Consider the following 141,739-nt stretch of genomic DNA (forward strand, 5'->3'; position numbering starts at 1 on the left):
TACAAGTAAAGAGGAATATCACTAGATTGTAGTATTAAGTGGCTGTTGGATTTTTTTTAATTTTGTCAATAGTTAGGTCGGGTTCCAAAAGCTCAAAACCGTAATTAAACTAAATATTTAGGGCTTGTTTAAAAGTGATTTGAAAATGACTTAAAGCGCCTGTAGAGAAAATGTTTTTGAGTTCCAAAAGCACTTGAAGTGCTTCTTAGAAGAATCACCAGCTATGTGCTTCTTCCAAGAAGCACTTCAAATGCTTTTTCAAGATTTACTAAATATTTTTTCTAAAAATATTTTCACCAAAAGCGTTTTCAATTATTTTCAAATTCAAACGAACCCTTGGTAATTAGCATTCTTTATGGTGTTCCTGCTTCTCTGTTATTGGGCTCGATGTCCATTGGGCTTCTTTGGGCGTTGAACGACGTTAGGGTCGGTTTGGTTATTCGGTTATGTGAATCACGTGCGACTAGTGGTAGGGCAACTTGTGAGTTCCACAACCACAATGTGTAAAAAGTTACTTTGGTTGGTTAGGATTTAATGCGGACACGACAATTTGCTGGAGTTACATCTCGGCCGTTGGGGTCATGATTACATAGTGGTTGATGCCCCCTCAAATTGAATCTTGACGGACGGGAATGCATGTGATGAGTTTCGTTTGATAATTTTTTCGTTTTTATTTTTTATAATTTTTTAATAAAATTGATTGGAAATTGAGGAGGAAAGAAGGGACGAAGAAGAACGAACAAAATGCAGTTTTTAAATTTTAGCTTTTGTTTTATGGAAGCCATCGAATTTTTTAGGGTTGATCGTCCACATTTCGAGAGTATTCATCCAAAAACTCCTTATCTCATACTAACAACATAAATTTTGTTTGTTTTAACTTTAGCACATAGATAACGACTTCTCTCAACGTTAACTTTTTATCTTTTTTTTTTAAATAATAAAATTGAAAACATTCTTCTTGTAATTAGAGTTTTTCTTTTCAATTTATGCATTGTGCATTTAAATTTTTTTTTTTAAAGACATAACGATTTTCCGATTATTTGTCGGTATGGTAAACAACACAACGACAACTAAATATTGAGGTTTGAGGTAATTGGACGAGACAGCGCGATCACTATATCGTCCAAGTCCTTTTCAGTTGTCAATTTGAAGGCAATTAATCTTGTGGTCCTTCCCAAGAGATTAGATTTTGGAAAATATTTACCCACATTAATTGGGACAAGGATTGTCTGCCTTTCACTTCCGGTGCCCTCCCGTGCCCTCCTGATTGTGTAGTCACGGTTAAACCACGTCAACATTTTATATTACTATTCATTTTTGTCTTATTATATATATAAAAAAACAATATAAAATGTTAACGTGGCTTAACCGTGACCACACAAAACAAGAGGGCACGGAAAGGGCACCAAAAGTGGAGGGCACCAAAAGTGGAGGGCAGACAATCCTTGTCCCATTACTTGACCCCAACACAGAATCCCATGAACCGTCTTTTCTTCTCGTGACTTGCACATTTTCTCTCTTTTTTTTGTTAAAGGCATTCGCATAGCTTCGAGCCGAAAGAGTTTATAGGGGCACCTAATTATCAGTCGTCACAAATATGAATTTACGTATGACAGATTGTGCATCAACGAAGACTGCTAACAACGAGATTTGAATCTTGGTGGGTTGAGACAAAAAGCAAAGACCTTACAATTTAAGTCAATTTTAGCGTCGATATTATAAAACATTGCGTTAAAATATAAGATGACAAATAATCTATAAATAGTCTCACTTTTAACAAAACCTTTATAACATTTCTCGTAATCTAATATCATTTGTAATAAAAACACGATAGTCGAAGTTTCACCTAAACCGGTAACGAAGTGGGACTTGGCTCAAAATGATATAGTAACTCATCATTCGACCAAATCCAATTTGTAGCAAACCAAAAAAAATTTAGGCAAAAACCAAATAAATAAAACATCATTAAACATAACTTCAAATGGCAAGAAATTAAAGATAAACCAACAGAACATAGTCTAAACATTTGTGCAATAATGTGACAACTCAAATCAAGCACAATCCACCAATGCTTAGAATAATTAAAAGAAAAAAAAATTAAAATCCCAACAACTAAATTATATTATCGTTAATTAATCTTATTTGAAATTAAGCAGCCCTTGCAAGAACTTGAAGCCTCTCTGGCACATCAGTTGGCTCAATGAAGAAAGCCCTCCTCAAAGATCTCGGCACGGTGACCGTCAACACTCCGGCTTCGTATCTGGCTGAAATCCGTTCGATATCGGCCTGACCCGGAATCCGGAACTTCCTCATGAAGGTCCTGCTAGGCTGCTCTGTGGACTCCTCCTCCTCAATCGTCTGTGTTCGAATTATAAGGTATGCTGAGTCCTCCACTTGTACTTTTATCTCCTCTTTCCTCACACCTGCTCATATGTCACATGTAACAACCCTTATTTTATAAAAAAAAGAGTGCACGAAAATCACTTTCCGAAAAGAGAGACAAAACAAAAAACCAACAGAAAGAAAAATTGGGTGGAATAATAAATTGGTAAGTTGTCAAAGTATGAACAACTTCCCTTCATACAAAGTGGATGCCACTGTTGTGATATCTCAAGCGAATCTCAAACTGTCACGTTAGACGGTTAAAACAACGTGACAGTATGTGATTCGCTTGGGATGTGGCCACAATCCGGCATGCATGTAGGTAAGTTTCTCTCATAAACTAAGAGGGAGAGTTAAAATTACCGGGGAGGTCAACGGAGAAAATGTGAGAAACAGGGGTCTCAGTCCAGTGCAAATAGTTTTCTGGTGCCAAATGATATGGGTAGATGAGGTGAGAAGGGAAGAAATATTGGTAATGGTGGAAGGCTGGGATCTCCATTGCTGCTTTAATTTACAAAAGCCAACAGAAGGAAGTTCTTTTGAGCCAACGAGAGGAAGTGCTTTTGCAGAAAGTTAAAAGTCTGCAATCCTAAAATGGGATGAATGAGGTCGGAGGAGGTGGCTTAATAGGGAGGGAAAGGTAGGTGGTTTGTTGGCTCTTATGAGAAGAGATCCTCTCTGGATCTATTCCACCAAGGTCATCGGATCAAATGATCCGGATTTTTGAAATTTTATTCAACGGTCTACCTGTTTTAACCTCTTAAAAGCTATAATAATTTTTGACCGTTGAATAAAATTTCAAAGGTCCAAATCACTTGATCTAGTAGCCTTGGTAGAAGAGATCCAGCTTTTATATAGGACCTAGTGGCCAAGTTGGGGTTATGGGCATACTTGGACTAGGGGTAGGTTTACTTTTAGTTGTCAATTTTGATATTGTTTCATAAATACGACTTGGTATATCAAGTGTCATAATACAAATAGATTTTTTTTTAGTACAACGATATGTCTTACACTAAAGGGAGGGGAAGTTCGGCTAAGTCACACAATGAGCAATTTAATTTTGGTATCGAATTCGACATCCACGAGATTTGAACTTAAGACCTCTCATTTACAAGTAAAGAATAATACCACTAGACCGTAGTAGTGAGTGGCCATAATACAAGTAGTTGGATGCTTGATTTTTTTTTAACTACTTATATTAAGACACTTGGTGTACTGAATCGTATTTAGACTTAAAAACTTTTCTATCTTTGGTAAGTTGCTCAAAGTTTTTATCTTGTGGTGTATATGGTGCTATTTAAAAGTGCTTATTATCTAGTTTTATAAAGTACTTACCTTTAAAATGCCTAATGTCAAATGGATGGCAAAATAGCTACTTGAAAGGCAAGCCTCGCATTTTTGAGGAGGATTTATGTTGACTGCCATGTAGATTGAAGTTGGAATAATGGACAACGTGATCTACATGTCATGAATTTTAAATATAGTCGAAGATCACAAATATAAAATACACCGAATATGTTAATTCACGTGTTGTAATAAGGATAAACAATGTTACTGATATGTTAAAAACTTTGGATATAATCGTAATGAATAGATACATGTTTATCACACGAGTGGATTTGTAATACCAAGTCGAGATATGCAATAAGGTTGCGATTACAATTCAAGTGGACAAAAAATGTAATGCCAAAAATACAACCATTCATGACAGGAGAATTCAGATTGAATCTTGAAATTTCATGGTTACCAACTCATGTATTTACTCCGAACACAAAACCATTGCTGTAAGAAGGAAGATTGCTAGAAGGCACGTGATGTTTCACCGGCGAGCGGAAAGGATTTGGCGTCACAGGATGTGTGATATGGAGTCCAGCACTTCGTAGAACCTGTTTCCCGTTTGCGCACGAGAGTTCAGATTGATCGGTGAAGAATGCTGGGACGCCCATGGACTTGATTGAATTAAGAGCTCCACCCCAATTTGCATAGCTATCCAACCCACAGTTCAGTGCAACAATGACATGGGGAGGAGGGAGGTAGGAGGCTTCCTCCTGGTAAACACCCCTGACAAGATTCACCCTCACTCTGCTACCGATCCCTGAAGTTGTCCCCGACAAATTTGTTGGAACTTCAGAACCTACCATAATGATTTGCACGTTCCCCAATCCATTGAGCAAATGACCAACCTCTGCAAATGCCGGCATCCAATCCAACTCTCCCTCTGGCCCTAGGTAGTGAACAATCACCTCCTTGCCCTTCTGCAGTAAGTTCTTCGAGCTGATGTTGAGAGTTGTCAATATGTAGTAAACCGTCAAAGGGTGGGAGAGGATGTCAGCAACCGGGCTTGACAAAGGCAGTGACCGAAGGTTGTAGTATTCTGACCAACCAGAGAGGAGGATTGGACTTGACATATCAGCTCTTACATGATGTTGAAAAGATGAGTCGCGTGGAAACTCTTCATCGTCTAGCCCTCCCCAAGAATCCCAGAGTCCACCTTTAACAGGAAGAAGACCGAAAGGGCAGTGAGAATAGCAACTGCACTTTCTCCTCCACATGCCTTTCTGATGGATGCCCAGTGATTCGAGCCATTTACAAGGTTGGTCAGCATCACATGCAAATACAAAAATGTTCATCGCAAGCTCTTCTTCCCTTTCCATCATAGCCTTGTAAAGACCGCATATGCTCTTATGCGTTTCTTTCGTATGCTGTTTCTGGCAGACAGAACTGCAGTAAACCACTGCCTTACATTGTCCACAAGAGAGAGCCTGTTCACAGTGGACTTCCTTCTCACATGCTGCACACTGCTTCAAGCTGCCATTTGGGTAGACTCTTACTTCAACAAAAGTCTCCTCTTTTGATAGTTCTGCATATTTCGTTGGGGTAGAACTAGCTGTTGAACTAGCCTTTTCTTCGTATGCCTGGCCAGGTGGGTGTGAGATAGTAACTGCAACAAGATCATAACCCTTGGCCATTTCTTGTGGCCATTGAACATCAACGGTCTCAATAAATGGTTCAAAGTACATTAACCTCGACCACTTTGGACAGCCTTCTTTGTCTTCCTGCAGCAATGGGTGCACCAGAGCTATGGCTTTCATGAATGCATACACAAACCTAAGCTCTTCAGAACTCGGATGCCTAAACGTAAGACTCCCCGATGACGTGCATCTGGCAACATCAATGACAGGGAAGCGATCACTCCCTGACACTTCCAGCGACAAAGATTTGATCATTTTCCTATTCGAGGGAAACATCAATGCCTCGCGTTCATATGTGACCCGTAAAAGCTCAACATTGGGCACCTGAACTGTCTCCCTCGAGCCTGTCATCTTCTTGGCATCACTTTGAGATCGAAACATGTGAAACCCTATATCGCCGCCATCCCCTCCAACGAATTGAACACAAGGAAAAGGCTGTTTCTTGCCAGACCAATCTGCATCTCTCCCAACCCGGACACCAAAAATATGCCCGGGACACAATCTTTTCCAGGGATCAGTCCTGTACAAAGCTGCTGAAGCTTTAAAAATGGACTTAATAAAATTTGGAGCAATGCTTTCTACCTTCATAAGACATGTCCCTGATCCGGGACCAAGGCCCGGACCGGACCCAAATTGCTCCTGGAATCTATCAAACAAGTTCTTCAAATGCAAATCCATTTCGAATTTCGATTTCACCAACCCAGTGCAAAGATCTAACCAACTCCTTGATCACACCAGTAAAAATCCAATCAAAAAAATGACTACCCTTTTCTTTGCTTCATGTAAAAATCGATCATATCCAATGAAATCCAAAATTTCCCGAAGGCTTCCGTTCGTTCATATATATTGCTAACAACACAGAAAGCCCAGAAACTCTACAGAATCCAATGTAGGGGAGGTGTGATAATTCACTTCAACGACTACTAAATTACACGAAAATCCCAATTAAATTTAAACAAATGGGGATCAAACGAATTTATAGAACTTGATGAATGAAAATATTAGTGATCCGTACCAGTAAAAAGTTGGAGACTTTAGTTCTCTCTTTTGGGTGCTCAGATCCAGAGCACTGCAGGAGATTGAGGAATTTGAAGCTTTTGTGTTGGCAAACACTCGCAACTCGCGAAGCTGAAATCCATCGACTCCGAAAATTAATAAAAAATTTACTGTTGGGGCCATCTGTGTTGTCGTTTCATGGTTTTCATTCGTCAAACCAGTATTCACCATTGTCGGGCTCATATGAAAATAGGCTTAATTACTGTATTACTGTATTGGCGCAAGTATTTGGTTCCGGATCTCTTTCTTCTAATCCATCAAGTTCGGATATTCGGATTATTGAAATTTGATTCAACGGTTAAAGTTATTATGATTTTTAAAGTGAGCCTCTATTTATAGCCGTTGAATCAAATTTTAATAACCTGGATTTCCAAACTTGATAGATTATGATGAAGGGATCCGGAGGATCCCTTTTCATTTGCTGAAATTTCACATTACTACATGAAAGTCACAATTACTCACTTTTTGCCCTTTGATTGATGAGATAAAAGCTTCACTAGGGCAGTCAAGTCACTCCACCAATGTGTGTGACCGTGTGTATCGAGAGTTGTACTGACACATGATTCGTTGATATTAAATCGAATGCAGTGGTTTTTGCATCTGTTATGACAATGCTTGACTATCTAACTCATTATGCTGTGTTAAATTTAGATTTTTCTCTTGATTGATTTTTGTTGTCTCATTTTGTGGACTATTAGTGGTGTGTTGGATATATATGACCAATGACGGAGTTAGTATTATAATGGGATCATGATTTTGACAAGAAAAAAAAAAACCTTCATTAGACCATTTCATCAAGCACTAAATAGAAACTTATCAATTGTTGCCAACATATGTCAATGGCCACATGCTGGCTCTGCCACTGATGATGACTTTTGAAGGTAATTCTTCTAAATAAATTGTTTGTCATGGTTTTTCATACGCTGGGCCTGCTGCTATACTCTGTCTTCAGAATTGGTACAAGCATCATACGTTGCAATTGTAAATAGTTACCAACAATATCCGAAAGGTACAAATTAAAATAAACTGATACTAAAAATCATCCTCAGATGTCAACTACTAAAGGAAAAAAAACTCTTAACACTATTAACTGTTTCGTTCTCATACGAAAAACTTAAATCATTGACGTTGCCACATGGATCTACGATTGCGCAGATGGAATGACATCTTCGACGTCACACTCCACGCTGCTAATGCCATCAGAAGGGATTTGAGGTTCAGCAGTTCCTAGAGGAATAGATCCTTCTGCAGCAATCTTTGATACGGATGGCATAGTAACAGGTGCAGCAAAAGGAGTTTGGTTGAGTTCTACGTCCAGGCTCTTGACCGCATCATGAAGCAATGAACTATTTTCAGGACCGAAATCTGGAGGTTGGATTTGAGAATCCTTACATAGGGTTTCAATGCCTGTTATGACGGCGACAGAGGCAGGTTCGGCAAATATAGGAGTTTGGTTGAGCTCGAGATTTGGGCTCTTTGCACCATCATGACCCAATGCGCTCTTTTCATTTTCAGAATCCACAGCCTGAGCTTGAATTTGATGATCCTTAACTTCAGTTTCAACGACTGGCATGACAGAAATTGCTCCGGGTTCAGCAGATGCAGGTGTTTGGTTGAGTTCACCAACTGGCATGACAGTCATTGCTGAGGGTTCAGCAAATACAGGCCTTTGGTTGAGTTCAAGTCCAAAGCTCTCAGCAAATGATGTACTCTTTTCAGAACCCACAGCCTGAGTTTGAATTTCAGGAGCCTTCCACACAGGTTCAACGCCTGGTATGTCAGCAATTGGTTCAGCTGTTGTTTCTGTTTTTGATGCTTTATTGGCCTCAACACCATTTGGCCCTTCCATTACTGTGGCAGCTTCAACTTCCTCCAACACTTTCTCCTGTTCAGCAACATTATTATGCTCTGGCTTTGGCATCGCAGGGGCAGATTGGCTATCAGTTCCAGGTTCCGGAAATTGTTGTGACAGGACTTTTCTTCCCAAGGGCAGGCCTGCATCATTCTTTGGCAAATTAACTGGAGGAATCACAAAAAGGAAAGATTTGTTTTCAATTGACTCCGGGATTCCAGACCGAGGGACAGAGGATTGAGTTTGGTTAGGAACTGTAGGTATTTGGGGTTTCACATCAACAGGTTGCCTATTACTTTGTTCTGATGGGCGGGCAGACTCATGACGCTGAGATTGTGGGTTGAGAGGCGGTAGGGGAATTTCTCTTCTTTTGCACATCCTAATATGCGGAGCAATGTCATTTGCTGGTGTAATGGGAGTGATTTTCTCCTGTAGGAATACAACACCCCTCAGCTGAGTGTCAGTGTCTCCGACCCTAACATTCAGAAGATATCCAGCATCAAATGCCCCTTCAATCACGCCAGTGACTACCTGGCCTACCATTTCATTCTCAACATCATCACTTGCACTTGCACTCTGTTTGGTTTTCTTCAAACTGTCAGCTCCTGGCATCACAGTTGGACTCTCTGCCGGAGCCAAGTTCTCATCCTTACGTGGACGTCCACGTTTTCGCTTCATAGGGGGGTCTGGTGAAGATAAAGAGCCCGTTCCTTGACTCTGTTGATTCATGCTGACAGATTTCACGTTTTAAAGTTTTCCCCTGCAACGAAAAACGTAATTTCAGAATCTTTCCTAACACATGGTAACTTGAAACCTTATAAAACGTGAGTATGACTAATATAATATTGTAAAAGACCACAGATAGATCTCTCGATCTTAAGATCGACACCTATACTGCTATATACCTTAAACAATTTACAAATATATCAAAAGTTTAAGGTTCATGCAATTGTTTTAGCTCAATCAACTTAGAAGCAGAAGTTTAAATTTAAAAACAATAACAAACAAATATCTCGCTCAAATCCAATTCATTTAAATCTGAAATCACACTCAGGAAAATGCTAAAAGAGTCTAATCTGCAAAAGATCACATACAAATCTCTCAGGAGGTTCAGATCTCCACCTACACTGTTACACCTCAATCAAATTACAAATATATCAAGTACAAAGGTCATGCAATTAACAATTAGTCTAATAAAAAAATCACAATGAAAGATCAGTGCTGAGGAGGTCTAACTTGAAAGAAATAAAACTCAGATAGAAATCTTTGAATCATTAGTTCTCCACTGATTATGTACAAAGAAAATAAAGGTCGTACCCAGTGCACAAGACTCCCGCTTTACGCAGGGTCTGGGAGAGGTGAATGTCGGCTAGCCTTACCCCCATTTATGGAGAGGCTACTCCCAAGTCTCGAACCCGAGACCTACCGCTCATGGGCGAAGGCACTTGCCATCGCACCAAGTGCGACCTCTTGATTATGTACAAAGAAAAACAACAACAACAACAACAACAACAAAGCCTTTTCCCACTAAGTGGGGTCGGCTATATGAATCCTAGAACGCCATTGCGCTCGGTTTTGTGTCATGTCCTCCGTTAGATCCAAGTACTCTAAGTCTTTTCTTAGAGTCTCTTCCAAAGTTGTCCTAGGTCTTCCTCTACCCCTTCGGCCCTGAACCTCTGTCCCGTAGTCACATCTTCGAACCGGAGCGTCAGTCGGCCTTCTTTGCACATGTTCAAAATCACCGGAGCCGATTTTCTCTCATATTTCCTACAATTTCGGCTACTCCTACTTTACCTCGGATATCCTCATTCCCAATCTTATCATTTCTCGTGTGCCCACACATCCCACGAAGCACCCTCATCTCCGCTACACCCATTTTGTGTACGTGTTGATGCTTCACCACCCAACATTCTGTGCCATACAACATCGCTAGCCTTATTGCCGTCCTATAAAATTTTCCCTTGAGCTTCAGTGGCCTACGACGGTCACACAACACGCCGGATGCACTCTTTCCATCCAGCTCGTATTCTATGGTTGAGATCTCCATCTAATTCTCCGTTCTCTTGCAAGATAGATCCTAGGTAGCGAAAACGATCGTTTTTTGTGATCTTCGCTAGATTGCTCCGGTCATTAGTGTGGATAAGTATATAAATGGATAGAGATAGGAAAGCAAACACAAGATGTACGTGGTTCACCCAGATTGGCTACGTCCACGGAATAGAAGAGTTCTCTGACCGGAATGAAGGATTGAGTAGTAGGTCTAGACTCTTTCACGCTTGTGCTAAATTAGAATCTTTAATGGATAGATAAAGAAGAGAGAGTGGGGAGCAGTGGTGGAGAAAAAGAGAAAAACGTTATGTCAAGCCAGTAACAATTTTACCTAAACAGAAAAATAACCATCTATAAATTTGGGCCGGGAGCTAGGGAAAAACGCTATGTCAGGCCTGTAAAGTAGTCCAAATTTTGGTTACTCCAAACTCATCGTAGCCCAATCCATTGAAACCTTAGGAGCAGGAATGTCCTCCTAAACGCACAGTCCAAACACCCCTCACCCCCACTCCCTATCATGTTAACCTTTGGAATTTCCAAGTAGAGTTATTTCCTAGTTCATACCCGTGGGAATTTCAATAAAGAGTAAGTCCAACTTTCCTTTCTGGACACCCTAAACTTCAGGCTCAACACAGAAGCAATGGAAGCTCCACTTATAGCTCTACTTAAGTATACGAATTAAAGATAAGATATGGTTTCATGCATGTATAGAACCATCCTAGTTTTATACAATAATTGATGATATTGAGTTCTGAGGGAGGTATTGAAAGTTTAGAATCTTCTGAACAAATGTTTAGACACAAAGAAAGACCAAGAAAGGAGAGAGACAGAAAGAGTAACTTGGCCACTTCAATCATAACCATGTCCTTCATTTCTTTATTTGGTCATAAGAATCTGCCAAGATGATAATGCTAAGATTTAAGAGTTTGCACAATCGCTTCCCCAAAGACGCTGAAGCATTAAAGAGGTTTAAGAGACTATTATAGGATCTCATAGTTCGATACTTTATGTTGTAAGATAGATTCAATAAAAACACTAACCTAGCATACAAGCAGCATTCAAGATATTAAAAAAAAGACAAAAACCAACTAAAATTACCAAAGAATTTGACCAATCAAAAGCCAACTCAACAAATGACCCCAATTCCATCAATGAATGACCTAAAGCAGCAAAAGCTTTTGTGTTCCTCCGAAACATATGCACCACATAACACAGATTACAACCTTATCAGATTTCCCCACAAAGCTATGCCACTGTTATAAAAGAAAGTTGTGATCATGTCCTGACATAATCTAATTAAACTACCAAATTATAACATACAACTCCATAACTCCTAGGCTAAATGAGAATGTAATAATAGATGATAAACCGACTTCCCTGCAACCTTCCACTTGTAACACTTACTAACCAACACTTTCCTCTTATGAAGAAACTATCGATAAATAGTTTCCCATGAATGGAATTAAATTCTTACATTGTTGCAAAAACAAGAGTTGAACAAAATACAGTAAATGATACTATCATGGCTTGATTTTGTGCACTGCAATAAAGTAAGCTAATAAGATGTCAGAATTTCCTTATCTCTCAATGTTTTCTTCGTTCTCACCGCTACGTTCTTGTTTCTCCATTTATGTATCATACATTCTCATTCATAAAACGTTTAAACTCTAATATTGTATGCAGAGTGTCCCATGTTACAGAAACCTTGATGTAGTAATAATAAACCCAAAAGCAGAACAAATATGAACCCAAAAAAGCATTAGCTGATATGGGTTAGGCCAGTTGGTCTGAGCAGAGTGTGCCCGCCCCCTTGCACCTAAGTTCGAATCACCCCGCAGATTAGAGTTTATTAAAAAAAGATTCAATCTTTGAAAAAATAAAATAAATACAAAACATTTTTTTATGGAAACAAACAGTCATTATTGTCCACTCCAAAACTCATCTCACTCGAACCAAATTAAAAAAATTATTAAAATAATGTAATTTCACAAATATATGAAAAATTCTCTCTGGTTCATCAGATCAAAACCCTAATGCTACCTCCATCAAATTATAGTAATATTTTTCAGTGACGAATTTAAAGAAATTAAAACAACGATGCAACGCCGGCAGAATTGTAATCACCGCAATGTCGACAGAGGAGGAAGAGGCACTTACATGCGGCGGCCGGCGACGGCGAGGAAACGAGAGGCGGTGTCAAATCAAGGAAATCCAAATCCGCGGCAAAGGTGGGAAAATCAATTTCTCTGTCGGTTTATTTTATTTCTCTCTCTTATTATTGGGCCGCTTTAATTTTGGGCCCGAGTTAAAGTTTTGTTTGGGTGTCAGATTCGGTAGACCCGGGTGTTGGCTTTAAACTCAAACACCCGGAATACTCGCGCACCATGCACGAGTTATTAGTTTGTTAATTCTTTGTTAATGGGCCAAATTTCTCTAATTATTCTTGTGTTTTAAAAGGCTTAAATGTCAAAATCATCCATATGTTTTATCCTATCAGTCAATTTGGTACCCGTATTTTCAATTTGGCTAAGTTAATCTCTGTGTTTACCTTCGTTAGCCAATCCTAAACAATTCGTTAAAGGACTGTTAAAAATTGGAGGGTGTCTTGCACGTGAGAGGACATAAATGTCACTTCACTGTATACTCATTAAACCCACGCAAGATCATGATCGACAATGACCATCTCACGTGCAATGCACATGTCAATTTTAACGGTCATTTGATGGATTTTCGAGGATTAGCTAACCAAGGTAAACACAGAAACTAATTTGGCCAAATTAAAATTACGGAGACCAAATTGACCGGTAGGATAAAATATAGGGACCGTTTTAACATTTAAACCTTTTATTTAGACACTCGATATTATCTATACTAAATGGTAAAGGAGAGTGAGCAACATTTTTTTAGTACGAAAATGACCTTGAAAAGTGGAAGAATGTTATTTTTTCGGGAATTTTCAATGCAACCCTAATAAAATGAAGATTTTGTTACTATCTTTTTATAATGAACTATCTATAATTATTTAATTCGAATTTACTTTTGACGAGAATCAAATTGAGCTGATTCAAATTTTTGTACCACAAAAACAATGTTTCACCATCGCAGTAGCGAAGAGCCGACCGAAAGGGTAAAAGAGGTACGTGTGTTGCACACGACACGGCTATGAAGTCTATGGCCACGAATTGAATGCCACAACCACAGTTTTTTTACTTCCATCTCTCCAATTGACTTTCTCTGAAGCTCCTGAGCCACAGAAACCATGGCGTCTCTGCTAGCCAACGGAATCTCCAGCTTCTCTCCCCAAGCTGCTTCAGAACCGCCCAAGTTCCCGAAAGGGTTTCACCCGAAGCTCGATTCCTTGAAGTTTTCGGGTCAGAAAACCTCTCCGAAAAGGGTCTTCCGGGTCCGCGCAGATGTCGGGTACGAGCCGAAAACGGTTGAATCCGATCCGAGCACTTCAGGTAAGCTTTCGATTGAGGAATTTCTTCGCAATCGCGAGTACGATAAGAAATTCGGGTTTAATATAGATATAGATTCGTTTTCGATTCCGAAAGGGCTTTCTAGGGAGACGATTGAGTTGATTTCGTCGCTGAAAGGCGAGCCTGATTGGATGCTTGAATTTAGGTTGAATGCTTTTGAGAAGTTTTTGACTATGAAGGAGCCCCAATGGTCTGATAATCGATACCCTGCAATTAATTTTCAAGATATGTGTTATTTCTCGGCCCCTAAGAAGAAGCCCGCATTGAATAGCCTCGATGAGGCGGACCCGGAACTTCTTAAGTACTTTGATAGGTTGGGAGTGCCGTTGAATGAGCAGAATCGATTGGCTAATGTTGCGGTGGACGCAGTTCTTGATAGTGTGTCGATAGCCACCACACATAGGAAGGCCTTGGAGGAGAAAGGTGTGATCTTTTGTTCGATATCGGAGGCAATTAGGGAGTACCCTGATTTAGTTAAGAAGTTTTTGGGTAGAGTGGTGCCTACTGGGGATAACTATTATGCTGCTTTGAACTCTGCGGTGTTTAGTGATGGATCCTTTTGTTATATACCAAAGGACACTAAGTGCCCGATGCAAATTTCAACTTATTTTCGGATAAATGCATTGGAGACGGGGCAGTTTGAGAGGACTTTGATAGTGGCTGATGATAGGAGTTTTGTGGAGTATTTGGAGGGGTGTACTGCACCGTCTTATGATACAAACCAGCTTCATGCTGCAGTGGTAGAGTTGTATTGTGGTGAAGGGGCTGAAATTAAGTACTCCACGGTGCAGAATTGGTATGCCGGAGATGAGCAAGGGAAGGGCGGGATTTATAATTTCGTTACCAAGCGAGGGCTTTGTGCTGGGGCTCGCTCGAAAATATCTTGGACCCAGGTGGAGACAGGGTCTGCCATTACTTGGAAATATCCGAGTGTTGTTTTGGAGGGCGATGATTCTGTGGGCGAGTTCTACTCAGTAGCTTTGACTAATAATTATCAGCAGGCAGACACAGGTACAAAGATGATACACAAGGGCAAAAATACAAGAAGTAGAATTATTTCAAAGGGCATATCAACTGGGAATTCAAGGAACTGTTATCGGGGCCTTGTTCAGGTTCAATCCAAGGCAGAGAATGCTAAAAATTCCTCACAGTGTGATTCAATGCTTATTGGAGATACGGCGGCTGCCAACACCTACCCATACATCCAGGTAACTTCATGTGATCTTATCTATTTTTGTTTTTGGCATAAGATCACGTACATTGGTTTTTAATTTTATAACACAGACTGGCCTTAGCGTGGTGGTTATTAAGAGTGATGATTTGTTTTAATTGATCCTTCATTGGATTGCTTTCATGCATTACTTTGTGTTACTCTGCCCTTCTGCTTAACCGTGTCCCTCCATTCTTGTGCCAAATGCATTTTGTTTGGATGGTCTGTACTTCATATGATGCATCCTTCGACTCCTTAAAGAAGCCACTGTAGTTATATCAATTTGAAAAGGGAACACCCGTGGGAGGCATCAAGAGCCTGATGTTCATATATAGGTTACTTTCTAGTTTGTTACCGAGGTTATGGATTAGACACACTGATATGCAACTGTCATCATGCATGACTAACAAATATGAGCTACTTAGGCATGACTTTATTGCAGTAGGCGTTCGAACTATTTTCAGTACATTCAAGACTTTCTTTATCTGGTGAAAATCTAATCTGTTCTAGGTAGGTTTGAGAATTCTGAAGTTTTTCGGTCCTTGTCTTGCTCCAATTTATACTTTTGGGCTGATAATGGCATTCAATGGCCATAATTTCGGTGTTCAATGGCATTAACACGTATAATTCTTGTGTTTGTCAATTGGAGGATTTGAATCTTGATTTGGCTGTTTTGCATTGATTTCAACTTCAATTCCGTCCCAATACGCTGTTTGGCTTTTGTCCAGTTAGCGCCCGCAGAATGTGGAACTATAATGGAGTACTCATTTATTGCTTCACAATCGTGTGTTTAACAGGTAAAGAATCCCACAGCTCGAATTGAACACGAAGCCAGTACCTCGAAAATTGGTGAAGACCAGCTATTCTACTTTCAGCAAAGGGGAATAGAGTATGAGAAAGCCATGGCCGCTATGATATCCGGGTTCTGCCGGGATGTATTCAACGAGCTCCCTGACGAGTTTGGGTCTGAGGTGAACCAATTGATTGGCTTGAAGCTTGAAAATTCAGTGGGTTAGATAACAGCACTGGTTTGGGCAAATAAGCCGAGACGATGAAATTCGATCTTTTTGTCAACGGGTTTAAAATCCGAGTAGTTTGCAAGAACCGTTTTAACTTAATAGCTATGTTGTGAAATGGCTAGAATATGGAAAGTATATGTACATAGATATTTGTTGTAAATGTTCATCCTCTGCTGTCGAAATACACAATGTAACATATTGAGATAGAACACGATGCTGCACTTAACATTTGTTGTTATGAATTCATGTTAACAAAGGTGCCGTACTTGCATTGAGGCAACGAAACTTACACGAATGATGAAAATCAATCCGCTTTTACATTCTTCTCCTCCGCCGCCGCGGTTTTTGGTGCGGAACTTTTGCTTAACAAAAGTGTCATCTGATCGACAAAGAGCATGCTTTTCATTTGCTCCAGTTGTTCCCACTCTTTCTCCATCTGCAAATCTAACGCCTCGAAACGGATAATCTTCTTTCGGATCTCTCTCATCTGTACCTCCGTAATCCCGGAGATTGCTCTTCCCACATCCAGCCCTTCCTTCTCAAGCTGTGAATTCGCATCTACAAAAGCTGCCCCCAGTGCATCCGGGTCAGTTTTATCGTCTCCGTTTAATTCAGCATCAGTTTCATGCTGTCTTGCATTCGAAGCCAGAGATGTAACACTCATTTTACTTGTTTCATAATCCGCCTCACACAGCGCTGTTACAGCAGCGGAAGCAGCAGCCTCTGCAACCTGCACGCCCGCTAGAGCTGACAGAAAGGCCGCCTGAGCCATAATTGGGTTGCTTGCATCCGCAAGAGGCGTGAGACGCATTCTTTTACTTAGAGACGGTGTTGTACCATCACCATCACCCTCCAAACCACATTCAGCATCACCTGCATTGTCAGAAAATTCGCCAGAAAATTCCTCACCGAAAGGAATCTTGAGGAAATGAGCAACACATTCCTTCTCGCTTCTACCGACATGTTGCGCAACCTTCCTCCAGTCGTCGCCATAATGCATAAGGGCCTCTAGAAGATGCAGAGTATCTTTATCAGCCCAGCCACTCCCCATCTCTTCATTGATCTCAACCCGCCTGAAATCGGAAGAACTTATGCCGATCTGATAGTTTCCGCGAACATAGCACCTTGCACATAGAGTCATGTCATTCTGTTCCCAACAACAAATTGAAAACCTTAGTTGCAGCAAACCGTAGTATCAGCTAAAACACTTCATGGGATTGCAAAGCAAAATCGAAGCTAATCAATTCGAACAAGATCAAATGTTCCTTAAATTAATCAATTCGAACACGACCAAACGAAACCTATGAATTTCAAACCGTGGACAATTACATCAAAGTATTTAAATTCAATTCCAAATGAAGTAAGGGTAGCAAGAGAATGACAAGAACAGACCTTTTCGGAAACAAAGGAGGCAATGCTGCAAACAGACTTGCAGCCATTGCAGGTCCTCTTCTTGGGGCTCTCCTTGGCACCGCCGGCGGGGGATTCAGCGCCTCCATTAGAGGAAGCACCGGCGGCCTTGCTGCTGTCCTTGTCCTCCCACTTGAGGGGCTTGTTGAGCGCGGAAGGAGTGTAATTGATCAAACCCCACGCCTCGAGGAAATCGAAAACCCTCCGAACGGAGCCGACGTCGCCGACGAGAGACTTGCGGGCCTCCGTGAAGGTGAGCTTCCGAGAAGGGTTGACGGCTCTGGATTGGGCGACGATGGTGTTGCGGTAGTACTTATAGAGGCTAGGGTTTTTAGAAGGGGACCGAGAATCGAAGAACTCGGGGAGGAATCGGACCTCGCAGTGGTGGATGTGGTCCGGCGAGAACCAGCTGGAATAGCTGGGGACGTGGATGACGTCGGCGTCGGAGGTGGGACGCGGTTGAGGATGGCGGGGAGCGGCGGTGGTCGGAGTCTCGGGATTGGCGGGGATCGGAAGAGGAGTGGGTGGGGGTTTGGATGGGGTGTCGGAGGAGGAGAGGTCTTGGGCCGCTGATTTGGTAGCCATGGGATTTAGCGGATCTGAGGTTTCAGCCAATTAGGCTTTTTCTGTTTTCTATTAAATTTTAGGTTTAACTGATTTTACACCTCCCAAAGTTTGAGATGTTTTTAAAAAGGAAAATTAATAAAAAAAAACTTAAAAACTTTGAGTTTTAACGAAAATAATAAAAAAGTTGTAAGCGAATAATACCATAATTGATTTTTTATAGTAAAAATGTGGTTTTTTGTTAAAGTGAACAGAACCGAGAGTTTTTCATTAAAGTTTCATTTTTAAAATGGATCGCAAAGTTTAATTTTTTCATATTGAACTTTAAAGTATCGAAATTTTATCAATATGTGTTTTTTGTATGATTACTTGTATAATAATTTATTAAATTGATGATATGATAAGCTTGAAAATCTTTTATGAGCTAACGTATATGTACAATTTGCACTACATTGACAAAGAAAACTCATCAATTTAACGAACGAATAGAAATTTAAAGAGACAAGAGATGTATATTTGTACAATTTCAAAATTTTAAAGTGGAATGTGAGAAAATTGAAATCTTGTGATCTATTTGAAAATCAACATAAACTAGGAAGTGTTTAAAATACAATAAGCCCTAAATTTTAAGTGCTTTTGGTAGGCCTGTAAACAGAGTCGAGACCCGACTGGCCTGCCGGAGCTTAGCCTTATTTTTTATGTTATGGGCTGGTCCGGCCATTTAATTACTAGAGCCCAAAAATTTAGAATCGACTAGGGTTTAAGCCTTGACTTCTTAAGCTCAGCCCAACCCGACCCAATCTATAGGTTTAGCTTTTGGAAATTTAAAAAAAAAAAAGAAGTTATTTACTTTTGGATGGAGAGAAGAATTCTAATTGCTTACTTTTTTTACTTCTCAGACACCCTTTTTAATTTTCGGCCGTATGAACAAATGAGTTGAAGAAAATCAAATAACATAAGTTAACAAAAGGTGTGTGGTGGTCAAAATATGTGTGTGGATAGCACCACTCTTTCCCCCCTTATTAGAATTGACAGTTATTTCCAAACCGGAAATACAATAATACAAAAATGAAAAATCTACATTCAATTATTGTCTAATTTAAACCACATAACAAGTGATATAAAGACTCCAAAATTTTTTATATCGAATTTCATGTAAAGTCAGGACTCTATAGAAACTTTTACCATACGTTATAACTCAATAGTTTCAAACTGACTCGACCGGCTCCTCTTATTCCTCTAACATCTTATCCATACATTCATCTTCTAGTAAATATTCCACCTTCGTTCTCTTCTCATCGTTTCCTTCCGTCTATCCTCATTCCTATCCAGCTTTTAGTTCGACTCAACCTCATCATTAGTGGCGTCGACACCAGGATTGTTCTCGTCGTGTTTTTTGGTTGTCCTCGTCTTTTGCAATAGTGGCATTTTCTGAATTAATTCACAAGCTTCTGCATATGATAAAAAGAGCAAGACACAATTTTGTCATGTAGATTGATTTCTTCCATCATCCAAAAGTATATTTTAATTTCCTCCAACACCATACTTATATAAAGTCGACAACTGTGACAAGTATTACTATCTAAAATGGTAGAACTTGTTGTGTATTTATAGTTGGTTGTCACACTGATTGAAGTGAAATTACAGTTCTAGCTAGAGGAAACAAAAAGTGTGCTCATAAGGTAACACACTTCCAACGTGAAGAACAAAGGGGAGAGTTTAGTCTTAGTAAACCTTGTCAATGGGCATCTCTCGGATCCAGATAGTCTGTGCCTCGCCCTCCTTGAAGAGTACTGCAACTGGCCACCAAGGCGTGGAGTGACTTGGCCTACGAAGAGTTGGGGGTTTCACTTGAAATAAAGTTAGAACTTAAATAAATTGTTACAGTAGTGTACTCGTTTTTTTGTACTTAATTTCGAATTCTCTTTAGGTTATTGAGTAGCTTGGATTGTAAAAATATATGAAAGTACTCAATTTGATTAAATTCTTTTCAAACACAAAGTTAAACAATTACATTAGTATGTTATTTAAACACTTGTTGTGAATATCACATTTAAGAATGAGAAAAACAGAACAAACTCAGAAAATTGAAAACAAAAATAACCAGTTTTTTTTTTTTTTTTGGAAAATAATTATAAATATTTTTATATGAAATAATTGAATGCTTAGTCCACACGGAACTGAAAATATTGATTTGATCTGTTGTTTCGTGCTAATCCATTTGAAGAATGAGAAATTAATTGGGGAGGAGTGACATATTAAACTGAACCAAATAATTTGAACACGAATCTTAGTTAGATGTCTGTGTGATGTCAATTACCAAATGCAAGCATGGTCTCTTACTATTCTCTCAATTAATTGATGAAAACGTCTTCATCTTCTCGTCACATGTGTATATATTTACAGCTTTGATTCATTTTACAAGACAATAATTTAATCTATTCTAATTTATGCAGAGAGAGATTCGGACGTAGGGATAAGAGGCTGGAACACGACTCTTTGATATAATTTTTTTATGCATCACTTTATTAAGAAGGAGGTTTGATCTAAATCATACAATAACTCAACCGTAATAATTAAAAATCAAAATTACTATTTTCATGAGTCGAATCAAAACTTCTTGAACATATATATATATATATATAAATACGTAATAGGATCCTATATGGATCTTCTTTGTGAGGATCCTAGGTATCACTTCATCATGTTCATTCATCTGTCATCCTACGATTAGAAATCATTCTGAATTTTTTTATTTAAAATTGAATACAAACAGTACCTGGCGAAAACTGATCATATGATGTACAATGAATAGACCGATTTCTGATGAAACGATCCTCAAGATCTTCACAAAGAGAATCTAAAAAGGATCCTCATCCATAAAAATACGACTAAACTATAATACTGCATAGCTTCGAGTTTAAAAATCATGGGAAGAGATCCTCTCTAGATCGCTCCCACCAAAGCCAATTCATTAATTTTGACCCTTGAAATTTGATCAAATAACTAAAATTATTATAACTTTTAAAATGCCTCATCTCCTGTTTGTAACCGTTGAATCAAATTTCAAGAATCCGGATTAATAGATTAGGTGGATTCGGTGGGAGAGATCCGATGAGGAACTCTTCCCAAAAATCACAACTATCACTCTTGTATTTGTCAGGCTGAAGCCGGTGGAGGTTGACTTGAAAGCCAACATGTCTGTATGTCCTCCTCACTCTGCTTTGACTAAACTTTTTTTTTTTTTTTTTTTGCATATTTTAATTGCAATTATTATGTATATTAAATTTTGAAAGATCCTTCACGGCCGGTGGAGGTTTTTGTCTGTTTGAAACATGGCAAGCCTCATGTTGACTTGAGAGATCTCACCTCCCAATGATCCCATGACGGCCAGCCTGCATCACTCTTTCATTTCTTAATTTGGCGGTGTGCTTGCTTATGTTTGCAGAGACGGTCTACCATGAATTATTATACAGTCATGTTTGGATTTTATTATTCAAAATTAAGACAAATGTAATAGTAGATTAAATATTATGCGAGTCTTGGCCTGGTCCTCTTGCTATCTTTTTTCGTTTACTTTCATTATTACCAACAAATTTGGTGAAAGAGGGATCGCCGGAGGCACCTACCCTCCTTTGAATGGTAGGTGTCTCGCACGTAATTATTGTCAAATAAATAATCTCACTTAATCTTTTTTCATTTGGATTAGAAAAAATATACGAGATTGATCACCTAGAGATTTGAAACTTGAGTGGGCAAGAACAATTACCGATAAGTAGTAATGGAGACAAGGTCAGGTTAATGAGTTCAAATGACTTGAATCAATATGTTTTTAATTTCTCTTCATCTCAACTAATAATAATCACAGACTTTTGATTAATTAGATGTCATTCTGACTATACTAGAGACTTATGCATCAATTGATTAAGAACAACTATTGATGGACATGTTTGATGAAAATGCCTCATCGACATTTCAAAATACTAAACAAAGCTAAAGTTATGTCTTATGAGAGTTTTTTTATTTTTTTTTATTTTATTTTTATTTTTAATAATCTCAACCGGACCGTAAAAGAGTCAATGACTCTGCTATTGCTGATGCACTAAGGTTTGTGGCCGATTTCCTCTTCGACACTTAACCTAATACTTGACATTATTAACTACATTAAAATATTTGAGAATGCATGGTAGAAAAACTGAACAAGAATGAGTAACAGAAAGAAATATGAACTAGAGAGTTTAGAGAGAGAAATATGAGACATGTATTCATTCAGAATGATTATACAACTATGTTTTTATAACAAAAATCCTAACAACTCTAACTAAATACTAACAAACTTACTAACTAATTGTTAATTTGTACAATCATTTTAACTAATCATCTAAGGCGTGGAACCCTTAATAGACATGTCTCCTCCACATTCATGTACCTACGCTCCTTGGTCTTTGTTGAAAGTGTAAACTACGCAAGTTTCAATAAATTATATGCCTGATTAAATAAGTAAATGCATGAACTAATTCTTAATTTCTGACATGAGTTCCCCCAAGTTTACGTTCACAGTGACAGTACTCCCTTTATTTATTTTTAATTAAACTTTCACATCCATTGGCATCTGATCCAAAACCAAAGGCCCGGATCCTTGGATTCCACAGTGATCTAGGATTTACTTTACAATTAAATATTAAATCATAGAGGCACGCTCGATCGCATGCAATGAAATTACGTAACATTTTCCCTTTTTAAATCATATGATCATATTAAACAGAAAAAAAATAGTTTAACTGGTTTTTTAATTAACTCGCACAAATAAGATGATGATGAAAGGCCAGCTCAGTGCCTGCAATTTTTCTCTGCATTATTTTTGCAACAAACATTGGTAGTGCACATGCTTGCTTCATCAGCAAACCAACTCTTCAATGCTCTCTATAAATTAAAACGTCACTTAATAATAACCCATCTGAGCTCACATAAGCATAACCACCTCTCTCTCTCTCTCTCTCTCAAATCAAAGTGAGTGATTGTCTTCTATTTTTCTTGGAGAAAATGGCTATGACGATCAGAAAGTCGTACGGCGCCTACTCGAAGATGGACAAGGAAGATCCCGAAGAGGTAAATCATCGACGGGCGCAGTTCTTGATCTACAAAGTGATGCAGCATGTAGAAATGCGGCGGAGGCCTTCGAATTTGAGGATTCGGGTACGTAAACTGAAGCTGAAGATTGGGAGGAGATTGAAGAAATTGAGGAAGAGCATGCTTCTAAGCATATCTGCTGCCAGGGTTTGTGTTTATAAGCAAGTTTTTAATCAATTAAAAACTTGCAAGACCTTGTTTGGCCGCGGAGATCAGGGAAATATAAACGCCACTCTTCCAGCTTTGTTCACCTGATTGAAATACTTTTAGTTATATCTCTTAGTTTTCTTCCCATTGATCTTTTTCATATATAAATACCAGCTTGTAATTTCGTTTGGTAAAGTTTGCTTGTTTTCTTATATAGAACAACTTGAGAATGTCATATATATGATACGTGACCCAATCTGGTTTTGGTTTAAAGCGATCTCATGGATTTATTTCATTCAATCATTTGTGTTCATACGATCACCAAAACACACATTAAACGGGCATGTAAAAGTTAAAAGAGCGGTATGGTTAAAATTTTATCAATACAAAAATAGTTGAATATTAGAGTGAGCAACGAACGAGACTAACAAAATAATAGAAATATTATTAAACAAACGAGAATGCCGAAAGGGCTACAAAACCCTAAGGGTGCGTTTGTTGCACCGGACTATCTCGGACTGGACTAGCTGCAGGGACTAAGCTGGACTGGCTTAGACTAGACTAAGCTGGACTAGTTTAGTGAGGCGTTTGGTGCAGTGTCGGACTAAAAAACAGAATAATAAAAATAATAAAAATTAATTCACTTTTTATTTTTTATTTTTTTCGTTTTCTAGAATCTCCCTATTTTGGTCAAACTATTTCCTTCTTTTTCTCCCCTGTCTCTTCCCTTTTCCTTATCCTGTCCGACTCTCTCTCCCTTTTTCTCCCTTGTCTCTTCCCTTTTCCTTATCCTATCCGACTCTCTCTCCCTCCCTCCCTCCCTCCTCACTTCCTCTCACAACTTCATAATCTACTGCAAACCTTCAAAATCAAACCACATAGCAAGAAATAAAGTGAAAATTTAGGAGTTGGGGTTGGGGTGCATGTGTGATTGCCTTGAAGGTGGGAGATGGAGAAGGTTTGCAATCAGGGAGTTTCATGTTTTCTGGGTTTGGTTTTCCTTCAGTCAATCCCATCGTTGATTTAAGCTTATACCCACTGCAGATTTTGTGTGTGTGTGTGTTTTATAGGTTTCTGGGTTCTATTTTGCAGGTTGGATATGGATTTGAAAAATGGAACGACTGCATATTTTTTTTTTTTTGAATTTTGCGGGATATGGGTTTGAAAATAGTTGTGGAAGCGAGGAAGAAGCAGATGGGAGGGGCGAAGTGAGGAGAGGCGAACCGGACAGAGGTGGTCTTAGCAGTCCGCCCGATTTTGGGGGGCCTCGCGAAGCCCCTCTAGCGAATCGTTTAGTCGAGGTTAGTGTAGGCGAGTCTCATTAACGCTAGTCCGTGTGTGCAACAAACACAGGATTACAATGATAGTTAGTCCAGTCTAAGCTAGCGAAAGCTAGCGAGCTCAAACAAACACGCCCTAAGAGACTACATTATGACTGACTTTTTATCTCTGAATAACAAAGCTCTCTATTTATAATAAACTAACTCTAGTCCCTAATAAGCAAAGAAACGAAAACCTAATTCTAATGGGCAAGAAACTCTAATATCCTTGGCCCACAAGAAAACCATAAACAATAATAAAATAATAACTAATTTTCCACCACCCCCGTCAAACTCATGGCGGTACACGTAATGAGTTTGCCAACAAGCAGATGTAGATGCAAGTTCCGTTAGGCGGACAAGACAAGACAAGCTCAGTTAGGTGGACACGACAAGGCAAGCTCTGTTAGGTGAACACGACAAGGCAAATTGGCAATCAAGCGAGCAAATGAACAATCCAAGCGAACAAGTGAGCTAGTGGATTCCGGCAAACGATCCAATTACTAACCAAGTACACAACGTTACTCGAGTGGTTATCAACCCAAGCACTCGAGCAATCGTTGTGATGATGGGCAACAGACTCCATTCTCAAATCACTTGTGTGGGGCTCCAACATGTCAATTAAAAAAAACGTCTTTTGCTTTTCTTCTCTCTATTTTATTTTTCCTTTTTTCTCTTTCTTTTTTCGGCTTCTGTTTCCTTATTCCTTTCTTCTATCTGGGCAGTGTTCTCCAGAGAAAACAAATCCGAATGCAGGTATGGGATCTCAATTATGGGATTCTTGACGCGATGGGATAGCAGCGACGGCGGTAAAGTGCGGATCAAAGGGCGACGATGCGGAGGTGCAGAAGGATGACAAACTCATCAGCAATATAATTTGTATATCAGAAGGTCCTTAATTTATCTTCCGTTGTACGCTTCAAAATGACATGCAAAGCACAAAGTCAGGCATCTCCAATGGGAGATGGAAAATGCTTTAAAAATGGGCATTTTACATTTTTTTTTGCTGGAAAATTCTCCAGTACTGAATGCAAAATTATCTATCTTCGCCAAAAAGATGTAAAGATAACTCTAAATTTACATTCTCTTTACATCTTTTAGTAGGGGTGGTTCGGTATGGGATTCCATACCAAAATCCTTGTCCCGATTCCCAAACTAAATTTTTCGGGAATCCCAATTTGAATACCGACCCCAAACCAAAGTTTCGGGAATCCCAATTTTCAGGAATCTCGAAATAGTTTCGGGATTTCGGGACAAATAGGGAATCCCGAAATGGTTTTGGGCTTTTGGGCTTTTAGACTAAAATTTGACATATTATGCTTATGTAACTCATTGAATGAATTGTTAGATTGTGCAAACATATCAAGCAAGTCTCATTCACATTCTTGGAAGTGATAGATTGTGCAGGCTGGTTAGTCTAAGACTGAGAATCTATTGCATCTCTTGCTAGTTTAAATGCAAATATAATCTCATATCGGGGCAGAAGCATTGGATTGCAAACTGTAAACTTTGCTTGAAGGCTTTTAACCTGACTGACAAGCATTGCTACCTTGCGCTGCTTTGCTATCCATTTACCAGCAATCTGCATATGTAAAATACATATTTACAATGCCAACAAGCTCCATTTATTGGTGTAAACAGTAAAGAGACTCAAGCATAGTAACTAGCTGATCCAACATTCTTGGTTTCGACATAAATAAAACAACATTGCTTACGTCATATTATAATTTATAGCATATTACATTCTCTGTAATAAGTTCAAACCGTAAAGTCCATAATCAATTATAAAAGAATAATATATATGTATAAATAAAAATAATAATTAATAATATATATTTTCGGTTCGGTATGGGATTCCCGAAATATCGAGAAGCCAATCCCGAATCCCGTACCAAAATTTTAGGATCGGTTTAGGATAGAATCTCAAAAATTTCGGAAATTTCGGTTTGGGATCGGGATTTTTTCGGTTTGATTCGGGATTTTTTGGGAATTTTTTCCACCCCTATCTTTTAGTGATGTGTGCCACTAAACAAAAATAAATAAAAAATTAAATGAGATTTCAAATTTACATCTCATCCATTAAAGTAGAACTTTCATTTACATTTACCAAAAATATAAAATAAGATGTAAATATAGTTGTTGCATCTCAAAATTGCATGTTTTCATTGAAGATGCCCTTAAGTAGTGAAGCATCAAACCCATCGATCAAGAAATATATTCATAGTTTGTGTAAAGAAGTCAACTTCCCATCAAGACACTCCTCGCATTAGTACTACCGTCCTAATTAACTGTCACTTTTTGTACCGTTATTTAATATAATTTTGGAGAAGTGGCCAGAGGGAAAATATAGTTGGTCCACGTAGAGCAACCCATAAATCCAATTAGTCTAATTAATTAGTGTCTGAAAAAATGTCCACAAATAAGTCAACTATGGGTTTCTAGAAATTAATGTATATATTTACAAGTGGTGGATTGTTCGTGCAGGCTAGGATCCTTCGCTTCAAATCATTGCGTTTCGATTAAAAATAAGGGGTGTGATATTCATACATCATTTTTTACTTCTCACATATTTTTTTAATTTTTAGTCGTCAAATCAGATGAATTGAAGAAGATCAATGAACAGAAATCAACAATAGGTGTGTAAGAAGTAAAAACGGGTGTGTGGATAGCACACCCCTAAAAACAATCATTCATTCTCTTCGCATATATATTTAAGGTTGTAATTATTAACTACACTTGGAACTCTAGCCCTATGTTATGATTAACATGACATATATATATATATATATTTATTTATATATTTGCCAGGTATACATTTGCATGAAACTTAAACTTTTGTTGTATGACTATGAGGTGCTCCTGATTTTATTCAGACCTATTAGGGCTGGTTTGGTATTGCTGTGCTTTGAAAAAAAATTATTGTGAAAATAAGCGGCTGTGAAAAAAATCAGCAGAGTGTTTGGTAAACTTTTTTGTAAAAGTGCTTTTGAAAAAAAAAAGCAGTCTGATAGTGGGTTTTTTCATTAAAGGAGCACTGTAGCTCCGTGTGCTTTGAAAAAAAGCCAATTTTCCAAAGCTACAAATAGCAGCTTCAGCTTTTTCCTTTGATTTCAGCTTATTCTCACAGCAGCTTCCAAAATAAGCTCTCTTTTTTTCAGTTTACAAAACACCTAAAACCCTCACAACTTTTTTTCATGGATGTTTTTTTTTTAAGCACATCACTCCCAAACCACCCCTTAATAGTTAGGATTAGTTGTTATGACGGGACTGTTATATTATATTTCTTTTTAGTTATTAGAATAGTCGACAGGATTGTGCTTGGCACGCTTTATCTCATAAATAGCTTTGTATATATTATGCTTTGCTTCCCCAGCAACTACTCCCTCCATTATTAGTTGATAAAAAATCACTCGTTTCATTAAGCATGCATCACGCATGGCACGCCTTTTTCTGATTGATTGATGGAACTGAATGTTTCTTTTTAAGATCATCCTGTAATCCCATTTTTAACTTCTGAATTGTAATGCCCTTTTTCACTTTTCAACACATAACTTTAGCCTAACATGAAAACCTAAGGCATTCCACACGGAAAAGGTTCCGGCGAGGATCCTTTTTTTAGAGATCCTAAGAATCCTGTAATTTCACATATTTTTCGTAAATCGTGCGATTAGAAATTATTTTAAATTTTTAAAATTAAATATGAATAGTATCTAATAAAAAATGATCGCACAATATATAATGAACGGATAAAATCACAAGGTCCCTAGAATCCCTAAAAAAAGTTTCATTCCACACTTCGAAGAATATGACTAATCTTTATTGGGAGTCGAAAAGTTTATAGGCATTTTAGCTCACATTTGGTGCAGTCAAATACACATTCTCTCAAAGTTTTCTATCAAAAAATCATCTATGTTTTTGCTAACTTTGTGTCTCAAACTCATAATCAGAGAACATACTTGACTTGGAATTCTACTGCATTAATTGCTACTAGACTACTTACCATGGTTATATATATATATGAATAAATTGAAAACGTTGATCGACTTAAATCCAATTTGTAAAATGCTTTTTGACTTGTAATGATAAAAAACCTTTAAACTTTTACTCTTTAAAAAAAAAATACTTATAATATATATACGCACACATATAACCAACTTACTTGACCTAAACTCACAATTATAAATAAAAAGATGATTGATTTGTAATAGGAGAGAAAAACTTCTTTGGGGCTTAACGTGTCATTAGACAATGCTTAAGATAGAAAATTAATGTTAGATTATTTGTAATCTACCCTTATCTTTGATTGGTGATTATGATTCAATGGGATGAAAAACATGGAAGCAAAAACCTTATCCGATCCTCGCTGAATCTCTCTCTAATTCTCTCCTTCAAAAAATGTGATAAGAGTAATATTTTTTATTTTATTAATGGGTATAATTTAGATTACATTGGCAATTATATATAGAGTTCGCCAGCCTGCAATGCATGCATGGCGTGCCGAGCCAGCAACTGTGGCCTATTTAAAACTCGTGGCTTTATGATCTCAGCCAGCCATTGTGCCATCAACCTTTTAGTAGAGGCTGCTTCTTGTCATCCCATTTCTCCACGCGATTTTTAGCCTTGTCCACCTGAGTTATTCAGTCCCCCAAAAATACCAAAGTTTTTAGCAACGAAACAAAAATGTTGAATTAATAATATTTAATCATATATAAAGCTGCCAGTAAAAACAAAGAAAGATAACTTGAAAGGATATACTAAGTGAGCATATTGATTACTGAAATTACCTCTTTATTCCAGTCTGTACGAAATGTTACCCACAGTAAAATTAAGGTCTGGATCAGTGTTCCTCCAATCATCCCCACCCATATTCCCTGTATATTATACTTATGTACATGTATCAATTTCTTATAATTTACTAATCATTCAGCTACATTTAGCTTCTACATTGTGTAAAATTTTATATTTGCCTCATTTTTTAAAAAGAAAATTAGGGAGATAATTGAGTTGGTAACTGTACCTCAGCGCCAAGGTCGAATCTAAACCCAAGAACACAGCCGAATGGAATTCCAACCACGTAATAGCATCCCACATTCACGTATGCCACAAATGCTTGCCACCCACATCCAACAGCCACCCCTACAATGATCCCCATATATCTATATTCATAATTAAGTTAAATTATCATGAACAATGATCTAAACACACGTTTAATGATTCACTTAGACACAAGAACTAGTGTTCAAGAGTTAGGGTTATAATTTGTCTTCTAAATAATCGGGTTTTAATATCTTACGCGAACATAAGGTGTCATATGCTAATAATTTTTTGTGCACTGCTCCTGTACTTTGATCCAACACCCACACACTCCAATCCTCAATCTCTTACATTCGATTCCTGTATAAAGGGTCTGACACAAAAATCTCCGTATACACCACATCCAATGTAATATCGAAAAATACATAATTCAAACCTTAAGCTTTTATCCCTGGTGAATTAACTAATTTGGTTAAACTAAACCAGATATACATATGATAGCACGTACCGGATAGGACTGGTTGAATCCCATTGAGGATGAGAGTGACGGCCAAATATGGAGTGAGGTGCGAGACTGCCTTGGCCACAGTTTCACCGCTAGTGAAGGCATAACTGATTACGTCACGGAGGGAGAGCACAATCACAGCTTCCACAACAGCAAAAGTTAAGGATACCAAAGTTACCACTAGAACCGAGAATGCTGCTGACTTTGGATTCCCAGCACCTAGCTCATTGCTCACCCTCACACTGCATGCATGCAATTCATTAATTCCCATCAATTAATTTGTAATTACATATCTGCTTATTCATCAATTAATTTTTTAATTAATTATGACTTAACATATTTCAAGGGCTTATCCGGTTGAGTTACTCCTATATTGCTAGAATTATCAGAGAGACAAGCCGAAGGTCCACTTCCAACAACACCGATATTGTCTTCAATTTGGTAATTTCCACTTGCACAATTTGTCAAGTGTAAGGTTTTATCACAAAATGCCTCAATGTTAGTTAGAGTGAGATTATGATATTTAAACTTTTCTTTTCCCAAAGATACGGCCGATGTGGGATGTTTCAACACGCCCCCTTATGTGATACTTAATTAGTGGATAACATGTGAGAGATCCACATATCAACAACCACGTGGAGTCAAGAGGACTCACCCTACACGTGAGGCCAAGGAACCATCATCATGTGGGGACAAAAGCATCTACCCATCACGTGACAGTACGAGCTCACTTCCTTACTCTGATACCATGTTAACTGGATCGTCGGATTGCTCTTGGGAAGCAATCAAGTTTAAAAGAGATAGTTGTGGGCCAAGATTGACTGGGTCCGGGTCCTTGCCGAGTCTGCTGTCAGCATCATGATTTCCTTTATGTTTAGCGGTTTGGGGTACATGCATGCCTGCTTGCTGCCCAATTGAATTGTGGGCGGCAGACACAGCAGGCGCAGACTCTTGCATACTGGAGGTAAGTGACGCAAGCCCAGTTCCTGCTTCAGCATTTTTTTTCTTGCACAACGTCTGCAATTCTCCCTGGGTTTCGCTGTTCAGCCATCTGAAACACAGTGACTTAGTGGTTGTATTGTATAGGTTTTTAAGGATTTAGGTCACTCTCTTGTCTCGAGATCACACCTTGATCCTTTGCTTTTGTTTTTCTTTTGCAAATTGATTTTGAAGCTAACAAGAATCTCTAACGTCGGCACCAAGATAAAATTATGATTATGAGTTTCAATCTTTGTCTTCTTCTTGTCTCTTGCTTCGAGACGCAGAGGTTTAGACTTCTAGGTTTTTTTATTTTTTCCTCTTTCTTTCAGTGGGGTGAGCAGTGCCTTTGAGTTTGAGGTTTTGGTGATTTAGGTTTACAGGGTTTTTTTTTCCAGTAGGTGGTTCTCTTGCATTGAGACCACGCTGGAATTTTTTCTGGGTTTCCAGAGATTAGCAGCTAGAGTAAAGGAGAAAAAGACAGGCCAAAACTTACTCTGATGCCAAGATAAAATTAGTTTTAGGATTTCAAATATGATGTTCATATTTCTCTTCTCCCGTTGGGAGGCAACATATATGTAAGGATATAGATAGTGGCTAGAATTATGCCATTTGTCCAAAGGTTGTGAAACTTAGTTAGATAGTTAGTTAGACAGTTAGTCTTTCATATAAGTATATCGTTGTAATTACTTTGACACTAAGAAAGATCAATATTACTGCTTCTCTCTCTAAAATCTTTCTTTCTCTCTCTCTCTCTCTCTCTCTCTCTCTCTCTCTCTCTCTCTATTTCTTGAACTCTGATCTTCTCCTTTGATCTTCCTCTTTCTACATTAACATGGTATCAATCGCCGTTGTTGCTTGTGCTGTGTTCGTCGATCATTCGACTGCTTCCGCTCATCTTCTTGATTTGTGATTTGTTTTCTTTTGTTGATCGTGTATTGCTGTATTCTTGGTCGATTTCTGGTATTCTCTTACTCTGTATTTTATCGGGCTTCTACACTTTCCGACTGCTTTCGTTCTGTGTCTATCAATTTGTGCACACTAGGTGTTTGTGATATTGCTTTTCTCACATTTCTATCTCCATTCTGCAAATATGGTTACTGCATCTCAATTACAAATTCTCCAATCGCCTATTACTGATCTTATTTCTACAATTTCTACATCTGTGAATGTGAAGCTTGATGAGTCTAATGACTTGAATTGGCATTTCCAAATGCAAATGCTACTTGAGGGACACGTGATCATGAGGTTTGTTGATGGTTCTACTCTCTGTCCATCTCGATATGTTATGTGTTCTGGTGTTGATGCTTCAAATTCGTCTACTCCCTCTGAGAATGAAGACTACATTGTTTGGAAGATGCATGATCGGGCTTTTATGCAGTTGATTACTGCAACTCTGTCACCGGTTGCGATTTCCTGTGCTACTGGAAATACAAGTGCTTGTGATCTTTGGACCCGGTTAAAGGAACAATTCTCTGTTGTATCTCGGACTAGTGTTTTTCAACTCAAGTCGAATCTTCAAACAATCAAGAAAGGGTCTGATTCTGTATCTCAATATCTGCAACGGATTAAGGAAGCTCGAGACTACTTGTCCGCAGCTGGAGTTGCTTTTGCAGATGAGGATATTGTTATCCTTGCTCTCAATGGATTACCTCTCGAGTATAATACGTTTCGTAGTGTTATAAGGGTTCGTGAGAATGTAATCTCTCTCCAAGAATTTAGGGTGCAGCTTCTTGCTGAAGAACTGATTATGGACAGTAATGTTAATTCTCAGTTTTTGTCTACCATGGTGGCTAATCTGGCCCTAAATCCCATCAATCTGTTGGTGATCATCCGGGATTTTCAGGTCCTCATCCTGGTCCTGCTGGTAGGTATCGATCTTTTCATTTCACTAAGAAGGGTAAAGGTAAAACTAATCAGGGATATAGGTATTCTAATCCTAGTCCCAGACAGCAGTTTCCTAATCGAGGTTCTCCTTCAACACCTGTTTTCTCTGGAGTGCTTGGACCTTCTCCATCACAGTCTGTTGGTTCCTCTTTCCAGCAAGTACCTTGTCAACTATGTAATCAGTTTGGTCACACTACTCCATTTTGTCATTCAAAACAGTTAGAACGACAAGGCTACCACATTTGTGGCAAGACAAATCATACTACCTGGTATTGTTTCTTCAATGATAAAGGTCCCAACTTTAGTGGTCCACACTACTCTTCAATGCCTACTAGTGCATATACTCCTTCAACACCAACTTTCTCTCCTCAATCCAATATCCAGGCTTTGCACACAGTATCTTCTCAGTCTTCTTCAGCTCCTACATCACATATTTGGCTTACTGACATGGGGGCTACAAACCATATGACTGCTGATTTCAGTAATTTGTCCATGGAAACTCCTTATCCCTCTAATGAGACAGTGCAAACGGCTAATGGTGAAGGTTTGCAAATTTCACACATTGGTAGTTCCATCATTCATACACCTATGCAACCACTAAAATTGAATTCCATCCTCTATGTGCTTAGGCTATCTCAAAATTTGTTATCAGTTCATCGCATTTGTCATGATAATAATTGTTGGTTAGTCTGTGATGCTTATTGTTTCTGGATTCAGGACAAAGTGACAGGGAGGATCTTGTACAAGGGACAATGCAGTAATGGACTATACCCCATTCCATCATTTTCTAATCATCAATCATTTCCTTCTCCAGGCAATTCTAAAGCTTCTGCATTACTTGGACAGCTTGTTAGCTTCAATCTTTGGCACAGTAGGTTAGGGCATCCTTCAAATACCATTGCTTCTATCATGCTTACTAAGTCTCATGTCTCTTGTACAAATGACATTGTTCCTAGGCTATGTCATAGTTGTTTAGAGGGCAAATTTACTAAATTGCCATTTCAATCTAGTGTGCACAACTCTGTAATTCCTTTCGAAACTATACACAGTGACCTTTGGAGTCCTTCTCCATGTAATTCCATTGATGGTTACAAGTATTATGTAACTCTCATTGATGAGTGCACTAGATATTGTTGGTTGTTTCCTATTGTCAATAAATCAGATTTCTTTGACATCTTTGTTGCCTTCTCCTCTTTTATGCAAACCCAATTTTCTACTTGTATTAAAATTTTACAAACTGATGGTGGTGGTGAATATTGTAACAATAAACTTCAAAATTTTCTTACCAATAAAGGTATCCTTCACCATAAATCTTGTCCCTATACTCCCGAACAAAATGGTTTGGCCGAGCGAAAACATAGACACATTGTTGAAACCACTGTCACATTGTTACAATCTGCCAAATTACCCTCTTCTTTCTGGACCTTTGCTTGTCAAGCTGCTGTATATCTTATAAATCGAATGCCTACACCAGTGTTGAATAATTGTTCACCTTTTGAAATACTTTTTAGTACTCCTCCTATTTTGACACATCTTAAGATGTTTGGGTGTTCCTGTTTTCCTCTATTAAGACCTTATGTTCATACCAAGTTGCAAGCCAAAACTACAGAGTGTGTCTTTCTTGGGTATGCCTCAAAGTATAAAGGATTCATTTGTTTTGATGTGTTAAAAGGTCGGTTCTACATTTCTAGACATGTTGTGTTTGATGAGACTAGATTTCCCTACCCTCACTTGTCTGCATTGTCTAAGCACAAACCTGTGACATCCTCTTCTTCTCAGTCATGGTCATCACTTTCAGTTTCTAATATGAATAATACCTTAGTTTCATCTTCACCAAACTCACCCCAATCACCTCTACCATCCACCTCTCCACCTAATGACATATTGTCTTCTCCATCAATTTCTTCTCTATTGCCTCATTTGTCCCCAGTTTCAACAGCTAGTACTTCTTCTCAGTCCATTACTGCTACTGCAGGTTCTTATTCTCAACTCCCTGTGGACTCTGATTTTAGTCTGAATTTACTTCAAGTGGTGTTACCCCTTGCTCCACTTAATATGCATCATATGCAAACTAGAAGTAAGAATGACATCATCAAGAAGAAGGCATTTTTCACTCAAGTGACTGAATCTCGTGATGTGGATTTAAATTTGGTGGAACCTGCAACATATAAATCTGCAATGACGGTCCATGTTTGGTATAAAGCGATGTAAGAAGAGGTTGATGCATTGCATAAACAACATACTTGGAGTCTTGTACATTTGCCTCCTCACAAGAACCTTGTTGGTTGTAAGTGGTTTTCAAACTCAAAAAAAACTCAGATGGGACAGTGGCTAGACATAAGGCTCGCCTTGTTGCTAAGGGGTTTAGTCAAGAGCCTGGATTGGACTATGGTGAAACATTTAGTCCCGTAGTTAAACCAACCACTGTGAGGTTAGTTCTAGCCTTGGCTGCTCACTTCAATTGGACTCTTCGTCAATTGGATGTCAAGAATGCTTTTTTGCATGGTTTGTTAAATGAAGAAGTGTACATGTCTCAACCTCCTGGTTTTAGAGATCCGGCACATCCTGAATTGGTTTGTCAATTACACAAGTCACTCTATGGATTGAAACAGGCCCCTATAGCCTGGAATGAACGATTTACAAGTTTTCTTCCCACTCTTGGGTTTTCAATCCACATATGCTGATTCTTCCTTATTTGTTAAGATTGTTGGCAGTGACATTGTGGTACTCCTCCTCTATGTCGATGATATTATTCTTACTGGCAGCTCTCATTCAGTTATTCAACAGGTGATCAACTCTTTAACCTCTGAATTTGACATCAAGGACTTGGGGGAACTTCATTATTTTTTGGGCATTCAGGTTCTCAAAACTGCTACGGGACTATTCTTGTCTCAGTTCAAATATATATTGGATTTGTTGCAGAAAGTTGAGATGGTTGACTGTAAGCCCTGTGACACTCCATGCTTACGCTACAATTGGTTGGTTAAAGATGATGGCACTCCCTATAATAATCCAACTGCATACCGGAGTATTGTTGACGCCCTTCAATACCTCACTTTCACTCGCCCGGACATTGCCTTCTCAGTTTATCAAGTCTGTCAGTTCATGCAATCTCCAATGATGTCCCATTTTACAGCCGTAAAGAGGATTTTGAGGTATCTAAAGGGCATATTATCTGTTGGCATTTCTTATACTCGCGGGGATTTACTACTGAAAGCATTTAGTGATGCCGATTAGGCTGGTGATCCCAATGATCAGCGTTCAACTATTGGTTTGGTTGTCTTCTTGGGAAATAACCCTATTTCCTGGTTCTCCAAGAAACAACACACCGTTTCTCGTTCCTCAACGGAAGCAGAATACAGGGCTATGTTTACTACCTCAGCTGAGCTTGATTGGATTCAACAACTGCTAGAATTTATGCATGTCAAGCCTGCTCTTCCTCCAGTTCTCTTTTGTGACAATCTTTCTACTATCGCCTTGTCCTTTAATCCGGTCCAACACCAATGCACGAAGCACATTGAGATCGATGTACACTTTGTGCATGAAAGGGTTGCTCAGAAAAAACTATGTGTTCAGTTTGTCTCATCTCGCGAACAGTTTGCAAATATTCTAACTAAGGGTCTTAGTACTCCTCTTTTTCAGTCTCATTGTTTCAACCTCATGCTAGGATCATCCCCTCATGAGTTTGCGGGGGCATGTAAGGATATAGACAGTGGCTAGGATTATGCCATCTGTCCAAAGGTTGTGAAACTTAGTTAGATAGTTAGTTAGACAGTTAGTCTTTCATATAAGTACATCGTTGTAATTACTTTGACACTAAGAAAGATCAATATTACTGCTTCTCTCTCTAAAATCTTTTTTTCTCTCTCTCTCTCTCTCTCTCTCTCTCTCTCTCTCTCTATTTCTTGAACTCTGATCTTCTCATTCGATCTTCCTCTTTCTACATTAACAATACATACACAAATTCTTTCCTTGTAATACAAGGAACATTAAAGAGAGTTACAACCAAATTAGGAAACATAAATATAATCCTAATCAATCTAAGATGTTGACAAACGCCAACATGTTGTCTCATGTGTGAAGCCAACGGCCACACTTGTTTGTGTTGTTCACGTGCTAGGCTTAAAAATTTGTCACACATGAGGAGGCTTGTTGAATATAAATCTCACATTGATGGGAGGAGGAACCTTGCAGGGACTTATAAGTAAGTTAAGCTACTATTCTTATTGCCAATTGATTTTATAATAAAACCTTAACTTTCTTCATATGGTGTTAGAGCAAGTTACCTTTCGTATGAAGTCGAACGGCTACAAGTGCTCCATGATACTAATTTCTGTTGTCATGTGTTTGGTTTGAAAATTTGCCACACGGGCATGTGAGGATATAAAGGTCAAAAGAGTCTCATATCGGTGAAAGGAGAAACTTTGTAAGGGCTTATAAAAAGTTGAGCTACTCTCGTATTGCTAACTTGTTTTATGGTAAAATCTCAACTTTCTTCGTAACTAGATTAATTAATCTAATGTTTTACAATAAACAATATACGTACGTTACGTACCTTGCAGCTGCATTGAACCCGGCTGAAACATTGAACAACACTCCACTTATCGACATGCTGCACAAGAAGAAAGCGAAACCATGCACCGTTAAGCAAAACCATGCACAAGCAAATTATACATTTATATCTGTCCAAGAAATGGGGTTCACTTTCATTCTTTTGCAACAATTTGAATTGGTTGTTTTTTAAATCTTCATTTACAGATCAAACATCTTTACAAAGATTCATCTAAATCTAAAATATTTTACCTATCTGATTATCATGATGAAATTTAACGTTCGTCGATTTCTTTGAGTACATTTACACAATCATTTCTAATTTCGTTAAGTATAACAAGAATGACCTCTTATATGAAACTTAAACAATAAATGATTTGAATTCGTTAAAATTTAACGAGGTAAGGGATGTGTATATGACCAAATTAATTTCTTTTGTATTAACGAGGTAAAGGGGTGTGTATATGACCAAATTAATGTCTTTTATACAAATTAAGTAAAAACAACTTTATAATGTGCAGCATTGTCACATCCCGGCCTGGGGCCGCTCACTTTCCGGGGCCGCTCCACCAGCGTAGCATGATATTGTCTGCTTTGGGCCTTAACCACGCCCTCACGGTTTTGTTTCTAGGAACTCACGAGCAATTTCCCAGTGGGTCACTCGTCCTGGGAGTGCTCTGGCCCCGTTCTCGCTTAACTTCGGAGTTCCGACGGAACCCGAAGCCAGTGAGCTCCCAAAAGGTCTCGTGTAGGTAGGGATGTGAATATACATTTAAGGATCACTCCCCTAGGCGATGTGGGATGTTACAATCCACCCCCCTTAGGGGCCCGACGTCCTCGTCGGCACACTTCCGGTCAGGGATTGGCTCTAATACCATTTGTCACATCCCAGCCCGGGGTGGCTCACTTCCCGGGGCCACTCCACCATCGTAGCACGATATTGTCCACTTTGGGCCCTGACCATGCCCTCACGGTTTTGTTTCTGGGAACTCACTAGTAACTTCCCAGTGGGTCACCCATCCTGAGAGAGTTCTAGCCCCCTTCTCGCTTAACTTCGAAGTTCCGACGGAACCCGAAGCTAGTGAGCTCCCAAAAGGTCTCGTGCTAGGTAGGGATGTGAATATACATTTAAAGATCACTCCCCTGAACGATGTGAGATGTTACAAGCATCATGTGGACACAAGAACTTGATACATCACTTCACTACGGAGTTAGGCATCTTGAAATCAATTAATTTTTTTAATACGAGATTGATGTTATTATTAGGATTTGATGGGTGCGTGGAAGATATCTATATGTCAATATTGGAGCCTATACATGGGCACGGGAATGAGGATCCTCTGCGGATCCTCTTTGTGAGAATCCTAGGAATCCTCAAATTTTGTTTGTTTATCGTACATCGCACGGGCAAAAATTATTTTAAATTATTTTATTTAAAATTAAACATGAACAGTACTTAATGAAAACTAACCACACGATGTATAATAAATGGACACGATTTGAGGATTTCCAGGATCATCACAAAGAGGATCCGCAGAGGATCCTCATTCTATATATGGCACTTTCGAAAGGGTAAGATGTGTCACCAATAAGAAATAATCACATTAATCAACACTTAAGTAATAATCTAATCATAAAATCAACATTATTTCATTTACAAATTTTAGTTTACAAATTTAATTTCTCTAGTATTATCCTTTTTCAAAAAGCCTTGAGCGTTTATGCTTCTACGTGAGGGAAAATTTTGGTAATGACTGATAAGTCATGTCGGAGAAGGTATATATTCGTCCACTTATGGACGCACTCTCCTCAATAAATTGTGAGTGGGTAATGGTAATGAGATCATTTATTTGGATTAAATTTTATTTACACTAAATATAATGTGAAATTTAAGCTGACACGTAATAATTTGACATCAAATTTGTGAGAATTAAATTTTAGACTTGATATTTATAAGTGAGAAGAATAATACAAACTTAATTAAAATGCGTAACATTAAATTAAATTAATTAATGAAAGCAGAGTGTTTTTGGGATATTACCATACGGCCAAAGAATTTAGGGCAAGCTCCGGGTTCTTGAGCAACCCAGCAATCAAAACTAGCACCTGAAAATACCAACACTCCAAGCACAACATCACCGCCGATGCAGCCGATAGCTTGAAAAAATCCCACAACCCAGAAAAGGCTTGCAAACTAAAACCATTCCAAGTCAGCTTACACTGACTGCTAACCAAGATGTAAACAATCTGGGCCCCAACTATGATCCACCACGACAAGCTCAAAACAAGAGACGCACCTATCAACCCTAAACCCAGCTTGTACACAGCAACCCAGCTCAGCAACAAATGCACTCCTAAAGTAGCTGCTGATATGTAAGCACTCGGGGCCACAATTCGTTGTGCTTGGAGAAACTTTTGAATGGGGAAGTTGACGGCGTAGGCAAATATTTGAGGGATTAGACCGTAGACAAATACGGCGGCCGCTGAGGCCACGGCCGGCGGTTCGCCGAGTAAAATCAACATGGGTTTTGTGAGAAGAAAGATTGCCAGAAGTGGGAGGCCAGTGAGAGATAGGACTATGGTTGCTCTTTGAAGGTATATGCTTAACATGTCATATTTCTGGGCACCGTAGGCTTGCCCGCATAGAGTCTCCACTGCACTTCCCATGCCTAGCTGCAAGAAACGAGAACAAACAAAATAAATTATTAAAGAGATAAGAATGACAACATAAAATGCATGTGATTGAGAGTATATAAATTAATTTTCAAGTTATATATGTTGTGATATTGTCAATTTGAAACGTTTTTTCGTGTGATCGAGCATATTGAAAACGTTCATCATCTTAGTTCTAACTTAATAATTGACATGCTAGTTAATAACACAAGAAGTCATAGGACACATAAGTTATATTGATAAATGTACCATGAGGCCATAGGCCAAGAGTTGGATGCCGTTGTTGCCGAGAGAGGCGGCGGCGAGCTCAAGATTGCCGAGGTGGCCGGCAAAGACACGAGCGGAAAGTGACATGGAGTTGTTAATGACATAAACCAAGACGGCGGGAGCAGCAAGACGAAAGAGGAGCTTGAGTTCAATCCATGTGGCCGAGCGGAATCGCTTGAACGAGGGCAATTGGGTGTCGGATAGCACCTTCTCGAGTAGAAAGTCCACACCGTCTCCATCGCTGGAGGCTTGTGCTACGGGTTCAGGTTCGGAGTGTAAGATGGGTTGGTGCAGTGGGTGTTGAGAGCTCATTTTTGGACCAAAAAGGTTGTGGGGTCTGTGGCAGAAGTGTGCCACAGTTCGATGCATGGAGAGAAATTGGTGCTTGGAATTTTGGAAGTATGAGGCTGCATTAATAATGTACGAAGTCCATGTTAGAGAACGAATGTATTTGACACGTTGTCCGTGGACATAAGTACTTTTTGGCATCAAACTAATACAGTGCGTCACTTTGTACTAATTAAAGATTTATTAATATTCTATTTTACTTATAAATGAATTATGATAGAATTAGAGTTTATGTTTTCCAATTCGGCAAAGAAAGTGTAATTAATCAATTTCTTTTAGGTCAAATGGAGACTTCATAACCAAGCGTATAAATATTCCTCTTTTTATCATTAGGAGAGGGATGTGCTAATTTCTAATTTCATCTCTCCATTAAAAGAAATTACAAAAATGATATAGCTACAAAATAGAGTTTACACGGCAAATGTGGAGAGAACGTTCTCTATTTAAAATAAATATGTTGGAGTGGGGTCCCCCTACAATAATCTTGTAGCTTTTTTTTATAAAGAATTCGATGCCATCTTCGCTTTTTATCATTGAGAGATGTGGGTACTAAAAAGAAAACATTTTGATGTTCAATGCAGTATTTGTTCAAAAACTTAATAAAACACTGAGAAGTGGGAATAATATTCCCCTCTCTTCTTTCTCTCGCCCCAAGAGCTGGTGGGATTCTAAGCCTGCATTAAAATTTTAGGAAAACTAATAAAAATGACTTGAAAACTTTGAGTTTTAACGATAAGGACAAAATAAGAGGTAAAGTGAATAGTACTAGGTTTGACTTTTTAGTGTAAAAATGTGGTTTTTCGTTAAAGTGAACAGTATCGTGAGCTTTTCGTTAAAACTCTCAATTTTCTCTCCTTTTATCTCACGCCATATATTCCATGGTGGTGGAGGAGTTATCTTGCCTTAATTTTCGCTTCCCATAAAAATCCTTCAACGAAGTAGAAACTATTGTTTTTGTACTACATTATTGCTAGTTTATTGTCAAGTTAAACTTTCTTAATAATATCCTTTATTAAAAAAAAATGCAATAAATATGATTATATTACCAAACAATATTTTGTGTAAGGTAGGAGAGCTTGAGAATTATGGCGAATCAAACTCAAACGTATGAGATTAGGGAACATTTACTCTTTTTTTCTTTTCAAAATTTGGGAACATATACTTCAGAAACCACTTATTTGGTTAAGAGAATAACTTTTGTTTGATGCCTCGTTCCATTGTTGAAAAAATATTCTGAAGAAAATTGAGGTTCACGCCAAAATTAATTGGTAATATGAGAAGTAGTTAATTACTTATAAGTATATGCAAAGTCTCTTGCGGGATAAACACTCTCAACACGGATCCATACGTGTGGCTTGAGGTTCTACCATATAAAATTAATTGGTAATATGTGAGAAGTAGTCCCTTACTTATAAGAACATGTAAGGTCTTTTTTTCTCCGATGTGGGCTTAAAACTCTCAATACACCCCCTAAATGTGATGAATTTTCAAGACTAATACGTGAACTACATAAACGGAGTGATGTGGAGCACATGTATCCATTGAGCTTCACATGTGGGACAACCTGCTCTGGTACCATGAAGAAAGTTGAAGTTCCAACATAAATTCAATTGGCAATATAAGAAATATCTCAATTATTTATAAGCACATGCAATGCCCCTACTTTTCCTAATGTAGGGTTTACATTCTCAACATATTCTATTTTTTTAAATATTATATTCTTTCTTTATATACACTTATATACGTCCCTACTTAATTAAAAGGAAAAATAATACATGATCCTGATATGAGACTAAAAAAATCTCAGTTTATGCAAGTGTTAAATGCAAAGGAAAAAGTAAACAAAGTACACAAACCTCATCGTCAAGAACCACTATTGTCTATCAAATCCAATCAGCTTTCCTTCCACCTCCGATTTTAATTGAAAATGGTAATAAAATAGTAAGGTCGACCTTATGCAAAAAAATTATGAAAAGAAAAAAAAAATGAAGTTGATGTTAGCGACAAAAAACAAGCCAGTACCAATGGTGAGGGGCATTCGTTTGCGAAATCGGTGCAGTACACTACTAGGATGGTAGAGAACCCCCTCCTGGTTCAAAGGTACATGCATGGACATGCTCAATGTGATTTAGCTATTTTACCTAAATAAGTTACAATCATCACATACGTTTCTTTTGTCTACAATCATGTGTTATAAAAAGGACGTGGCTTCTCTGCCCTCCCACTTATAGACCCGGCAATTTCTGACACGACATGAAAACGACACGAAAATAACGGGTTTCAGATCAACACGATAACTTATTGAGTCATTATCGGGTAACCCGTTAAGAACCCGTTAATAATGGGTTCTTAACGGGTATACACGTGGGTAACACTTAGGTAACCCGTTTCAACCCATTAAGAAAAAAATTATTTTGATAATTTTAAAGTTTATTTACTAAAAGATTTATTATAAAATACAATGGCTATATTAATATATACAATATATGTTGGAATTTATTAGGTTTATTTAGGAAATTAATTAGATATTTGATTTGATTTTGTAGTAGGGTATTTTTGGCATTTACGCATTAGGGTTTCTTAGGTTTATTGCTCTATAAATAGAGCTTGAAAATTAATTTGAGAATTAAGCTATTCACAATGTAGTCTCTTAGGGTTTGTAGCCGTTCCGGCATTCTCGATTGTTTAATAATATTCTTATTATTTTGTAATCTTGTTCGTTGCGCACTCTGATATTCAACTTGATCCTTCGGGATTTAATCTGCCCTTGATTCGTATCAGTTTGTTTGTCGGTCTTGTTGGTTGTTTAGATTGTCGATGGTGTAGTTTTAAAAACAAAAAAACAAAAAATGTCGTAGTCTGAACTCACATGTCATCTCTGCAATTTTCGTCGAAACCCAACCCGCATCACCACCGTACTTGACCCAACATCATTGCACCCAATCACCATCCACCCATGTTGCCACTGCAATCAGGAACCCAGAACCTGACCCGCCATCCCTGCATCGCTCGAATCGTGACCCGCATCAGATTCGCCACACCTGTTCAGTTATACCAGACTCTCATCACACCGTCTTGAAGCCGTACCGCTGCAAACTGCAACCCAGATCCATCCCCCACTTCACACCCGTCTTCCCGCTGTTCTCGCCCACATCAGACCTGCTACGCACCACCACCATTCTCACGATCTGCGTCTCTTGCTGCTGATGCATGTTTCTTCTGTTGCTGCTAATTTTTCTTGTCGCCAAGTTGCATCTGCTGTGCCTTGTTGATCTGACTATTAGTATGGTGTTTTTTGTTTGATTAGTTTGGGACCATGAAGTAAACGAACATAAAATAAGGAGCAAGGAAATGATAGGAAAAAAAAAAGGCAAAAAGAGAAAGGAAAGAAAGAAAAAAAATTGTTTGCTGTTGCTTTAGGCCCACACGGGCAAAAGAAAAAAAATGGTTAAGTTTGTTTTTAGGTCCGCACAAGTTGTTTGCCTGTTTGGAATTGTTTTGTGACCGTTATTCGAGTGTTTGAATTGTAACCACTTGAGTGATAGTATTTGTTTTGTTTGTTCATTGCTATAATTAGGATATGAAAATCTCGTCCGTTTAGTGACGGGTTCTTTCCATACTTTCAACTCTAGCTAGTCGGAACCAGAATCAGTTTGCCAGCAAGAATCAAGTCAAGTTTGCCAGCAAGAATCAAGTCAAGTTTGCCAGTCAAGCCAAGTAATAAAGAACCAGTTCGCCAGTTCGCCAATTCGCTAGTCAAGTCAAGTCAAGTCAAGTTTGCATACATGCCTGTCTGTTTGTCCGCGTTGCGGAGCCTGCTTGTCTGTCTGCCTAACAGAGCATGTCCGCCAAATGAAGCTAGTCCACATCTGCTTGTTGGCAACCTCATGACGTGTACCGCCATGAGTTTGACAGGGGGTGTTGAAATTTATTATGTTTATTTAGGAAATTAATTAAAGATTTGATTTGATTTTGTAGTAGGGTATTTTTGGCATTTACGCATTAGGGTTTCTTAGGTTTATTGCTCTATAAATAGAGCTTGTAATTTAGTTTGAGAATTAAGTTATTCACAATGTAGTCTCTTAGGGTTTGTAGCCGTTCTGGCATTCTCGGTTGTTTAATAATATTCTTATTATTTTGTAATCTTATTCGTTGCGCACTCTGATATTCAACTATATATTCTATATTAAATATATAGTTTTGTATTATTATTCTATATAAATTTAAAAAAAAAAGTTTTTGTCATTATTTATTTTTATTATGAGAGTTCCTTATTGTCATTACTAGGATAAATTTTACTTAACATGTTGTTGTCTAAAATTAAAATAAACTAATATAGTATTTGTATAGGCAAGAACTAAGAAGACATATATACACATATGAAAAATGTGAAAGAATATATAAACACTCGTGATTCATCATTATTCCTCCACGAGTAGATAATGGTTACACTTGCATTATTGTTTAGATTTTTAAAATCCTCCAAACCTTTGTGAATAATGTTTTTATTTGAGGGCAAAATTAATAAAATTAACAATAATTATTGTAGAAGAGTAAAAAATGTAAAAAAAAATATACAATCATTCATAGTGACAAACTTTACAATTTTCATGAAGGGGTCAGCTTCGAAATCCAACATTATAATTCATAAACCTTAAATTTATATTTAACCGTCGATTGTCATTGACGCTTTATTCTTCTTACTGAATTTCATTTTTAAAATTTTCTTTTTTGAAAACATGATCATCTGGCAGATGTAAGAAGATGAACGATTTAGATCTTTGATATCATGTTTCGATATTTACGGTTAACTAAAATATGAGTCGATGTCATATAGTTTGTAGAATCTTTATAAACATCAAGCAATATTTTCACTAACCATAAAACTTTGAATATAATATCAACGATCCAAACCGTTCATCTTCCTGCATCCTCTAATAGATCAAGTTTTCAAAAAACAAAATCTAATGAAAACAATGAAGCGTACATGTAAACAACAATCAACGGTTAAATTTTGATATATAATCTATATGATTATAGTGGTGAATTTCGAAGTTAAGCTATTCATGAAAGTTGTAAAGCTTGTCATTACGAGCGTTTATATATTTTTTCTATATTTGTTTACACTTCTACATTAATTAAAAAAATATTAAAGACTTTAGGTAAGTGAAAATATAATTAAAAAAAATTTCGTTTTTATGTTTTGGATGTAACAATATGGTATGTATATACTTATTTAGTATTATGTTTCTCATTTGATTATTTATTGGTTTAAAATATATTTTCCTTAACGGGTAACGGGTCGGGTCATATTACCTGTTAACATTATCAGGTCGGTTTCGGGTCGGGTCATTTTACCTTTTATTTTAACGGGTGTTACACGACACGACCCGTTAAGATATCGGGTATGACACGAAAACGATACGAACACGGAAAACACGACACGAATGCCAGGTCTACCCACTTCTCATACATTCTCATCTTTTTCGATTTGGGCGATCACAGTTAAGCCGAGTCAATATTTTATATTACTATTGTTTTTTGTCTTATTATCTCTATAAAAAAATTAATATAAAATATTGACGTGGCTTAACCATGATCGCATAAAATAAGAAAGAATAAGAGTGTATGGGAAATGGGAGGACAGAGAAGCTGGATCTTATAAAAATGTTTGAGATTTGAAATGTGATAGCGTCACACGTCCACGTCTACAAATTGTAGGAAAAGTTGATGGTTAATTTCTTAAAAGTCGTGGCCTTGGAGCAACCGCAATAAAAAAATATTAGTTGCAATCAGAAATATATCTACTTCGTAATTAAGTACGTGTATTTCACTGATTAAGTTTAAGGAATGATTACTCATGACGTCGACCACCACAAGAATCCAGCATTGTCTCAATAAAATTCGACTTTTTATCAAAAGCCTAATATGATATTGGAGGACTAAACTCCTTTTAATTCGAGCTAAATTCCCTTTCTAATTTCTTTGAAAGAAACCTATTATATTGGACTAAACATAAGGTCATTGTTTTCCTCATATAAATTGAAATATTTATACTGTTAAGGTGCGTTTGTTGCACTGGATTGTCTCGGACTGGACTAGCTGCAGGGACTAAGCTGGATTGGATTGGCTTAGACTAAGTAGGATAAAAATAGTGAAGTGTTTGATGCAGTGATGGACTAAATCTCGGACTAAAATATTTTAGTCCCAATATATTTTTTTTTTCCATTTTGCAATGGAACTAGACTTTGTAATTTGCTAGTATCCTACAAAACTTTGCCGTATTACCCGTACCCTCTCCCTCTCTACAAAAAAATCACCCACAACCTCTGCACGTACCAAAGCGATTCGAATTTCACCTCCATTTTTTATGAAGTAATTTGTAGTTTGTAAAACCCATGCCATTTCCGATGAGATCCTACTGATTAATATCAATTCCAAGAATTTGATTGAGCTAAGCCGGGTCGACTCGGCGCAACCCATCTTCAAATTGCGGCTCAGGAGGCTTTTTGACTAGCAGTTCCCGAGCGTGCTTAGAATATCTTCTGCACAGGAGAAGCCGACTGCTATTGAGTCGTCGCCGCAACAGCAAAACTACAGTACCAGCAGGATGGAGCAACTGTCGCTGTCGCGGCCAAGTTCGAGCCAAGCTCGGATCTCGGCAGAGTAGAAGGAGAAGAAAGCAAGGAGAGAGGAGGAGGGGAAAGGGGAATGATGGTGGCTCTCGACGTTTGTGAAAACATAGGAGCAGAGGAAGATGCGAGGGAGTTAGTCCCCGCTAATCCCATGGTTCTCAATGGGTCTGCTAGCGAGGGAGTTAGTCCCCGCGAGTCCCTTCTAATCTCATTAAACTTAGTCCCGGACTGTTAACAAACACGGGACTAGACTACTACATAGTCCAGTCCAAGCCAGCGAAAATTAGCGGGCTCAAACAAACACACCCTTAGAGGACTAAACATGAGGCATGCAGCTCAGCAACAAATGCACTCCTTAAGTAGCTGCTGATATGTAAGCACTCGGGGCCACAAACTTTTGAGAGAAGAAAGATTGCCAGAAGTGGGAGGCCAGTGAGAGATAGGACTATGGTTGTTGCTCTTTGGAGGTATATGCTTAACATGTCAGATTTCTGGGCAGCATAGGCTTGCCCACATAGAGTCTCCACTGCACTTCCCATGCCTAGCTGCAAGAAACAAGAACCAAACAAAACAAAAAAAATTATTAAAGAGATAAGAATGACAACATAAAATGCACGTGATTGAGAATATATAAATTAGTTTTCAAGTTATGTTGTGATATTGTCAATTTAATACGTTTTTGCATATGATCGAGCAGATTAAAAACATTCATCATCTAAGTTCTAACTTCAATAATTTACATTCCAGTTATATAAGAGTATAGACAAGCACAAAGATGAGAATCCAAGTAAAGTGAACAAGCACAAAGATGAGGATCCCAGTGAAGAGAGATCAAGGGCCTATGATGACAGATGTCACAAGATGCAAAGGAAGTTACAAGGATGGTTACCAAACTGTTAGAATCTGTTGCTAGGTTGTTAGAATATTATCCATATCCTAGCTTATATTACAAACCATGTAATAATATCAATATATAGCTACAGTGTAAAAAGGATTACTTGACACGTACGAAATACAGAAAATCATCTTCCAAAACTCTCAATCTCTCTCTTTTTCTGCAACTCACAGTTTCTTCGACTGCTTCCATTGAAGCTTCTTCTTCAATTTTCACATGGTATACAACAACTCACCTGGACACATAAAGTTATATTGATAAATGTACCATGCGGCCATAGGCCAAGAGTTGGATGCCATTGTTGCCGAGAGAGACAGCGGCGAGCTCAAGATGATCGAGGTGGCCAGCAAAGACACGAGCGGAAAGTGACATGGAGTTGTTAATGATTGTCGCCAAAGGTAAATTTGAACCACATTATTACTAGCGATGGTAAGAAAATTTCTCTCCCTCTTAATGTAGATAATATCGTTTATTAAAAAATAAAGTTAGATTCTTTCTTTTATTTACGCTCATATTTGTTTCACATCCCTAATTAATTAGAAGAAAAAATAACATGTGATTCTGATGTGAGACAAAAAAAAAATCTTTCAGTTTATGTAAGTGTAAAAATGCAAAGGAAAACGTGAACGAAGTACACAAACCTCATCATCAAGAACCATTATTGTCTATATATTCCGATCATCTTCTCTTCCACCTCTAATTTTAATTATAAAAAAAAATTGTAAGGTCGACTATATGCAAAAAAATTATGAAAAGAAAACGAAAAAAATAATATGAAGTTGATGTTAGCAACATAAAATAAGTCCAGTGCCAACCAATGGTGAGGGGCATTTGTTGTGACATCGGTGCAGGACACCACTAGCATGGACATGCTCAATGTGATTTAGCTATTTTACCTAAATAAATTGCAATCATCACATACGTTTCTTCTTTTTTTTTGGAAAGCACATACGTTTCGTTTGTCTACAACCAAGTTTTATAAAAATGTTTGAGATTTGAAATGTGATAGCGTCACACGTCGTACAAATAGTAGAAAAGATTGATGGTAAATTTCTTAAGGGTCGTGGTCCTGGAGCCGCCACGACGAGAAATAGTAGCTGCAATTAGAGATATATTTCACTCATAATTAAGTAAATTTATTTCACTTATTACGTGATTCGTTGATAAGAAAGAATCAGTCATGACAGGCAACAACCAAAAGGGATTTGGATCCTCTCCTGAGCAGGAGATCAGGATCCTCGAGATCAAACAACATGGACCGTTGAATTTTGATCTAACGGCTACAAACAGGAAGTCCCTCTAAAATTATAATAATTATAGCCGAGGATCCTGATCTCCTGCTCAGGAGAGGATTCAAATCCAACCAAAAGACCCCAGCCCGGTCATTGTCATTAAATTCGATTTGTATCAAAAGCCTGATATGATAAGCACTTTAATCGAGCTCAATTCCCTTTCTTATTTCTTTAAAAGAAGCCTATTATATAAGAAAAATTTGTGCGGGACTCAATATGTCATTAAGCTTAATAAACATTTAACATGTGGTAAGATTTTTATTATGACTTCAAAGTTATGTTACATTGTAGTTAAATTTAATCACGTGTCAAATTTTATTCAGTCATAGTGTCATTAGGCATTGTTTAGTGGCACGTTGAGCCCCACACAAGTTTTTCTTTTATTATATTAGAGGATCAAACACAAGATATATTAGGTGATCGGTTAAATACATTATGAAATGGGAGGCAGATTGTCTGCCCTCCTGTTATGGTGCCCTTCCCATCCCCTCCTATTTGTGCGGTCACGGTTAAGCTACGTCAACATTTTATATTCCTATTGTTTTTTGTCTTATTATCTCGATAAAAAAATCAATATAAAATGTTGACATGGCTTAACCGTGACCGCACAAATAGGAGGGGATGAGAAGGGCACTATAACAGGAGGGTAGACAATCTACCTCCTATGAAATGAGCCTTATAAAATAAGTGTAAAAAACATGTGTCACCAGATCGTAATTGTGAGAACTCGTATTTTTCAAATTATGAAAGCTGGATCTATTTCAACTTTAAGAACTGGTGCCTACCACATTGGAATTGGATAAATTATGAAAGCTGGATCCATTTCAACTTTAAGAACTGGTGCCTACCACATTGGAATTGGATCCTTTCTTGAGCAGGAAATTAGGATTCTCTTGATCCATTAACATAGGTCTTTAGATTTTGATCTAACGACTATAATTATTATAACTTTTAGATAGACCTCCTATTTGTAATCGTTAAATTAAAATCCAACAACTAGTGTTATTGGGTCAATAAGATCCTGATCTCCTGCTCAAGAGAGGATCCAATTCCTACCACACTAAACAAATCAATCATTCTATATTTCATTATTTTATTACCCATCACCATCACACCTCCCCGCCCTTTTCCCCATTTTCAGCCGGCCTTCTTTCTTAATTTTCTACAAACATCACCATGATCCTATTATCTTTTCAACATCATCATCATTATATTAATACTTTTCTTTTCTTTTCTCCCCTACTTTCTTCCCGTGTCCATTCTGTAAGGATTTTGTAGTAGTTACTTGTATAAGAGCAACTCCACCCTTGTGGATTGCTCGGGGGACAGGGGAGAAGAAAGGGCCTGAGGCCCGGTGGACAGTGCTCCAGCCATGGAGAGCCCGAGTGAGGGTGGGAGCCAGAGCACAAGGCCCGTGAGGAATCCACCAGCCTGCAGCCCGAGGGCCAGGCATTATTTAATTTTTTTTGTGTCAGCCCGAGGGCCTGCAACCCTATTTCCAATGTTTTTTTTAATTTTATATTATTTAAACAAACAAAAAAAACTAATATTTTATTACATATTGCCAAGGGGGAGGGCTCCAAGGGTGGAGATGCAAAAGGTAATTACTGTTCATTAATGGTAGTTACTATTCATTAAAGGCAGTTACTGTTCAATATGGTGGATTCAATAGTGAATTGCCAGGGGGAATGGCTCTAAGGGTGGAGTTGCTCTAAGAGAAGTTCTTATTTTATGTTTTTAGTTTTATTTTACTTTTACTTGTGGGTCGGACGTAAGGTCCCTTTGATCCCGGGTTCGGGGCGTGACAGTAATTCTAAATTGAAATCTTTATACTGTTTGGGCCTTTTGTTAAACGCATGCAAATCATATTTGAATAATTGCTCAACATTTTATTTTTTGGATATACAATCTTCAAAATTTGGATCCAGGTCCAACCCTTTTTTCATGGATAATTAAAATACCATTTATGATTTATCAACCATCATTTGTAATTTTGTATTTGACTCTTGGAGTGAGGATCCTAATGATCATCTAATCATATTCGTTCATCAAAACTGCCTTCAGTGTATTTGACTTTTGTACTTGACCTTGAAACAAAAATTAACAAATTATTCTACAGTGTTGTCAGTTAATTTTTTTGGCAATTATAGGACAAACATCATCAGAACTCCCTTCAGAGACTCTGAATTCCTAACCACTTTTCATCCTTTTTGTAAAAGTCTCAGTTCTCACCATCTAGTCTCTTTCTCATATGTTGAAGTTTCTTGCCTTACACATCCATTCCTTCCTCCAACCTTTACGTCGATTGTAGCCCAAATCTTTCCCAGCCTCTCTCCGATCCAAATGTCACACCCCACCACCAATATTTATTAGTTTTTTCAAAATTTTAGTGATTAATTAAATAGGGGTTTAAAAGTCTTCGTTATTAATATTTTTATAAAATAATGGATGAGAAAATAAGACACTGGTGTTGTAATATCAGCACTCAAAATAACTTGACTCGTCCTTTGGAAGAAGAAAAGAAGAAAATTTAACTTCTAGTTTCAAATTGTCATGCCAATGGCCAACCATCAAATCAAATTTGACAATGTAAATTTAACATCTGGAGATGGAATCTGGATCCTCGCCGGATCTTCTTTGTGAGGATCTCGGGAATCCGTCAATCTTGTATGTTCATCGTACATCATGTGATTAAAAATTATTTTAAATATTTTTTATTTAAAATTAAATATAAACAGTATTTGACAAAAATTTGTTCTGACGATATACGATGAACAGACACAATTTACAAATTATCAAGATCCTCACCAAAAGGATCCAGAGAGGATCCTGTTGGCTCGAAATGCTCTAATTAATCGGAAGATCCTCATGAGAACGCTCCTTTTTGTCTTCCCAATTGTCCAAACGATTCCTTACCTTTTCAACCTGGAAAACAATTTGAATGTTATATAATATGTGCATGAACATATCCCTCTGCATGCATGCATGAGGTATATATAATATGGTTTGTTTAATTGACAATAAAATTAAGGATGTTTAATTATTTTTAATTAAGCTAACCTCTTTGTTCCAATCAGTCCGAAATGTGACCCATATTAAGATAACAGTCTGTATAAAAGTACCTCCTATCATCCCACCCCATATTCCCTAAAAAAAGAAGATATAAATTGCAATTAAAACAACTACAATAGGAGAGAAATGTACAGAAAAAAATGACATTAAAAGTTGAAATACCTGAGCTCCAAAGTCGAACTTGAAGCCAAGAAGGCAACCCAATGGAATGCCAACGATGTAGTAGCATCCCACGTTAACATATGCCACAAATGCTTGCCATCCACACCCAACAGCCACCCCTTTATGTTTACCCATAAATGAAGTATCACATCAAAAAGGGCAGAAAAGAAAAGGCGGATTTTGGTTCCAATGAAAGGACCAGGATCCTCGCCTGAGCAATTCCCTAGGGATCCTAGGAATCCCGCAATCTTGTCTGTTCATTTTATATCGTGCGGTTAGTTTTTGTTAGATACTATTCATATTTGAATTTTAAAATTTAAATTTTAAATGATTTCTGACCACACGATATACGATGAACGAACAAGATTGCGAGATCCTTAGGATCCCTAGGGAATTGCTCAGGAGAGGATCCTTGTCCCCAATGAAAAAGGATAGGAGAATAAAATAATTAACTAAAATTAGGACCACGTATGATAGGAGAATAAAAAAATTAACTAAAATTAGGACCACGTATAAAAAAATTAATTAAATTAGGACACTTATTTTCACTTTTCACATATTTTTTTAATTTTTTTACTATCAAAACAAATGAATTGAAGAAGATCAATAATAAAAATTTTAAAAAAGTATGTGAGATTAAAATAAGTGTATAGATAGCAGTTACTTTAAGTAATTAAGCAGCCACACAGTTTATTGTAAAACATCACAACATTAAGGTGATAAATCTAATATTCTACTGGGGAAATGATTTTCACTCTTTTTAATTTTTCACATATCTCTTTGTTCCTAGTCATCAGATTGAATAGGTTAAACAAAATCTGATTCAGCATGATGCTTATTGAACCTTGACCATGATTAAATAAAGGTGTGTAAGAAATTAAAATGATATTATTCGTTTTCCATTTATATTGTCTGTGTACAAGGAATCTGGCCACTAATGACTTTTTGTCTCGTAGAGTCATCTCTCATTATTTTTATCTTCTTGACATCATTCTTTAATTTATAAGTCATTTTGCATCCCCGAGTACCACCTTCCTTTAAATCATCTTCAATCCTTGGATTAAAATTAAAAAAATTTAATTTAGAAGATTTAAATTTTAACTCAGAAACAGTTTTTCTCATCCAACCCTTCTGGATTAAAATTTTAGTCCACGATTATTAAAAAATGAATTTAGGATAATTTTTTTTCTTAAAAACTTAAAAAAAATAATTATGTAGACTATTTTAATTTAATTTTTTAAAACATTTTAGCCTAAAAATATTTAGATTCTAATATATATTGAAAAATCATTAAACTAACACCATGAAACTCGTGGAACACTACGAAAGAATATGAAACACATAAAATAATTTTTTAATTACTTCAATTGTTGGATTTAAATTTGGACAGTTAGATTTTTTTTTTTTTACCATTAGATTTGATTAAATTAGATCTTACCAGTTGGATTCAATGATTTTATAATATATAACTAAAAAAAAAGGCCAAACTCACTAACTCAGGAGGAATCCTGATCTAAATTTGTCTCAAAAATGAGTTTTAGGTTTTAACTTATATTTGCCCTCAAGATTGAAGCAAGTTAGGGTAAGTTTAGAATATAAAATTTGAGTTTTACTACAAGAATTGGACTAGGTATCAGGGGGAGACAAAGATATACTCATTTAAAAAGTCTTGCTTAAACTGATAAACATTACCGACAGAATATTTGTCAGTTATCTCTCATTCAAGTTAATCAACCATGCATGCAACTGTTTACACCAGGCTCATATGGGTTAATTGTCTGTATGCAAAATTTTCCTTTCATGGCTAAATTTTCAACATATTGACTAGGTAGGTAAAGTTATGGTTTAATTTGTAAAAGTTTATTTTATTTAAGCGAATGCATGTATATACATATCAAAAGGATTCTTGTACTTTATTTTGTTTGGTTAAATAAGTTAATTAGTAATTAAAATGTATAAACAAAAGGAGAAGTGTAGAAGAAGAAAACGAAGGTACAAAAATTATTTCCTATATATTTAACGTGAAATTTCACTTACCTGACAAAACAGGTTGAATACCATTAAGAATGATAGATATTGCAAGATAAGGAGAAAGTTCTGAGACTGCATTAGAGACTGTTTCCCCCTCAGTGAAAATGTAACTTATGACATCTCGCAATGCAAGTACAATTATGGCACAGACCACCGAGATGAGGAAGGAGCTTGAAGTTACCATCACAACTGCAAATGCAGCCGCTTTTGGATGCCCAGCCCCAAGCTCATTCCCGACCCTCACACTGCAAAAATAAGTCAAGGGGATTATAGTTTAGGGTTTTGTTAGTTTAAGTAAATAATTAAGTAGTCGCCAAATAATTATGTAAGTTAACTCACCTTGCAGCAGCATTGAACCCCACAGAAACCATGAACACCCATCCAGTTATGGTCATGCTGCATTATTTAAATATTCCATTAAAGAAAAGGAAAAAAAAAAAAAAACAGCTGCAAAATTGACATTGGTCAGAACACAAATTGACTGGTGGTTGCAGCTACCAGCCTAAGGTCCACATATCATGCAGATGTACATGTACGCAAATATTATAGGATTTAATTTGTTTTTTTGTTTTGGGTTTTTTGGGTGGTTCTAATTATGCAGAGTTGGAACGACCGAACGATGGTGAACCCCTCTAGTGGTAGGACCAAACCACTACTGATTGACTTCTTTGTTTTGACTTTTTGTTTATATGGCACATCGTTCTTACTTTAATTACTGGTTTGATACTTATATGCTTTTATAAAAATAGGTATAAAAAAAGTTGAACTCAAAAAGTTGTTTGGTAAACACTTAAAAACAGCTTATTTTCACAGTTTTGGATGAAAAAAAGCTGAAAACGTGAAACAAAAAAAATTAGCTTATTTTCACATCACAGCAAAAACAACTTTTTTTTTTTTTCAAAGTACAGTAATACCAAACCAGATTCTACTAATTATTTTCTTTGTTTTAGCTTAATTCGCTATTAATCTGCTAATTTTGGTCACACAGAAAATGATTAGTAATTAAATATCAATAACATAGTGATAAAAATATGATGGCATAATTATTAGATTAAAGACATTAAAAAATTGATCATTACAACAATTATGGATTTGTAAAAGTAATTAATTTGGCCAATTTTCTTAATTTGGTGCTTACCAGATAGAGAGGGAGTCCAAGGCAATTTCAGCATCTTGAAGCAACCCAGCAATCAAAACTATAATTTGATAATACCAAGTCTCAAGGCATAACATTACGGCCGATGCTGCAGACAACTTCAAAAATCTCCAAAGACCGGAAAATGCCCTAATGCTAAAACCTCTCCATGTACGCTTGCACCTTGGAGTCCAAACAATGTACACAAACTGTGCCACCACTATAATCCACCATGAAAAACTCAGCAGCAACGCCGCACCCAGCAAACCCCAATCCAGTTTGTACACCACCACCCAGCTTAACACTATGTGCACCACAAGTGCACCTGCTGAGATGTAGGCACTAGGGAACACTATGCTCTGGGCTTGGAGGAATTTTTGTATGGGGAAATTGCAAGCGTAGGCAAATATTTGAGGGATCAGACCGTATACGAAAACCGCGGCTGCGGCTGAGATGGAGGCTGATTCACCTAGGGCTAGCAAGAGGGGCTTGGAGAATATGTAAACTATCATAAGTGGGATCCCAGTTGCCAGGAGGAGGATTGTTGATCTCTGCATGTATATGCCCAGCATTTCATATTTATGTGCTCCATAGGCTTGACCACATAGAGTTTCCACTGCACTACCCATACCAAGCTGCACTAAAAACACACGTTACTTGTATATCTGATTCATAACCGAAGACAATATGATATATGTTATGTTAATAGACTGTAAATCTGAATCATTAATCTAGTTAATGAATTAATTTTTGGTTAAACATGCATGAGGTAATTAACAATAACACACCATGAAACATATCTGACAACAAAACTCTACCAAGCAACTTCGTGCTCCGAAAATCAAATTAGTGTTAACAGGGTAAGTTGAATTATTTTGTACCATGAGGCCATAGGCGAAAACTTGAATCCCAGTGTTGCCAAGAGATGAGGCAGCAAGTTCAAGATTGCCAAGATGACCACAGAAGATTTGGGTGGACATGGATATAACATTGTTGAGCAAGTAAACCACCACCGCCGGAGCTGCCAGGCGATACAGGATCTTCGTCTCGAGCCACGTGGCCGTTCGGAGACGCTGGAAGTTTGAGAGGTCAGTGTTGTTCAGTGTGTCTTCCAGTTCCGAGCTTACTATCTGCTGTAATGAAGATGTTTTGGGAACTAACATGGGCTCAGAGAGATCACTATCACTTGAGTACTCCATCTCTCTCTCTCTAGAGCTAGGCAACGAACAAGAGGCAAGAGGTACTTTCTTGTGATTTGTCAGCCGTCTACAAGCTACTTATGCATACCATATGGCATGACAAATTTTTCGGAAGAAAAAAGGAAAAATAAGTGCTAAAAAATAAAATGAATCAAAACAATAAATATTATCAAGAAAACTTACGGTCCTGATAAAGGTTAAACTATTAAATTTATAGGCAAAATTTGCATTACCCTTCGGCTTTGGTAAAATACACCAAAGACATAAATTTACAAACAAAATTGGACCTATCAAACTAACAACAAAGGCCCAAACAAGAGTTGAGCCCAGACTAAACAAAAACGAAGAGAAACCCGAGATATCAACTATTGCTGCAACAGCCTTCACATCAACGTATCTCGACCCTCTGGATCTCACGCTCCTAACCCAGGATCTCCTTGCCCATTACAACTTCCAGCGAAGAACAGCTATTCGATCGCATTCACAAATTGGAAAAAACCAACCATGAAGCCTCGTGGAAGTCCACAAGCAAAATTGCCAATAAGGGCAGATAGAGAGAAGGTGGTGGTGGTGTTGTGAACACCCGAGCCGGTGTGAACACCGGAACTCTACACAGCTACTCAAAGAATCGCAACGAATCACGATTAGCAGTGGCTACGGATCGAAGTGAAGATGGTCCAGGAAGAGAGACACCTATGGATCATGAAAAACAGACAGGATCGAGATTGAGAGGAAGGGACAAAAGCAACAAAGAGATAAAAATGAGAAAGCAGCCAGAAAAAGAAAGAAACAGCCACCGACTCCAGCAATGACTAGGGTTGACGACTCCGAAAATGGATGAAAAAGAAAACTACTCACACAGTCATTGAGAATATCTCCTAAGCAGAGAAGAATGTTGTTGGAGATTGTTTGGTGGAGTAAGCCATGATTGTTCATTTTTCAATGAAGAATACTACTTCCTTTAAATCATACAATTCGTAGAGGATTGAAATTGATATGTTTTTTTTCTTGAGCAATCAATCTCCTACTATCAAGTCAGACTGCAATTTTTCATTCCTTTTTATAAACTCTCTACCGCATCATAAATTAACGTTAAATGGTTATTTTTTAGGGAACGTTAACGCTCCTGGTACTGTTTATTTTAACGAAAAATCACATTTTTACACTAAAAAATCAATTATAGTACTATTTACTTTACCCTTTATTTTGTCCTTATTATTAAAACTCAAAGTTTTCAAATTTTTTTCATTAGTTTTCCTTATTTTTTATAAATCCTCCTTTTAACATGCAGCTCTCTGCTTTCCTAGCTGCGAAGGGAATCCAGATCCACGAAAGAAACAAACAAGCTAATAGTTTGTTTTTGCTTTATTTGTTTGATGAATCAAATCAGACGGATACAAAGACACAGAGGCAAATTAATTCATTGCGGCAAATTCAAGAAAATGAAGCATAACGAATCACTTTGACAACGTTCTGCGCTGGGACTTGTATTTTTTATTTTAAAGAGCGCATAGAGTGTCAATAACAATTTCATTATATTGTTCACGTGGGTTTTTATCTTTTGATGATAAAGAAAGAGTGGTGTTATTCATATTCCTGTGTTAGTTTTTATTGTCTAATAATCTTCAATTCATTTGATTTAATGACCAGAAATTAAGAAAAATGTAGAGAAGGTAAAATACAGTGTGTAGATAACATCACCCAAAAGCATTGATGAGAAAGCATGCATTTTTGTTTTTTTTGAACAAATGATATCATCTACACTAAGGGGAAGAGGGTGGGCTTAGTCTCATAATGGACTAGAAATAATGTGGTTCATATTCGCTTTTGACGAGAATCGAACCTAAGATATCTCACTTACAAGTAAAGAGAAAAACCACTAGACTGTAATACTAAGTGGCAGAAAGCATGCAACTTAATTCATCTGAATGTAACTAAAATTTTCTGGTCAATAGACTGGAAAAACTGGAAAGCCATGAGAGAGGTAAGCTTTCAAAATCAGTAGATTCATTTATCAATCTTATCTAAACTAGGCAAACTAGCAATACTCCCACATTACACATTTCAGTATGACAGATGTGAGTTATACCAGTTGGCCGATGTAGTTACACCTGTTCACCCGAATTTGAACTGAATCGTTCAGAATCAACGAAGGCAAACACCTGTGCTTTCGGTGTCCATACTACTGAAAAGAACAGCAAAAAATAAATTACTGTATTACTGGAAACCTACAACATGAGGAAATATATGCAAATTTTGTAACTAGATTAAATTTGGTAAACGAGTACAATACATGGTCGAGTTGGTCCATCACTTGTAAAAGAAGTAAAGATTATACTTTGGCTGCCATCTAAGTTTACAACATAATTAACCACCCCCGATTTCCTAATTTTTTACAGAAATTTTATCACAGAAGCAAGAAAGAATCATGAATCAGTAGGATTGGAAGCACAAACTTGAAGTCAGATTGCCGTAGATCATAGTTTCTCTCCCCAGTTTTCACGACAATCTTATATCGATTAGCTTGGGGTGACTTGTATAAACGATGAACCAACCATGAGTTTTCCTTCCAAGGACTGGCGCGTTTTCCTCAAGGGAAACTTATTTACAGAAGCATCATAAGGACCATCCCGGAAGCAAGGAGTAGAGAAAGCATCACATTATCATGGTACAGACCTGGAGACCATGAGAGCACATGTTTTAAGATTAAACTCATAAGCCTAAAGAGGAGGAAGAAAAAGAAAAAAAAAGTCTATAAAAAACATTCGTAATTCAAGGCTCTAGGGGAACTGTGGTTTTCTATGTATATAATGCTCGAAGAGTTCTGTGACTAGTTACCAAACAATTTTCATAAGGATAAACAAACTTAGCATGCCTTACATACTGCACATGGGGACTGCTGAAATAAACGAAATTATCACCTATGAAGATTAACGAATGAACCTACTCACTACTTTCAGCAGATGTTGCCGCAGGAAGTGCAGGAATCTTGACATCTGGAATTCAGACAAGTCAGGCAGAAATCATGAGCGCACTACTAAAAGGAAAATACAGCCTTACGAAAAAGTAGTGTCAATTTGAATATGTAATGGGATTGCAAATGCAGGGTACTCCACTGCAATGAATAAACGCTAAGAGCTTGCTTGCACATACTTTTATTGCACGATGAAGCTGCGCCTTGAAAGGTGGGCCATGGAGCTGGAATGTTATCATTCAAATCACAAAGGAAGCTGACTCCTCAACTGTCAAATGTTGCATCGGAAGGCAGGCTCGGCAAAAGACATCCAGACACTGATGCAAAAGTATAACGAAAGACCAGTTTACAAGATTAGCAGAAGAAATGAGCAAAAAGCACTGGTGTGAAATTATTGACAACTCAACCATCATTGGCAAAGTCAAAATTAGTTATTCTGACAATAAATTCAAAAATGCAACTTTTTCTTTCGGATACAGTAATTTTTTTTTTTCGTTGAGAACGCTAAAATAATGGGTGATACAAACGAAAGTAAGTTTATTACCTTGATTTCCAACTGAGTGTGCAAATCCATCCCCAAATGATTTTGACATGTATAAAGCACACAATCTGTATTAGCACCATGGTAGGCTGTTTATCATTTGGTAAAGAAAATACAGGAACAGAGGAAGCACTAACCTTGAAGAGAGAAATCCTTGAGGCTTATATGACATAGGCTATACACATCTTCGATAATATTTGATTTTCTTAACTTCATTCCCAGTGATGCAGCACAATCCAAAGCTTGCACGTTGGTTATGAGACTCTGCTTTTGCAAGTGGGCCACATAGCTCTCCATGGCAGTACAACATGCAGTCCGGTTACTTATCCCATTCCCACAACCCATTGCAACATGCTTCATGTCAGGGAAAACCAGGGGCAAGCTGAAGTGAACATCAGACAGAAATACATGATCAGATACTCCAATCGAAGATTGGCATCTCCAAGTAAAATACAAGATGCAGAGCAGAAACATAAACTAGTATTCTTTTTCTTGCTCTATTTCTATTTCTCTCTCACACAAAAATCACGTATAATAATCAACATTCACAAGATGGGAGTAAGCCCCGAATATGATGAAGGCAGACAGCTAGAACTCCAATGATATCTCTTATATGACTGATCCATATTCATAGAGATGGCAATCCACCTATAGAAGTGCCAAGAAAATTCCTTCCAATACAGAAAGAAAGAGACTGGTAAAATCATAAAAATAGGAGAGACGGTCTATAAGAAGATATATGCAATAATATTTCCTTGACCACTGGCACTAATTCATTGATACAGTTTTAGGAGACAACTCTAAGAAACTTCTAGATAAATGTATGAATATCCCATTTTCAACCGGTTAACATAATAACTATAATTTTCCATTTTTCTGTTTAGAAAAAATAAGAACTAAAAGATAAAAGAAAACTACAGAATTTGATGGAGGTCCTATGTAGCACCATGTTTTACTATAAACTCACCCTTGTTAATCTTGCAATTAGATAGTCCCCTTAGAGCTTCCTTGGCACGAGAAGGACTGAGTTTACTTGCCAGCCACCGGAGGACAATATTTTTGCAGTCATTGACTTTACTTAATCGTATATAAAATGGGTGTAGCGGAGATGAGGATGCTTCGTTGGATGTGTGGGCACACGAGAAAGGATAAGATTCGGAATGAGGATATCCTAGGTAAAGAAGGAGTAGCCGAAATTGAAGGAAAGATGAGAGAAAATCGGTTACGGTGGTTTGGACATGATGCTCAGGTTCGAAGATGTGACTACGGGACAGAGGTTTAGGGTGGAAGGGGTAGAGGAAGACCTAGGAAAACTTTGGAAGAGACCCTAAGAAAAGACTTAGAGTACTTGGATCTAACGGAGGACATGACACAGAACCGAGCGCAATGGTGTTCTAGGATTCATATAGTCGACCCCACTTAGTGGGAAAAGGCTTTGTTGTTGTTGTTGACTTTACTTAATCGATCCGGTATCAGATAATGAGCACCATCTGTGCTCAAAAGATCAGAAGCTTTCAATGCAATCCTTGTAGCAGCCTCTAATATGGCATTCTCACAAGTTTGAGCGCAAGGTCAATCTTCTCACAAGCGGCAAGCAACTTTGAAGTATCAACTGTATCCTCAAACTCATTAACATCAAAGACTGGGCAAGATGCATCAGTCAGATTTGATGAATGAACCGAGCATATTTGAGCAAGACTGTCATTTGCACCCTGGCCCACCAAAATCTGTTCAATATCTGATAGACAGTGTTTAGCAGTTGTTCCATTTAAAGCAAGAACATTGGTTTCTTTACTGGATTGACCAACGAGAATTGTGAGAGTGGCTTCCAACTGTGGACAACACATTACATTAGCCAGTAATGGTGCAAAAACGGACCAGCAATCAATTGAGGTCACACTCATCAAACTCTCAGCAACACTGAAGTTTAGTCTACAGAGTCCTGCAGGCATGGATCAACGAGAAAAGTATGTAACTTGAGAACAAAACCACAAAATGCCAAGGGGAATTTAGTTTAACTGGAGCGAATAAGGAGGGAGGGCGGACCCTGATAATTTTGGGACGGTGGTATTAGTATATGGTGCCAATGGTGAAGGAGCAAGAAGGGGAAGAAAGGGCTGAGAAGTCGCTGTAGGAGAGATCATTGGTAACATAGAATCTTTTTGCTTAATCTACAAGACTGGATCTTTAAGATAATCTAACGTGCTGCAACAACATACATGGAGGCCTATAAAACGAAGAGCATTGGTAAGTAATAATAAAACAGAAAAACTACACAAATCACAGTCAGAAAAGTTTAAGACACATAACTTCCTAATGAATTTTATAGCAGTTCTAAAGCCATAGACAAACCAGTCCGGCGCCAAAGGCAACTAATGAATTTTAGTTATAAAGCATGTGACTCCATGAACACAAGTAATGTCTCAATGAACTAACAATGTAGCATAATATCAATTACGGTGAAATCTTAAATCCGCAGTTGTGCACTAATGTATGTCCTACAAAGTTGTATAAGGGCAAGCCTAGACTTGCTCAAACAGCAATCAAAACCCTAACACAACCTGGGATATCATAATTCACTCTAAACAGTTACTAGAATCGGCGCTATGCCTTACAATAAGCACTAGATTCAAAGTTCAGGACAAGAACAGGACTTCAATAATCCGACAACCAAATGCATCATATATTCTTTGCAAACTGAAATCAAGATCAATAATGTTTCACAAAATCTGAGGTGCCCATCATATCATACCAAAGATCACATTTTTTCGAATAAAAAAGCACAAATCTTTCACAAAACCCAGTTGCACCAATCCAACTTAAGCAATTATAACCATGACCCGGAAGGCAATACTCAATTTGTTTGCAAAATTAAACAGAACCCAGTAGAACAGAAAGAAAAAAAAAGGTTAGAAACTCACTTAGGAACAGGATAAAGATGTGGGCAGTGAGCCTCAGAAGAACCATTTCCTTCCAGCCTTCAATTTCCTTGCTCCCAAATAGTGAAACCAGAAAGAGAGAGAGAGTGAACTGCAGCGTTTTCAAGCTTTAGACTTGGAATTCAGAAAAGGGTTCAGCAGGTGAGGAAATGGAGGAGGAGACATTGTGGGAAGAGGAAGATGGGGGGAGAGATAGATAGAGAGGGAGGGGACTGGGGAGCAGAGGAGGAGGAGCCATGAATGAGCTTGGAAGTGGGGTGGGGCCCACAGAAGCAGTAATGGTTGTTGTGACTAGGCCCCACAGTGAACAGAATACTCGGATAGAAGAGCACTAGTGCATTAACGCCATCCATTGCCTTTTTCGCCCTCCCCACCCACATCTGGCGACTCCTACTTTCTACACCAGTTATTTCGCACGCCTAACACGTGTGAAAGTTCCTTGCGTCGTGGTGGTCGTTCGTGAAAATTTTAAAGCGAAAACATCATTTCCGGATCTCTTTCACTAGTATCACCATATCAAATAATCTGAAATAAAAAAATTTGATGTTATTATAACCTTTAAAAAGAGCATATGTTTTTAACTATTAGATCAAATTTCAAGAGTCCGAATTACTTAATTCGGTGACCCTTGATGAAAGAGATCCCGAAAGGATCTCTTTCCATTAAAGCGGCCATTGCTCTCAAATTTTCTGGTGCTCATTTGTGTAGGCTATGAAATTGAGAAGTTTTGGAACACTATTTTTTAGCAATTTTTTTAATTAAAGATATCATGTTGGTGTGGTATAGATTTTATGCAAAATTTAATCGTCGATTTTTTAAACTATTTTCTTGTACCTTGAAAAAATAGTAAAATTGTATGTTATAATTTTTCAATTTTTAAAAAAAATATCATTTTTAAGAGAATACCCTTAACAATTCTCTTTTCACTTTGTACGATACTACTTTTATTTTGATCAAACTGAAATTTCTGACAACGTATTTTAATAAGGTCACATTGTGCCCCTGATTTTATTTTTCTTGAAACAAACATGATATTGCATAACTAGTATTTTGATTTTAAATGGTAAATAAGTGAGTTGGATTTTTAGAGTAAAGTTGAAGCTTGATATTGGGTCATTTCTAACTTTTATGATGGCTTATGATCCGTTATGTTTTTTGTTTTGAAAAGCAAAGAGAATGATTAGCATGATTAATGTGAAGGAGAATCCTAATGATGCGGATTATGCCGTGGAAGTAGGGAATCCACACCTTGTCTTCAACCATAAGCCGTACATGATTGAGATAAATAAAAAAGGTGAAGCATCAACTTTCACTAGTTATGAAGAGGACTCCATTGAACAATATCCTTCCAAGTGACAATAGGAAGCTCATGGAATAAAGTTTCCAATATCCCTCCAATCAAAACATATTAGTTTTTATATTTGGAAAATTTGCTGAATTTGTATGGGTCATAAGCTCAACCAAACAAATATCAGGTGAAAATCAGTCTAGCTAAAGTCCATGTGCTAAGTCTTCTCACTGCGGTGCATTTAGGCATCATAACCAGCCTTTCGCTTGTGAGAGTTTCCTTTCGAATGATGATGTGATCATGTCCTATTGAAGAATTTTTTTTTTTTCTAAATCATTAGGAACTTAAAAAATGAAAAAAAAGAAGTAAATAATAAAAAAATTATTTATCTTCATATATATATATATATATGTACATAGACTACAAATGAAATTGTACATATAAACAAATTTGAATCTGTAGATATAAGAAGGGAAGAATTAAAAAAGAGTCATCACATTAGAAATTTCATTTCTGGCCTAAAATCTATGATCTAAAGCTATTCCTCATGAAAACCATTGCATGGTGATATTGATGATGCACTATTAATTAACTTCCGGAATACTTTGGAGAACAGGCCTCCAGGGCCGTTGATTGTCCATCTCATCACGACCATCATAGTATTGATCATGACCATCACGGCCGTTGATCATGACCCAAGTTAATAGCTGTTCCACAGACGAAAGACCCTGCATGTTTCCTCCTCCTTTAACCAACTCCTCCAGCTCTTTCTTTCCAATCTTGATCTTCACTTGATCTCCTCCAATACTACTAGTACTAGTAGAAAATGAAGATGTTGAAGCTCCAGATGATAAATATGATCTTATCTCACCAAGAAGCCTATGCTTTTTTGGGTTGTGTGCACTTTTATCATCAGGCTGAAGCTGAGAAACGTCAATTCAGTTGTCGTCTTCGGCCCATACCATCGCGGAATTGCGCCTCAAACAGTTTCCCATTCTTGCTATACGTAGCTTATTATGTCGACATAGCTTAAGAATTAAGGGTTCTTGAGAAATAAGCCCTTGTAACTCTGTGTTTACTTCAAATATGTATTATTTCTAACTATACAATTGAAAGTGAGTTGAAAATGGGAGAGTTTAACGATGGGGGAAGTATGTGTCATGTATAGGAGCCCTAGCAGAGCTGCAGAGTTGTGAAAGGTGGGAGAGTTGAAAGATGGGAGAGTTTAACGATGATGAATATAAATACATTTAAAACGTGTAAGTCGTGCGTAGCAAACCGTTATTCAAAAAATACCTTCTGCACGCGCGTGAGCGCGTGCATTGAGGCTAGTATTTGAATAATTGCTCAACATTTTATTTTTAGGATACACAATCTTCAAAATTTTGATCTAGGTTCAACTCTTTTTTCATCGATAATTAAAATACTCACGTGCATAAAGGCTAGTATTTGAATGATTTCTCAACATTTTATTTTTAGGATATACAATCTTCAAAATTTGGATCCAGGTCCAACTCTTTTTTCATTGATAATTAAAATACCATCTATGATTTATCAACCATCATTTGTAATTTTGTGTACGACTCTTGGTCTTGGGCTAGACGGACATATATTTGGTTATATTTTTGGTGAGTAAGTATGACATTTGATTGTTGCGTTTGGATGTTACTCAATCCACCCAGTGAAATTAATTAATGAAAAATTGTCCCCAAGTAAGGAACCTTATTAATTAAGGGAACTTTAACGAAAAACATCTGGTACTGTTCACTTTAACGAAAAACCACATTTTTACACTAAAAAGTCAATTCTGGTACTATTCACTTTACCCTTTATTTTGTCCTTATCATTAAAACTTAAAGTTTTCAAGCTCTTTTCATTAATATTTTCCTTATTAATCAACACATTACAAATACAATAATTTTCCATGCATAGCAAGTAAAATTGGTCTAAGACTATATTCAAATGAGATGTCAAAAGTGCCAAATAGGATAAAAAGACGGCAAGTTTATTCAACATATGAGTTGTACCTAAGGTGGAATTGACGCCTTCCCCGACCTTTTTTTAAAGCATAGCCTAGTAACGTCCATTAATTTGATTTATTTAATAAATCCCTTCCACAATCCATCAATCACATACCGTACTCAAACCAATTTACACAATTTTTTACAATTTTTGTAACAGTAAGTCCTACAATATATAATGAAGAAATAATTTTGACTCATTCTTTGGAAACAAAGAAAATTTAACATCTAACTTCAAATTGCCAAGTAGGCAACCCAATGGAATGCCAATGATGTAGTAGCATCCCACGTTAACATATGCTACAAATGCTTGCCATCCACACCCAACGGCTACCCCTTTTTTACCCAAAAATAAAATATATCAAATCAAAAAGGGCCAAATTAAAGCAAAAGGCAGATTTTGGTTTCAATAGTAAAAGATAGGAGAACAAAAATAGAATTTAATCACAACCACGTACGATTTCGATGTTCAACTACTAGCCCATCGCATACGATGTTGAGTGGTAGGAGAAGATTCATATCATCAAATCAATAAGTAATCAAGCAGCCACATAGTTTATTGTAAATCTCACAAAATTAAGGTGATAAATCTATTCCGATCAGTTTCCCTTCTACCTCCGATTTTAATTATAAAAAAGAAAAGGAAAATGGTAAAATCGACCTTATGCAAAAAAATTATGAAAAGAAAACGAAAACAAAATATGAAGTTGATGTTAGCAACATAAAACAAGTCAGTACCAATGGTGAGGGGCATTTGTTGTGACATCGGTGTAGGCCACCGCAAGAATGGAAGAGAACCGGCCGCTCCTCGCTCAAAGGTCCATGCATTGACATGTTCAATGTGATTGAGCTGCTCTAATTAATCAGAAGATCCTCATGAGAACGCTCCTTTTTGTCTTCCCAATTGTCCAAACGATTCCTTACCTTTTCAACCTGGAAAACAATTTGAATGTTATATATTATGTGCATGAACATATCCCTCTGCATGCATGCATGAGGTAACTATATATTTGTGAACTCAAATATATATAGGAAGCCCTTTAGGAGCGGGACTCCGTTCTGCTCATAAATTCACCACATACATACATATATATATATATATATATATATATATAATATGGTTGTTTAATTGACAATAAAACTTATAAAGATGTTTAATTATTTTTAATTAAGCTAACCTCTTTGTTCCAGTCAGTCCGAAATGTGACCCATATTAAGATAACAGTCTGAATAAAAGTACCTCCTATCATCCCACCCCATATTCCCTGAAAAAAGAAGATATAAATTATAATTAAAACAACTACAATAGGAGAAATGTAAAGAAAAAAATGACATTAAAAGTTGAAATACCTGAACTCCATAGTCGAACTTGAAGCCAAGAAGGCAACCCAATGGAATGCCAACGATGTAGTAGCATCCCACGTTAACGTATGCTACAAATGCTTGCCATCCACACCCAACAGCCACCCCTTTATGTTTACCCACAAATGAAGTATCACATCAAAAAGGGCCAAAAAGAAAAGGCGAATTTTGGTCCCAACAGAAAATGATAGGAGAATAAAAAAAATTAACTAAAATTAGGACCACGTATGATTTGGATGTTCTACTACTAGTCCATCGCTAACGATGTTGAGTAGCAGGAGAAGATCAATATCATTGGGTTAAGTAAAGAATCAAGATTAGTGCTATTCACATTTATTTTTACTTTTTGCACATTTTTTTTAATTTTTTGACCATCAAAATAAATAAATTGAAGTAGATTAATAACAAAAAATTTAAAAGAGTATGTGAGAGATTAAAATGTGTGTGTAGATAGTACTTTAAGTAATTAAGCAGCCACACAGTTTATTGTAAAACATCACAACATTAAGGTGATGAATCTAATATTCTACTAGGGAAATGATTTTCACTCTTTTTAATTTCTCAGACACCTCTTTGTTTCTAGCCATCAGATTGAATAAGTTAAACAAAATCTGAGTCAGCATGATGCTTACTGAACCTCGACCATAATTAAATAAAGGTGTGTAAGAAATTAAAATGATATTATTCATTTTCCATTTATATTGTCTGTACAAGGAATCTAGCCACTAATGACTTTTTGTCTTGTAGAGTCATCTCTCATTATTTTTATCTTCTTGACATTATTCTTTAATTTATAAGTCATTTTGCATCGTCAAGTACCACCTTCCTTCAAATCATCTCTAACTTTGAGTTAAAATTTAAAAATTTTAATCCAGAAAATTTAAGTTTTAACCTAGAATCGTTTTTCTCCTCCAATCTTTCTGGGTTAAATTTTTAACCCGCGATTATTAAAGAATGAATTTAGGATAAATTTTTTCTTAAAGAAACTTAAAAAAATAAAAATTATGTAGACTATTTTAATTTAATTTTTTGAACATTTATTGTAACATCCCACATCACCCAGAGGAGTGGATCATGTAAGTGTTATATGTATATTCTCATCTCTACCTAACACGAGGCCTTTTGGGAGCTCACTGGCTTTGGGTTCCATCGGAACTCCAAAGTTAAGCGAGTTCGCAACGAGAGCAATCCCATGATGGGTGACCCATTGGGAAGTTCTCGTGTGAGTTCCTAGAAACAAAACCATGAGGGCGTGGTCGGGGCCCAAAGCGGACAATATCGTGCTACGGTGGAGTCGAGTCAATGATGTGGTGGGGGTCTGGGCTGGAATGTGACAATTTGGTATCAGAGCCAATCCCTGGCTGGATGTGTGCCGACGAGGACGTCGGACCCCTAAGGGGGGTGGATTTCTAACATCCCACATCACCCAGGAGAGTGGATCATGTAAGTCTTATATGTATATTCTCATCTCTACCTAGCACGAGGCCTTTTGGGAGCTCACTGGCTTCGGGTTCCATCGGACCTCAGAAGTTAAGCGAGTTCGCAGTGAGAGCAATCCCATGATAGGTGACCCACTGAGAAGTTCTCGTGTGAGTTCCTAGAAACAAAACTGTGAGGGCGTGGTTGAGGCCCAAAGCGGACAATATCGTGCTACGGTAAAGTCAAGCCCGAGATGTGACATTTTTAATATAAAAATATTTAGATTCCAATAAATATTGAAAAATCACTAAAATACCACCATGAAACTCGTGGAACACTACGAAAGAATCGTGCTACGGTGGAGTCAAGCCAAGGATGTGGTGAGGACCCGGGCCGGGATGTGACATTTTTAATATAAAAATATTTAGATTCCAATAAATATTGAAAAATCACTAAACTAGCACCATGAAACTCGTGGAATACTACGAAAGAATATGTAACACAAAAAATAATTTTTTAATTACTTTAGCTATTGGATTTAAATTTGGACCGTTAGATTTTTTTTTTAACCGTTAGATTTGATCAAATTAGATCTTATCAGTTGGATTCAATGATTTTATAATATAAAACTAAAAAAATACACATATATAGTGGGTCAGTCTCATTAACTCAGGGGGAATCATGATCTAAATTTGTCATAAAAATGAGTTTTAAGTTTTAACTCATATTTACCTTCAGGACTGAAGCAAGTTGGGGTAAATTTAAAATCTAAAATTTGAGTTTTATTTCAAGAATTAAAGTAGGTCTAAGAGGGAGACCAAGATATACTCATTTAAAAAGTCTTGCTTAAACTGATAAACATTACCGACAGAATATTTGTCAGTTATCTCTCATTCAAGTTAATCAACCATGCATGCCACTGTTTACACCTGACTCAGATGGGTTATCTTGCTTTCATGGCTAAATTTTCAACATATTGACTAGGTAGGTAAAGTTATGGTTTAATTTGTAAAGTTTATTTTATTTAAGTGAATGTATGTATATACATAGCAAAAGGATTCTAGTACTTTATTTTGTTGGGTTAAATAAGTTAATTAGTAATTAAAATGTATAAACAAAAAGAGGAGTGCAAAAGAAGAAAACGAAGGTGCAAAAATTATTTCCTATATATTTAACGTGAAATTTCACTTACCTGACAAAACAGGTTGAATACCGTTGAGAATGATAGATATTGCAACATAAGGAGAAAGTTCTGAGACTGCATTAGAGACTGTTTCCCCCTCAGTGAAAATGTAACTTATGACATCTCGCAATGCAAGTACAATTATGGCACAGACCACCGAGATGAGGAAGGAGCTTGTAGTTACCATTACAACTGCAAATGCAGCCGCTTTTGGATGCCCAACCCCAAGCTCATTCCCGACCCTCACACTGCATAAGTCAGGGGGATTATAGTTTTGGGTTTTGTTAGTTTCAGTAAATAATTAAGTAGTCCCCAAAATAATTATGTGAATTAACTCACCTTGCAGCAGCATTGAACCCCACAGAAACCATGAACACCCATCCAGTTATGGTAATGCTGCATTATTTAAATATTCCATTAGAGGAAAGGATAAAAATTAAAAATTACAAAAATTAAAAAAAAAACAAATGCAAAATTGACTTTGGTCAGAACACAAATTGACTGGTTGTTGCAGCTACCAGCCTAAGGTCCACATGGCATGCATATGTACATGTACGCAAATATTATAGGATTTAATTTGCTCTTTTGGGTGGTTCTAATTATGCAGAGTAGGAACGACCGAACGATGGTGAACCCTTCTAGTGGTAGGACCAGACCATTACTGATTGATTTCTTTGTTTTTGACTTTTTGTTTATATGGCACATTGTTCTTAAATTCTACTAATTATTTTCTTTGTTTTAGCTTAATTCGCTATTAATCTGCTAATTTTGGTCACACAGAAAATGATTAGTATTAATTAAATATCAACAACATAGCGATAAAAATATGATGGCATAATTATTAGATTAAAGACATTAAAAAATTGATCATCAACAATTATGGATTTGTAAAAGTGATTAATTTGGCCAATTTTCTTAATTTGGTGCTTACCAGATAGAGAGGGCGTCCAAGGCAATTTCAGCATCTTCAAGCAACCCAGCAATCAAGACTATAATTTGATAATACCAAGTCTCAAGGCATAACATTACGGCCGATGCTGCAGACAACTTCAAAAATCTCCAAAGACCGGAAAATGCCCTAATGCTAAAACCTCTCCATGTACGCTTGCACCTTGGAGTCCAAACAATGTACACAAACTGTGCCACCACTATAATCCACCATGAAAAACTCAGCATCAACGCCGCACCCAGCAAACCCCAATCCAGTTTGTACACCACCACCCAGCTTAACACTATGTGCACCACAAGTGCACCTGCTGAGATGTAGGCACTAGGGAACACTATGCTCTGGGCTTGGAGGAATTTTTGTATGGGGAAATTGCAAGCGTAGGCAAATATTTGAGGGATCAGACCGTATACGAAAACCGCGGCTGCGGCTGAGATGGAGGCTGATTCACCTAGGGCTAGCAAGAGGGGCTTGGAGAAGATGTAAACTATCGTAAGTGGGATCCCAGTTGCCAGGAGGAGGATTGTTGATCTCTGCATGTATATGCCCAGCATTTCATATTTATGTGCTCCATAGGCTTGACCACATAGAGTTTCCACTGCACTACCCATACCAAGCTGCACTAAAAACACATGTTACTTGTATATCTGATTCATGACCGAAGATAATATGATATATGTTATGTTGAAATTTAAATCATTAATCCAGTTAATGAATTAATTGGTTAAACATGTATGTGGTAATTAAAAATAACACACCATGAAACATATCTGACAAAAAAACTTTACCAATCAACTTCGTGCTTCGAAAAGCAAATTAGTGTTAACAGGGTAGGTTGAATTATTATGTATACCATAAGGCCGTAGGCGAAAACTTGAATCCCAGTGTTGCCAAGAGATGAGGCAGCAAGCTCAAGATTGCCAAGATGACCACATAAGATTTGGGTGGACATGGATATAACATTGTTGAGCAAGTAAACCACCACCGCCGGAGCTGCCAGGCGATACAGGGTCTTTGTCTCGAGCCACGTGGCCGTTCGGAGACGCTGGAAGTTTGAGAGGTCAGTGTTGTTTAGTGTGTCTTCCAGTTCCGAGCTTACTATCTGCTGTAATGAAGATGTTTTGGGAACTAACATGGGCTCAGAGAGATCACTATCACTTGAGTACTCCATGCTAGCAAGAAATCTCTCACTCTCTCTCTCTCTCTCTCTCTCTCTCTCTAGACAATAGACAAGAGGCAAGAGGTCCTTTCTTGTGATTTATCAGCCGTCTACAAGCTACTTATACATACCATATGGCATGACAAATTTTTCGCAAGAAAAAAGGAAAAATAAAATGCTAAAAAATAAAATGAATCAAAACAATCAATATTATCAAGAAAACTTACGGGTTTTGATAAAGGATAATACTAGGAAGATTAAATTTATAGACAAAATTTGCATTACTCTCTGGTTGCATTACCCTTTGGTAAAATACACTATAAATAAATGGCTAATGCTATAGGAAAACTAAATTTGTAGACAAAATTTTGGAAACTAAAAGACATAAAAGTTTATGATTGATTTATTACTTAAACGTTGAGAAACGTGTTCATCCCTAGGGGGACACATCATTTAGTTTGCAAATTTTGTCTTCAAGTTTAGTCTTCCTAACATTATCCTAAATAAAAACCCTTTAAACCTAGAAATTTTAGAGAACAAAAACCCAATTGACTTGGTAATAGGAGAGAATTTTACGGATTTGCGTAGACTTACATGTATTTGATATAATTACCATCTTGACAGTCAAATGATGATTGTTCATTTATTTTTTTGGTAAACAACTAGGATCTAGGCCACAGGCCCGGATGAAAGCTTTATTACTAACAACACAAATGTACAAACAAACAGCATAGAAGGTGGTGGTGTTGTGAACACCAGTACCGGTGAGAAAATCAGAACTCTACACACCAACTCAAACAATCACGATTAGTAGTGGCTACGGATCGAAATGAAGATGGTCTAGGAAGAGGGACACCGATGGACCATGAAAAACAGACAAGATCGGGATTGAGAGAAATGGGAAAAAAGCAACAGAGAGACAGAAAGGAGAAAGCAGCTAGAAAAAAAAGGGAAACTGCCATCGACCCCAGCCACGGCGAGGATTGGCAACTCCGAAAATGGATGGAAAAGAAAACTACTCCCACAGACGGTGAGAATATCTCCCAAGCAGAGAGGAATGTTGTTGGAGATTGTTTGGTGGAGTAAGCCATGATTGTTCATTTTGCAATGAAGAATACTACTTCCTTTTAATCATACAATTCGCAGAGGATTGAAATTGATATTTTTTTTTCTTGAGCAATCAATCTTTGACTTTCATGTTGGCTGCAATTTTTTCATTCCGTCGTTCAACACACCATATAAGTAGTAACTTATCTCTACTAATTAATAAAACACTCATTGTCAACCAAAATCTTATGAAATTACCAGTTTAACCCTCTAATTAAAACAGAACATGAATAAGAAATATGGGGCAGCAATGTAATTTCACACAACCAAATTTTGCTGTTTTTTTTTTTCAAAGCCTCATCTACATGTAATCCTAACATATCTCTAATTAAAAAATAAAAAAAATAAAAAAATTTCCCACTTCCACATTCTCCATCACTCTCTTCCTCTCTCATTCTATTTCAAAAACAAAAATAAATTTTTTTCTCACACACACTATGTGTGCCAGTATGCTAGTCTATTTTAATTTAACAAAAACGATAGCCAAACTTTCTCCAAGTGTCATTTTTTATAAACTCTCTACCACATCATAAATTAAAGTTAAATGGTTTTTTTATTAATCACCCTTTTTAACGTACGGCTCTCTTGCTTTCCTAGCTGTGAAAGGAATCCAGATCCACGAAAGAAACAAACAAGCTAATAGTTTGTCTTTGCTATATTTGTTTGATGAATCAAATCAGAGGAATACAAAGATAGAGAGGCATATCAATTCATTGGGGCAAATTCAAGAAAATGAAGCATAACGAATCAAATTTGACAACGTTCTGCGCTGGGACTTGTATTTTTTCTTTTACATATGAAAAGTTTAGAGTGCAAAATGAAAATTGTGAAGTGTCAATAACAATTTCATTACATTGTTCACGTGGGTCTTTATCACTTGATGATAAAGAAAGCGTGGTGTTATTCATATACCTGTGTTAGTTTTTGTTGTCTGATAGTCTTCAATCTATTCAATTCAATGACCAGAAATTAAGAAAAAGGGTAAAAAACTATTTACTACCCTCATGTTTCGTAGTTTTCAACATTTAGTACATCAAGTTTTTTTCGTCTCAGAGTCATACCTAAAGTGTAAATTTTGGGACAGTCTCATACATCCGTTAGTCAAATTGTTAAGTCTCCCATTAACTGTGACGTGGCGCCCATGTGGACAATGACTGGGCGCCATATGAGTCCACGTGGTTTTTTTTTTTTTTTTTAGAGAAGGGGTTTCAATGGAAAAAAAAATTCAAAATTCAAAATTCGCGACCCCCTATCTCACCCAGAAAAAGTGAAAAAGTGAAAAGTGAAACCACTTTTCACTCCCCCAGAAAATCGCAACCCCCCACCTTCGTTCGAAACCTTACCCACGGGCCATCACTCGACCTCGCCGTCGCTCCACCTCGCATGCCATCGTACGTTGCACACACGTTTCTGGGAAAGATTGTTGTGAAGCCATTGCTAGCGATAGGGTGGGAAAAAAGGAGGATCGAAGTGGGTGAAACACCACTTTATCGTAAGTAACATACCTTTTTTGAAGTGCATATAATATGGGTTTAGGCTTTCCGATTTTTCAATTTTGAATTTTAGGGATTAGGGATCTGTGAGTTCCAATCCCTTTTTTTTCTTTCTATAGTTTCTGGAATTGTGTTTTGTAGTGGGTTATGCATGTGGTTTTGTCTTCAATCGTGGTCCCCATTGGTCTTGTTTTCACCTTTTTTTCTATGGTTTCAGGAAAAAAGGTGGAACTGTATTCATGGTCCCCATGGTTTTGTTTTCACCTTTTTTCCTCATGGTCCTACTAGTGTTTTCACCTTTTTATCCATGTGCCTCCAGGATTTTATGTTGTTTTCACCTTTCTCCTTGACTTTGCATGCATGCCCAAATTATTTAGCCTTAAAATTAACCACGGTGGGAAGTGGTCTGAAAGTGCATATACGGGAGGGTTTGAGGCTTGGTTTGATTATGTAGACAAAGACTTCATGTCTTTTTTCGAGATTGATGAAATGGTTAAGGAGTTAGGATATGATGGATTTATGTTGTATCATTATAGGATTCCTGGGATGTCTTATTGTGAGGCATTAAGGCTTATTGAACGGGACCAAGATGTGGGTGAAATGTGCAAGTATGTTCCAGGGGTTAGGGAAATAGAAATGTACTTATAACATCTAAGTCCGAAGCAAGCTGCCTTGAAACATAAGCTTTTGATGAATCTAGATGAGAGTGCCATATTAAAAAAAGGTGTCATTATAGAAGATATTGAGGAATCGAGGGTGGCAATTTCGATTACCAAGGGAAGTGGATCAAAACTGAAGAAGGGTAGAGCAAAAGGGGGTGCGGATGACTTAGAAAAACGGCTATGTCTTTTGAATGACATAGCCTACAATGGTGATGATGAACATGAGGCTAAAGCAACTGAGGGAGGACAAGGAAGTGGAGATGAAGCTGAAGATGGTCAACTCAATGCTGATGATGAAGGTGATGAAACTGCAGAAGGTCACGAAGTTGAAAAAGTTAATGAAGGGACCCAAGTAGAAGCTAATGAAGGTAAAATTTTTGAAACATTTATTTTTACAATTTTAATTTTAGTATTCAATTATTTTTGCAAAGTTTAGGTTTTTAACAAATATGCATTGTTTGTGGCAGTAAATGCAAAGGATGACATTACAGATAGTGAGTTTGTGGACAGTGACTACAGTTTGGAAGATGATGATCGTCGTGCAGTAAATGATACGGCTGTAGAAAATGTCGTTGGAGATGCTGAAAAGGGTAAAGGGGTTGGGAACCAACATCCATAAGACGTTATTGCTGCAAAAGATGTAGAAGATGTTCCCCTTGATGATGAAAGACAAGACTCAGATAGCCTGCACAATGTTGACGATTTAGGTTCAGAATGTGATGAGAATGTCATCTACCCTGAGTTTAATGAAGAAGCCGACATGGATGATCCAAAGTTTGAAAGGGGATTAAAGTTCAGAGATGATGCACAGTTGAGAGAGGCAGTGTGGTCTCACTCCATTAAGTATGGTGCACCTTCTATTGAGCTAAAAAAGAATGAGAAATGGAAGATTACTATCCATGGAGATTGTATGCTTCCAGGATGTACAATGAAGATTCAATGCAAGTGAAAACTTATGTTGGGAAACATGAATGTCCGAGGATTTGGAGGGAAAACCCTAACTGCAAAGTGGCATGGCTTGTGAAGAGGTATGTGGACAAGTTCGGACTCAACCCAAGCATGCCCATCTCTACATTTATGGAGACAATGAAAGAGGAAAGAATGGTTGAGATCCACATCAAAACAGCCTACAGAGTGAGAGCACAGTGTTTGAAAATCCTTGAAGGGAGTAACTTGGATCAGTACACAAAGTTATGGGAGTACTGTGATGAGCTTAGGAGGACAAACCCGGGTAGTACAGTTCAGATGAAGGTGCTGCCCTGTGATGATGCTCATGTGATATTTCAGAGGATTTATATTGGTTTGGGGGCTTGCAAAAATGGATTTAACAATGGATGTAGGCAGCTTGTAGGGTTGGATGGTTGTCACTTGAAGGGAGTGTTCAATGGCCAGTTACTATCTGCATTGGGAATGGATGCAAATAACTAAACTTGGGTTATTGCATATGTTATAGTAGAGCTCAGGACAGTTGGGTTTGGTTTCTAGAACTGCTAGCTGCTGACTTGGGAATTGTGAACCAGCGTGCTTGGACTTTCATTTCTGACAAACAAAAGCGTTTAATACTAACTTTTGAGAAGGTGTTGCCTAATTGTAATCATCGGTTCTGTGTTAGGCACTTATACACCAACTACAAGGCATATGGGTTTAAAAGGAAATAATTAAAGGATGCCTTGTGGAATGCTACCAAGGCAACAACCATCGCTGATTTTATGGAGAGTATGGCTGAGGTGAATAAGCTGAATGAAGAAGCTTATAAATGGTTAGAGAAAAGAGCAGCCTTGCATTGGAGTAAGTCACACTTTGAGACACACACTCAGTGTGACATTCTCTTAAACAACCTCTGTGAGAGCTTCAATTCTTGTATCCTAAGGTCTAGGGACAAACCTATTGTTACCATGCTGGAAACTATAAGAGTTTTATTGATGAAGATGATATGGTTGAGAAGAGATGCAATGAAGAAGGATAAATGAGTTATCTGCCCAAAAATCCAAAAGAAGTTGGAGGAGTACAAACTGAAAAGCTCACACATTATAGCTACATGATGTGGAAGAGAAAAATTTGAAGTGGATGAAGGCAGAGGCAATGTATTTGTGGTGGATTTGAATGGGTACACTTGCTCATGCAGAAGATGGGATTTGATAGACTTTCCTTGCATACATGGTTGCTCGGCCATCTATTATGCAAGGAGACAGCCTGAGGAATTTGTTTCCTCTTGGTACAAGAAGGAAAAGTACTTTGAAGCTTACAAAAACTTGATTCAACCCGTCCAAGGCATGAAATTTTGGGAGCCATCTAAAAACAAATGCATTCTTCCTCCAACTTTTAAAAGGCAGCCAGGGAGACCAAAAAATATGAGACATAGGGAGGGTGATGAAAATGAATTCAAGTTAAGCAAGAGAGAGCAAAAAAGTGTGAAATGTAGTGTTTGCAAGGCCTCGGGACACAACAAGGCCAGATGCCCTACCATTCATCCTCATCCAGCTGCTAGAAAAGGAAGAAAAAGCAAGAAAAATGAGGTATAATTTTGATATTTTTTGTTGATTTTTCATTTCTTAAGTGAATTTGTTATTTGTGATGTATACTATCTGTCAGTGCTAATGCTATATGGGTTCATTATTTAGGCCTCAACATCTAAGTCATCACAACCTTCTCAGTCATCTCAGCCATGCACTCAGGAAGCTCCACAACCTTCATCTCAGCCAACTCAAGCCTCTCAAACTACTTCAAAGTCTACTGCAAGAGGTCAAAAAAGGAGGAGGAATGTTCCATGATACTGCTTTAATGCTTTAGGTTGTTTAAGGGTTCATTTTGTTATAGTTGAATATGCCCTTAGTTTTTTTGGAAACAACTTTTCAATAGATCTTTAGTGTTTTGGACATAGTTCAATTAGTTGTTAAAGTTGACCCATTAGTGTTTTGGACAGTGTTTGGACAGTTTTTTGGACAAATCTTTAGTGTTTTTGGAAGAACACCTTGACCCATTAGTTGTAAAAGTTGTGGTATTTTGATATTTTTGTGTGAATTGGAGGGTGTATATTGAACTTTGATGTGAATTGAAAGTTGTTGACAATTCAACTTTGTTGGTAGTTTAAATGATGAATTTGCATATTTAGAATTCAAAGTTTGTTTGGAATTGAATTTGCAGATTTGGAATAGAAAGTTGTGGTTTTTTTCCTATTTAATTTGATTTTTTTTTTCAAAAAATTTTGGCGGGAAAAAAGTGTAAGGTACATGGTTGTGGGAAAAAAAAATTGGGCGGGAATTTCTTTTTTTTCACTGAAACCCTTCTCTTAAAAAAAAAAAAAAAAAACCACGTGGCGCCCAGTCATTGTCCACATGACACACAGTTAACGGGAGACTTAACAGTTTGACTAACGGATATATGAGACTGTCCCAAAATTTACATTTTAGGTATGACTCTGAGACGAAAAAAATTTGATGTACTAAATGTTGAAAACCACGAAACATGAGGGTAGTAAACAGTCTTTTACCCTAAGAAAAATGTAAGGGAGGTAAAGTACAGTGTGTGGATAACATCACCCAAAAGCATTGATGTGAAAGCATGCATCTTTTCTTTTTTTTGAACAAACAATATCATTTACACTAAAGGGGAGATGATAGACTTAGTCTCACAATGGACTAGCAATAATATGATTCAGATTCGTTTTTTACGGAAATCGAACCTCAGACATCTCATTTACAAGTGAAGAAGGAAACCACTGGACCGTAGTACTAAAATTTTCTGGTCAATAGACTCAAAAAACTGGAAAGCCATGAGAGAGGTAAACTTTCAAAATCAGCAGATTCATTTATCAATCTTGTCTAAACTGCGCAAAATAGCAATACTCCCACATTACACATTTCCACATGACAGACATTAGTTATACCAGTTGGCCAATGCAGTTATACCCGAATTTGAACCGAATCGTTCAGAATCAACGAAGGCAAAAGCCTGTGATTTCGGTGTCCATACTACTCAAAGTACAGAAACAAATAAATTACTGTATTACTGGAAACCTACAACATGAGGAAATACATGCAAATTTTGTAACTAGATTAAATTTGGTAAATGAGTACAATATATGGTCGAGTTGGTCCATCACTTGTAAAAGAAGTAAGATTATACTTCGGCTGCCATCTAAGTTTACAACATAATTAACCACCATCGATTTCCTAATTTTTACTGAAATTTTATCACAGAAGCAAGCAAGAATCATGAATCAGTAGGATTGGAAGCACAAACATGAAGTCAGATTGCCGTAGATCATAGTTTCTCTCCCCAGTTTTCACGACAATCTTATATCGATTAGCTTGGGGTGACTTGTATAAACGACGAACCAATAATGAATTTTCCTTCCAAGGACTGGCGCGTTTTCCTCAAGGGAAACTTATTTACAGAAGCATCATAAGGACCATCCCGGAAGCAAGGAGTAGAGAAAGCATCACATTATCATGGTAAAGACCTGGAGACCATGAGAGCATATGTTTTAAGATTAAACTCATAAGCCTAAAGAGGAGGAAGAAAAAGAAAAAAAAGTCTATAAAAAAACATTCGTAATTCAAGGCTCTAGGGGAACTGTGGTTTTCTATGTATATAATGCTCGAAGAGTTCTGCGACTAATTACCCAATAATTTTCATAAGGATAAACAAACTTAGCATGCCTTACATACTGCAAATGGGGACTGCTGAAATAAACGAAATTATCACCTATGAAGATTAACGAATGAACCTACTCACCACTTTCAGCAGATGCTGCCGCAGGAAGTGCAGGAATCTTGACATTTGGAATTCAGAAAAGTCAGGCAGAAATCATGAGAGCACTACTAAAAGGAAAATACAGCCTTATGAAAAAGTAGTGCCAATTTGAATATGTAATCGGATTGCAAATGCAGGGTACTCCATTGCAATGAATAAAAGCTAAGAGCTTGCTTGCACATACTTTTATTGCACGATGAAGCTGCACCTTGAGAGGTGGGCCACGGAGCTGGAATGTTATCATTCAATCACAAAGGAAGCTGACTCCTCAACTGTCAAATGTTGCATCGGAAGGCAGGCTCGGCAAAAGACATCCAGACGCTATGATGCAAAAGTATAACGAAAGACCAGTTTACAAGATTAGAAGAAGAAACGAGTAAAAAGCACTGGTACGAAATTATTGACAACTCAACCAGCATTGGCAAAGTCAAAATTAGTTATTCTGACAATAAATTCAAAATTGCAACCTTTTCTTTTGGATACGGTAATTTTTTTTTTCTTTGAGTACGCTAAAATAATGGGTGATCCAAACGAAAGTAAGTTTATTACCTTGATTTCCAACTGAGTGTGCAAATCCATCCCCAAATGATTTTGACATGTATAAAGTACACAATCAGTACTAGCACCAAGGTAGGCTGTTTATCGTTTGGTAAAGAAAATACAGGAACAGAGGAAGCACTAACCTTGAAGAGAGAAATCCTTGAGGCTTATATGACATAGGCTATACACCTTCGATAATATTTGATTTTCTTAACTTCATTCCCAGTGATGCAGCACAATCCAAAGTTTGCAAGTTGGTTATGAGACTCTGCTTTTGTAAGTGCGCCACATAGCTCTCCATGGCAGTGCCACATGCAGTCCGGTTACTTATCCCATTCCCACAACCCATTGCAACATGCTTCATGTCAGGGAAAACCAGGGGGCAAGCTGAAGTGAACACCAGACAGAAATACACGATCAGATACTCCAATCGAAGATTGGCATCTCCAAGTAAAATCAAACTAATACAAGATGCAGAGCAGAAACATAAACTAGTATTCTTTCTCTCGCTCTATTTCTATTTCTCTCTCACACAAAAATCACGTATAATAAACTTTCACAAGACGGGAGTAAGCCCCGAATATGATGAAGGCAGACAGCTAGAACACCAATGATATCTCTTATATGACTGATCCATATTCATAGAGATGGCAATCCACCTATAGAAGTGCCAAGATAATTCCTTCCAATACAGAAAGAAAGAGACTAAAGGTCGTACCCAGTGCACAAGGCTCTTGCTTTACGTAGGGTTTGGGAGAAGTGAATGTCGGCTAGCCTTACCCCCATTTATGGAGAGGCTGCTCCCAAGTCTCGAATATATATGTAATAATATATTTCCTTAACCACTGGCACTAATTCATCGATACAGTTTTAGGAGACAACTCTAAGAAACTTCTAGATAAATTTATGAATATCCCATTTTTAACCGGTTAACATAATAACTATAATTTTCCATTTTCCTGTTTAGAAAAACTAAGAACTACAAGATAAAAGAAAAGTGCAGAATTTGATGGAGGTCCTATGTAGCACCATATTTTACTATAAACTCACCCTTGTTAATCTTGCAATTAGATAGTCCCCGAGAAGGACTGAGTTTACTTCCCAGCCACCGGAGGACAATATTTTTGCAGTCATTGACTTTACTTAATCGATCAGGTAAGAGATCATGAGCACCATCTGTGCTCAAAAGATCAGAAGCTTTCGATGCAATCCTTGTAGCAGCCTCTAATATGGCATTCTCACAAGTTTGAGCGCAAGGTCAATCTTCTCACAAGCGGCAAGCAACTTTGAAGTATCAACTGTATCCTCAAACTCATTAACATCAAAAACTGGGCAAGATGCATCAGTCAGATTTGATGAATGAACCGAGCATATTTGTGCAAGACTGTCATTCGCACCCTGGCCCACCAAAATCTGTTCAATATCTGATAGACAGTGTTTAGCAGTTGTTCCATTTAAAGCAAGAACATTGGTTTCTTTACTGGATTGACCAACGAGAATTGTGAGAGTGGCTTCCAACTGTGGACAACACATTACATTAGCCAGCAGGGCCGGTCCTGGCCTAGTGCCAGTAGGGCGACCGCTCGAGGCCCAAAAAAAAGAAGGGCACCAAAAAAAATTAAGTTGCCTCATATATGTATAAGGTTTTGTTTTATTCTTGATATATAGTAAACGCTCATATTAAATATCAATATGTTTTAGATGACAGGGTGGTTTTATTTGGTTTATGTTTCAGTGCCCACCAGGTTCAATTCCTTATCTCAACATAGAGAAATTTTTCTGAGTACCGGGTACTCAAGACAGCTGGTGTTCCCCACCAATGAACACCAGACACCTGGCTATCTTCTTTTTGTATTGCACACGTTGGCACTTAATAATTTATCTTCCTAGTTAGTCCCTAACAAAACTTTTTCAGAAAATAATTATATAAAAAAGAAAAAAAACATAAAAAGTTAAACAAAACTGTTGAACCTAGATCGTCGTCCCGAGTCTTCGACCTTCACCCTACCCCCACCCATCTCCGCATCCCCTCGTCGTCACTATCTCTCTCTCTCCCTCTCCCTGTCTCTTTCTATCTCCTTCTCTTCCAATTTTTCAATCTACTCCTCCCTTACGCCGGAGAAAGATCCTAGAAATTGCCCGCGACCACCCTCGCACTTCAATCGGAGGTCTGCGACATCTAATTTGTGTTATGATTATAATAGTGGTTAGAATAATAGTGGAATATTATTTAGCTAAATGTTGTTATTGTTAGTGGCCAGCTGGCACTGTGAGATGAATGGTTGTATAAGAACCAAATTATGGCATTGTTCTGAGAAGGTTAATTTGAATTAGAAAACAATATAAAAAAAAAATACTTTCTCTCTCTCTCTGTCGTCCTTCCCACCCACTGCCATTGCTAATTGCTACTAGCAGGTCGAGATAGGGAATTTGGGAGTTGCGACCTAACAATTGGTATCAGCCTCTCGATCCTGAGTCTCCCTCTTGTATGCCCCGCCACACCACCAATTCTCGAATGACTACTGTTGAATCGCGCCTCTCCGCCGTGGAAGCTACTCTGGAAGCCATGGGAGCCATTCCTCAGCTGATCCAGGCTTCCACCGCCACTTCCGACGCCCGCTTCACCGCCCTCGAAACCAAATTCGCCCTTCTCCTGGAGCATCTCCATCGCGACCCTGGTTCTCAAGGCGGTGCTGGCTCTTCGCACGTACCACCTCCTTTCGTACCAGATCCACCGCTTCCTCCTCCACTTGTGCCCGATGATGGTGATTTTCGCTGTCTCGACACTCCCGGGTTTCAGCGCCGTGATTCTTTTGACGGCGGAGGTTTTACTCCTCGCCCGCAGTGGTCCCATCGTCTGGATTTTCCCCGTTTCTCCGACGACGATGATCCCTCCGCGTGGATCTATAAGGCTGAACAGTATTTTGCTTATTACCACACTTCAGAGAATCAGAAGGTGCTGACCGCCTCATTCCACTTCGAGAACGAGCCGCTGCAATGGTTTCGTTGGCGCGATTGTGTCCATTCCACTCCAACCTGGGGTGAGTTCACAACTGCTTTGTGCCAGGAATTTGGTCCACCGGAATTTGAGGATTGCACTGAGTCGCTCTTTAAGCTCCGCTAAACAGGTCCTCTTCGTGATTATATTGTGGAATTCTGCCGCCTTGCCATTCGAACCTCTGAGGTTGGCCCTATTCTCTTGAAGAGTTGCTTTCTGAGGGGTCTCAAGAAGGAATTGCGTTACGATGTTAAATTGCTTCGTCATTCCACAGTTCATGAGGCCATTTCCTTTGCTGCCCAAATAGATGCTAAACTCACTGATTTGAAACCATCTCCTCAAAAATCTCCTTTCCTACCCAAACCTCATCTCGCCTTACCTTCACCTTCCCTTACCCGGCCTCATCCGCACACCCTCCCTTATAAGAAACTCACCCCTGAGGAAGTTCAACGGAAAAAGGACAAGGGCGAGTGTTGGTTCTGTGATGCCAAGTAGGTTCGAGGGCACAAATGTGTCCATAATAAACAGCTCCTTATGCTTGATGTCTGTAATGAGTTGGAGCCTACCGACTGTGAATTGCCCTGTGACTTGCCGGAGCCTACAGAGTGTGAATTGCTGGAGCCTCTTGATCATTCCATCTCAAGCATGGAGTTAAGTGTTTGTGCTTTCTATGGCACTACTGAGCCACCCACGATACAAACCATGAAAGTGTCTGGGGTGCTTCACACCCTACCTGTCACCATACTCCTTGACTCTGGTAGCACCCACAATTTTGTGGATTCACGGTTGCTTAAGCAGCTCGGGTGGCCTTGTCACACCATCAAACCCTTCGATGTCATGATTGCAGATGGGGGTCGAGTCCACAGTCAAGGCTGTTGCCAACAAATTCCCTTGGAATTGGGCGCATATCGCTGCCACACTGACCTCTACGCACTTCCTCTAGGGGGTTGCGATGTTGTATTGGGTGTGAAATGGCTCTCCTCTGTGAGTTCAGTCTTGTGGGATTTTCAAAACTTAACCATGGAATTTTGTGTAGGGAAAGACCACTATAAACTTGTTCATTCCACTGCTCCAGCGTACTTGGTGCAGGATACTGCTTGTCAATAGCTTGAAAAAGAGTTTAAACACTCTAATTGGGGAGTCCTCTTGTATTCAATGGAACTTAATCAGTTAGAGGCATCAACCTTGACTCACCAGCAACTCCTCGAACTGCAGGGTATGCTCAGGCAGTTTGAAGAGGTGTTTAAGACTCCTACTACCTTACCACCTCCACGGGCTCATGATCACCAGATCCCATTGCTTCCTGGTTCCAAGCCTCCGAGTATTAGACCATACCACTATGGTCATATGCAGAAGACTGAGATTGAACGAGCTGTGCAAGAACTTTTAGATGCTGGATTCATCCGGCCAAGTCATAGCCCCTTTTCATTTCCAGTTCTCCTGGTCAAGAAGAATGAGGGCACTTGAGGACTTTGCATGGACTATCGTGAATTGAACAACATTACCATTAAGGATAAATATCCTATTCCATTAGTGGATGATTTATTAGATGAATTGCATGGCGCTCAGTATTTTTCTAAGCTTGATCTTAGGTCTGGATATCATCAGATCCGTATGCATCCCTCAGATGTGGAAAAGATTGCATTCCGAACTCACCAAGGGCATTATGAATTCTTAGTAATGCCCTTTGGTCTTACAAATGCTCCTGCCACTTTCCAAGCCTTTATGAATGACATTTTTAAGCCTTACCTCCGGAAGTTCATATTGGTGTTATTTGACGACATTTTGGTTTACAGCAAGACTTGGGAGGACCATCTTTCACACCTGCACCAAACTTTGGATGTACTACAGAACCACCAATTAGCAGTGAAGAAATCGAAATGCTCTTTTGGACAATCACAGGTGGAATACTTGGGGCACATCGTATCTCGTGATAGGGTGGCTGCGGATCCTACTAAGATTCAAGCAATTATAGATTGGCCAATACCAAAAAATGTCAAAGAGTTGAGGGGATTTCTCGGGCTCTCCGGGTATTACAGAAAATTCATCCCCGGGTATGGCAAGGTGTGCCAACCCTTGTACCAACTAACTAAAAAGGATGGATTCATTTGGTCCCCTGAAGCCACGGCAGCTTTCCAAGAACTAAAAAGAACAATGACTTCTCCGCAGCTATTAGCCTTACCTAATTTTTCTATTCCCTTCACTTTGGAATGTGATGCCTCTGGCAATGGAATAGAGGCTGTGTTGCAACAGAATGGCCGACCTATAGCTTTCACAAGTCAAGCATTGGGACCACGGAATCAAGCATTGTCTACATACGAAAGAGAGTTGATTGCCATTGTTAGTGCTGTCAAAAAATGGCACAACTATCTTCAAGGGCGCCACTTCATCATAAAGACAGATCATAGCAGCTTGAAATACTTTCTGAGTCAAAGAACTAACACCCCGTTCTAACAGAAATGGGTGGCCAAATTGTTGGGATTTGAGTATGAGATACAATATCGGCAAGGCCATGACAACATAGTGGCTGATGCCTTATCTCGAGTAGTTGGATCGTCCCAATTACAAGAGGAACCTCTCAGTGACTTCTTGGAGTGCAAAGCTATAACATACCCCTACTTCGGGTGGCTGGATGAACTTCGAATAGGGTTAGAACAAGATAGTTAGATTCAAAGCAAGGTGAAGGAGGTGCTACCATATTCTCAAGCTGCTGCAATTGACCCCAATCTGTCCAAGTATCATGTAGACAACGGTTTCCTCAAATACAAGGGTCGGATCGTGCTTAGCCCAGATTCAAGCTGGAAGAGAAAGGTCTTTGAGGAACATCACTCTTCTCCAAGTTCAGGCCATGAAGGGGTTCTAAAGACTTATCAGAGATTGAAGAGGGGTTTCTATTGGGTAGGAATGAAGAAAGATCTCAGGTCATGGGTGGCTGAATGTCGAGAATGCCAGCAAAATAAGTATGAAACCATCTCCCCTCCCGAATTACTTCAACCTCTGCCGATTCCTACACATGTATGGAAGGACATAAGCATGGATTTCATCACTGGTTTACCCTTGTGCAAAAGCAAATCAGTGATCCTGGTAATAGTAGACAGGTTGTCCAAGTATGCTCATTTCATACCCTTAGCACATCCATATACGGCAAGCATGGTAGCTTAGGAATTTGTTGATAATGTGTTTAAACTCCATGGAATGCCCTCTACCATTGTGAGTGACAGAGACACCATTTTCATGAGTGTTTTTTGGAAAGAATTTTTTAAATTGCAAGGTTCCAAGTTGTGTATGAGCTCGGGTTACCATCCACAGAGTGATGGCTAGACCGAGGTGGTGAATCGGTGCCTTGAAACTTACTTGCGATGCTTCACTAGCTGTCAACCTAAAAAGTGGCTCCACTGGCTTCCATGGGCAGAATGGAGCTATAACACTTCCTACCACACTTCTTCAAAGTTCACCCCCTTCGAAGTGGTCTATGGTTATCCACCACCACACATCGCGTCTTATGAGCTTGGCACTGCTAAGTTGGATATCGTGGAGCAAGGGCTGCTAACTAGGGACAAGCTATTAGCAATGCTTAGGACCAATTTACAGGTAGCTCAGAACCGGATGAAAACACAAGCGGATAAGCATCGGAGTGAAAGGGTCTTCGAGGAAGGAGATTTAGTGTATTTGAAATTAATACCCTATCAATTGCAATCTTTGTCATCTCATGCTTACCATAAGCTTCATCCCAGGTACTATGGTCCTTATGAGGTTTTGGAAAGGATTGGGAAGGTTGCCTACCGGTTGAAACTACCTGAGAATTCAAAAATTCATCCAGTCTTTCATGTTAGTTGCTTGAAGAAGCACTTGGGAGACAAGGTCACTGCAACTCCATTCTTGCCTACTGTCACTGATGATGGGTTGCTACCACTCGAACCACTTAAGGTGCTACAAATGAGGGTCTACAAGAAGGGCCAAGCTGCTGGAGTTCAGTTGTTAATCCAGTGGAAGAACAACAAAGAGGACGAAACTACATGGGAGGATTATGATGAGTTTGCTGCCAGATTTCCTGATTTCAGTCTTTGGTTCTAACCTTGAGGACAAGGTTTATTTTGTAAGGGAGGGGTAGTGTTATGATTATAATAGTGGTTAGAATAATAGTGGAATATTATTTAGCTAAATGTTGTTATTGTTAGTGGCCAGCTGGCACTGTGAGATGAATGGTTGTATAAGAACCAAATTGTGGCATTGTTCTGAGAAGGTTAGTTTGAATTAGAAAACAATATAACAAAAAAAATACTTTCTCTCTCTCTCTGTCGTCCTTCCCACCCACTGCCATTGCTAATTGCTACTAGCAGGTCGAGATAGGGAATTTGGGAGTTGCAACCTAACAATTTGAAGGTCAGAGTGTCGTTGATCAGTCTGCAATGAAAATATCAACTTCGAGATTCTCCGGTGAAAATTATCAGCTTCGATTGATGGGGGTGATTGTCTTGGCCGAGTTCTTGGCGGCGCTGGGTGGGTGGTGCTAATGGTGATTATTCTCAATTTCTGTTAGGGTTTGGGGTAAATTAGTAATTTTGTAAAAGAAAAAATGACATTGTCTTAATTAAAAACTTGGATAATTACGTGTCAAGCTTCTATTCGCTAGGAACACCAACTCAACTGGGGTACTCAGTACCGCGAAAAATTTCTTCTCAACATAAAGGGGTAGTTTGCCTTTTTTTTTTCTTTTTTTTTTCATGTCTACTTTAAATAACAAACAAACATTAATTAGGTTATTAAATATGGCATTTTCAGTGGTGGTTTTTTGTTTTCAGTTTGAATTTACTCGCAAAATCATGTTCAAGTTTGTCTAAATATAAATTTGGGTTTTTTTGTATTTGTTGATAATCTTTTCATGGTTAAGTAATAAAATGTTGTCATTATCTTTTTATTGAACGAAGTATTGTTATTGACAATCCAAAAATATCATCCTACGCTTCTTTGTATAATTTTTCCCTTATGATTTTATATATTTGGAATGAACCGCAACTTTTCATGAGTGCTTGAAAAACAAAAACATAGTTGAATTACTATGTGCCCTTTGGTAGTAGCAATTTGTTGTTTTCATTTGTTGCTTACATATAGAAATTAGAGATCTTAAATATGAAAAATTCATTTCAAAGGTTTCATAATGTGCAAGTAGCTTGTAGATCAATGAGTTTAGTGTAAATTATCCTATCATTTGTCAAAAAAGTCATAATGTGAAAAAGGTCTATTTTCTTTAACATTCGATATACAACATACGAATACTAAGATAAATAATTATTTTATGTGAAGTTATGCTAGGGCATATTTTTTCAATGTCGCCCAAGGCCTAAAAAAACTCAAGACCGCCCTTGTTAGCCAGTAATGGTGCAAAAACGGACCAGCAATCAATTGAGGTCACACTCATCAAACTCTCAGCAACACTGAAGTTTAGTCTACATAGTCCTATAGGCACGGATCAACGAGAAAAATAGGTAACTTGAGAACCAAATCACAGAATGCCAAGGGGAATTTAGTTTAACTAGAGCAAATAAGGAGGGAGATAATTTTGGGATGGTGGTATTAGTATATGGTGCCAATGGTGAATGAGCAAGAAGGGGAAGAAAAGGTTGAGGAGTAGAGGTTGGCACGGGCCGGGCCGGGCCCAAATTTGAAGAAACCTAGCCCTACCCGTTTTAAAATGTAATGGGGCGGGTAGAGATATTTTGAATTTGAGAACCAAACCTAACCCGACTCGTTTCAAACGAGCCGGTTCGGGACGGGTCCACGGGTCCAACTACTTTTTTTTTTCTTTTTTTTCTTTTTTTCCGATTTTGGGTATACTGCCAACAGCTCGCGACCCCCAGTTTTCCATTTGCAAAGTCCGCTTGCCACATCTCATCGATCAACAAACCACAGATTAAACATTTTTCTCTCTCTATAAATGCAACCCTTCTAATCTTCTGAAAAATTTGTGATCTGGGTTATGCAGGGGATCAAACATTTTTCAAGCATTTCTCACGCCCCAACCCCAACCTAAATCCCCAAATAGAACAAATTAATAAATAAAAAAAATCTTCAAATACAATTTCAAATTCATCAAAAAAATAAAATAAAACTAAATCCCTATTTAAGCTAAATCCCCAACATTTTTATGAATTTTTCAAGCAAATTAACTGAATCCCTAATTCCTAAATCCCTAAATTCGAATTCAGAATAAAACTGAAATTAGATGCCGAGAAGAAGAGAAGTAGGAGCCTAGGACAACCTCGTTGAGTCTACATTCATGCTTGAGCCCAGCCACACCAGCAGCTTCGATTGGAGTTGCTGACCCTGACACACAAATCGAACAAGAGATGTCCTCTTCCATGGATCCCATCCTCGCCATTACAAAATCAGAAAACCACAAAGTCAGAAACCCACAAAATCAGAAACCCTAATCAATCGAAAAGCTTATGTAAATACCCTAAATTCCTAAATCAGAAACCCCAATTCATAAATTACCTAGGGATGCCACGATGGAGAGTCAGGAGAGGATGCGACGATGGTGACGGTGGTTGGCTGCTATGATGTCGACACAGTCGAGGTCGACTCAGTCACTACGGGTGTGAGGGACTAGTAAGTGTGGAGAGTCCATGTACGAAGATGGAAGCCTGGGCTTGGGATTGAGGTCTGAGACGAGAGAGGAAATGAGATTCAAGGAAGAGAGATCGAGGAAGGAGACTCGGAATGGTGTCGCGGAAACTCAGAGTTATGATAGAGAAAGAGGGTGAGGAGAGAGGGTGAGAGGATAGTTTGAGAGAATTGTGTCTGAGATTTAGGGTAAGAATAAGAGAGGGATGGTGATGGATAGAAGGTAGAGATTTAGGCAATGAACGGTCCGAGCCGGATGCCTATTTTCTCCAATTTTTAGAACTAGCCTGCCCCGCCCCGTTTTGTATTTTTAATTTTTGGACCCGCCCCGTACCCACCCCGACCCGCCAGTCCAGGACCCGTTCGCCTACCTCTACTAAGGAGTCGATGTAGGAGAGATCATTGGTAACATACAATCTTTTTGCTTAATCGACAAGACTTGATCTTTAAGATAATCTAACATGTTGTAACCAAGGAAGAAAATATCGGTAATATCGGAAATATCGGTAGTCCGAAAACACGGAAATATCGGGATAATATCGATATCGATAAAAATTACATGGAAACCACGGAAATTGTAAGAAAAACTTGGAAATTTTTATTGAAACTTTGCAGGATGTTTATTTAGTCAATTATCTATTAGTTTATCACAAAAAATTGGAAGGAAATGCATTGTATGATGGATTTAACATTATCAAGTTGATTATATAGCGAGCTGACAAACATTGTGAGTGTAGAAAATATGTAGTAATTAATGAAAGAAGTCTAAACACACCATAATCATTTATATATAATGAATTAGTACAATATTTTACACTTTATACATTGCATGGTAAGAAAATGCATTGCATGATGGATTTAACTGATTTAAGTTGATTATATAGCGAGCTGGCAAACATTGTGAGTGTAGAAAATAACTTCTAAACACGAGGAAAATAACTTCTAAGCGTTCCATATGGACAACGCCAATCGAGTGACGTGGAGCAATGTGTGGTTATTGACCTAACACATGAAGAAGGTGAACCAATTGGCAATATGAAGAATAACTTAATTTCTTATAAAGTTACTCATTTTTCCAATATGGGAGTCATACTCTCATGACAAGTTCGACTCTGAATTACTAATAACCTATTGTGTGGCTTAGTCCAACACCGACACCTGAAAATCATTGAAGACGATGTCACCTTGGGGTCCTCATTACCAGCCCAAGTCCCTGCGAGTTTGGGGCCTTCATTGAGCCGAGAATGGAGGGTTTCATTTGGGCTTTCTAAAACACTTAAAAAACTTGGGCTTCCCACGAAATCGGGCTTTAACCCAAAGAGAGAGGAGAGAGAGATATCCCTCCCTCCTCCACCTCCTCCTCCTCCGCCTCCTCCTCTATTCCTCCGCCTCCAGTCAGTCTGAAGTTTGCATATATATATATATAGACAGAGAGAGATTGCAAAGTGCAAAAGCACACAACACAGAATGAAGAACGATCACTGACAGACCAATCCCATAAACCCAGAAGAGCTAAATCCCGCGAAGTAAGCTCGAGGTTTCTATCATCGCCAACCACCACGTTCCCCTCGCCGAACCATCCCATCTCGCCGGTCCGGCGCAAACCTGTTTCACCTTTCTCCGATGACCGAAAGCCCAAAACGCAGCTCGACGATTCGGGCCCCACCCGCGGACTATGGCCCTCTTCAAACTCGTCGCACAAGAAGCTCGACACTCTCGCTGACCACCTCGGAAACGACAGGTACGAAGATCGCGTCCAGCGTAAGGATTCAATCTTTGACAGAGGAAGGAGCTGCATGCAGGTATGGCTGTTCATTTTCGATAAATTCTCATCTGGGTTTTTGTTTAATGGCGATGATAATTTCGTTTGTTCAACTTGGAGTTTAATATTTTGTTTAATTCATTCAAATTGTAAGTAGAATTTGTAAGAATTGGTTTTACATTCGGTGAATTTGTTATTTGAGAGTATAGAATTAAGCATAATTGCGTCAAATTTGTGTTGATGTCCGTTTGAATGTGTAGTTCCTGTTTGTGATGCTTCAGCTGGTGAGGTCTACACCCTAGATTCTGGGTTTCTGTAGTTTTCGAGTTTGATGAAGTTTTCGGGCAACTTTCGCGGTTTGCTGCGTAGATGATTTGCTACCATGTTTGTGATTGGCATTCAGCAATCTCTTCAACAATTTAGAAGCATAAACTTGTCAAGGAACAGAAAGCTTTTGCAGATCCCACTTCCCCATTCAATTTCTTGTTTCAAGCTCTATTCTTCAAACCAAGCTAGGGAAGAAACTGAAAGATGATGCAGCCAGAAAGAGGACGAGAAAAGAGGACAGGTTGATCTCTTGGATCAATCCCATGGCATGTTAAATTCCTGGTTGTTGTAGTTTTGTGGTCTGAAAGCTATAAGATGTTGTTGCCTTAAAGGACGAAGTCAGAAACAGCACTGCAACTCTGCAAGAAAGCACGGTTCTAGTCCCACATCGGCCAGCTGAAGAATGTAGGAGAGTTAAGACGTGTATAAAATCGAAAGCCCAACACTGCCACAGGCATGGCTTTCTCGGCCTTTTGGCTGAGATCAAGTGTATTTGGTCTTATCAGTTTAATATTTGATATGTGGGCCCTTGGTCTACACGATATTATCAATATTGTCGATAATATGACGATATTGTCGATATTATCGATAATATCGCGATATATTAACGAAAATTAATGGGATAGTGTGAAAATATCGTTGCCTTACAAAAACGATATTATCGGCGAAATATCGCCGATACTATCGATATTTTGTACCATGGTTGTAACCAAGGTTTAAAATATCGATGATATCGGAAATATCGGTAGTCCAAAAACACGGAAATATCGGGATATTATCAATATCGATAAAAATTGAATAAAAACCACGGAAATTGTAAGAAAAACTTGGAAATTTTTATTGAAACTTTGCAGGATGTTTATTTAGTCAATTATTTATTAGTTTATCACAAAAAATTGGAAGGAAATGCATTGCATGATGGATTTAACTGATTTAAGTTGATTATATAGCGAGATGGCAAACATTGTGAGTGTAGAAAATATGTAGTAATTAATGAAAGAAGTTTAAACACACCATAATCATTTATATATAATGACTTAGTACAATATTTTACACCTTATACATTGCATGGTAAGATACATGAGTTACACAAACAATGGGAAATTAATGAGAAAGCCCTTCCCAAAACGTCGGCACCCACTTTTTTGACCACACTAATCCAACAGCTCCAAAACCTTCTTCAAAAAACTGGGAACTAATCATTTCGATCCGCGTTTCTTAGGTGTGTTTCTTTTCTCACTTTTTGCGTTTTTTGTTCATTTAAATCAAATTTTTGGTTCTTCGAAACGCTTTCGTTCGCTGTTTTGATTGGTAGAAGCTTCTTGTTTTTTGTATGAAAATTAAATTAAAATTTCAACTTTTAATTTTTCAGTTCTTGTGTTTTACATGAAAATCGACTATGAATCAAGGTTCTAAAAATCGCTATGCGCTAGTCGGGCGGTGGGCAAGAGCCTAGCGCCTAGGCGGCCTAGGCGGATTTGAGTAAAATAATTATATATATCATATAAATTAGTTAAATTTACTATATAATAGATACATAAACATTGAGCAATACGTTATTTTTGAAAAAGATATACATATATAATGCAAGAGTATAATATAGTTTGGTCTTAAAAAGAAAAAGAAAATAAAATATTATATTATAAGAATATAATATAGTATTGTTTTAAAAGATAGATAGTTTAAAGGGTAAAAATAGAATGACAGTTTAATCTTTTGCTGGAAAAGACATCGTGATCTAGTTGAGTAATCCAAATAGGAAGAGGATACAAGCCAGATCTAGAAATGTCAATCACAATTACTTCATTTATTTACCAAAAAACCCAAAAAAAAATTGTTTTAAAACAGAACAAATAATATAATGTTATCTTAATCATTTATATAATATATTTATTGGACCAAAGCAATAACAATAGGAAGAAGGATTCACAAGATCTTGTTCCTGCCTCTCTTTGTCCAACTCTGATAGTGGGTAATTATTCTTTGTTTTTTTTTATTATGTGGTTGGTAGACTTTCACACAAAACTAGGCTTTTTTTTCTTTCCACTTTCCCGATTTCCCTGCTGCCTAATTTCTATCAATCATCTCAACTTCTCTGTTTAACCGTCTATCTTCTTCTCTTATGAAAAACAACAAATCAAAACATCTCCCTCTGTTTAACCCTCCTTCTAACCCTCCATGTCTACTCCGCACATCTCCCTCTATCACTCCCTCTAAGCCACCATGGTAATCCTCCATTTTCATGCACAACACATCTCACGAACGCACACACTCACCCGCCGTTCGTCTCTTCTTAGCTCCGCCGCACAATTCTACCACCACCATGGGTCGCGTTCGCACAAAGACAGTGAAGAAATCCTCCCGCCAGCTGATCGAGCGCTACTACTAGCGCATGACCTTAGACTTCCACACCAACAAGAAGATCCTCGAGGAAGTCGCCGTCATGCCTTTCAAGCGTCTCTGCAACAAGATTGTCGGATTCTCTACCCACCTCATGAAGCGGATCCAGAAGGGCCCAGTTCGTGGCATTTCCCTGAAGCTGCAGGAGGAGGAGCGCGAGAGCCGCATAGACTTTGTCCCCGAGGAGTCCTCCATCAAGATCGACAAGATCTCCGTCGACAAGGAGACCCTCGACATGCTCTCCGCTCTCGGTATGGCTGACATGCCTGGTGTCAAGCGGGTCGACCTGGAAGCTCAGACTCAAGTTTGCATAATATTGCGATATTAGTGATATTATCGCGATATTATCGATATTATCGATAATATCGTGATATATTGACGATAATTAAGTGGATAAGTGTAAAAATATCACCATCTAAAAAAAACGATATTATCGGCGAAATATCGCCGATAATATCGATATTTTATTCTTTGGTTGTAACAACATACATGGAGACCTATAAAACGAAAAGCAAAGAGCATTGGCAAGTAATAATAAAACATAAAAACTACACAAATCACAATTAGAAAAGTTTTAGATGCATAACTTCCTAATGAATTTTAGAGTAGTTCTAAAGCCATAGACAAACCAGTCCGGCGCCAAAGGCAACTAATGAATTTTAGTTATAAAGCATGTGACTCCATGAACACAAGTAGTGTCTCAATGAACTAATAATGTAGCAAAATATCAATTACGGTGAAATCTTAAATCCGCAGTTAGTGCACTAATGTATGTCCTACAAAGTTGTAGGCAAGCCTATACTTGCTCAAACAGCAATAAAAAAAATTATGAAAAGAAAACGAAAAAAAAAAATGAAGTTGATGTTAGCAACATAAAACAAGTCAGTAACAATGGTGAGGGGCATTTCTTGTGGGATGATGATTCTCTCCCCTTCTAATCTCTCTTCCCTTACCTCCCCTCTTATTTGAACGGTTACGGTTTAGCCACGTCAACATCTTATATTAATTTTTTTTATAGAAACAATAAGACAAAAAATAATATGTAAGAAGAGAAGAGGGAAGAGAATGAGAATAGAATGGGAGATAATCCTACTCCTTTGTTGTGACATCGGTGTAGGCCACTGCAAGAATGGAAGAGAGCCGGCCGCTCCTCGCTCAAAGGTCCGTGCATTGACATGTTCAATGTGATTTAGCTGTTTTACCTATATAAGTTACAATCATCACATACTTCTGTTTTGTCTACGACTATGTGTTATAAAGATGTTTGAGATTTGAAATGTGATAGCGTCACATGTTCACATGTACAAATTAGTAGAAAAGATTGATGGCAAATTTCTTAAGGTCGTGATCCTGGACCCGCCACGATGAGAAATAGTTATTAGCTGCAATCAGTTATGAGGCAACGACCAGAAGACCCCAGCCCTGTCATTGTCTCATTAAAATCAAACACGAGATACATTAGATAATGGTTGAAATACATTATGCAAAGAGTCTTTTAAGATAAATGTCAAAAGCATGCGTCAGCAAATTGTAATTCTAAATTGAAATATTTATACTGTTTGGTCCGTTTGTTAAAGAAAATTTTAACGAAAAGTTATCGGTACTGTTTACTTTAACAAAAAAATCATATTTTTATATTAAAAAAATCAATCATGCTACTATTCATTTTACCTTTTATTTTGTCATTATCATTAAAACTCAAAGTTTTCAAACAATTTTCATTCATTTTCATTTTGTTAAAAATATTTGAATAATTGCACATTTTATTATTTGGATATTATACAATCTTCAAAATTTGGATCCAAGTCCAACCCTTTTTTTTATCAATAATTAAAATACCATTTATGATTTATCAACCATCAATTGTAATTTTGTATACTCTTCTTGGTCCTCGGCTAGTACGACATATATTTGCTTATACTTTTGGTGAGTATGTATGATATGTAATTGTTACGTTTGGAACCGATGAGATGTCAAAAGTGTAATTAATTAAAGAAAAATTGTCCCCAAGTAAGGAACCTTATTAATTAATCAACACATTACAAATACAATAATTTTCCGTGCATGGCAAGTAAAATTGTCTAAAATTATATTCAAAAGAGATATCAAAAGTGTCAAATAGGATAAAAAGACAACAAGTTTCTTCCATCCCGATAAGTTTTACCTAAGGTGGAATTGACGCCTTGCCAAGCCTTTTTTTTTACAGCATAGCCTAGTAACGTCAAATCCATTAATTTGATTTATTTAATAAATGCCTTTCACAATCCACCAATCACATCCCGGACTCAAATCAATTTACACAATTTTTGCCATTTTTGTAATTAAGTCCTACAATATATAATGAAAAGAATAATTTTGACTCATTCTTTTGGAAACAAAGAAAATTTAACATCTAACTTCAAATTGCCAAGAAGGCAACCCAATGGAATGCCAATGATGTAGTAGCATCCCACGCTAACATATGCTACAAATGCTTGCCATCCACACCCAACGGCCACCCTTTTTTTTTTTTTTTATAACCAAAAAATGAAATATATCAAATAAAAAAGGGCCAAATTAAAAACAAAGGCAGATTTTAATTCCAACTGTAAAAGATAGGAGAATAAAAATTGAATTTAAACATGACCACATACGATTTTGATGTTCAACTACTAGCCCATCACATACGATGTTGAGTAGTAGGTGAAGATCCATATCATCAAATCAATTAAGTAATCGAGCAGCCACAGTTTATTGTAAATCTCACAAAATTAAGGTGATAAATCTAATATTTTACAATATTCTGCATTGTTTGTCTTAGTGACCAATTTTTCTCGTAGAGTCATCGATTTGCCTCATTATTTTTATTTTAATTGACATTATTACCTTTAATTTATTGGTCTTTTTCGCACACAGGACAAGATTTTTATCTTAATGGACATTATTCCTTCAGAGAGAGAAATAAATAAGTACTCGAACTAATGTCTTGTTTAAATTGATTACCATAAACCGACAGAATATTAGTCAATTGTTGTAGTCCAGATTCTCTCAATCAAGTTAATTAATCAACCATGCATATGCAAATCTTTACAACGTTGCTCTGATGGGTTGTCCGTATGCAACACTTTTTTACCTGTGTAGGATTCTATGAGCCACTCTTTTTTCCTCTTTCTTCTCTTTTATTTATTTATTTTTTTGTTTTTTATTTTTCATTTTATATAAATAAATGAATACAAAATGTTAACGTGATTAAGTATGAACATTTAAATTGAAGAAGAGTTAAGGGAAGAAAAAAAATGAGAGAGTAGAAAATTCGAATTCAATTTTCAACACGTTGAGTTGTTGACCTGGTAGGTAAAGCTGTGGTTTAATTTGTAAAAGTTTATTTTATGTAAGTGATGGCATGTATATACATAGGGAAATGATTTTTCGTACTTAATTTGTTGGGTTAAATAATAATTAAAGTGCATGAACAAAAGGAGGTGCGCATAAGGGGAAAACGAAGGTGCAAAATTATTTTTTATAATCTTTGAAACAGCGAGTCCCACAATATATAATAAAAAAAATAATGAGTGCTATTAGACCATTTCAGTGTCCTATTTTTCCATCTATATAATAAACACACACACCATAAAAATTAAAAAAAAAGTAAAATGTTATTTCTCCACCACAATTATTCCCAAAATAACCTTAATATATTTTGTTTAAATTTTTATTTTTTTAACAGAAAAGAATATAATTATAACATGAAAGGAAAACTAATGAAAATGGCTTGAAAACTTTGAGTTCTAACAATAAGAACAAAATAAAGGGTAAAGTGAATAGTACCAGGATTGACTTTTTAGTGTAAAAGTGTAGTTTTTCGTTAAAGTAAACAGTACTAGAAACTTTTCGTTAGAGTTCCCTAACATGAATTACACAACCACCAATCAAACGTCACTTGAAGGAAAATTCTACGCCTATATAATACAAATCTTTACAGACTTCTCAAGAATTAACTAGCAGCACAACTTGACAACTAACATACATTATCAGAAAATGTGTTAGTGTGTTCGCCGCGTGACCTTGGAACAAAAACTAACAAACTATTATGCAGTGTTGTTAGCGAATTTTTTGGCAATTATAAGACGAACATCATCAGATCTCCCTGCAAAGGCCCTCGAATTCCTAACCACTTTTCATCCTTTTTGGAAAAGTCTCAGATCTCACCACCAAGTCTCTTTCTCATTTGTTGAAGTTTCTCGCCTCACACTAGGCTTGGCAAACGAGTTGTGTCTGTCGTGTTCGTGTCATTTTCATGTAACACCTGTTATCTTAATGGGCCGTGTTGTGTCACATCCATTATGATCCTTAATAGGAACGGGTAAAGTGACCTAACCCGTTATGACCCGTTAAGATTTTTTTTTTCTTTCTTAAATTTGCACATACCACACATTGCCACATAAATATTACTTCAAAACATTAAAACACATTTGTTGTTTAAGTACTACATCTACACTCGAAAATAAGAGCCTAATAAACAAACATCCATACACTACTAGTCTATTACAAAATATTAAATGTGCAAGGATATGCAAAATGAAAGAGTTTTTGTTTTCAAGGTTGTGAAGCCTTTCTCAAAAGTTTAAACTTTGCCAATGGAACTCAAAGCTTGCATGTTATTCCTTTTAAATTTTCATCAATCATAATGACATAAGATTTTGTGGTATCCACTAGTGTAAATATTTTAAATTGAAGATCGAATTCCTTCACTGTATTCATATAGGGTCAAGGAGTGTAGTTGTAAAAAATCATCAAAATCGAAGTTAAAATAACCGTTAAATCGTGATTTTTCATTGATAACCGTAAAAAAGTTTTGTCCCGTTACTTGATTTCTGAATTTTTTTTTTTTTTGCAATTTTTGGCGTATGCGATCTTGAAGCATATACAAACAAGTTTGACTGTTGGATCGTTGAAATTAGTTTCGTAGAATGCGTATCTCATCAAAACGATAGATTCACTAACACTTGAAGTTTATTTATACTTTCATTAAGCATAACATAAGTTTTTGTGGTATCCATTAGTGTAAATATTTTAAATTGAAGATCAAATTCATTCATTGTATTCATATAGGATCAAGGAGTATAACTGTAAAAAATCATCAAAATCGGAGTTAAAATAACCGTTAAATCGTGATTTTTCGTTGATAACCGTTGAAAAGTTTTGTCCCATTACTTGATCTCTAAATGTTTTTTTTTTTTGCAATTTTTGGCATATGCGATCTCAAAGTATATACAAACATGTTTGATGGTTAGATCATTGAAACTAGTTTCGTAGAATGCGTATCTCATCAAAACAATAGATTTACTAACACTTAAGAGTTTATTTATACTTTCATTAAGTATAACATAAGATTTTGTGGTATCCACTAGTGTAAATATTTTAAATTGAAGATCGAGTTCATTCATTGTATTCATATAGAGTCAAGGAGTGTAGCTGTAAAAATCATAAAAATCGGAGTTAAAATAACCGTTAAATAGTGATTTTTCGTTGATAATCGTCAAAAAGTTTTGTCCCGTTACTTGATCTTTGAATGTTTGTTTTTTGCGATTTTTAGCGTATGCGATCTCGAAGCATATACAAACAAGTTTGACTGTTGGATCGTTGAATTTAGTTTCATAGAATGCGTATCCCATCAAAATGATGGATTCACTAACACTTAAAAGTTTATTCATACTTTCATTAAGTATAACATAAGATTTTGTGGTATCCACTATTATAAATATTTTAAATTGAAGATCGAGTTCATTCATTGTATTCATATAGGGTCAAGGAGTGTAAATGTAAAAAAGTATCAAAATCGGAGTTAAAATAACCGTTAAATCGTGATTTTTCGTTTATAATCGTCGAAAAGTTTTGTCCTGTTACTTGATCTCTGAATGTTTGTGTTTTGCAATTTTTGGCGTATGTGTTTTCGAAGTATATACAAACATGTTTGACGGTTGATCGCTGAAACTACTTTTGTAGAATGCGTATCCCATCAAAACAATAGATTCGCTAACACTTAAAAGTTTATTCATACTTTCATTAAGTATATCCACTAGTGTAAATATTTTAAATTGAAGATCAAGTTCATTTATTGTATTCGTATAGGGTCAATGAGTGTAACTGTAAAAAATCATGAAAATCGGAGTTAAAATAACTGTTAAATCGTGATTTTTCGTTGATAACCGTCAAAACGTTTTGTCCCGTTACTTAATCTCTAAATGTTTGTTTTTTTCGATTGTTGGCGTATGCGATCTTGAAGCATATACAAACAAGTTTGACGGTTGGATCGTAGAATGCGTATCCCATCAAAATGATAGATTCACTAACATTTAGAGTTTATTTATACTTTCATTAAGTATAACAAAAGATTTTGTGGTATCCACTAGTGTAAATATTTTAAATTGAAGATCGAATTCATTCATTGTATTCATATAAGGTCAATGAGTGTAGTTGTAAAAAATCATCAAAATGGGAGTTAAAATAACCATTAAATCGTGATTTTTCGTTTATAACTGTCAAAAAGTTTTGTCCCGTTACTTGATATTTGAATGTTTGTTTTTTGCAATTTTTGGCGTATGCGATCTCGAAGTATATACAAACATGTTTGACAGTTGGATCATTGAAACTAGTTTCGTAGAATGCGTATCCCATCAAAACAATAGATTCACTAACACTTAAGAGTTTATTCATACTTTCATTAAGTATAATAGTGTAAGTATTTTAAATTGAAGATCGAGTTCATTCATTGTATTCATATAAAGTCAAGGAGTGTAGGTGTAAAAAATCATGAAAATCGGAGTTAAAATAACCGTTAAATTGTGATTTTTCGTTGATAACTGTAGAAAAGTTTTGTCCCATTACTTGATCTCTGAATGTTTGTTTTTTGCGATTTTTTGTTGATGCGATCTCAAAGCATATACAAACAAGTTTGACGGTTAAATCGTTGAAATTAGTTTCGTAGAATTCATATCTCATCAAGTTCAATTGTGTGTATATATATTTATTAAGTAGATTTAAATTTATTTATTTTTTACGTATAACACTTAAAAAATTGAATAATAAGTATAGTTTTTAGGGGTATAAAATTGTTAAATTAATATATATATATAATTATTATAGTATTTTTTTAGGGTTATAAAATTATAAAATTAATATTTTACTTATCGTGTATCGTGTTATCCACATGTATACTCGAACCAACCTGTTATCTTAACAGGTGCTTATCAGGTTACCCGATTCGATACTGTGTCGATCAAAACATCTGTTAATTTCGTCTGGTATCAAAAATTGCCAAACCTACCTCACACACCCATTCCATCCTCCAACCTTTATGTCAATTGTAGCCCAAATCTTGCCCAGCCTCACTCCGACCCAAATGTCACACCCCACCACCATTATTTATTATTTTTTGTTTTTTCAAAATTTTAGTGATTAATAAAACAAAGATTTAAAAGTCTTCTTACAAATAGATAAATATGTTATTAATATTTTTATTAAATAATAGATGGGAAAATAAGATAATGATGTTGTAATATCAGCACTCAAAATAATTTGACCCGTCCTTTGGAAGAAAAAAAGAAGTAAATTTAGCTTCTAGTTTTAAATTCTCATGTGTCAAATCAAATTTGACAATGTAAATTTAACATCTCGAGATGCTCTAATTAATCAGAAGATCCTCATGAGAACGCTCCTCTTTGTCTTCCCAATTGTCCAAACGATTCCTTACCTTTTCAACCTGGAAAACAATTCGAATGTTATATAATATGTGCATGAACATATCCCTCTGCATGCATGAGGTAACTATATATTTGTGAACTCAAATATATATTATATATATAATATGGTTTGTTTAATTGACAATAAAACTAAAGATGTTTAATTATTTTTAATTAAGCCAACCTCTTTGTTCCAGTTAGTCCGAAATGTGACCCACATTAAGATAACAGTCTGCATAAAAGTACCTCCTATCATCCCAACCCATATTCCCTGAAGAAAAAAAAGAAAGATATAAATTGTAATTAAAACAACTACAATAGGAGAAATGTAAAGAAAAAAATGACATTAGAAGTTGAGATACCTGAGCTCCAAAGTCGAACTTGAAGCCAAGAAGGCAACCTAATGGAATGCCAACGATGTAGTAGCATCCCACGTTAACATATGCTACAAATGCTTGCCATCCACACCCAACGGCCACCCCTTTATGTTTAACCCATAAATGAAGTATCACATCAAAAAGGGCCAAAAAGAAAAGGCAGATTTTGGTTCCAACAGAAAAGGATAGGAGAATAAAAAAAGTAACTAAAATTAGGACCACGTAGGATTTGGATGTTCAACTACTAGTCCATCGCTAACGATGTTTAGGCCATCTCCAACCGAAGGCTGGCCAGAGGGCTCGTTTTAGCCCTCTGGCCCTCCAAGATTCTCCAAGATATTAATATTTTAATGAACAGTACAGGGCCATATTTGCCTCCGTCTCCAACCGAGGGCCAGAGGGCCAGAGGGCTCGTTTTAGCCCTATCACAAAAAACCGTCTCCAACCGAGGGCCAAACATAATTTATTATTTAAAAACTACAACTAAAATGTTGTTTAAGTTTCATGTTGTATAATTTTTATGTTGGTTAATTTTATTTAATGTTGTTTCATATTGTTTAATGTTGTTTCATGTTACTTAATTTAATTTAATGTTGTATAATGGCTTAGGAAGTTATAGGAAAAAAATAGAATTTAAAAAAAATATGAAACAAATTTTGTCAAATAGAAGTTATAGGAAAAAAAATGGAATTTAAAAAAAATATGAAACAAATTTTGTCAAATAGAAGTTATAGGAAAAAAATGGAATTTAAAAAACAATATGAAGTAAATTTTGTGAAATAGAAGTTATAGGAAAAAAAAATATGAAACAAATTTTGTGAAATAGAAGTTGTGAAATGGAAGTTATAGGAAAAAAATGGAATTTAAAAAAAACCAAATTTTGTGAAATAGAAGTTATAGGAAAAAATAGAAGTTATATGAAAAATGTTGTAAATAAAAAAGAATAATAATAATGTAAAAAAAAAAAAACAAATCAAATGCAACGGCTAGTAGCCGTTTCATTTGAATTTTTTTTAAAACAATCATGTCGGTTATAACCGACAGGAATACACCATTATTTATTATATTAAATAATAGCATGTATTCCTGTCGGTTATAACCGACAGGAATAACAAAATATTAAAAAAAAAAGAGCCAGCCCTCCAGCCCTCTCCGATCCCGTGGGGTCCTCCCAGATTCCAGAGCCCTCTGGCCTAGCCCTCGGTTGGAGACGGTTTTAGGGCTATTTTCGGCCCTCTGGCCCTCTGGACCCTTCGGTTGGAGATGGCCTTAGTAGGAGAAGATCGATATCATCGGGCTAAGTAAGGAATCAAGGTTAGTGCTATTCACAATTATTTTCACTTTTTGCACATTTTAAAAAAAATTTGACCATCAAAATAAATGAATTAAAGAAAATCAATAACAAAAAATTTAAAAAAGTATGTGAGAGATTAAAATGGGAGTGTAGATAGCACTTACTTGAAGTAATTAAGCAGCCACAGTTTATTGTAAAACATCACAACATTAAGGTGATAAATTATCGAATATTCTACTAGGGAAATGATTTTCACTCTTTTTAATTTCTCACACATCTCTTTATTTATAGCTATCAAATTGAATAAATTAAACAAAATCTTATTCAGCATGATGCTTACTGAACCTCGACTATAATTAAATAAGGATGTGTAAGAAATTAAAATGATATTACTCATTTTCCATTTATATTGTCCGTGTAAAAGAAATTTGGCCACTAATGACTTTTTGTCTCGTAGAGTCATCTCTCATTATTTTTATCTTCTTGACATCATTCTTTAATTTGTAAGTCATTTTGCATAGCCAAGTACCACCTTCCTTCAAATCATCTCCAACCCTTAGGTTAAAATGTAAAATTTAAAATTTAAAATTTTTAATCTAAAAAATTTAGGTTATAACTCAGAAATAGTTTTTCTCTTCCAACCCTTATGGGTTAAATTTTTAGCCCATGATTATTAAAGAATGAATTTAGAATAATTTTTTTCTTAAAAACTTAAAAAAAATAATTATGTAGACTATTTTAATTTAATTTTTTGAACATTTTAACCTAAAAATATTTAGATTCCAATAAATATTGAAAAATCATTAAACTAGCACCATAAAACTCATGGAACACTACGAAAGAATATAAAACACATAAAATAATTTTTTAATTACTTCAACCGTTGAATTTAAATTTGGACCGTTAGATTTTTTTTTTACCGTTAAATTTGATCAAATTAGATCTTACCAGTTGAATTCAATGATTTTATAATATAAAACTAAAAAAATACACATATATGGTGGGCTAGCCTCACTTAGGGGGGATCCTGATCTAAATTTATTCCATAAATGAGTTTTAGGTTTTAACTCATATTTGTCCTTAGAATTGAAGCAAGTTGGGGTCAATTTAGAATATAAAATTTGAATTTTACTTCAAAAATTGGAGTAGGTCTCAAAGGGAGACAAAGATATACTCATTTAAAAAGTCTTGCTTAAACGTGATAAACATTACCGACAGAATTTTTGTCAGTTATCTCTTATTCAAGTTAATCAACCATGCATGCAACTGTTTACACCGGGCTCATATGGGTTAATTGTCTGTATGCAGAATTTTCCTTTCATGGCTAAATTTTCAACATATTGACTAGGTAGGTAAAGTTATGGTTTAATTTGTAAAGTTTATTTTATTTAAGTGAATGCATGTATATACATAGCAAAAGGATTCTTGTACTTTATTTTGTTGGGTTAAATAAGTTAATTAGTAATTAAAATGTATAAACAAAAGGAAGAGTGCAGAAGAAGAAAACGAATGTGCAAAAATTATTTCCTATATATTTAACGTGAAATTTCACTTACCTGACAAAACAAGTTGAATACTGTTGAGAATGATAGATATTGCAACATAAGGAGAAAGTTCTGAGACTGCGTTAGAGACTGTTTCCCCCTCAGTGAAAATGTAACTTATGACATCTCGCAATGCAAGTACAATTATGGCACAGACCACCGAGATGAGGAAGGAGCTTGAAGTTGCCATCACAACTGCAAATGCAGCCGCTTTTGGATGCCCAGCCCCAAGCTCATTCCCGACCCTCACACTGCATAAATAAGTCAGGGGGATTATAGTTTAGGGTCTTGTTAGTTTAAGTAAATAATTAAGTAGTCCCCAAATAATTATGTATATCAACTCACCTTGCAGCAGCATTGAACCCCACAGAAACCATGAACACCCATCCAGTTATGGCCATGCTGCATTATTTAAATATTCCATTAGAGAAAAGGAAAAAAAAAAAAAAAAAGCTGCAAAATTGACTTGGTCAGAACACAATTATTAGATTAGGGGTGTATTCAATTAGGATTCTGAGAGAGTTTCAGGAAATTAACAATTCCAGGAGTATTCAATTAGGATTTTAAATGATTATCTGAAATTATAGGTGTATTCAATTAGAATTTCAAAATAGTTTATTAAAATCCTTAGAAATCCAGATGTATTCAATTAAGATTTTAAAAATGTTTATAACATTCCAGGTGTATTCAATTAGAAATTGATTTTAAAGAATTTGAGAAAGTTAAAGAATTATAGGGAATTTGAGAGATTTCGTAGTGTATTTTAAGTATCCACAAATCTCACATCTTCCCATGAGATTTCGAGGGAATTGAATCAAAATTTTATATGGAATCTTTACAAATCAATTAAACTTCATAAAAATCCATGGATTTATAAATCCATTAAAATCTCTCACATTCTCAATTGAATACACCCCCTAAAGACATTAAAAAATTGATCATTACAACAATTATGGATTTGTAAAAGTGATTAATTTGGCAAATTTTCTTAATTTGGTGCTTACCAGATAGAGAGGGCGTCCAAGGCAATTTCAGCATCTTGAAGCAACCCAGCAATCAAAACTATAATTTGATAATACCAAGTCTCAAGGCATAACATTACGGCCGATGCTGCAGACAACTTAAAAAATCTCCAAAGACCGGAAAATGCCCTAATGCTAAAACCTCTCCATGTATGCTTGCACCTTGGAGTCCAAACAATGTACACAAACTGTGCCACCACTATAATCCACCATGAAAAACTCAGCATCAACGCCGCACCCAGCAAACCCCAATCCAGTTTGTACACCACCACCCAGCTTAACACTATGTGCACCACAAGTGCACCTGCTGAGATGTAGGCACTAGGGAACACTATGCTCTGGGCTTGGAGGAATTTTTGTATGGGGAAATTGCAAGCGTAGGCAAATATTTGAGGGATCAGACCGTATACGAAAACCGCGGCTGCGGCTGAGATGGAGGCTGATTCACCTAGGGCTAGCAAGAGGGGCTTGGAGAAGATGTAAATTATCATAAGTGGGATCCCAGTTGCCAGGAGGAGGATTGTTGATCTCTGCATGTATATGCCCAGCATTTCATATTTATGTGCTCCATAGGCTTGACCACATAGAGTTTCTACAGCACTACCCATACCAAGCTGCACTAAAAACACATGTTACTTGTATATCTGATTCGTGACCGAAGACAATATGATATATGTTATGTTGACAGACTGTAAATTTGAATCATTAATCCAGTTAATAATGTAATTTTTGGTTAAACATGCATGTGGTAATTAACAATAGCACACCATGAAACATATCTGACAAAAGAACTTTACCAATCAACTTCGTGCTTCGAAAATCAAATTAGTGTTAACAGGGTAAGTTGAATTATTATGTATACCATGAGGCCAAAGGCGAAAACTTGAATCCCAATGTTGCCAAGAGATGAGGCAGCAAGTTCAAGATTGCCAAGATGACCACAGAAGATTTGGGTGGACATGGTTATAACATTGTTGAGCAAGTAAACCACCACCGCCGGAGCTGCCAGGCGATACAGGGTCTTCGTCTCGAGCCACGTGGCCGTTCGGAGACGCTGGAAGTATGAGAACTCAGTGTTGTTTAGTGTGTCTTCCAGTTCCGAGCTTACTATCTGCTGTAATGATGTTTTGGGAACTAACATGGGCCCAGAGAGATCATTATCACTTGAGTACTCCATGCTAGCAAGAAATCTCTCTGTCTCTCTCTCTCTCTAGACAATGTACAAGAGAGCAAGAGGTCCTTTCTTGTGATTTGTCAAGCCGTCTACAAGCTACTTATACATACCATATGGCATGACAAATTTTTCGCAAGAAAAAAGGAAAAATAAAATGCTAAAAAATAAAATGAATCAAAACCATCAATATTATTAAGAAAACTTACGGATTCTAATAATAAAGGTTAATAACAGAGAGATTAAATTTATAGATAAAATTTTACTATTTCTTTTTGTTTTATTATTTTTATAAACAAATAATATAAAATATTAACGTGACTTAATCATGACCACACAAAACAGGAAGGCACGGAGAAGTCACCGAAATGGGAGGGCAAACAATCCAAGTCCTACAAGAAAACCGTGTGCTTGCTTTACAGAAACCGTGTGCTCTGTGCTTACAGTGCTGAGTGCTGACAAAAGTTGTATAGCACATGGGTACTTGTGCTTTCTAAAGACAAATCTCTCTCTCTCTCTGTCTCATCTCTCTCTATAACCCAGAAGGCAGAAACCACCTAATTTCATCTCCTCTTTGTTCTGACTTCTCAGCCTCTCTCTCTCCCACCGTCGAATTCTTGCACCTCCATGCTGCTCTGCTTTCTTCCTCTCTTCCTCCAAATCAGACTCGCTCTCTCCCTCTTCTTGCACCTCCATGAACCCGCGGAGCATTCCTTTCCTTCACTCCAAAGCTTGGCTGCAGACGGTTCCTTGAAAGCTCGAAGAAAAGTCGACGCGCTGCTTCGATTACTGAACAGGTGCTGCATCCAATCTCACCACCAGATATTCTGTCTCTCTTTCATAGCCATGGCACGGCAATCGCAGCAAGTTCTGCGCAGCGCTTCTTCATCGTCACAATATTCCTACCAATTCTTTCCAAACCCTGGCTTCTTCAATCCCCACCGCACCATCTCCGCCGCCCAATATCAGATTAAAAAAAAAAAAATCATGGAAAAAACCGAACCGGACCAAAACCGAACTGAAAAAAAACAAAACCGAAAAAAATTAAATCGATTCGATTAAAAAATTGAACCGTTTTGAACCGAACCCAACCCTAATCCATATCCCAAGCTAATAGTTTGTCTTTGCTTTATTTGTTTGATGAATCAAATCAGAGGGATACAAAGACAGAGAGGCATATTAATTCATTGTGGCAAATTCAAGAAAATGAAGCATAACGAATCAAATTTGACAACGTTCTGTGCTGGGACTTGTATTTTTTCTTTTACATATGAAAAGTTTAGAGCGCAAAATAAAATTTTTGGAATGTCATTAACAATTTCATTACATTGTTCATGTGGGTCTTTATCACTTCATGATAAAAATAGAGTAGTGTTATTCATATACCCGTGTTAGTTTTCGTTGTTTGATAATCTTTAATTTATTCGATTCAATGATTAGAAATTAAGAAAAATGTAAAGGAGGTAAAGTACAGTGTGCGGATAACATCACCCAAAAGCATTGATGAGAAAGCATGCATTTTTTTTTTTGAATAAACGATACCATTTACACTAAAAGTTTGAATAAACGATACCATTTACACTAAAAGGGTGTGCGAATAACATCACCCAAAAGCATTGATGAGAAAGCATGCATTTTTTTTTTTGAATAAACGATACCATTTACACTAAAAGTTTGAATAAACGATACCATTTACACTAAAAGGGTGACAGTGGACTTATTCTCACAATGAACTAGCAATAATGTGATTCAGATTCGCTTTTGTCGGGAATCGAACCTAAGACATCTTACTTACAAATGAAGAGGAAAACCACTAGACCGTAGTACTAAGTGACAAAAATCATGCATCTTAATTCATCTGAACGTAACTCAAATTTTCTGGTCAATAGACTCGAAAACTGGAAAGCCATGAGAGAGGTAAGCTTTCAAAATCAGTAGATTCATTTATCAATCTAATCTAAACTAGGCAAACTAGCAATACTCTCACATTACACATTTCCCATGACAGACGTGAGTTATACCAGTTGGCCAATGCAGTTATACCAGTTGGTAAATGAGTACAATACATGGTCCGAGTTGGTCCATCACTTGTAAAAGAAGTAAAGATTATACTTTGGCTGCCATCTAAGTTTACAATATAATTAACCACCCCCGATTTCCTAATTTTTTACAGAAATTTTATCACAGAAGCAAGAAAGAATCATGAATCAGTAGGATTGGAAGCACAAACTTGAAGTCAGATTGCCGTAGATCATAGCTTCTCTCCCCAGTTTTCACGACAATCTTATATCGATTAGCTTGGGGTGACTTGTATAAACGACGGACCAACCATGAATTTTCCTTCCAAGGACTGGCGCGTTTTCCTCAAGGGAAACTTATTTACAGAAGCATCATAAGGACCGTCCCGGAAGCAAGGAGTAGAGAAAGCATCACATTATCATGGTACAGACCTGGAGACCGTGAGAGCATATGTTTTAAGATTAAACTCACAGCCCAAAGAGCTCAATGTACATAATACTCGAAGAGTTCTGCGACTAGTTTCCTAAGAATTTTCATAAGGATAAACAAACTTAACATGCCTTACATACTGCACATGGGGACTGCTGAAATAAACGAAATTATCACCAAGGAAGATTAACGAATGAACCTACTCACCATTTCCAGCAGATGCTGCTGCAGGAAGTGCAGGAATCTTGACATCTGGAATTCGGACAAATCAGGCAGAAATCATGAGAGCACTACTAAAAGAAAAATACAGCCTTATGAAAAAGTAGTGCCAATTTGAATATGTAATGGGATTGCAAATGCAGGGTACTCCATTGAATGAATAAACGCTAAGAGCTTGCTTGCACATACTTTTACTGCACGAGGACGCTGCCCCTTGAGAGGTGGGCCATGGAGCTGGAATGTTATCATTCAAATCACAAAGGAAGCTGACTCCTGAACTGTCAAATGCTGCATCGGAAGGCAGGCTCGGCAAAAGACATCCAGACACTATGATGCAAAAGCATAACGAAAGACCAGTTTACAAGATTAGAAGAAGAAACGAGCAAAAAGCACTGGTATGGAATTATTGACAACTCAACCATCATTGGCAAAGTCAACATTAGTTATTCTGACAATAAATTCAAAAACGCAACTTTTTCTTCTGGGTAATTTTTTATTTATTTTTCTTTGAGTATGCTAATATAATGGGTGATACAAACGAAAGTAAATTTATTACCTTGATTTCCAACTGAGTTGTGCAAATCCATCCCCAAATGATTTTGACATGTATAAAGCACACAAAATCTGTATTAGCACCATGGTAGGCTGTTTATTGTTTGGTAAAGAAAATGCAGGAACAGAGGAAGCACTAACCTTGAAGAGAGAAATCCTTGAGGCTTATACGACATAGGCTATACACATCTTCGATAATATTTGACTTTCTTAACTTCATTCCCAGTGATGCAGCACAATCCAAAGCTTGCAAGTTGGTTATGAGACTCTGCTTTTGCAAGTGGGCCACATAGCTCTCCATGGCAGTACAACATGCAGTCCGGTTACTTATCCCATTCCCACAACCCATTGCAACATGCTTCATGTCAGGGAAAACCAGGGGGCAAGCTGAAGTGAACACCAGATAGAAATACACGATCAGATACTCCAATCGAAGATTGGCATCTCCAAGTAAAATCAAACCAATACAAGATGCAGAGCAGAAACACAAACTAGTATTCTTTCTATCGCTCGATTTCTATTTCTCTCTCACATAAAAATCACATATAATAAACAACATTTACAAGATGGGAGTAAGCCCCGAATATGATGAAGGCAGACGGCTAGAACTTCAATGATATCTCTTATATGACTGATCCGTATTCATAGAGGTGACAATCCACCTATAGAAGTGCCAAGAAAATTCCTTCCAATACAGAAAGCAAGAGACTGGTAAAATCATAAAAATAGGAGAGACAGTCTATAAGAAGATATATGTAATAATATATTTCCTTGACCACTGGCACTAATTCATCGATACAGTTTTAGGAGACAACTCTAAGAAACTTCTAGATAAATGTATGAATATCCCATTTTTAACTAGTTAACATAATAACTATAATTTTCCATTTTTCTGTTTAGAAAAAATAAGAACTAAAAGATAAAAGAAAAGTACAGAATTTGATGGAGGTCCTATGTAGCACCATGTTTTACTATAAACTCACCCTTGTTAATCTTGCAATTAGATAGTCCCCTTAGAACTTCCTTGGCACGAGAAGGACTGAGTTTACTTGCCAGCCACCGGAGGACAATATTTTTGCAGTCATTGACTTTACTTAATCGATCCGGTAAGAGATCATGAGCACCATCTGTGCTCAAAAGATCAGAAGCTTTCGATGCAATCCTTGTAGCAGCCTCTAATATGGCATTCTCACAAGTTTGAGCGCAACATTCTTTCACAGGATCAATCTTCTCACAAGCGGCAAGCAACTTTGAAGTATCAACTGTATCCTCAAACTCATTAACATCAAAAACTGGGCAAGATGCATCAGTCAGATTTGATGAATGAACCGAGCATATTTGTGCAAGACTGTCATTTGCACCCTGGCCCACCAAAATCTGTTCAATATCTGATAGACAGTGTTTAGCAGTCGTTCCATTTAAAGCAAGAACATTGGTTTCTTTACTGGATTGACCAACAAGAATTGTGAGAGTGGCTTCCAACTGTGGACAACACATTACATTAGCCAGTAATGGTGCAAAAACAGACCAGCAATCAATTGAGGTCACACTCATCAAACTCTCAGCAACACTGAAGTTTAGTCTACAGAGTCCTGCAGGCACGGATCAACGAGAAAAGTATGTAACTTGAGAACCAAACCACAGAATGCCAAGGGGAATTTAGTTTAACTGGAGCAAATAAGGAGGGAGGGCGGAACCTGATAATTTTGGGACGGTGGTATTAGTATATGGTGCCAATGGTGAAGGAGCAAGAAGGGGAAGAAAGGGCTGAGGAGTCGCTGTAGGAGATATCAATGGTAACATAGAATCTTCTTGCTTAATCGACAAGACTGGATCTTTAAGATAATCTAACGTGCTGCAACAACATATATGGAGACCTATAAAACGAAAAGCAAAGAGCATTGGTAAGTAATGATAAAAAAGAAAAACTACACAAATCACAATCAGAAAAGTTTTAGACGCATAACTTCCTAATGAATTTTAGAGCAGTTCTAAAGCCATAGACAAACCAGTCCGGCGCCAAAGGCAACTAATGAATTTTAGTTATAAGGTATGTGACTCTATGAACACAAGTAGTGTCGATGAACTAATAATGTAGCAAAATATCAATTACGGTGAAATCTTAAATCCGCAGTTGTGCACTAACGTATGCCTAACTTACTCAAACAGCAATCAAAACCCTAACACAACCTTGGATATCATAATTCACTCTAAACAGTTACTAGAAGCGCTATGCCTTACAATAAGCACTAGATTCAAAGTTCACGACAAGAACAGGACTTCAATAATCCGATAACCAAATGCATCATATATTCTTTGCAAACTGAAATCAAGATCAATGATGTTTCACAAAATCTGAGGTGCACATCATACCAAAGATCACATTTTTTCGAATAAAAAAGCACAAATCTTTCACAAAACCCAGTTGCACCAATCCAACTTAAGCAATTATAACCATGACCCGGAAGGCAATACTCAATTTGTTTGCAAAATTAAACAAAACCCAGTAGAACAGAAAGAAAAAGAAAAAAAAAGTTAGAAACTCACTTAGGAACAGGATAAAGATGTGGGCAGTGAGCCTCAGAAAAACCATTTCCTTCCTGCCTTCAATTTCCTTGCTCCCAAAAAGTGAAACCAGAGAGAGAGAGAGTCTTTCTGGTCCAAAGAGAGAGAGAGTGAACTGCAGCGTTTTCAAGCTTCAGACTTGGAATTCAGAGAAGGGTTCTTCAGGTGAGGAAATGGAGGAGGAGACATTGTGGGAAGAGGAAGATGGGGGGAGAGGTAGATAGAGAGGGAGGGGACTGAGGAGCAGAGGAGGAGGAGGAGGAGGAGGAGGAGCCATGAATGAGCTTGGAAGTGGGGCGGGGCCCACAGAAGCAGTAATGGCTGTCGTGAGTAGGCCCCACAGTGAACAGCATACTCGGATAGAACTGCACTGGTGCATTAACGCCATCCATTGCCTTTTTCTCCCTCCCCACCCCACAACTGGCAACTCCCACTTTCTACACCAGCTATTTCGCACGCCTGACACGTGTGAAAGTTCCGTGCATTGTGGTGGTTGTTCGGGATAATTAAAGCGGGAAGAAGATCCTTTTCGGATTTCTTCTATCAAGGTCATAGAATCAAGTTATCTGAAACTTTAAAATTTAATTTAACGGTTAAAATTATTATAATTTTTAAAGAAAGTCTCTATTTTTAGCTGTTAGATCAAATTTCAAGAATCCGAATCACTTAATCCGGTAATTTTAGTGAACTTCGGATCTCTTTCCATTAAAGTGGCCATTGCTCTCAAATTTTCTGGTGCTCATTTGTGTAGGCAATGAAATTGAGAAGATGCGGAACACTATTTTTTAACAATTTTTTTAATTAAAGATATTATGTTGGTGTGGTATAGATTTTATGTAAGATTTTATGCAAAATTTAACTGTCGATTTTTTTAACTATTTTCTCGTACCTTAAAAAAGGTAAAATTGTATGTTATGATTGTTTCAATTTTTTAACTTGAGGAATGCTTAGAGATTCTCTCAAAAGTATAATTTTCTATGGGCTTCCTGTCATTTTAATTTTTTTGCACAATATTTTCCAGTGTTAGCACGCTAATTAACGTTAAAATGTGAGGTGACAGATAATCCATAAAAAGTCTCAGTTTTAAATTAATACCCTTAACATTTCTCTTTTCACTTTGTACGATACCACTTTTCTTTTGATCAGACTGAAATTTTTTACAAAGTATTTTAATGAGGTCACTTTGTGCCCCTTGTTTTCTTTTTCTTGAAACAAACATGATATTGCATTATTTTCTTTTTTCTTGAATTGCATAACTAGTAATTTGATTTTAAATGGTAAATAAGTGGGTTGGGTTTTTAGAGTAAAGTTGAAGCTTGATATTGGGTCATTTCTAACTTTTATGATGGCTTATGATCCGTTATTGTTTTGTTTTGAAAAGCAAGGAGAATGATGAGCATGATTGATGTGAAGGAGAATCCTAATGATGTGCATTATGCCGTGGAAGTAGGGAATCCACACCTTGTCTCCAACCATAAGCAATACATGATTGAGATATAAAGAGGTGAAGCATCAACTTTCACTAGTTATGAAGAGGACTCCATTGAACAATATCCTTCCAAGTGACAATAGGAAGCTCATGGAATAAAGTTTCCAATATCCCTCCAATCAAAACATGTTAGTCTTTTTATTTGGGAAATTTGTTGAATTTGTATGTGTCATAAGCTCAACCAAACAAACATCAGGTGAAAATTAGTCTAGCCAAAGTCCACGTGCAAAGTCTTCTTACTACGGTTCGAGTGGTTCCCTGTCCGTCAACTTCTAATGCCGCCGGCTCTAGCTGTGTTTTTCAACTCCAATAGATGTTGATCTTACTAGACTATGCCCTCATGTCCGATCTTCTTCTCCATTTTCTAACCATTGCTATCCGTCCATCCTCCACAATTCCGATCTCCCACATCTTTCGATTTGTTTTTGGTTTTGGGCTTAAACTCTTGTTCGGGCTCTTTTGTTTTTGCTTGGAAGGTCCATTTTTGATTTGTCCCTTTATTAAAAACAAACAACATCAGGTGAAGGATTACTTAGGATCAAGCCCACAAAGATATTAGACTTGGGCGGCTATAAAATTATATTTTAAAGACCCTAAAATCAAGAGAAAACTTTAACACGTCACTTGGTCATGTCATTTGTAAGGTATTTTCGCAAACAATCAAGACTCTCTTCTTTTAGGCATCATGCCCAGCCCTTCGCTTGTGAGAGTTTCCTTTCGAATGATGACGTGATCATGTCCTATTGAAGATTTTTTTTTCCTAAATCACTAGGAACTTAAAAAAAAAGAAGTAAATAATAAAAGAAATATTAATCTTCATATATATATATATGTGCATAGACTACAAATGAAATTGTATATATAAACATATTTGAATCTGTAGATATAAGAAAGGAAGAATTAAAAAGAGTCATCACAATAGAAATTTCATTTCTGGCCTAAAATCTATGGTCTAAAGCTATTCCTCATGAAAACCATTACATGGTGATATTGACGATGAACTAATTAATTAATTAACTTCCGGAATACTTTGGAGAACAGGCCTCCAGGGCCGTTGACGGTCCATCTCATCACGACCATCATAGTACAGATCGTGACCATCACGGCCGTTGATCATGACCCAAGTTAATAGCTGTTCCACAGACGAAAGACCCTGCATGTTTCCTCCTCCTTTAACCACCAACTCCTCCAGCTCTTTCTTACTAATCTTGATCTTCACTTGATCTCCTCCAATACTACTAGTACTTGTAGAAAATGAAGATGTTGAAGCTCCAGATGATGAATATGATCTTAACTCACCAAGAAGCCTATGTTTTTCTGGGTTGTGTGCACTTTTATCATTAGGCTGAAGCTGAGAAACGTCAATCCAGTTGTCGTCTCCGGCCCATACCATCGCGGAATCGCGCCTCAAACAATTTCCCATTTCTGGTATACGTAGCTTATTATGTCGACGAAGCTTAAGAATTAAGGGTTCTTTAAAAATAAGCGCTTGTAACTCTGAGTTTACTTCTAATAGATATTATTTCTAACTATACAAATGAAGGTGAGTTGAAAGAAGGGAGAGTTTAACGATGGGGGAAGTATGTGTTATATATAGGAGCCCTAGCAGAGCTGCAGAGTTGTAAGAGGTGGGAGGGATGGGATTGGGTCAGGTGACATTATTGTTATAATATTACATTTGCAGCCTCGAGGAAACTGCATGCACGAACACTATTATATTCAAGGGTGATTTTTAGTTGGTTCGTCTCTTTTTCTGACCCCGTGTAGAACATGATAGGAGAGTAGTGACGAGGACAAAGTCAGCGGCTCGATCGGCTTAATTTAGAAGCTCTATTTACAAGTTGAAGTAATTTTTAATCTACCTAGAACACAGTCCTATATACTAATAACTAGAATTATATACAAATAGGTTGATTTGTTTTTCACTTATACTCTAAAAGTGAAATATAGTAACTTTAGATTGTTCATTTTTATTATTATACGTGAATAGTGTACCATGTGGTTTGTTGTCTCAATACTTAAAAATTTATCTCTAAATTGGCTATCAATTAGTGTGACTTGTCAAGATGTTAGACATACGCAAACCAACAACTCATTATTAATTACACTCATGCTCTACGTGCATATTACCTACAATATGTATTGAGTTTTATCGTAAAAATTTCAGTGAAATTTTGATGCAAGCTGTTCATTATATATTGCACCTTAATTTTGTCAATTTCACTCTTTACATTATTTTAGCACATGTTATCCATTCCTCTTTGTTCTTGCTATCAGATTGAAAAAAAAATTAAACAAAACAATAAATATAATTAAAAAAAGCGTGTAAAAAGAAAGAAAATGGTATACATTTTAGGGAATTGTTATTAGCACTTAAAAAATCTCATTTTGCAATCCTTAAATTTATTTTTCTTTCTAATTATATAAAATTTAGAGTGCAAAACAAAATTTTACGAGTGCCAAAAACTATTCCCATGTTTTATCCCTTTCTCTAATATACAAGGTGAGAATAGCTAGCTAGCTAGCTAGCTGACTAGCTGAGAGCTGGCTGGATCGTAATTTGCATGGCTTCCACGAAATGAGAAATATTTCTAGATTAACTGGAATGGTCAATCAAACCCTGCGGCAGTTCGGAATGAAAATATTATATCATATATACTTGATCTCTTCTGCAAACTATTTTCAACTTTGGAGCGTGAATTGGACTTTGAAATGGCATATCTGGGATAGGACATGAAGTGTGGACATGGATGTGCAAATGGAAATCTTGGACTTCGGAATTTTATTAAAGAAATCAATTTGTATATTTGGAACAACGTCTTCACCAATTATATTTTTTGGTCCAAATTCACCAATTCTATTTAGATGGTTCCATTGGGCCGCAGGTCTGATGTCTCTAAATTTTATGTCTCTTTAGTGTCTATTCTCTAATTATTTGGATTCTAATGAGGGACTTGATGGTGGCCTAGCTAGCCGCTGTTGTGGGGTGGATATTCTGGTTTCTAATCAGGCCAGATGCTCACGGTCGGAGGATTCGAGTGGATGTTTCCCCAAGGGATCTGCGGACGATGGTTGAAAAATAGTCGATTCGTGTGCCCAGAGAGACTGGAAGGGGAGGATGTTTTCCCGGCCGTGAAACTAGAGTAGGATGTTTTTCCGGCCGTGAGACTGGAGGAAGGGGATGTTTTCCTGGTAGGGTTGCGTTGGGTGTGCCTAGAGGATTTTTGGAAAGTGTTAAGTTGAAAGACATGTGTCAAGCAATTAAAGAAGAGACATTGAGGAGATAAAATTTAGAGACACTAGACCTGCGGCCTTCAATTGAACAATTATATATATCTTCATATTTTCTTCTTCTTAACTATATGCTAAGCTAACAGAACTTCACGTTTTTCTCACTTAACCAGTTTAACCATATATCTTCAAATCTCTACCTTTCAATGCTTGGTATCTTGTTCTACTTATGGTGTTTTTGCTAGGGAGGAACGGAACGGGTGAAAATGAAATAGCACGCCGTTTAATGAATTCAAGTGTTTAGTTGGATAAGAATCAATACAACAGTAGGACTCACCCCGATTCAGGAATCAAACTTCTGAAATTGACGGAGTAAGATTATTTATATTATGGTTGTATTTGAATCCCGGTAATTCGTGGTCACCTGGCATCCAACTTTTGTTCCAATACTGCCCTCCTATCTTTCTTTACATGGCACTGTATTTGTATAATGTTAATTATGTCACGGGACTCGTGACTCATGAGCTTAGAGTTGTTACGTGTCATTCAGTGGTGAAGTCATGAATTTTCGGAAGGAGGAGCGAAATTTAAAAGCATAGGTTCCACAAAAATGTAGACAATCAAATCATTTTAGATAGTAGGCAATATTTAATGTCGTTCACAGTTTGTCGATACAAACAAGTTGTAACTATTGTCGGCAAGATTTCATTTCATAAAATGTAGCATAATAGATTCATTGTCAATAAAAACAAAAACATCCCTCTCAACATAAACAATCAAGCTATCACACAACTGTTGTACATCTCTCTCAGTAATATAAAAAACACTCTCACATAATAGGAACACTAATGATATTTTCCTCACAAATTTTTTGTATATTTGAAACAAGCCCTCAAAGTCATCATTTCTCAAGAATTAAAAGAAAATAAGATGAAATAATTTTAAATACCGGAAATAATAACAAGAATTAAAAAAGAACAATTACAAATGTCAACCTTTGTTTTTGAATAGTCTAAACAAATGAGAGAGAGGGAAGAGAATTAAAATGGTGGGCTGGTAGCCTGGTAGTGCGGTTGGGAAAGAAAACCACGTCAATAAAAGGTAAACCACATCAATAAAAGGAGCCCACCGAACTGTACCGTTTCATTAAAAGGAACATTGAGTTTTATAAACGGTAAACGACGCCGTCTAAACAACACCAGGTCGTCTTCTTCCCTTGAAACCAAAACCCAGCAGCGAAACACACCCAGATCAGCGGGTTTAGAAGATCGGAGGGGCGAAATTCTCACTCTTAGTGGCGATTTCCGATGACCGAAGGGGTGCCCGCCCCTCCTTGCTCCTCTATAGCTTCGCCAGTGGTGTCATTAACCTATACTATATATCTAACAACATAATATCCTATGCTAGCTTGTCCGTCAATTTTCGGTGTTGTTAACTTTTGGTCTAGATGTCATGTAATTTCTTGCTCTACTTATCTTTGCTCTCAAATCTTAATCAAACAACCTACACTGATTTTTCTTCCTTTTCCTGCTCGCCATGTGTTTGTAGGAGATTATGTAGTAGTTAATTTTCCCTCCAACCGCTTGTTGGTCTTGTTGGTCTTGTGGTTGGTAGTTGAACCTACGCAGGGCAATTCAAAGGAAGGATCGTACATTACAATTTGGACCAATAAGAAGGCGCCAGTTAGCCATCGAGTTGTCGTACTTTCAGTGAATTCAAATGTATTTATATCCGGTCTATGAAGATTCTGTAAATCCTCAAATTGTGTTCGTTTATTGTATATCGTGCGGTTAATTTTTGTTAAATACTATTCATATTTAATTTAAAAAAAAAAGTATTTAAAATAATTTCTGATCGCACGATGTACGATGAACGGACATGATTTAAGGATCCCCAAGATCCTTTTTCGTATTTATATGATCATCACGATGAAGATTGAACTTTTTCCAGTATTTCTGATCTCATACAAAATGGGAAACATTTAAAGGTTTTAATGCTGAAGCTGAAAGCTAGCGGGAAGTTAATTTATGTGCTGACAACAACCAAAATTTGCAGTGGCAGCCAACTCTCATTAAGCATGCATGCAGTTGTATAAGCAATACCATTCTGACTCTCTGCATTTAGATGTTGTGAATTTACTTGAGGATCTCTGAGTCTCTGGATTTAAAATTTGTGTTTACCCGCATTTCGTAGAATCTTGGCCATCTTGTCAATCTAATGACTTAAAAGAAAGCCACAAATAAGAATATGTTTGGTACTCTCCTTGAATCCAACTTTTTAAACTCAAAAAACAGTTTTCAAGTTTTAGACCTTAAAAACTTGTTTGGTATTACTATTTTAAAAAGCTAAACTAAAAAATATAGTCTATTATCTAAAAACATAAAAAAAAAAAGTTTTTAGAGTTTTTAAACTTACACACTCTTTTCTTTTCTCTCCATCCTCCCCTCTCACTCCAAATCTATCTCTTTTTTCTTCTTTCTCTTTCCTTATTTTCCTTTATTTTTTTAATAACCTTTTTCATCTATCTTCCAATCCGCTCTCTTTATTCTCTCGGTTATTTCTCTCACTCCTCTTCCTCTCTATCCCTTCTTTCTCTTTCCTTCAATAATCTCTTACTTTCTTTTCTCCTCTCTCCTCTTTCTCCCTCTCCTCAAATCCCTTTTTTTTAGATCTCATTGTCTAGTTTAAATCGTAAACCAATCAAGTTTTTGAGTCTTAAAAAAAATTGTTTTCAATACATGTTCTTTAGAAATGTTTTGAGAAATGATAAAAAATTTCAAATAGAATACCAAACAGAATCTAAGATTCTTTGTAATGTGCATAAATGCAGAGACTCAAGTTCAAAACAATAAGGTGGATCAAAATGACTAGATATCAATAAACAAAAGCTAATTATATATAAGTTTTTAATTATAGAAGCCTTCCAGTAGATATGTAGCTAGGCAAGTAGTACTAATGTTGAATATTAGAGGGTTTGTAACCAACTCTCCCTCTAATATTCAAGTGTTATTGTCTCCCTCCTTTGTGTTTTATTCCAACTAAAACACCTTAGAAATCTAATATTGTATAAGTTCAATTGGTTGTCACAACATATACAAAACGATGGTTTTATTATAACTCACTTTAATAAGAAAATCTTACAGTATGTACATGAAATTAGTAGCCTCAGCTACCCATGTAAATTACCTAACAGTAAGTTTAAAGCAAGGATTGATAACCACCTTTATTATGTTTTGATGATTAATAGTAATGGCAGCACTCTTATTAGGTGTTTTGACATTAAAGTGGTTATATATATATATATTTGGTATTCACATGTACTATTATCATCAGCATGCAACGGTAAACTGTATTTATCTATCAACACACAATTAAATGAAATTTATTTATTTTTCATGGACGGCAAGCAGTATTTCCAGTTTTATATATATATATATATATATATATATATCATCTTAATTCTAAACTTCCGGGAGCTTCTAACTACCCATGAAGATATGATGATGGGAAGTAAATGCTCTTTTAAATCTACGACCAAAACCCTAATATTTGATTTTATTAGGGTTTGTTCGGTCTAACAAAACCTTGCATTAGTAGTCTAACAACGATAATCCCTTAACCTAATCCTTGCATTAGGGTTTTTTATTTTTTTTAGGTTATTAAATCCTAATTAAAACCCTTCTTCTTTGTCTCTCTCTATAAATAGTAAACAACTTTAATTAGGGAAATGCATTTTAATTTCCATCGCCGGTGCTGCATGCAGCACATGGTTATTGTTTTTTGGGTTACGACGCATTTATTCTTTTGTCACGGATGATGAATAATTAAATCTCATATATATATATATATATATATGTATGTATATATATGTATGTATCTCAAGATTTGCTGCAGACATGCATTTTCTGCAGAGATGCATGCAGGAACTTATGGTCTACCTGTTGCTTTCAAACAATCAGTAAACATAGTTAATAATTAGTACTCACTATGAGCTCGCTGTTATCTGCCTTTTTTTGTTCGAATATTTTGAAGTATCTCACTCGAAGCCATAAACCCTCCTTCATTGGTTTGAATTCTAAAAGTTTAAACATTGGACTAAACATGTTCAAACTTTGCCTCCGTTTCATAGCTTGGTTAACTATTAAGCAAAGTCCCAAGTTCATATTCCTTTTCATCGTACTGAAATGTTGCGGCTAAAATGTTAATGTTAGATTGAATTTTCTTTCATGTTTTTTGACCTAATGCCAGTGTCTCATAACCAACAAAGAAATGACATTCTTATTGATTGGAATTGCTTGGTATTTCTTTGGTACAAATTAAGCTTAGGCATCTGAGAGTCGACAGGCTTTCTCCTGTGAATTCAAGTTCGAATTGCTTGTTTAAAGTAAAATTTTGCTTGGATCGAAAAAATTGAAACTCTAACTGTGAAATAAGAAATATTTTTGTGTGCACGGGAAACATAACGGTGTTATAAGTCATAAAATTAATGTCACACTTATAAGTGTATTAACAAAAACAAACACACACGATACAATGAGAATAAAATTAATAATAATACAAAATGTGATGTTACTCCAAATAGGCCAAAAGTTATTCGTGATATATTATTATTATTATCATTCAAATTAAGATAAGATGGAAAATAAGAAAGAATTTAAATCTGTAACGCAACATAATGAAGATAAAAGTTAAATGTACACTTGGGAAAATTTGACATTTTTATTTTTATTTTTGTTTAATTGGTAAACAGTAGTAAACAGAGACATGTAGACATCAATCATCGGTATAAAAAAGCATTGGACCACTCCACTACAAAAAGCACAAGAAACAACAATACGCTCGGGCATTATTATATATGAGCACCGAATGAACCAGTCAGGCGGTGCCCATTGTCGTGGCCGGAAAACTTTGACTTACCGGCGCCGGAATTACGAACCTCCGCAGAGTCCATTTCTTCACTGGAAGTTTGACAACGAAAAAACAACCGGCGGAGTCGTCCAGGCCTCGGCTCGGAAGCTCGCCGCGGGGCTGTGGCAATTACGCTTTAGCGAAATCTCATGGGGTCGGGAGATCAAATTCAATTCTTGCCCTTCTGATCCTTCTCCTCCTCAGCCTCAGGTGATTCTGATTTATTTTCATGTTTTTTTTTTTTTGTCAAAAAATTATTTTTTAAGTATTTGGTAGTGTAGTGACTGTTATATGTATTTTGTAATGTAGAGTTGTATATGAAATGGTTATTAATTGTACATAGCATTGTTTTCTGAACTTTGGCTGATGTTTAGACTAGGTCAATGAATTAAAAATCCCTTAATGCGATGATTAACTAAAAGCTAGTTTTATTTCTCGCCACTTGTAAGTGAAAAAGTCTGTATTTTTACTTGTACTGTGAGTTCGATAACTAATGTTTAGTGTATTGTGTGGTTTAACCTAAATACTCAGTAGAATATCTTTATATCAAAATAAAAACCCGTAAGCCCTTACTCAAAGTATATAAACAATGTGGAGCATTAGTCCTAGCTAGAGATTGTTTCCGTTTATATTTTTAGGTTAGGCATGACTACGGGACAGAGGTTCAGGGCCGAAGGGGTAGAGGAAGACCTAGGAAAACTTTGGAAGAGACTCTAAGAAAAGACTTAGAGTACTTGGATCTAACGGAGGACATGACACAAAACCGAGCGCAATAGAGTTCTATGATTCATATAGCCGACCCATGGGAAAATGCTTTGTTATTGTTGTTGTTGCATGCTTTTGTTTTTAGGTACTTAAGAAAATGACTACACTTAAATCCTTTGTTTTTTTTTTAGCTAAGGGTTACACTTTGAAGAAATTCAATAATGTTTTGAAATTATAGGTTAAAGAATTGATCTTTGAAGTTGGGACTCATGAGTTCTTGTTACCATGTCATGAAAATACAAAAAATCACGGTGCCGAAACGAAGCATGAGCTACAAAGCTCTCAATTGGGTTCAAAAAACTAAGTTATGAATCAAATGTTATCTGTCCTTTCTCACTCAATGGTTTATGCCTTGAATTGATTATAGTCTTTCGTACTAGACTGAATTCTCGTAGGGTAGGATTGATCTTTTCTCAACTTTACGCTACTCGTCTGAATTATGCAAAAGCTAAATATTTGAATATACCCTTCAATTTAAGCTAGAACTTACCTAGATATAAAAATTATTTCAAAATTCAATGCCTCAAATTTAAGCTTCTAACAGTTATGTATCATTTTCTTTTGATTTTGTAGATTGAATCGTCTTTGGCAACTACCAAATGTGCATCGGAGAAGGCAACAAAGTGGGATCGTGGCTGCTCAGGAGAATCTGATGACATCTATCAGTTTTACAGCCATATGAAACTTCTCGAAGATTGTCAAGTTACTACTAGTTCTATGGCATCGGCTTTGAATGCAGAACTAGCAGAGGTTAGATTATGCATTCGTGAGCTGCAAGCTAAGCGAAAGTCCTTTAAGATGAAAGTCAAACACTTTTTGAGGAAGCTTGAAGAGGAAAGAATCTCTTGGCAAACCAGAGCTCACTGGAACAATCATGCTATTAAAGACCTGAAGGAAGAATTAGGAAGGGAAAGGAAACATCGTCAGCAGATGGAAAATGTTAACACCAATCTGATAAATCAGTTAGCTGGTGTCAAAGTGTCTGTAGAGCAGTTCATGAAAAAATATGAGGAAGAGAAGAAAAACAGAAAATTCATGGAAGAAGTTTCTGGTGAACTAGCTGCACAAATTGGAGAAGACAAGGCCGAAGCCGAGGCATTGAAGAGAGAATCAATTAGAATTCTTGAAGAAGCGGAGGAAGAGAGGAAAATGTTTCATCTAGCAGCAGTTTGGCGTGAAGAGCGGGTCCAGATGAAGCTGATCGATGCAAAACTATCTCTTGAAGATAAATATTGTCAGCTGAACAAGCTGATAACAGATGTCGAAACTTTCTTAAGGTCAAAGTTTGGAACCCTGGATATGGCGGAGTTGAGAAAAGCTGAGTTGATCCTACAGGAAGTTAAGTCATTGAATGTTACTGACACTGGGGAATTTTCTTACCTTCCTCCAAACTCAGATGAAATATACTCTGATTGCAAAGATCTCCAACAATGTGAAGGAAATGATAGGGAGATTGAACCATACGTTTGTCGCAGTCCATCTAGCCATAATTCCACAGTCCATCCCATGAATCCGGAGGATAATGGGTTCAACAAAACTTCTTTTCCAATGCAGTTGAATTGCTTTAGTGATTATGATAGTTGTTATGGAGATGCGGGTTTGGATAACATGAGTCATGCCGAGGATCATCAGGGTTCTTGTGATTCATTGGTAGCACGCAATACCAACGTTAACAAAGTTGGCCAGGCCAAAAATGTATCGAGGAGAAGTGAACATAACACCAATGTTGGTCAATATTCTCCAGATAGGGAAATCAGTGAGGTGTGCTCACCATCGGAGAAGCAATCAAGGCAAGAGGCATCTCCTACATCTAAGATATCATGTCCAAGCAATGGTGAGTTTCATAAGATAGTTTTGGATGAGGGTGAAAGGAGGCTTTCGAATGGGATTACTTCACGTCAGGGAACCAAGGCATATCGAGGTTTGTTTCAACAACGAGTTGAACAATGGATCCCAACAGACATAGCGAATCCACACATAACTCGAGGAATGAGAGGATCCATTGAATGGCCGCGAACCATCCAAACGAATTGTTCAAAGGCCAAGCTTTTGGAAGCAAAAATAGAAAGCCAGAAATCTCAGTTGCGCCATGTTCTTAAACAGAAGATTAGGTGAATTCGGTGTTCGGTGCTCGAAATTTTGTTCAAGTTCCATTCGAACTATGATGTGGCTGATGCACTGCATATTCCTCCACTTTAAGGTACTGCACATCATCTGCCATGCCATATATCTTTTGAGTAGCAGAGTGAGTGTTGGGGGAATCTCTAAACTTTAAGCAGCCAACATACCTGTTTTTGGAACCCATAGATCGAAATACTAATGAAAGTATGTAGCTATAAAAAAGTACACAACTTGTTTTCCTTTCGTCACAATGAATGTATGTTATTTTTGCCAAAAATTCAAGAGAAGAATGCATTCAAGCTCATTAATCATTTATATTGTCTGAATGGTTCGAATCTTTTTTCTCCGTAGTTTAGAGTCTTTAGACGAATGTCTCAAGAATGTAACAACTTTCTTTTTTGCAAACATACCCACCCACAAACCAACCTTCAAGGCCACTTGAGATTTGGACCATTTATTACACCTTTTTGAAGATCAATTGAAATAAAGCTAGTTTGTTGTCTTTGAATTAGAATCTCAACCAAAAACCACATTGTTGAGTGCCAATTCCCGTTCGCCCATCTTTCTTCCCTCTAACGACTCGAATTGTCACTTGTTCGTGTCACTCACGGAGCGTGTAGCATCATGTTGGTTAAGGAACATTCACCTCTATATCTTAGTTTTAAGTCCTTGTATCAAAAGAAAAGAAAAACAAGTCAAACAGTTACATTGAAAATAAAGTGGGTCGAATTTATTACAATGGCAAAGCTCAATAGAAGTGGGTTGAGCTGTAATAAGTGCATCAGCTTAATGGGTCACCGATAACTTAAACGCTATTGTTTATGAATAAAGACTTACACTAAGGGGGTCGGGGAATGATTATAATAATGTGGTTCAAATTCGTCTTTGAAAAAAAACCGAAACTAAGACCTCTTACTTACATGTGAAGATAAGCATCGTATTTAAACTGCCACTTAGTATTACGGTCTAGTGGTATTCCTCTTTACTTGTGAGAGGTTTTAGGTTTGATTTTCACCAAAGGCAAATTTGAACTAAATTATTGTTAGCCCATTGTGAAGCTAAGCCTACCGTTTGTTCAAAAAAAAAAACATCGTATTTAAACTTAGAACCATAAAGAGCATGGGTGTATGCTTATATATTTTGGTCTGTTTTTAATATTCGGTGGTTCGGACCAGGAATATAAATACGGAAGATTGATTGCAACTTCTTCAGTCACCAGAACCCTAATTTTCGACTCTTTTGCTCTTTTGCTCTTGTTCTGTGTTTCTTTTTTGCCCTAGAACGACGCTTTTCTTGCCATAAATAGTATATATATATACTTATGTCGCGTTGCTTCATTGTTTGAAAATTTGCAGACATGACAGGAGTAGTCCATTGGATGATTGAGTATCCTGATCCTGGTTTGCAGACATGGTCCATTGAGGTGTTAGACCCTTGGAATGATAGTTCGTACAAGAGGGCGTTGGTAAGAATTTAGCTGAATTGTATACGTTTACATCCTACACCTGCTGTATATACACTCGTTGTAATTTGAACACCCCTCCCCTCCCCATGCATGTTATTGTGGAGAAGGCCGCGGTTGACAACAATTCTGATAGGGGCAAATTATTCCGGTAGGAAAATCCTGAATCGTACGATTTGACAAGGTTAGTTTCCAATTCCCCTCGTGATTTTATTATCTTGGTTTGTAATGCCTCAGTGGGATAAAGATTTTTTTGTTTTGTTTTCATCTATGCTTTTGCTATTTGCTCAGGCAGTTTGTAGAGGAACGCAAACCGTGAACTTTAAATGCTTGGAAATTGAGGCAGGCGCATCCACATATTATTCCAGCTAGAGTTCTCCAGCATCAAACATGTTTATGCCCTCCTATGTATTCAGTCCGGTGGAGGTAATTACCATATTCTAATTTGAGCCTCCATGCAGGTGAGTGTGGAGACGGATGCAAGGAGAGACGTTCCTGGCTTTAGAGACAACAAGTTAGTTCCCTTATTTTCTTGGTTGTGTATTGCTACAACGGAATAGGACTTGTCCCCTTCTTGGCATAGGATTTATCCAAGCATATTGCGACAATAGCTACTAATTTTCACGCTCCATATTGTTACATAAGATTAGCATACAGAAAGGAATACAAACTTGTTACTACAAAGGCGAACTCATTTGTGTCCATAGCTTTCTCTCAAGTGAACGGGTTCTCACATGGTTTTATCGCCTATCCTTTGCTTTTGAATGCAGATACCATGTCCACCGTGCTATTCCTCTTGGAGCTTTTGTCAAGCTTATTCAGCTTCGTCTCGAGGTTATAGGAATCACGGATCCTGTCTTTGTGTATTCCAAGAACACCGCTAAACCTCCCAATGGTGAGCAAAGCTGCATTTCTTTTTTTCAACAAATTAAATATCTTATTCCCAAATTAGTTGTGGTTGTAATAACTCTAATTCTTGCATTGATACAGAGATCTTGATGTCTGCAATTGACAAGGATGAGGAAAATAAGGATGAAGATGGATTTCTTCACTTGATATACACTAATGAAGAGGAAGGAGTACCAATTCCAGCGAAGAAAGCTGCCACAAGGCACAAAAGTCCTTGCAGATTCAAGAGGAGGAAGTTAGTTGTCAATTACCTTGATTTAGTTATCTTAATTTGTTCGCTGCAATGGGAAAAATAAAAAAATCGTCCCCTCCATTTGTGCTTGTAGGAAAATCGGAATGATCCAGTTTTCAACTCCCATTGGTCTGTTAGACTCCTGGAACCTGATCAATACAGGTAATTAGTTTCCCATTCCATTGTGCTTTATTTATCTTGATTTGTATTGCTACAGTAAAATAGCATAGCTGTTTTTTCATCTATGCGTTTGATTTATGCTCAGTGGTTGTTTGGAGGCGGACAAACCACCTAGACGTAGTTTAGATGCTTGGAAATTGAGGGAGAAGCAACCTGACCATATACCAGTAAGTGTTTCACTGCATTAAATTTGCGTATTTCCTCCTATATTTGGTGGACGCAATACCGTGCTCTATTTTGAGCCTCCGTGCAGGTAAGGGTGGAGAAGGACGCAGGTAGTGACATTCCTGACATTGACATGAAGAAGTTAGTTTCCAATTCGATTACGCTTGGGTATCTTGATTTGTATTGCAAGAATGGAATAGGATTTGACCCCCTTATTTAGGTATGCTTTTTTATATCATGTAGCTTATCTAGGATGAAGGTGGTCTCACATGGTTTTGTCGCCTGGCCTTCGTTTTTTACTGCAGATACAATGTCCATCGTGATATGCCGCTGAGAGAATTTGTTGACTTTAGAATATCGGTTAAGGATTGGGTATGAATCTCCATGGAAAAAGCCTATGTTCGTCTACTTCACGAACACCGAGCCTCCCATTGGTGAGCATAGCTGCAACACATTTTTGTTTTAGTCCGGCAGTAATAACATCCTTCTTTTTCCCTAGTTAGGTGCGGATGTAATTAACTCTAACTGTTGAATGTTGTTACACAGATACTACCTTGATGTCTGCAGTTGATGAGAAAAACAGGGACGAAGACGGGTTTGTTCACATCACCTACAGTGGAAAAGAGAAAGGAGGCTGGACCCACTGAAGAGCTCTGGGTCAGTGATCTGATCTGAGCTGCTTTGATATTTTTAAGCCTTAAAACTGGTCTTTGAGATCAATGGCACTGCATTGGACTTTAATGTTTGGAGTTGGAAATGTTTGATTAATTGTTTTTGGCAGTTGGTTTATGTCTAATTCTGGATTAGTTTTCTTTCAATTTTGCTTTCCAAACCGTTCTTCCCGACGCTGGCGGGATGTAATTTCATATAAAAACCTCATTTTCTCTCACTCAGTCCGTCATCTTGTTGCAATAGCCGTTGCAGATGCTTGTTGAATGCTCATTTAAACATGTCCAACTAAAGACGAAGCACTTTTTTAGAGGTTGCCGAGATGCTATCTTCTAAGTTCTATATCTATCGGGGAGGACTGCATTCCGGCTGGCCTTGTCCCAAAATCAATCTGTTTACGCATCAATTCTTCGAGCTGGGATCGCAGCTTGTCGTCCCTCGGTTGTTTTTCTTGTCTCGAGAAATTTTTTTCAGACTGTTCCCTTAATTTGGTTTTACGTAGCTTTATGCTTCTAGACTAAAAATATGTTAGTTGGTTATAAATCGATTTCAAATGTTGAAACAGTAGGGTTTATATTGAAGATGGTGAGTAATTACATAAAGATGAAATACACTTTCTACTTTTTCTTTACTTATAAGATTCTACAATGTAGTTGATGACTAAATTTCAAGGTTTTGGCTCTTTCTAAATACCTAAGGTGTATTAGAGAGTGTAACACCAATAGCCAAACCTTGTGAGTTGTTTCGACTCGCCTAATCCTTCAACTTCCTCTCTTTTGTTTATCATTTTGTTGCTCATCTCATTCTCATGTATTGTTTTAGTTGCTCTAATAATATTATATTATATCAATTCTCTTTCAAAGATATTATCCAATATTACTTGAGGATTAGAACCGTTATTTTGTAAACCACTTTCTAAAGAGGAAAATGTTACTAAATTAAGAGAATAAGCCCTGACAAATATAATCAGCCCTGACAAATGTAATCAGCCTGCTAATATAAAATTAAGGTCAAACAACTTGCTAAAAACACATTAAGAATTAAAGATGATGATCATAAACAGCATGAGCAAGGCAGGTTTGGTTCATCCTCTGATGTTTGACATTGCTGGATCGAAAGAAGACTATGATCGATGCCCGCGAACGTTCGATCAATCATTCGTTTTGGACGAACAAGACCTGTGGTCCTGCAGTTCATAATTGTACAAACAATTCCCACCAGTTGATGATGATCAAGAAATTGACTGGCCAGCATTGTCACAACCACAAGTCTTTGGCATCGATCGTGTCATGCAAGTGGGACGATCGATCTACCATGTTCACCACTAATAACTTCATCAAAGTGTAGGTATACTTTCTTTCAACTGTCGTTACAAAACTGGCAAACTGCATACACCAAATATACAAAAGTATTCACTTTGAAATCATCGATATTGATAGCGTGGAAAAACTAAAAGGAAAATGATTTTTCGCAAACTATTTATTCTATGTGCACATTTATTTATTTTTGGTCTTTGATCAAATAAATTAAAAGAAAATCGACCAGCATAAATAATTATATAGAACTCGGTGTGCAAAACAAAAAAATGATGTACGGGATTTATTTCTCAAATCAAATATACTCACATGGCTGACCCCAACATCAACACGCATGATTGTAACAACTCAAACAACAGGAAACGATGGGTCCTCTCTTATCGTTTGATGCATATGAAGGATAAAAACAGCCTACCACCGAGCTTGCTGCCAATCAACAATAATAATGTTCACAATAAAATTTTATCAGCATTGAATTTTTGTGGTAAGCTTCCTCTTGAAAAATAGTTGAGTGTGACCTATATTTCCTTCCATCTCTGCAGGTTGAAAAAGTTGTGACAGAGATAGAAGATTGAGGAACAAGAAGAGATCCATTAAGAGAAAGATTTATCCAAGAAAAAATTCGATGGATTATCTTCCAAACTTTGCCTCAATAATTGTCTTTGCAATAATCTTCCTACTACTTCGATTCGCTCACTTTCCCTGGTTTTTTGGGTTACATGCAAGACATGAATCGAACTCATACCTAATACCTATATTAATCTCAACCGCACTCACCTTCATGTGTTTTCATTTGCTAATAATTAAGTCGCGATTTTGTTACTAAACTAACTACAAAACCTTGATTAAAAAATCTTACAACCCAGTTGAAAATCTCAGTGGATACAGTAATTTTGCTCCAATGATTGGAGATTTCTATAAGACAAAATGGTTAGGTAAATAGAGTCTAAGGGATATATATAAAGTATCTGGTATTTCATGCAACTTGTGTTTCAAATTGGAGCACCAAGTTGGCCAAACGTCACAACGATGAAGGGATGGTTTAGCATGTGTTAGTTCAACTTGAAAACGAAAAAGGTATTTTACAGGCTAAAAGCCAACAAAACAAACCAAACATCTTGTAAAAAGGGAATATAGATTACGCTCTTCTTCTTAGCTTTACAGCTTTCATGTGTACGAGATGATACAATTTTGTTCCTGCAAGTAAACAAAAGGGACGATCAAATATGTTCTCTTTTGAACTTTCGTAAACATAAAAATATCACTATTACGTTAGAAAGTTAAAACACATAACAGTAGAAGTATTTCATCAAACAACCTCAAGTAAAGAGAAAGGGTAACTTTGATAATTTCAACTTGAGCAACAAAAGTTTGCTGGCTCTGCAAGTATCTCTCATGCACGAATAGCATGTTCTTGGCCGACCTGACAACCCAAAGTCTCCTCTACTAACCGACAAAACCTCCAACAGAAGCCCTTTGATTCTTGTCCTTGTATAATTCTGTGTTAGTACAAGAATCCCATGTTATATTAATCCTAAGGCCTGACTTTTTCTTGCCTTACAATAAAATAATATCCCATGATTCATATCCCTACTCCCCTAGTACAATCATTCCTCAACCATTTGATCCTCTGGATCTAATTTAAAATATGAAATACATATCATAGTAATTTGAATTCCGATTAAGAAAATTTTTAAGTGTAATCGTTTCACTCTTTTATCATGTAAGATGGAGATAGTGAAACAGATATATACATGGCAGATTGGTATAATATCTTGGCAAATTGAATTTAAACAAAACTAGCTTGACGAAAAAAATTGTTGTGGTACAAGATATTATGTTATAACTTTGTGCTTAAAGCACTCATTATGTGACCATGTTACATGATAAACTTCTTCAAGTCATATGACGAGCATTGTACTGTATAAATACATCGAGATGTATCCCTAGCAATATTAGGCTTCACAAATGGATCGTTTTTGTCGTATTCGTCTCATTTTCATGTTATACTCGTAATCTTAACGAGTCATGTCGTACAAAATCCGTTACCTTAATGGCTTATTAAAATGTGACCGATAACAACCAGATTCATTAACGTTCAGTGTTGTATTATGTCAGATTAACAAGTTATACAAGAAATTGTTGTACATAATGTCTAAATCTGGCCTACCTAGCAATTGGTAAGATTCTTTCCATCTCGACACCATGAAATCAATCATATGCTAAGCACTCATTAGGGTTTTTATTAATTTGTTTTATTTAATTAACCTTGTTTATGAAAGGGGCGGTGGTGGCTGATTAATTAGTGGGTGGGATTCGGATTCTTATTTTCTTACAGAATTGACACACTCACACACACACACCAAAACAAATGTCGTTTGTTTTTAGCAATCGAAGAAAGGTTGCAATGCATGACGTGATATGGAGGGTTGTGATGTGATGATAATGGTTGAGATAATTCTGGGTTGTCAATTGTCATGCTTGATATAAAAAGAAAAACAGTGGCGGGGGCCATGGGAGTTTTAGGGTTTTTTTGTACTTGTCAAATATTCCAATTTTCTTAACGTCATTGATTTTACAGAAACGACAGGTTCCCTATCATATTGGATGGTTTATACACTACATCGAACCTGAGAATGTTAGAGTCAGTCGTGAACGAGCGTTTCTTGCCGGTGAGTGCAGACAAGTCTTGTAGTGTAGTTTGCATATATCAACCTTCAGAAAACTATGCAATCGTCCACTCACGATTAGTCATGGTAAAATCTTAATTGGAGTTTGTTCAAAACTATTTAGTTTTCATCCACTATCTTCGTTTTCTTATTTCTTTCACATATTTTTTTCCTCTATTTATAACACAAAATATAAAAACTAATAACTAAAACAAAATGTTTAATTATCACCATTAGCCATACAGTCGAGTCCAATAGGAGGTCTCATATGCGACTTCTATAACTTGCGAGTTCAGTGCCTAATTTACGTGGTTTAGCCCAAATTCCCACTCTAATATCATTTCATATGAAAAACGAAATGATTATTTCAAATTCCAAAATTAGTGATTAATTATTAACCGTTATATTAATTTCAAATTTCCACCAATTAGTACTACAGTCTAGTGATATTCTTTTTCACTTGTAAGTAAGAGGTCTTAGGTTCGATTCTTGCTACAGACAAATTTGAATCACATTATTTGCTAGCCCATTGTGAGGGTAAGCACACCATCTTCCTTTAATGTAGATAATATCGTGTGTTCAACAAAAAAAAAAAATTTCCTAGTGAGGCTAAGCTGCATAGGATACTTGATTGCAACGAATGGTATATCACAAGGCAGAGTTAGGTACTTGGGGTCCGGGTGCACCAGTAGTGAACCCATCTCCACGGGCCATGGCTAGCGGGTCCCAGACAAGGTCGGGTCATTGAAAGCCCAGGGTCCTCGCCCCCACAAAATCCCACATAAGGGAGAGAGATCCACAATAGTGCCACACAAAAGGGGGAGGAATCCAAATCCTCTTTGTGATAATTTTTGGAATTCGTGAATCGCGTTCGTTCATTGTACATCATGTGGTCAAAAATTATTTTAATATTTTTATCTAAAATTAAACACAAATAGTACCTAGAAAAAATTGATTGCACAATGTATAATAAACGGACACGATTCACGAATTTCCAAAATCGTCACAAAAAGAATCCTGAGATGATCCTGTTGGAAGGGGGAGAGACACACAATAGTACCTCATAAAAGGGGAGGGGGTCCTCCATTGATAAATATGAAACATCATCAACCCCTATCCTCGCATAGTCCAAGTGGATAACAAATGCAAATTTTATTGTTATGAAAAAATTTAATGACGTGATTTATCAAATCCCATAAATGGCAACTTCTGTATTAATTTGTCAAAACATGGTTGACAAACGATACCACATCACTTGTTAAGTGAGATATCAACCGCTAAAAGCAATACAAACAAAATCTAAACTAATCAAATAATGAAATCCACCCATCAACTCATCTCCATTGGCGACTTTACAGCTTCTGTGAGATTTATCACTATTGCAAGGCGAAGCCGCCACGATTCGTCAAGAGAAAATGGAAAGAAAAAAAAAGGTAGGTCGTCAGAAGAGTGATCAAGGAGAAGGGGATGACGAGAAGAGGCGGGAGTGTGGGTAGACCTGGCATTTTGGACTCGACCTAACCCAACCCGTTAATATTAGCATTTTGGGTGGATGCTTAACGGGTCGGGTTGTTAATGGGTGAACTCGTTAACAACCCGTTAAATAACGGGTCACTTTGAGTCAACCCGTTAGACCTGTTAGCACCCGTTAGTTGAGGATATTTTAGTAATTTCAGTAAAGTCTTAACAACAAAAAATAAACTTTATGCAAAAAAATAATAATAATAATAATTGTTAACGGGTCGGGTTCGAATGACCCGTTAACTTAACAGGTCGGATTCGGGTGACCCGTTTACAGGTCGTGTAGGGACGAGGAGGTGCAGAGGGGGTTTAGGAAGAGAGTGTCAGAATACAAAGGAGTTATTGTTCATCATATGTGTTCTTGAGAGAGAAAGAGAGATTCGAGAGAATAGCAATCTTAGAGAGAGAAATGAATTGTATCTTGTATGTATTGAAATGAATAATTTGTGTTACAATAGCTACACATATATATAAACAAGACTATCTTAGTCACTAAGTAAGTTAACTACGGATAACAAACTTAACTACCTAGCAACTTAATCTACGTACACTTATCAATATCCGAAGCATCTAATACATCTTTACATAGAGGAGAGGCTAGGAGGACAGGGGGAGAGGCTATCACCGGCCCCTAGCCTTGTTGCAGAACTAGGGTTTGCTTTTGGAAAGAGAAAAGAAGGCCTGGGGGAGTAGAAAAAGTACTACTGAAAAATTATTTTCACCTTTTAATATAAATATACTGTTGTACAAAAAATAATAATTGATGTGACCCTGAAAATGAGAGCATGTGGAAAATTAGGACAAGGATTGTCTGCCCTCCTAGTTGTGGTGCTCTTCCATGCCCTCCTATTTTGTGCGATCACGGTTAAGCCACGTCAATATTTTATATTAATTTTTTAATGAGATAATAAGACAAAAAATAATAAAAATATAAAATATTAACGTAGCTTAACCGTGACCGCACAAAATAGGAGGACATGGAAGGGCACCACAACAAGGAGGGCAGACAATCCAAGTCCGGAAAATTAACATAACCCTAGTACTTTACCAAGAGAGTTGAATGATGCGTACTCATTGCGCAACTTCCATCAAGTCTCATTTGTTAATCGTTTGAGATAAAATAATTTACAGTATCATCTAACTCATGTAAATACGACATTTAACTCACGAGGCATGTGTAAAAGTGATATAATCAGATACATTATTACTGTGCTCTACCGAAAATTTTCTCATCGGCTTTCAAGATTTGTCCGATAACTTTGCTGGAATTGCTGGATATGTACTGAAAATATGCACAATACAAAGTCACGATGATATTCTGGACATTTTTGATAGCGATGTGCACCATACACACAAGTTATGATGAGTTTTAAGAATATATATGGTCAGCTGGTTCTAGAATCCTATTATTTTAATATCAAGCATATGTACACTTTCTTTCACTCAAATTGCATCAAATTAGTGATTCCACCGTAAATTTAAATTGACTTTGTTTTCTTCCGAATTGAGTCTCGACAGTCTTAGTTCAGTTGTGCTGTTTTTTAAGGTTAATAACCATTTATAAAATACTTAATTAATTTTGTCTCTCGACAACAGATAATGCTAGTACAATTCCACTTGGACACATTTTTTTTTTTCAAACGGGACTTTAAGTGTAATTTTAGTGTAAAACGAAATTTCAAAAGACACATTTTTAAAATGAAAAAGGAAAGGAAAATTTTAACGAAAAGATTCAAGTACTATTTACTTTAACGAAAAACCACATTTTTACACTAAAAAGTCAATCATGGTACTATTCATTTTACCATTTACTCTTTACTTTGTTATTATTGTTAAAACTCAAAATTTTCAAACATTTTTCATTAGTTTTCGCAAAAAAAAAACCCCTATATAATTGGATGTAATTTGTGAAGCTCCATCAAATTTGGGCCTTTTGATTGTGAAATCTTTGGACAATGTATGGTGATAAAGCTTCACATGTTTACTTCAAAAACGACAAGTCGTTGTTGGACCCCACTATTGTATTCTGGACCGTCTATTGTGGACTTCCCAGAGACTTTGCTTTTTCAATCCCCAAGTGGAGATTTAATTAATCTAAACCACAAAAATAAACTTGATTAAAACCCCTAAACCATCAATTATGCTGACGCTAATTTTCTGGTCATCATCATTAGTCTTTTCATTAGTGAAAGGAAAAATGGTGACAAAAAAGAAACTGAAATGCCACTGTAAATCTTTTCAATCTTGTCCAAAATAACTTCGTCACAGAGACCACAAGCTAATTTCCTCCAAAAAATAAGGGGTGTGATATCCACACACCTCTTTTTACTTCTCTCACATATTTTTAGTTTTCGACCGTCGGATCGGATGAATTGAAGAAGATCAACGGACATAAATTAACAAGGGGATATGAAAAGTAAAAAGAGATCTATGGATAGCACATCTCAAAAATAATCATTAGCCTTCCCACACCACATACTAAACCTTTTATTTACTTTATTTTTAACTGGTGAAATTATTTGGCTGGAAACTGTTCGTCCACGTGGCATGGATGGAGACCCTGAAGGCGGGACCCGCAGGTGTAGAAGCTCCCACGTGGTGGGCTTTTAGAGGAGGACGTGTCCACGTGGACTGTGAGCAGTTTGTGTTATATGCATTTGTCATTTGACGTAGTCAAACAAGACGGGCATAGCGGTGGGGGCCCGCCGCTTAGTGTAGAAGGAATTCCGACGTGGGTGGTTTGTAGTTTCGCATAAGAAAGCGCGTTCCTTTTTAATTTATTCTTATTAGAGGAGGGCTCGAAACAATTAGAAGAATTTAGGAAAGATAGAGCGGGAGAGTTCGAAATTATTGCAGGAATATTGTGAAATGGGAGTTTCGAACTCATAAAATATAGATAAAAACCAAATACTCTATTCACTAAAATATCTGACCACAATTTGCAACACATGATTTGGATTACATAGGAACCAAATATAACTACCTAATCTTGATTTCATCTTAAAAAAAAAAAACATGTTGGGTTCGATTCTTATATCATTTATGTTTTTCATATTCATCTTCACTTGTAAGTGAGAGATTTTAAATTCGATTCTCACCAAAAGAGAATTTGAATCATATTATTGCTAGCTTATTGTGAGGCTAAGCCCACCCCCTCCCTTTAGTGTAGATAATATCGTTTGTTCAAAAAAATATAACACGTTTTCGTTCGACTCTTAGCACTGATGAAACACATAATCTTAACCTTAACCTGAAGGGGGCTAAAATGCATTCATGACCCTTTCTCGTAAAGGAAAATTGGACTGCTTTTGTGAAGCCACCAACTTAACTCCAAAAAGTAAGGAACAAAACCTCCACACGTGTTGGCGGGAGCGCGTATAATGGAAGAATGATCCCATTGAAATCTCCCTGTTTTTTACAGTTTCGTGAACTTGTTACTCACCACCATGCAAATGAAATGCAAACAAAATGACGCCCAAATTCAAATTCAAATGAAATGAATTATTATTGTTATTATTTTTTGGAATGCTATACATCTTATATATATATATATATACATGTCCACCCCTCCGATGCCCAGCTTATGCGTAAGCCTATAATAAATTGATCGATGGAATTGTGAATTGGATTTCGTGGGTTCTCTCCTTTCCTCAATTGGGTCGCCGGGAATTCTCGATTCCGTGGCCGGAATCCGATTGATTATGACATATGGCGAAGGGACGGAAACTGACGCAGAGCCGCAGCGAACGCTTGCTCGGAACCTACGGCAGCTACAGCCACGCACATGACTCGCCGGAGCTCGGCGAGGACGATGTCTGGTCGATGGTCAACAGCGTCGACGAGAGGGAGGACCACGAAACCGAGAATTCGCAGGGAGAGTGGAGCCCACGCGCCGTCCCCGAGAGCAACGGGGGTGTTCAGGTGCGGAGAGGCCACCGAATTCTCAGGGACGATGACAGCGTGGGCGGGCTGTCATTGGCGTTTGACGATTCCGGTAAAACGGTGTCGTCGCCTCGGATCGTGCACCAGTTCCGCGGGCACGACAGCATGGCTTCCCCAGGTGGGCACCACATTGCCACGTCAGCTCCCATGAACGTGCCCGACTGGAGCAAGATTCTCCGGGTCGACTCCGTGGACTCGCTGTACGACATGGACGACGGCTTGGATGGCAATGACTCGGAGATTATTCCCCCACACGAGTACCTGGCGCGTGAGTACACGCGAGGCGCGACGTCAGTTTTCGAAGGCGTTGGGCGGACCCTGAAGGGCCGAGACATGAGTCGGGTCAGGGATGCGGTGTGGAGCCGGACCGGGTTTGATGGATAATTTGTGGTTTGTGATTAGTGATTAGCATTAGGAAATTAAGGAGGTTTAATTATTGTTAAAAATGATTGATTTGGGACGCCAAGATGTTTAATTATTGTTGTGAATTGGTAAATTTTCGTTGGGCAATGATTCAGCCGAGACAGATGAACTCGGACTCGGCTGGGAGTGAGCCCAATTTGCCCAAGATATTGAATTCTAAACGTAGGATTTAGGCCCTTCTTGGTCTTTTTATTGTAATGAGTTGAATTTTCGAAATCAGTTTGTGTTAGTGAAGCATAATAGGTAATTTCATGGTGCACTTAGAAGAGTTTTGTTTTCAATACCGCTATTTGAAAACATAAAATTAACGAACTTACTAATCCACACTGTCTAATAGAAGTGAATTTAACAGTTGCCGTATGTAGAATTCACATGTATTAAAAAAAATGTGAATAATCTATTAATTTTGTGCAGCTAAATAACATTATTTTTGTTTTATGAACCTCAATTCACATAAATAGGGTAATTAAAAAAAAAGGTCTTGATTATTTTTGTAATTTCATAATTTCTTTTTCTATCAAAACATGTTTTCATGAGAAGATTCCTACCTAAACATGTTTTATTTTTTTCTTCGAATTTTTTTATATTAAATTTGATTCTTTGAGTCAACAAAAATTATGATTTGTGAGTATTTAATAAGACACTAAGATTTGTACATAGATAATCAAAATTCACACCATCTTCACTTGCTAACAAACACCTCTCAAAACCTAAATTTAAAACTCTTAACAAAAACCTAATCTTAAATAAACTTATAACTTAACATCTTAATTATTCTTTAGATAAAATTAACTAGAATTAGGTATTACTAGCAACATGATTAATTCACTTTAGACGAATGATATATGATGGTTTCATTTTATCTATATATATGAGATGAGATATTGTCAAAGTCGTGTCAATGGCATGAAAGAAAAAATGGAAACTCAAAAACTATGATTTTGATGACGATGAGGATGACGATGATGAGCATAAAGGGTAGGCCCCGCTGATATGGAAAACTTGATGTCGAATCCAAATTCCGAAGTCGAGTCACTTATTAGCTAGTGTGATTTTAATGGCGCCATTACA

At 37.1% G+C, this 141,739-nt stretch overlaps 14 protein-coding genes and 2 pseudogenes across 33 annotated transcripts; 6 read left to right on the plus strand and 10 right to left on the minus strand.

Annotated features, from left to right (window-relative positions):
* Nucleotides 1–1,951: 1,951 nt before the first annotated feature.
* On the minus strand, nt 1,952–3,045 carry LOC126624264 (15.4 kDa class V heat shock protein-like). The gene is made up of 2 exons (XM_050293294.1): nt 2,746–3,045; nt 1,952–2,423 (listed from the first exon to the last, which is right to left on the minus strand). The coding sequence occupies exons 1-2, from the start codon at nt 2,879–2,881 to the stop codon at nt 2,149–2,151; spliced, it is 411 nt and encodes a 136-aa protein (XP_050149251.1). The 5' UTR covers nt 2,882–3,045; the 3' UTR covers nt 1,952–2,148.
* An 867-nt stretch (nt 3,046–3,912) lies between these two features.
* LOC126624257 (uncharacterized) lies at nt 3,913–6,562 on the minus strand. The gene is made up of 2 exons (XM_050293286.1): nt 6,370–6,562; nt 3,913–6,277 (listed from the first exon to the last, which is right to left on the minus strand). Exon 2 carries the CDS (start codon nt 6,030–6,032, stop codon nt 4,134–4,136), a length of 1,899 nt encoding a protein of 632 aa, XP_050149243.1. The 5' UTR covers nt 6,033–6,277; nt 6,370–6,562; the 3' UTR covers nt 3,913–4,133.
* A 945-nt stretch (nt 6,563–7,507) lies between these two features.
* LOC126624258 (uncharacterized) lies at nt 7,508–12,635 on the minus strand. The gene is made up of 2 exons (XM_050293287.1): nt 12,469–12,635; nt 7,508–9,022 (listed from the first exon to the last, which is right to left on the minus strand). The coding sequence occupies exon 2, from the start codon at nt 8,989–8,991 to the stop codon at nt 7,552–7,554; it is 1,440 nt and encodes a 479-aa protein (XP_050149244.1). The 5' UTR covers nt 8,992–9,022; nt 12,469–12,635; the 3' UTR covers nt 7,508–7,551.
* An 850-nt stretch (nt 12,636–13,485) lies between these two features.
* On the plus strand, nt 13,486–16,275 carry LOC126622137 (UPF0051 protein ABCI8, chloroplastic-like). Of its 2 annotated transcripts, none has more exons than XM_050290791.1 (2): nt 13,486–14,998; nt 15,650–15,879. In XM_050290791.1, the coding sequence occupies exons 1-2, from the start codon at nt 13,571–13,573 to the stop codon at nt 15,680–15,682; spliced, it is 1,461 nt and encodes a 486-aa protein (XP_050146748.1). In that variant the 5' UTR covers nt 13,486–13,570; the 3' UTR covers nt 15,683–15,879. The 2 variants fall into 2 exon arrangements, with proteins under 2 accessions (XP_050146748.1, XP_050146746.1); XM_050290789.1 differs by having other exon boundaries at nt 13,487–14,998; nt 15,798–16,275.
* LOC126622138 (SWI/SNF complex subunit SWI3B-like) lies at nt 16,144–18,087 on the minus strand. Its single transcript, XM_050290792.1, has 2 exons — nt 17,412–18,087; nt 16,144–17,166 (listed from the first exon to the last, which is right to left on the minus strand). The coding sequence occupies exons 1-2, from the start codon at nt 18,012–18,014 to the stop codon at nt 16,324–16,326; spliced, it is 1,446 nt and encodes a 481-aa protein (XP_050146749.1). The 5' UTR covers nt 18,015–18,087; the 3' UTR covers nt 16,144–16,323.
* Nucleotides 18,088–22,965: 4,878 nt separating this feature from the next.
* Nucleotides 22,966–23,543, plus strand: LOC126624061 (uncharacterized). The gene has a single exon (XM_050293057.1). The coding sequence runs from the start codon at nt 23,037–23,039 to the stop codon at nt 23,376–23,378; it is 342 nt and encodes a 113-aa protein (XP_050149014.1). The 5' UTR covers nt 22,966–23,036; the 3' UTR covers nt 23,379–23,543.
* Nucleotides 23,544–28,990: 5,447 nt separating this feature from the next.
* Nucleotides 28,991–40,906, minus strand: LOC126621832 (protein DETOXIFICATION 40-like). 2 transcript variants are annotated; one of them, XM_050290420.1, is made up of 7 exons: nt 40,467–40,906; nt 39,586–40,217; nt 37,540–37,605; nt 30,132–30,370; nt 29,607–29,725; nt 29,374–29,460; nt 28,991–29,217 (listed from the first exon to the last, which is right to left on the minus strand). In XM_050290420.1, the coding sequence occupies exons 1-7, from the start codon at nt 40,851–40,853 to the stop codon at nt 29,152–29,154; spliced, it is 1,596 nt and encodes a 531-aa protein (XP_050146377.1). In that variant the 5' UTR covers nt 40,854–40,906; the 3' UTR covers nt 28,991–29,151. The 2 variants fall into 2 exon arrangements, with proteins under 2 accessions (XP_050146377.1, XP_050146378.1); XM_050290421.1 differs by having other exon boundaries at nt 37,549–37,605; nt 40,467–40,904.
* An 11,254-nt stretch (nt 40,907–52,160) lies between these two features.
* On the minus strand, nt 52,161–72,907 carry LOC126621835 (protein DETOXIFICATION 40-like). Of its 4 annotated transcripts, none has more exons than XM_050290427.1 (7): nt 72,780–72,907; nt 56,058–56,694; nt 55,259–55,315; nt 54,926–55,164; nt 52,889–53,007; nt 52,715–52,801; nt 52,161–52,579 (listed from the first exon to the last, which is right to left on the minus strand). In XM_050290427.1, exons 2-7 carry the CDS (start codon nt 56,681–56,683, stop codon nt 52,502–52,504), a joined length of 1,206 nt encoding a protein of 401 aa, XP_050146384.1. In that variant the 5' UTR covers nt 56,684–56,694; nt 72,780–72,907; the 3' UTR covers nt 52,161–52,501. The 4 variants fall into 4 exon arrangements, with proteins under 4 accessions (XP_050146384.1, XP_050146385.1, XP_050146381.1 ...); XM_050290428.1 differs by having other exon boundaries at nt 56,058–56,689; nt 72,715–72,830; XM_050290424.1 differs by lacking the exon at nt 72,780–72,907 and adding an exon at nt 56,936–57,311 and having other exon boundaries at nt 56,058–56,689.
* On the minus strand, nt 59,498–115,070 carry LOC126621837 (uncharacterized GPI-anchored protein At1g61900-like). 4 transcript variants are annotated; one of them, XM_050290432.1, is made up of 8 exons: nt 114,649–115,070; nt 113,799–113,978; nt 113,085–113,693; nt 112,243–112,488; nt 112,106–112,117; nt 111,739–111,876; nt 111,538–111,582; nt 59,498–59,929 (listed from the first exon to the last, which is right to left on the minus strand). In XM_050290432.1, exons 1-8 carry the CDS (start codon nt 114,692–114,694, stop codon nt 59,859–59,861), a joined length of 1,347 nt encoding a protein of 448 aa, XP_050146389.1. In that variant the 5' UTR covers nt 114,695–115,070; the 3' UTR covers nt 59,498–59,858. The 4 variants fall into 4 exon arrangements, 2 of the variants coding, with proteins under 2 accessions (XP_050146389.1, XP_050146388.1); XR_007623203.1 differs by having other exon boundaries at nt 59,827–59,929; nt 112,106–112,152; nt 114,649–115,069; XM_050290431.1 differs by lacking the exon at nt 59,498–59,929 and adding an exon at nt 110,801–111,332 and having other exon boundaries at nt 114,649–115,068.
* LOC126621834 (protein DETOXIFICATION 40-like) lies at nt 67,513–109,064 on the minus strand. Of its 2 annotated transcripts, XM_050290422.1 has the most exons (8): nt 108,928–109,064; nt 72,780–73,140; nt 71,912–72,543; nt 71,320–71,376; nt 70,990–71,228; nt 68,367–68,485; nt 68,195–68,281; nt 67,513–67,949 (listed from the first exon to the last, which is right to left on the minus strand). In XM_050290422.1, the coding sequence occupies exons 2-8, from the start codon at nt 73,095–73,097 to the stop codon at nt 67,872–67,874; spliced, it is 1,530 nt and encodes a 509-aa protein (XP_050146379.1). In that variant the 5' UTR covers nt 73,098–73,140; nt 108,928–109,064; the 3' UTR covers nt 67,513–67,871. The 2 variants fall into 2 exon arrangements, with proteins under 2 accessions (XP_050146379.1, XP_050146380.1); XM_050290423.1 differs by lacking the exon at nt 108,928–109,064 and having other exon boundaries at nt 71,912–72,548; nt 72,780–72,907.
* Nucleotides 93,810–93,977, plus strand: LOC126624849 (U2 spliceosomal RNA; annotated as a pseudogene).
* On the plus strand, nt 95,228–96,157 carry LOC126621838 (40S ribosomal protein S17-3-like; annotated as a pseudogene).
* Nucleotides 103,226–108,950, minus strand: LOC126621836 (protein DETOXIFICATION 40-like). 2 transcript variants are annotated; one of them, XM_050290429.1, is made up of 7 exons: nt 108,574–108,950; nt 107,694–108,325; nt 107,035–107,091; nt 106,702–106,940; nt 103,837–103,955; nt 103,659–103,745; nt 103,226–103,494 (listed from the first exon to the last, which is right to left on the minus strand). In XM_050290429.1, exons 1-7 carry the CDS (start codon nt 108,886–108,888, stop codon nt 103,417–103,419), a joined length of 1,527 nt encoding a protein of 508 aa, XP_050146386.1. In that variant the 5' UTR covers nt 108,889–108,950; the 3' UTR covers nt 103,226–103,416. The 2 variants fall into 2 exon arrangements, with proteins under 2 accessions (XP_050146386.1, XP_050146387.1); XM_050290430.1 differs by having other exon boundaries at nt 107,694–108,330; nt 108,574–108,707.
* Nucleotides 115,071–117,164: 2,094 nt separating the features above from the next.
* Nucleotides 117,165–117,548, minus strand: LOC126622970 (uncharacterized). The gene has a single exon (XM_050291631.1). The coding sequence runs from the start codon at nt 117,546–117,548 to the stop codon at nt 117,165–117,167; it is 384 nt and encodes a 127-aa protein (XP_050147588.1).
* Nucleotides 117,549–124,196: 6,648 nt separating this feature from the next.
* LOC126624047 (uncharacterized protein At5g41620-like) lies at nt 124,197–130,869 on the plus strand. 10 transcript variants are annotated; one of them, XR_007623967.1, is made up of 12 exons: nt 124,197–124,504; nt 125,633–127,259; nt 128,536–128,645; nt 128,753–128,826; nt 128,934–129,156; nt 129,413–129,537; nt 129,633–129,786; nt 129,878–129,945; nt 130,049–130,130; nt 130,217–130,348; nt 130,434–130,562; nt 130,675–130,869. XR_007623967.1 is itself a non-coding variant. In XM_050293041.1 (2 exons), exons 1-2 carry the CDS (start codon nt 124,253–124,255, stop codon nt 127,172–127,174), a joined length of 1,794 nt encoding a protein of 597 aa, XP_050148998.1. In that variant the 5' UTR covers nt 124,197–124,252; the 3' UTR covers nt 127,175–127,491. The 10 variants fall into 10 exon arrangements, 1 of the variants encoding a protein (XP_050148998.1); XR_007623970.1 differs by having other exon boundaries at nt 130,217–130,269; XR_007623971.1 differs by having other exon boundaries at nt 128,934–129,034; nt 129,104–129,156; nt 130,049–130,348.
* An 8,992-nt stretch (nt 130,870–139,861) lies between these two features.
* LOC126624000 (uncharacterized) lies at nt 139,862–140,936 on the plus strand. The gene has a single exon (XM_050292992.1). It carries the CDS (start codon nt 140,012–140,014, stop codon nt 140,627–140,629), a length of 618 nt encoding a protein of 205 aa, XP_050148949.1. The 5' UTR covers nt 139,862–140,011; the 3' UTR covers nt 140,630–140,936.
* The last annotated feature ends 803 nt before the right edge of the window (nt 140,937–141,739 follow it).

The sequence above is a fragment of the Malus sylvestris genome, chromosome 5 (genome assembly GCF_916048215.2).
Source record: "Malus sylvestris chromosome 5, drMalSylv7.2, whole genome shotgun sequence".
Taxonomy (NCBI): domain Eukaryota; kingdom Viridiplantae; phylum Streptophyta; class Magnoliopsida; order Rosales; family Rosaceae; genus Malus; species Malus sylvestris.

Excerpts from the sequence above, each read along its gene's own strand:
- LOC126624264 (XM_050293294.1), bottom strand. The coding sequence starts at position 2,881 with ATGGAGATCCCAGCCTTCCACCATTACCAATATTTCTTCCCTTCTCAC. Across the intron at positions 2,424-2,745 it reads TTTCTCCGTTGACCTCCCCG|GTGTGAGGAAAGAGGAGATA; the intron begins GTAATTTTAACT and ends ACATATGAGCAG.
- LOC126624257 (XM_050293286.1), bottom strand. The coding sequence starts at position 6,032 with ATGGATTTGCATTTGAAGAACTTGTTTGATAGATTCCAGGAGCAATTT.
- LOC126624258 (XM_050293287.1), bottom strand. The coding sequence starts at position 8,991 with ATGAATCAACAGAGTCAAGGAACGGGCTCTTTATCTTCACCAGACCCC.
- LOC126622137 (XM_050290789.1), top strand. The coding sequence starts at position 13,571 with ATGGCGTCTCTGCTAGCCAACGGAATCTCCAGCTTCTCTCCCCAAGCT. Across the intron at positions 14,999-15,797 it reads ACACCTACCCATACATCCAG|GTAAAGAATCCCACAGCTCG; the intron begins GTAACTTCATGT and ends TGTGTTTAACAG.
- LOC126622138 (XM_050290792.1), bottom strand. The coding sequence starts at position 18,014 with ATGGCTACCAAATCAGCGGCCCAAGACCTCTCCTCCTCCGACACCCCA. Across the intron at positions 17,167-17,411 it reads CCTCCTTTGTTTCCGAAAAG|AATGACATGACTCTATGTGC; the intron begins GTCTGTTCTTGT and ends TGTTGGGAACAG.
- LOC126624061 (XM_050293057.1), top strand. The coding sequence starts at position 23,037 with ATGGCTATGACGATCAGAAAGTCGTACGGCGCCTACTCGAAGATGGAC.
- LOC126621832 (XM_050290420.1), bottom strand. The coding sequence starts at position 40,853 with ATGCATCGAACTGTGGCACACTTCTGCCACAGACCCCACAACCTTTTT. Across the intron at positions 37,606-39,585 it reads CTAAATTCTTTGGCCGTATG|CATGTCGATAAGTGGAGTGT; the intron begins GTAATATCCCAA and ends CTTCTTGTGCAG. Across the intron at positions 29,726-30,131 it reads GATTCAACCAGTCCTATCCG|GGGTGGCTGTTGGATGTGGG; the intron begins GTACGTGCTATC and ends GGATCATTGTAG.
- LOC126621835 (XM_050290424.1), bottom strand. The coding sequence starts at position 57,253 with ATGGAGTACTCAAGTGATAGTGATCTCTCTGAGCCCATGTTAGTTCCC. Across the intron at positions 55,316-56,057 it reads TTGGACTCCCTCTCTATCTG|CATGACCATAACTGGATGGG; the intron begins GTAAGCACCAAA and ends TAAATAATGCAG. Across the intron at positions 53,008-54,925 it reads TATTCAACCTGTTTTGTCAG|GGGTGGCTGTTGGGTGTGGA; the intron begins GTAAGTGAAATT and ends GTAAACATAAAG.
- LOC126621834 (XM_050290422.1), bottom strand. The coding sequence starts at position 73,097 with ATGGAGTACTCAAGTGATAGTGATCTCTCTGAGCCCATGTTAGTTCCC. Across the intron at positions 68,282-68,366 it reads AGTTCGACTATGGAGTTCAG|GGAATATGGGGTGGGATGAT; the intron begins GTATTTCAACTT and ends TTCTTTTTTCAG. Across the intron at positions 67,950-68,194 it reads GGACTGACTGGAACAAAGAG|GTTGAAAAGGTAAGGAATCG; the intron begins GTTAGCTTAATT and ends ATTGTTTTCCAG.
- LOC126621836 (XM_050290429.1), bottom strand. The coding sequence starts at position 108,888 with ATGGAGTACTCAAGTGATAATGATCTCTCTGGGCCCATGTTAGTTCCC. Across the intron at positions 107,092-107,693 it reads TTGGACGCCCTCTCTATCTG|CATGGCCATAACTGGATGGG; the intron begins GTAAGCACCAAA and ends TAAATAATGCAG. Across the intron at positions 106,941-107,034 it reads GGGTTCAATGCTGCTGCAAG|TGTGAGGGTCGGGAATGAGC; the intron begins GTGAGTTGATAT and ends TTATTTATGCAG.
- LOC126621837 (XM_050290432.1), bottom strand. The coding sequence starts at position 114,694 with ATGGTTTTTCTGAGGCTCACTGCCCACATCTTTATCCTGTTCCTAA. Across the intron at positions 113,694-113,798 it reads CACCGTCCCAAAATTATCAG|GACTCTGTAGACTAAACTTC; the intron begins GTTCCGCCCTCC and ends CCGTGCCTGCAG. Across the intron at positions 111,583-111,738 it reads AGCGTCCTCGTGCAGTAAAA|ATGTCAAGATTCCTGCACTT; the intron begins GTATGTGCAAGC and ends TCCGAATTCCAG.
- LOC126622970 (XM_050291631.1), bottom strand. The coding sequence starts at position 117,548 with ATGGTATGGGCCGGAGACGACAACTGGATTGACGTTTCTCAGCTTCAG.
- LOC126624047 (XM_050293041.1), top strand. The coding sequence starts at position 124,253 with ATGAACCAGTCAGGCGGTGCCCATTGTCGTGGCCGGAAAACTTTGACT. Across the intron at positions 124,505-125,632 it reads CTTCTCCTCCTCAGCCTCAG|ATTGAATCGTCTTTGGCAAC; the intron begins GTGATTCTGATT and ends TTGATTTTGTAG.
- LOC126624000 (XM_050292992.1), top strand. The coding sequence starts at position 140,012 with ATGGCGAAGGGACGGAAACTGACGCAGAGCCGCAGCGAACGCTTGCTC.